The 142627-nt window shown below is 48.4% G+C and overlaps 4 protein-coding genes across 4 annotated transcripts in view; 2 read left to right on the top strand and 2 right to left on the bottom strand.

Moving 5' to 3' along the window:
• Positions 1-278: 278 nt before the first annotated feature.
• GEMIN7 (gem nuclear organelle associated protein 7) lies at positions 279-702 on the bottom strand. The gene has a single exon (XM_056847510.1). The coding sequence runs from the start codon at positions 694-696 to the stop codon at positions 316-318; it is 381 nt and encodes a 126-aa protein (XP_056703488.1). The 5' UTR covers positions 697-702; the 3' UTR covers positions 279-315.
• A 32265-nt stretch (positions 703-32967) lies between these two features.
• Positions 32968-35772, top strand: LOC130475552 (bone morphogenetic protein 2-like). Its single transcript, XM_056847351.1, has 2 exons — positions 32968-33298; positions 34876-35772. Exons 1-2 carry the CDS (start codon positions 32968-32970, stop codon positions 35760-35762), a joined length of 1218 nt encoding a protein of 405 aa, XP_056703329.1. The 3' UTR covers positions 35763-35772.
• Positions 35773-40483: 4711 nt separating this feature from the next.
• Positions 40484-118299, top strand: PPP1R37 (protein phosphatase 1 regulatory subunit 37). The gene is made up of 12 exons (XM_056846978.1): positions 40484-41278; positions 78544-78641; positions 80145-80190; positions 88491-88591; positions 88846-88965; positions 90404-90554; positions 104853-105008; positions 108427-108539; positions 110542-110683; positions 110799-110965; positions 113555-114497; positions 118211-118299. The coding sequence occupies exons 1-12, from the start codon at positions 40516-40518 to the stop codon at positions 118291-118293; spliced, it is 2883 nt and encodes a 960-aa protein (XP_056702956.1). The 5' UTR covers positions 40484-40515; the 3' UTR covers positions 118294-118299.
• A 13664-nt stretch (positions 118300-131963) lies between these two features.
• NKPD1 (NTPase KAP family P-loop domain containing 1) overlaps positions 131964-142627 on the bottom strand; it is an 18031-nt gene continuing 7367 nt past the window's right edge. The window contains exons 3-4 of the mRNA XM_056845727.1: positions 134492-134623; positions 131964-133621 (exon numbers count right to left, since the gene is read on the bottom strand). Coding sequence (XP_056701705.1) covers positions 131964-133621; positions 134492-134623 — 1790 coding nt within the window. The remainder of the gene's footprint in view (positions 133622-134491; positions 134624-142627) is intronic.

Below are 142627 nucleotides of genomic sequence, written 5' to 3'. Positions count from 1 at the left end.
ACAACTGACTTCTGAGAGAATTCGTGCAATTCTAAATCCTAGGAGTAAGGGCCACTGAATAGGATTACTCACTTCCTGACTCCTGCAAAAGTGGGATTCCAAACAGGGAGCCAATCACCTGCTAATATTTCCTCCATTCCTTGGACAGAAAGCAGTGATGCTCGAACAGTCCTGCAAACAGTCTAAGCAACTCTGTCTCCCCATTTTGCTTCTGCACATACACATGGTTAAGGAAATAGCTTTCTCCAGAAAAGGGTAGGACGCTCATCTAGCAGATTCTTTATTCAAAAGGCAGTGAAGGAGCTCGTAGGCCCCTTAAAGCTCAAAGGAGTATGCAATGATATCCGAGCAGCGGAGGAGGGCTTCCTTCTGTACCCCCAACGGAGTATGCAGTTCAGACACCTGGAAATTCAGGACATCAATGTCGGATGCTCCGAACAGTGCCATGACGCTGACCCTTTCGTACATGGTGAAGCTGACAGGCTGGCCGACCATGGCCAACAGGCTACGCAGGTAGCGTTCCCGCAGGGCCACTCGCCCTTGCTGCTCATGCTCCAGCTTGGCTGGGTTCGGGGTGACCAAGGAGGAGAGGCTGCTGGGTCCCAAGACCTGGAAGCGGGGAGAGCTGGGGTCGAAGCCACGACTTGTCCCATCTGGCCCACGGGGCAGGCGGATGACGGCAACTGGCACCTTCATTGTAGAAGCCTGTGGGCAAGGACGGAGAAAGTGAACTCTCACCTTTGTTTGCATTTCAACAACGTTAGGTGCTGCTCTAGCAGTGCAAGATTCGAGTCCAGGAGCACCATAAAGACCAACAAGATTTCCCAGGGTGTGAGCTTTCCAGAGTCAGAGCTCCCTAGACGAAGGGATGGCTGTCCACCTGCAACCATATTTGAGTGGCAACTCACAAGGACAGGTTTCCTGTACTATTAAGCAATGTTTCTTTTCCCTCATATATAAAGTCTAAATCTCCTTCTAGTTCGTAAGCACTTTTTTGAAGTTCCTTAGATTTTTCTTCTCTGTCACAATCATGAGGGCTAGGAGTCTGGTTTGGGTACACAAGGGAAATGTGTATGCTCTGGGCACCTAAGATTTTAAGCTGAAAAACTTCTCAGCACAGAACAGACAGCTTGACCCTGTAAACCTAGGCTCGCGCGCACAGACTAGCTGTCATACTTGAAGCAAAACCCACACCAATTCACAAATTTCACACTCTGTCTTCTAGGTAAGTGGTTCCCAAACTTTTGGAAATGGTGGCCCACGTCCAAATTTATATGGTATGGTGACCCATCCAGAGCAGAAGTATAGTGTCCAGATCACGCAAAGTGATGGTATCACTTTATTCTGCTCTGGTTAGACCTCACCTAGAGTAGTGTGTTCAGTTTTGGGCACCACAATTTAAGAAAGATGTAGACAAGCTGGAACGTGTCCAGAGGAGGGCAACAAAGATGGTGAGGGGTCTGGAGATCAAGTCCTACGAGGAAAGGTTGAAGGAGCTGGGTATGCTTAGCCTGAAGAGAAGATTGAGAGGGGATACGATAACCATCTTCAAGTACTTGAAGGGCTGTCAAAAGGAGGGCGTCGAGTTGTTTTCTCTTGCCTCAGAAGTTCGGACCAGAACCAGTGGGTAGAAATTAAATCTAAAGAGTTTCTATCTAGACATTAGGAAGAGTTTTCTAACAGAGCGGTTCCTCAGTGGAACAGGCTTCCTCGGGAGGTGGTAAGCGCTCCTTTCCTGGAGATTTTTAAGCAGAGGCTAGATGACCATCTATCAGCAATGCTGATTCTATGACCTTATGCAGATGATGAGAGAAAGGGCATCTTGGCCATCTTCTGGGCATGGAGTGGGGGTCACTAGGTGTGCGTGGGGGAGGTAGTTGTAAATTTCCTGCATTGTGCAGGGGCTTGGACTGGATGACCCTAGGGGTCCCTTCCAACTCTGATTCTAGGCTTTTTTGGCTCCCTAGTGTGAGGGTTCCCAACCTACCTGTGCAAACTCCATAAAATCACTTGCTCAGACGGTCATGCAGAAACAAGGAACTTTATTGGAAGCTTCAGGTTAGTATAGGCCCTACAAGGGCAAAGTTGCAAGTGCTAGCAATTTCACAAAGGCAGAATTATAACCCCTACAGGGAAGCAGATGTCAAGTACATATTATGGGAACTACGAGATAATTGTGCATGGTACAGGAACATCAAAGATCTCAGGAAGCTCGTTACTGCTATCTACACACCAAGGCCATAGCTGGTGGGAGGGAGTCGGGGAGAGCAAGGGAGGAGGATGGCGGGAAGAGACATTCCAACCTGGGGCCTGCTGGACGCAGCGCCTGAACCAAAGAAAGGCAAAAGGCCTGGACTGCTTTTACGAGCCCAGGGGGGGAGCACACAAAGCAAAAGCTGACAGACCCTCACACCTAGGTGAACTGTGACCATCTAGTCCAGCATTCCCCTTTCTACAGGGACCAACCAGATATTTTTGAAAAGCCAACAACTGCATAAATGGTGTGGCTGCTGCCCAACGCATGACATTCTGAAGTCCATATGGAGGTTACATTCCAACCTTTGACCGAGAGGTTGGTCTGCTGAAGGTATACAAAACACAAATGCCCATGCATTGAATAAAGCTACAGAGAAATAATGCTCTGGCTCATTCAATAAGTTAATACTTTACATTGTTTTTCTTTCTTTGAATAGTAATGCTGGGAGAAAAATACTTTGCATTCCTTTTCTTTCTTTGAATAGTAATGCTGGGAGAAAACAGCCAAACCCGGATCAGTGAACTGTTTCCCAATAAAGTATGTAATAGAGACTTTTCTAACAAGCAGAAGTCTGCACATCCATCTGCAAAATATAACAATCTTGCACCAACAGTTTCTAACTCCTAAATACGGAATAAAGATATTTGTGTGTGTTCAGGTTTAAGACTGCATAAGCTGTGCCTTACAAACGGTCATTGTATTGTTAATTGCTGGTGCTTGTTCGAAAGTGTATATTGGCTAATAGAATTAACTTGTTGAATGAGCCAGAGCATTGTTATTTCTCTGTGGTCTGCTGAAGGAGCAGCACTAAGACAGGGCCTGTGCATGCACATGCCTTTTTCTCTCCTCCCCTGGTTTTCCATGGTGCAATGAACAGCTTCCACCCACCTACTCTCCAGCCTTCCCTCCCTGCTTCTTTGATCTACTACCATAAAGTTACTAGTTGCCAAATGGATTGCTTTCCCCCCTTATTATCACAAAAGAAGGGGAGATGAGAGTGTGACCAGCTGGTAAAGAGGACAATTCAAAAGCATGGCTGTTAAGGAGGGATGGCCTGTGACCCACAGGTTAGGAAATGGGACACTATATAAGCAATGCCCCTTTGGGTTTGAGGTTGCATGATCCAGTGCTCTGGCTGAGTTCGGTCACTGGCCCTGTTAAACTGTGGCTGGCCAGCTGGGGATACTGGCTGCTTCCCTGCCCGAGCATGCATGCCCTTAGTCAGCAGAAGAGTTAAAATTGTGCTTGTGGGCCAGTAAACAGGAAGTGCCGCAGCACGAGGTCCGCATGCTTTCCTCTTTGCACAGTGGCGGCACCAACTTGACGCTCCCTCGCTGGGCCAGCATCCCCTCTGGCTGGCAGCCAGGCCCCGGGTCAGCGGTGAAGAGGATGTTTTCCACAGCAATCTGAAGAGACAGCCAGCAACAACCAAGGAAAACTTCAGCAGAAAGAAAGTGAGCGACTGGGTTGGTGGATACCAGAAATGGACAATGAACACATGTGAGCCTTGGCTTCACCAGGCTCTTCAATGTGTTCTAGGCTTGCTGCACTACTGGTTTCCTCTCTTCAGCAGCCTGGGATTTGTAGTTGGAGAAGGTGCTGTTAGGGAGCCCTAGCAACACCACAGAATCAAAGCTGTCGTTCCTTACCCCGGACGGGGGAGGGACGCTGTGACACAGGGAGGAGCTGTGGCTCAGTGGCTGAGCTTCTGCTTGGCACACAGAAGGTCCCAACTTCAATCTCTGGCATCTCCAGTTAAAAAGGACATGGCAACAGATGATATGAAAGAACTCTGCCTGAAACCCTAGAGAGCTGCTGCCAGTCTGAGTAGACTAGGAGCCCCAAACATGGTGCCTGTGGGTGCTACGTTGCCCACTGACACCTTTCTGGTACCCACCAAGTGTTTTTAGAAAGTGGGCAGGGCCAGATAGGGCTTTTGCCCAGCAAGGATTCTGGTTGGCTACTGGAGATTTGATTGGCTTTGCAGATTTTAAACAAAATGTTGCTTTGGCAGCATCTGCCACCACAGCACAAAGATCTTCGCCGTGTGACTGAAGGTAAGCTGCAGCAACCATTTTGTGGCTGGCTCCAACTCCTGCGGTAGCCACTTTGTGGCTGTACCCACCACACCATGTCAGAATTCCAAAGATGCTCATGAGCTCAAATAAGTTGGGGACCCCTAGAGTAGACAGTGCTGACCTGGAAGGACCAAGGCCCTCAACCACCTCTCAGGTAGCAAACTTTTGTACGGCTGCAATGAAAATTCGTTGCCACAGAGTAATCTCGTAGTCCAAATAGATGTAACTTGGACTTTACTTTTTTTTAATTTAAGTGACTTAAGACTTGAACTGTAAACCTTTGTCGGTAAGACCATTTTAGTCCATGTATCTTGTTTTATATGGCCAAGGGCCACAAATTATCTATCTATCTATCTATCTATCTATTAACTATCTATCTGGAAGGACCAAGGGTTTGATTCAGTAGAAGGCAGCTCCATGTGTTCCTGTATTCTGCATGAGTTACTGCTCTGGCCTTGCCGCCTCCTCCTCCTCAGCTTGAGGGAGAGTAATTCTGCCATACCTATATATCAAGTGTGACTGAAGATCTGAAGCAAAGGATGTGGAGACATGGCAGAATTGTCCAACCTTGAAGGAGGCTGCCTGTTACATCTCTGGACTTGCCCTCCCTCCAACCAGAACAGTGATTCTTAACAGAAACAGTGGAGGCGGGCTATTCTGAGGGCAAACAAGTTCTTAACTCTCCAAAAGACTGGGGCTTAGAGGGCATAAGCGTAAGAGCCAGCAGTGATTCCACTCTTAATTTAAAAAAATCTTGGCTAGCAGAAGTTTGGGAAAGGCCACTGCACAGGCATGAAGCCGGTGCCCAAAGTGAAGGGATCCACTGGTGATGCTTTCAGCGAAGGCGGCTGTAGGAGGAGGGAAGAAAAAAAACCTGTGTGCCGATTTTTCAACCTAGTGTACCACAGAAGCCTCTCTGTGGTGCAAAAGTTAAACAGGAGATGGGGTCTAGTATGTGCACCCGCCAGCTCCCCACCTGCAGTTTTTTTGGGTGCTGTTCAGCATCCTCTAAACATCACCTGGATTTGGAGAGAAGGAAGACACCAAGCACCATCTTTTACTAAAAAGTCAAGAGGAGAGGATGGGAAAGAAGGTGGCACGTCTCATCAGATCTCAGAAGCTAAGCATAGTCGGTAATTGGAAAGGAAACCTTCAAGGAAGACTGAAGAAGCAGGCAATGGCCAACCCCCTCTGCTTCTCACTTGTCTCAAAAACCCCTTGTGGGGGGGTCGCCATAAGTCAGCTGTGACTTGACAACCCTTTACCCACACATTCAAGAGAGGATAATGCTTTCTTTACACTTGGACCCAACCAACATTTATTATTTACTTAATTTATACCTTTTTCTCTCCAGAGTGGCTCACACTATCCTCCACTTCATCAATGCTGATTCTGCAAACTTAGGCAGATCATGAGAGGGAGGGCAGGAAGGGATGAGCCAGGGCTCAGCAACTGTGGCCCTTTCCTACATGCCCAGGGAAATTCCAATCGCCACCGTGAGGTCAGGAAGGAATTTTCTCCCAGGCCAGATTGGCCAGGGTTCCTGGAGTTTTTCTGCCTTCCTCCGTGCATGGAGCAGGGGTCACTGAGGGGTGGGGAGGGAGGGTAGTTGTGAATTTCTGGCATTGTGCAGGGGGTTGTACTAGATGACCCTTGAAGTCCCTTCCAGCTCTATCTTTCTATCCTCACAACAACCCAATGAATTAAGTTAGGCTGAGTGTGTGTGACTGGCTCAAGGAGACCCAGTGAGCTTCTACGGAACGAGTGGGGATTTGAACCTGGTTCTCCAAAATCCTAGTCTGATGTTCTAACCACTACACGCTAGCCAAATCAATAGAGGCATTTACCATGAAGCTGTGGCTTATGTAACTGGGATTTGCCTGCACTCGGGTTGCCTGCAGGCAACATGGTTCTCAACCTCCACTTCAGTATCTAGCGGGAATCCCAGGATGAAATGCTACTGGCCTTATCGGAAATTCCCCCTGGTGTGTTTGTTCCTACCGTCTACCCTGGTGATGACCACAGAATTTCCTCCACTGGCCCTGTTTACGGTCTCTTTTCCAACGAAAGCTCGTTCCCGACGCGTGCTGTCTGGCGGCAAAGGAAACGGCGGCCCCTGGAAGCCCTCTCTCCGGCTGGCCTGATAAGAGCCTGGCCCAGGCCCTCTGTGCTTCTGGGCGCCAGGCCAGAGGGGCTGCTTTCTGGCACAAGTCACCTCTGCCACAGCCCAGAGGTTTTTCTTTTAATGCAACCCGGGGAGTGTCATGGGAGTTACCTTGCAAGGATGAGAAAGCAAAAAGTCAGTGCCGAGAAAACATTCCCAGCAATGCCGTTAAGCTAGGAATTCCCTTCACCATGTGCCCAGTATGGGTGGAGATGGTGTTTCCATCTCATATCCGGTCAATTGACACTAGTTGGAGTGAAACTGAAGTACAAATCCTGGCAAGATCATCCCAGAACACAATTGTATGCAGCTATCCTTTCCTTTAATGGTACAGCTTAAGTCTCACCACACTAAAATACACATATATGTACGCAGCTATCCTACAGCAGCAATGTCTTCTGGGTGTTCTGCAGCCCCTGTACCTGGCCCCAAAGGATTGTGGGAGGAGGCCAAACGTGGACATTTCTTATCCTTGTTCCAGATGCTCACTGGGGAAGCGACTGGAGGCAGGTGCCGGTTCTCTTCCCCAGCTCGTCGCAGCATCCACATGGCACCCGTTTCCTAGTGAGGTGGAAAGTGCTGGCGGCAAGTCCAAGGAGGCCATCAAGAGGCGACAGCTTGTTTGTTCTGGCCAGGGCTGCTCGTCTGGCTGACATCATATCCTGAAGGCAGTGAAGCCGACAGGGAGGGCAGATCCCAACCCTCTAGAGAAGAGTCGGGAGGCGGCTGCTCTCATTCACCACGGCGAAGACGGACAGAGGTTGCAAAGGGAACTGAGCTGTCCAGGAGACAGCGAGGACCGTTTCCGGGCATGGGTGACTGAGAACAAGCGGTACGGTTGGGAGACATCTGAAGTGTACCCTGCAGGAAAAGGACCCGGGGTTCGTCAGGAAGGGGTGGGGAGAAAATGGATTCTCGCCAGCAGCCTCCAGTCCTGCAAGTAAGTACTTGGGGGTGGGGGGGAGGAATCAGCTGCATTCTCAACAAGCAGCCTACATTGCACTGCTAATTGGAGAGGGGTCATGGCTTAGTGGCAGAGCTTCTGTTTGGCATGCAGAAGATGCCAGGTTCAATCTCCAGTTGAAAGAATAAGGTAGCAGGCGATGGGACAGACCTTGATCTGCGACCCTGGCTCAGTGGCAGAGCCTCTGTTTTGCATACAGACGGTCCCAGGTTCAATCCCTGGCATCACAAGTTAAAAAAAGGAGCAGGCAGGTGATAGACCTCTGCCTGAGACCCTGGAGAGCTGCTGTCGGTCAGAGCACACAATACTGACCTTGAGGGACTGAGGGTCTGATTCAGGATAAGGCAGATTCATGTGTTCAAGTGGTAAGGTGGCTGTTATGCTTGGACACATCAGACCATCATGGTGAGCTGCACTTGGTGACCCTTATGAGAAGCAACTGGGGTTTACCAAACAAGCAGCTCAAGATCAAGGCTGGCCCCATCCCTTGCCTGCCTGTCACCTTTCAGTACAAACCCTGCCTGGCTTGTACCAAATGAAGTTAGAAATGCAGCCTCTCCCGACTTCGTTCCTCTCCCACCGCCCCCCAACAAGAGGGGTTTCTGCCATCTCAGGAAAAGGACGAGTAGGAAAGAAGCCTCATTGTCAAAATTAGTTGCAACCCCCTCCCCCTTCCAAAAACCCCCCCCAATTCCGTGAAATGATTAAATGATGACTTTTTAATTCATGAAATTATTCATAATGTTCATAAAAAACCATATTTTTGCAAGGGCAGGAAGAGTTGTGTCAGTGTTTGGCTCTCGTGGCCGTTTCTTACATGTCCTGGAAAAAGCTGATCGCCACTTTGGGGTCAGGAAGCAATTTCCCTTTAAACCAGACTGGTCAGGGATCCTGGAGGATTTTTTCTGAACATGGAGTAGGGGTCACTGGGGGTTTTCTGCATTGTGCAGGGGGTTGGACTAGATGACCCTGGTGGTCCCTTCTAACTCTATGATTCAAAGTTCTTTGTACTTCACAATCTCTTATGAGAAACAGGGTTTTGGCGCAAATGCAGAAAAGCTGTTGGGAGGACTGATGAGTACCCCAAGCATCGGGAAGAGTGATGCATACCTATTCTCTCCAGGATCAGAGGAGCATGCCTATTATCTTGGGTGCTGTGGAACACAGGCAGGATGGTGCTGCTGCTGTCGTCTTGTTTGGGGGCTTCCTAGAGGCACCTTGTTGGCCACTGTGTGAGCAGACTGCTGGACTTGATGGGACTTGGTCTGATCCAGCAGGGCTTTTCTTATGTTCTTATGTTCTAAGAGGGCTGGCTCAAGAGACCCCCGTTGCTGTCGCCAGCTGGGTTTGGCCAGTGCCATCACAAGTCGTGGAGCTTGGGCCCAGCCAACCGCAGCATGGCTCCAGAGGATGACACCCACAAGGCGCCACCCTGATCAGTCACTTGGGTGGCTTGCCCAGAAAGCCGGCTCTGCCTAGGATGAGAAGGGGTTACAAATCTAGGCAGGTGCAGACAAACCAAACGTCCTGCGGTAAACAAAAGGGGCATTATTTTGCATTATGGCATGCTTTAAAAATTAAACAGAATCTCCTAAAGACACAAGTTCCAACTCTAGAAAATTAAACTCTGGTGAAGAACACCCAAAAATACGAAATGGAACCTAAGGGAATACCTGTAACTGGTTGCACCACCCTTCTTTTACACTCTGGCCAAAGAATTTATTTCTAGTCCACCTTTCCTGCTGAGACTCAAGGCAGATTATAAGATATAAAACAATACAATCAGATAGTACACATGACAATCAGTAGAACTAGGATTATAGAATTGGAGTACAATGTGAGCAACAAACTCTCTAAGCAAAGTACCGTATATACTCGAGTATAAGCCGAGTTCTTTAGCCATGATTTTTGGCTTAAAAAACTCACCTCAGCTTATACTCGGGTCAATACGGTAATTCGCCTGCCAGGCCCTCTCCCAGCGCGCTCCTGCCAGCCAGCTGATGGGCGGGCTGTCCCGCCTTCTCCCCCACCCAATCGCGCTTTCTGCGCGGCGGTGACGGCGGCTTCTTCCCCCCCATCCCACCTTCTGCTGGGCGGCGGCGGTTTCTTCACCCCCGCACCCCACCCTACCCTGCCTTCTGCTGGGCAGCAGCGGTTTCTCCCCCCCCCTCACCCGGGCCGGTCCTCCCGCTTGCCAGCTGACCCTGCGGGGCTGCCTGCCCGTGCACCTTCCCTGAGGGCCAGGAGCGGCCTACAGGGCCTCCTGCGCGCCACCGCCACCTGCGCACCTGGAGCCCGGTCAGGTAAGCCTGCGGGGGGGGAGGGGGCGCATTTCCCCCTCGGCTTATACGTGGGTGCCTAATTTTTCCCCATTTTTGGGGTGAAATTAGGCACCTCGGCTTATACTCAGGTCGGCTTATACCTGAGTATATACAGTACGCTATAAACCAGGGGTCCCCAACCTTTTTGAGCCTGTGGGCACATCTGAAATTTTGACACAGCATTGTAGACGCAGAAACAAAATGGCTGTCATAAAATGGCTGCTGCAGGAGGTGGACCCAACCACAAACTGATTGCCACAAAATGAACTTCAGTAACAGTATAGGTCCTTGTGCTGTGGTGGCAGCTGCTGCCAAAGCAACATTTAAAAAAAATCTGTACAGCCAATCAGAAGCCTTGCTGGGTAAAAACCCACCTGGTCCCACCCACTTCATAAAAATACTTGGCGGGCATCAGAGAAGGTGACAGTGGACAGCATGGCGCCCATGGGCACCATATTGGGAACTCTTACTATAAACAATACAGAGAGTGAATTACAAGGTAAAGATAATGCAGTAAAAAAGCAGGTGATACCTACAATAATCTTATCTGGACTCCTATTTCCTCACTCTCCATTTCTACAGACATGTAGAGTGAACTTGACCTTCCTTTAATACCCACTAAGACCTTCGCCAGAAATCTTTCTGTAGAATCTTAAAAAAAACAGGACCTTGGGTACTTACCGTGAAGGTTCCTTCTACTCTGAGGTAAGGAGAGCATCTTGGAGACAGATGGGTATTCCTTTCCGGTTCTATGGTAGGCAGGAACTAATAAAAACTTTCTCCACTTCCTGTTTCCTGCCTGGAATCGCCCTCTGTCTCCAGTTTCAAGACTTTCAGAGCGAGGAATTCCCAGGAGGATAGAGCCACAGGAAGCTGTAAGAAGAGGTTACGTAAGAACCAAAGAAGACTCACGACCACATCACAGGCATATGAACTAAAACTTTATATATATATATTAGTAACTGTAATTCAGAACAGAAACAGAGAACACAACATGAGCGTGGCTAGACAACTCCCAAAGACTAGCCAAACATCAAAAACAGTAGTGACTGCAGTTATAGACCATTTACAGCCTGGGGGAGGCCCGCTCTCCCCTGCTGACCAGTCACATAGAATGGATCCAGAGAGTGCTCCAGTCTTAGCCCCAGGGTGGGGCAAGATGCTCTCCTTACCTCAGAGTAGAAGGAACCTTCACAGTTAAGTACCTAAGGTCCCGTTCCCACTCTGAGTCGGAGAGCATCTTGTAGACCAGTGGTTCTCAACTTTTTTGCTCCATTCCCCCCTTTCACCATTGTTCAGAATATAATTCCTCCCTTCCCAAGATAGTCTAACTCAAAAAAGCAAACTACAATTTTACAGATTGTACAAAATCTACAGGACAACACACTTTGCTGAACAGTGGTCCCAATTCCCCACCCTGGAACCCTAAAATCCCCCCGGGGGGAATTCCCCCCTTGTTGAGAACCCATGTTGTAGACAGATGGGATGTCCAAGAGCTATGTCATCAAAGGATGGGAGTTGTCCTTGTCAATGATGTGCTGGAGCACCCGATGACCAAAGGCAGCATCTGCTGAGGAGTACTTGTTTGGCAGTAGTGGCAAACGAAGGTGGAGATCGACGACCATGTGGCTGCCTTACAGATCTCCTCGACCGATGCCTGGTTGAAGAAGGCTGCTGACGTGGCTGCACTGCAGATCGAGAGTGCTGTGATGCCAGGAGGGGTAGGCATGTTGTTGAGCTTGTATGCTTCCTCAATGCATCTGAGTAGCGTCCTGCTGATGGTAGACTTGGATAGCTTTCTGCCCTTGTTGGGGGCAGTCACGGCAACAAATAGCGCGTCTGTCTGTTGGAATGGCCTCGTGCGGTCAAAATAAATTCTTAGCACCCTCCTCAGGTCAAGGGTGTGCCAGTTCTTTTCCTTAGGATATTGTGGATGAATAGCAAAGGAGGGTAGGTGTATCTCCTGTTACCTGTGGAAAACCGAGTTGACCTTGGGGACGAAGGTGGGGTCCGGCCTGAGGACCCTTGATGACAAGACGCCCAACTCGGAGACTCTGCGGGCTGACGTAACAGCCGTGAGGAATTGCACCTTCATGAGGAGAAACCTCAAGGGACCTCCCTTAAGGGCTCGAAGGGTGGTTTGGTTAATGCCGTAAGGACCACATGAAGACGCAAGGAGGGAAAGGAGCACAGGCAGGGAAGTCAGGGACATGCCTCTCAGGAAGGTGAGGACATGTGGTTGTCTTTTGGTGGCATAGCCCCCAGGGTGGGCTTAACCATGGAGATAGCTGCCAGCTGTTTGCATAGAGTGGAGGACAGCAACCCCTGCTGGCCCCCCCCCTCCTGCAGGAAGGCAAGGATCACAACCATGGAAGGTTCAAGGGGGTCGACACCCTTTCATCTGCACCAATGAATGAAGACTTTCCACGCATGTTGCAGATTCTTTGAGTGGATGGACGCCTGGCCTCCATCACGGTATTGACAACATCCTGTCCATAGCTGAGGTCTAAGAGCCGTTGCCTTGCAATACCCAGATGGTCAAGCGAAGCCAGCCTGGATCCAGGTGAAGGACAGGACCTTGGTAAAGCATGTCTGTGGACATTGGTATCCTTCATGGGGGTTCTATGGACAGTTTTCTGAGGGTGAAATACCAGGGTCTGCGTGGCCAGTTGGGAGCCACAAAAGGACCCTCGTGCGTTCTTGTCGCAGCTTCCACAGGGGCTTCGGCATCACAGGTAACGCCGGGAAGGCATAGAACAGGCTTCAAGGGCAGCTGCCAAGAAGGGCATCCACCTGTTCTGCTCTGGGGTGAGCGTAGCAAGCAAAGAACTGAGGCAGTTGGTGGTTCGCTGGAGAGGCGAAGAGGTTGACCTTTGGCCTCCCGAAGTGAGTGACGATTGCCTGAAAGGTATGAGGCTGCAGCGAACACTTGCCATCGTCGACCTTCTGCCTGCTGAGTCGAGAGACGTGAGGTGCTTCTCAGCCCAGAGCAGGATCCGGACAGCCTCCCGATGGAGTGAGGACAACTTGGAGCCTCCCTGCTTGTTGAGGTGAGCTTTTGTGGAAATGTTGTCCGTCCGGATCAGGATGTGAGAGCCCTTGAGCTGTGGCCAGAACGTTGTGAGTGCATTGTAGATGGCCCTGAGTTCCAGTTAATTGATATGTAGGGCCTTCTCTTCCTCTGTCCACATGCCCTGTGCCACCCGTTTCATAGAATCATAGAGTTGGAAGGGACCACCAGGATCATCTAGTCCAACCCCCTGCACAATGCAGGAAACTCACAACTACCTCCCCCCTACACTCCCAGTGACCCTCATTCTATGTCCAGAAGATAGCCAAGATACCCTCCCTATCATCATCTGCCTAAGGTTATAGAATCAGCATTACTGACAGATGGCTATCCAACCTCGTCTTAAAAACCTCCAAAGAAGCGCTCACCACCTCCCGAGGAAGCCTGTTCCACCGAGGAACCGCTCTAACAGTTAGAAAATTCTTCCTAATGTCTAGACTGAAACTCTTTTGATTTAATTTCAACCAACTGGTTGTGGTCCGACCTTCTGGGGCAACAGAAAACAACTCAGCACCCTCCTCTATATGACAGCCCTTCAAGTACTTGAAGATGGTTATCATATCCCCTCTCAGTCTTCTCCTCTTCAGACTAAACATACCCAGCTCCTTCAACCTTTCCTCGTAGGACTTGATCTCCAGACCCCTCACCATCTTTGTTGCCCTCTGGACATGTTCCAGCTTGTCTACATCTTTCTTAAATTGCGGTGCCCAAAACTGAACCCAGTACTCTAGGTGAGGTCTAACCAGAGCACAGTAAAGCAATACCATCACTTCGCGTGACCTGGACACTATACTTCTGTTGACACAGCCCAGGATCCCATTTGCCTTTTCAGCTGCCGCATCACACTGCTGACTCATGTTCAGTGTTTGGTCTACTAAGACCCCAAGATCCTTTTCACACATACTACTGCTGAGACAAGTCTCCCCCATTCTATAATTATGCCTTTGATTTTTTATACCTAGAAGCAGAACTTTACATTTATCTCTGTTGAAATGCATTTTATTGGTTTTAGTCCAATTCTCCAGCCTGTCAAGATCATCCTGTATCCTGGCTCTGTCTTCTATGGTATGATCTGCAAATTTAATAAGCATCCCCTCTATTCCTTCATCCAAATCATTTATAAAGATGTTGAACAACACAGGGCCCAGGACAGATCCCTGAGGCACTCCACTAGTCACTCCTCTCCAAGTGGATGAGGGACCATTAACAAGCACTCTTTGGGTGCGATCTGTCAACCAATTACAGATCCACCTAACAGTAACAGGATCTAAACCACATTTTCCCAATTTGTCAACAAGAATATTATGGGGAACCTTATCAAAAGCCTTACTGAAATCAAGATAAACTATGTCTACTGCATTTTTCTGATCCAGCAAGGTAGTAACTTTCTCAAAAAAGGAGGTAAGATTAGTCTGACATGACTGGCTCTTGATAATCAGATCCATTTTTTCTAAATGCTGAACAACTGACACTTTGATAATTTGTTCAAAAACGTTCCCCGGTATAGATGTCAAGCTGATGGGTCGGTTGTTACCCAGATCCTCCTTTTTCCCCTTCTTGAAGATGGGGACAACATTTGCCCGCCTCCAGCCTTCTGGCACCTCACCTGTTCTCCAATAATTCTCAAAAATAATAACCAGAGGCTCAGAAATTACATCTGCAAGTTCTTTAAGTACCCTTGGATGCAGTTCATCTGGCCCTGAGGACTTTGTTTCATTTAAAGAAACTAGGTGTTTATGTACTACCCCAATGCCAATCCTAGGCTGCAACTCCCTTCTCTCATCACGTGTTCTGTTTATGCCATGTTGAGCACCGCTTCCCTCGCAAGAAAAGACTGAGGAAAAGTAGGAATTGAGTAGGTCTGCCCTCTTTTCATCTCCTGTTACAATTTCACTTTCTGGTCCCCGCAATGGGCTTATCATGTTCTTATTCCTACTCTGAACATAGGAAAAGAACACTTCTTTATTGTGTTTAGCATCCCTCGCTAGCCTAAGCTCATACTGAGCTTTAGCTTTCCTAACACTCTCCTTACAAGCACTAGTTATTCATTTATATTCCTCTTTGGTTGTAAGGCCCTCCTTCCACTTCCTAAATGAGTCTTTTTTATTTCTCAACTTCTTAAAAAGCTGTTTATGGATCCACTCTGGCCTCTTTAGGCTCCTCCCATTTTTCCTTCTCATAGGAATGGTTTGTGATTGCGCCTTCAGTTTTTCATTTTTAAGAAACTCCTAACCTTCTTGAACACCCTTCTCTTCAAGTATTTCTGACCATGGGATTCCTCCCAGCATAAGTTTAAGCTTGTTAAAATTTGCTCTCCTAAAGTCCAGCCTATATGTCTGACTACGTACAGTTTTTCCTTTCCTCAAGATTGTAAATTCCAAGATTTCAGGGTCACTGCTACCCAGGATGCCTACTACTTTAACCTCATCAACCAGTTTTTCCTTGTTGGTGAGAATCAAGTCTAAGATAGCAGATCCCCTTGTTTCCCTGTCCACCTTCTGAGATAGGAAGTTGTCAGCAAGACAAGTCAGGAATTTATTGGATCTTGCATTTTTAGCAGAGTTGGACTTCCAACAGATATCCAGGTAATTAAAATCTCCCATGACCACAGTGGCCCGTTTCTTTGAGAACTTTGTAATTTGGTCTAGGAGTGTCTCTTCCAAGTCCTCTGCCTGCTTTGGTGGTCGATAGCAGACCCCCACCAGAATATCACGATTATTTCTTACTCCTTTTATTTTACCCATAGACTCTCGACTGGATTTCCATGCTCAGTTTCATGTATTTCTTCACAAGTATATACATCTTTGACATATAATGCTACTCCTCCCCCCTCCTTATCTGTCTATCCCTTCTAAACAAGGTGTATCCCTCAAACTTAATATTCCAGTCATGAGTGACATCCCACCAAGTTTCTGTAATGCCTATTAGGTCAAAATCCGCTTCCTGTATTACGACTTCAAGTTCTTCCTGCTTGTTTCCCATACTCTGTGCATTAGTGTACAGAGATTGGAAGCCTTGCTTTATGTCCCCTGAGGTTTTCGTTTCTGTACTTACCTTCAAGTTTATGTTTCCTCGCATACATGCCACTCCCTGCAAATCTTTAAGGATCTCTTCTCCAATTGTTGTCGTCATACTAGGCTTTGGGTTTTTCTCTCGCTCCCCCATAGGATTTAGTTTAAAGCCCTCCTTATCAGGTTTGCGAGGCTCTCACCAAACACATTTTTTCCTACCCTCGTGAAGTGCAAACCATCTTCTGTTAGAAGAGCTTCTTCTTGAAAGCGTAAGCCATGGTCCAGAAATCCAAACCTTTCTTGACGATGTAAGCACTTGTGTCCACTGACTCCCAATAGCCACATCAAGAGACACCCGGGACCCGGGCGAACCACATGGGGCTCCAGCCACGGGCAAGCAGCTCGGAGAGCACCGTCCCTGCTCCAATCCAAGTGCCAGGCGGACCCTCCAGGGTCCTAGCCGGGCTGATTAAAGAAAAAGGGTTCCTGCCTTAACATAAGCACTTGTGTCCGCTGACTCCCAATAGCCACATCAAGAGACAAAAGTCCAAAAGAGTTGGTTTATTGGTAACAGGTATGCAGAGCTTAGAGACCAAAAGGCAGGAACGAAGGGGGATGGGGGTGCACCTGGTTATATGGGGAATTACAGACATAGAAGTACAGTCACATCATGATCATACAGGAAGACTGGAAACGCCAAGCTCCCACGAATCTCTGACCCTGGGAAGCGAGGCAAAGCAAAGCAACTGGCAGCTGTACCAGAAAACAACCTTGAAGCCAAGGCGAAACAAGGAGTTCACAGACAGCCTGACAGACGACACCATCCAGTCATTTATTTGAAGTATTCTTCTTTCCCTTCCTAAGCCACTAACTTCGACAGACAGAACTGATGGAAACACAATCTGCACCCCCAGGTCCTTCACCTTACCCAAAGCCACATAGTCTCTTTGAATACATTCTGGGCTGTGTCGGGCAATATCATTTGTTCCCACATGAATGAGCAAGAAAGGGTTGGTTGACTGTGGCACCCCAGCCTTCCATGCTGGTGTTGGTAAAGACCTGGATTGTTCCCTGGTGCCAGTACTGGCTACCCGTCTGAAGGTTGGTGGGGTTGGCCCACCATTGCAGGCTGTGCTTGGTAGAGGTCGGGAGGGTCAGGCAAGTGTTTCTCCTCTGGAGGATGTGTTGCTGATGAGGTTTGAAGAACCACTGGAGGAGGCACGTGTGCAGTTGTCAGATAGGGCTTCTGACAGCTCCGTCCTCAAACAAGATGTTTCCCCCACAAACAAAATGGAGTTCTCCGTACACTCCTTCCCCCCCCCCGTTTTGCACATGAGCTCCGGCCAGAGATTTACAATTGTATTGGGACCCGCCCGTGTAAATCTTCGATCTGATATCGGGTCCCGCGCACAAAGCCGGGAGCTCGGCCATCTCCTCCACTGATCATGATTGTTTCTGTTTCAGTTTTACTTAAGTCGTTACCTTGGTAGGAAACGACTACATTGTCTCTTTGTTCCTGTAAACCTATTGTATCAGCACTATAAATGTATCCCCACTCCCCCTGTCATGCATTCCAACCTTGCGCGTCTCTTACTGAAATCACTGACTTCTGAAATAAATCTTTGAATCGCTGCTCTGCCTGGATTGAAGGTCTATTGCCTGAAACGCGGTGAATTTGCTGAAGCCTGACATTAGGTTGGAATCCATCTTTTTTATTTTTCTACTAGTTAGTTCTTGAGAAAGATGTTCCCCAGTTCGACCCGATCCGCCGAACTGATCCGGTGGTACGAAAGCCTCTGCCTGTTGGAACAGCAGGGGCGGTCCTGCCCCGGGAGGAAGCAGCCCCGAGAGGGCACCGTGGATCGCCGGACAGTACGTACCCCAATCAACCACGGGGCCAAACTTCGATCTCCTATATCGAGGCCCGCTGGAGGACCTGTACTCCAGGGAGGAGGACCCGCTCCGAGGCTGAGCTGCAGTCACCTCAACCCCGTGCCCCCGAGAAGAGGAATGCCATCTTCTGCAGGAGCAGAACCACGACCTGACTCGGCAGAACCGGGAGCTTCAGGACCAGCTGGAGATCCTAAGGAGGGAGATGACGACGCTAGCAGGAACGGTGCGAGGACTCCGATCGTCCATCGTCGCTACGACCTCCCCCCCCCGTTCATCCTCCACGCACAGCCCCCCGGGACCTGAGGATCTCCTTTGATGGAACCTGCGCCCTGTTACCCCACTTCTTACTACAACTTTCTGGCTTCATGAAGGACCAGGGTGAGACTTTCCCCTCCGAAGAAGCCCGAGTTCAGTACGCCATCGGACTTCTGGAGAAGGAGGCGGTGGAGTGGGCAGTAACAGCAACGGAAGTTAATCCCGGACTTTTGCGCTCCCTCAATGGTTTCCTGGAAGCCCTGCACCGCCGGTTTGAGGACCCGCACCGGGCGGAGAGGGCCAAGATCGCCAAGCGCAAATTGAGGCAAGGGTCCCGCACAGTACTGGAATATGCCCAAGAATTCCAGTCCCTGGTGTGCAAAGTAAGGGAGTGGAGCGAGACCACCAAGGTCCAACACTTTCGCGAGGGACTGCGATGGGAAGTGTTGGAAGGCTGCCTGACTCTGGGCGACCCTGAAACGGTGGAGGGCTGGATCCGGCTGGCAGGGCAAGTGGAGCACCGTAAGCTTACCTTGCAGTTTGCCAAGGATCGACCCCCCCCAGAGGCCCAACCAGGGGGAATGCCGCGGCGGGGGCGCACCATGGCGAGGGGAACCGAGGCAGGTTCTCGGAAGTGAAGGCGCGTCGTTTCAAAGAGGAGGCCTGCTTGCGTTGTGGGAGAATGGGACACTTCGCGGCCAAGTGTACTAACGGATCCCCTGGACAGACGGCAGACAGAGCGATCCCGACCGACCCCCGAGCTCCAGACCGAAGGAGAGCAGAGGGAACACCCACCCAGCGCGGCGGCTCTAAGCGCAGACCTGGGGCCTACTCCGTGTGAACATCGCTGCTGCTCCGGAGAAGCCTCACCGGCAAAAAACAAAGAAAGCTTCCTGTGATTGAACCGGCACAGGAGGCTACCTTGCTAGACAACGAGCCGGTTCTGACCTGGGTGAGTGACCAGGGAGAGACTCTACTGGTGCCAGTGGTGTTAAAGAATCCCAGGGAGGGGATCCAATTGCAGTAGTGGGCATTTTGGACTCTGGCTGCTCCAGGACCCTAATAGACCAGGGTGTGTTTGACCGACTGCAGTTGGGGGCTGTGGAGTTGGATCAACCCTTGCGCTTCCACCAGATGGACGGAAGCAACCTACAGGGGCCCCCCGTTCATTTGCGCTCTGACCCAGTATTGTTGGGGGTGGGTGATCACTGGGAGCAGATCAGCCTTATCATTGCTCCTGGGATTGCTTACCCAGTGGTTCTGGGAAGCAACTGGCTGGCGGGTCACAGCCCCAGCATTAACTGGACGCAGCGACAAATAGTATTTGAGTCTCCACAATGCCGGTGGCATTGCCGGGAGGACATGCCCGATGGGGGGAGGGTGACTGCCGTGACAGCGACCCCCGTGACACTACCCCCGGAGTATCAGGACTTTATGGATGTATTTGAGGGGAAGGACTGTGACTTATTACCCCCTCACCGCACTACGGACTGTGCCATTGAGCTCACTGCGGACATGAAGCCCTCCAAGGCCCGGGTTTACCCCATGAGCCCCCTGGAAAAGACTGTGTTGCGAGGGTTTCTGGACAAGAATCTGGCTAGGGGGTTCATCCGTCCGTCCAAGGCTGCATTTTCCTCACCCTGCTTCTTTGTAAAGAAAAAGGGGACTTCGGACCTCTGGTTGTGCGTAGACTACAGGGGTCTCAATGCAGTGACTGAAAAGAATGCGTATCCCATCCCCCTCATCCCTGACCTCCTCAGTCAGTTACAGGAAGGCAGGGTATTTTCGAAACTGGACCTGGCGGAAGCCTATTACCGGGTCTGAATTAAGGAGGGGGATGAGGCAAAGACAGCCTTCTCATGTTGTTTTGGTCTGTTTGAGTTTAACGTGATGCTGTTCGGGTTGTCTGGAGCTCCGTCCTGCTTCATGCAACTCATCAACGAAATTTTACATGATTTATTGTTTCAGGGGGTCATCGTATACTTTGATGACATTTTAATCTATTCTCGGGATCCGGAGGAACACCGGAGGTTGGTGCGGGAGGTACTGCGCCGACTGAGGGAGCACCATCTATTCGCCAAACTGTCCAAGTGTGCCTTTAATCAGGACAAGCTTGCATTCCTTGGGTTTGTAGTGTCTCCCAACGGGTTAATCATGGACCCCGAGAAGGTCCAGGCGGTCCGAGACTGGGAACCCCCCCGAACCCGTAAGCAAGTCCAGCAATTTCTGGGATTCGCAAATTTCTATCGGGGATTCATCCTGGATTTTGCCGAGATAGCCCTCCCGATCACGGACCTCCTTAAGACCAAGGGGAGGGGTCAGGCGGCCATGGCCGCTAACTACCAGGTGGCGTGGGACGACTGCTGCCAGGCAATGTTCGACTTGCTAAAGAGCCGGTTCACGTCTAAGCCCGTTTTAGCTCACCCCGACTGTTCTCGGCCTTTCGTCCTATAAGTAGACGCCTCTGACAAAGCAATGGGAGGAGCGCTTCTGCAGATGGTCGCTCAGGGGAAGCTCAGACCCTGCGCCTACTTTCCCAAAAAGTTCTCGGGGGCCGAGCTCAACTGGCCGATTGGGGAAAAGGAGGCCATGGCTATCAAACATGCCCTCACAGTTTGGCACCAGTTCTTAGAGGGGGCGATGGTGCCGTTTGAGGTTTGGACAGACCACCGAAACCTCGAGGCCATCTTGGGGCAGAGGAAGCTCTCGGCCAAACAGCTGAGGTGGGCGGACTTTTTCTCTAAATTCCGCTTCACCATTAAGCATGTTCCCGGGAGGGAGAATTGCCTGGTGGATGGTCTCTCCCGCATGCCGCAGTACAACTGCAGAGTCGAGCGGCCGCTTGGGTCCCTTTTCACCCCAGAACACCTGGGCTTGGACCCGGAGGGGGCAAGCGCGGGAGTTCTGACCCGGGCCCAAGCTTGGGCGGCGCCCCCCCACCTGCCCCAGTGCTTCCGCAAGGCGGCACGAGCGGTGCCACTCATCCCCCAGGGGTTCGAACCCGGGCCCAGACCCGGGCGGCGGTTACCACACCTGTACCAGACCTCCAGCAAGAGGGAGCACCCGATGCCTCCCCCCCGGGGTGTCCGGACCCGGGCCCAAGCCTGGGTGGCGGGTTCTCTGCCTCCCCCAGCCCTCCCACAGAGGGAGACTCACGATTCCCCCTGCTCCCAGCAGGTCCCTGGAGATCTGCCCTCTGCCGCAAAGACCAGGTGGGAGGAGGCCCTTCGCGAGGAACGAGGGGAGGGTCCCCTTGGGGTGGAGGAAACTGGGACCCCAGAAGGACTTATGTTCCCCAGAAGCTGCGCCGGGAAGCACTAGAATGGAGCCACAGCTCCAAGACAGGGGGTCACTTTGGTTTCGTTAAGATCCTACACCTGGTACGGCGGCGCTTTTGGTGGCCAGGGATGCGCCAGGACATAGATGGTTTCGTAAGGTCCTGCCCAACGTGCGCTAGCAATAAACGTCTCATGGGAAAGCCCCCTGGACTGCTGAAACCCCTGGAGACCCCGGAGGCTCCCTGGCAGGTGATTGGCATGGACTTTGTAACCAATCTCCCTCCTAGCCAGGGGAAAACTGTGCTTTGGGTCATCACGGATCTGTTTTCTAAGCAGATCCACCTTATTCCGTGTGAGGGGTTGCCCTCAGCCCACAAGTTGGCCCGCCTGTTTGTTCAACAGATCTTCTGCCTGCACGGTTTTCCCTGGAAGATCGTGAGCGACAGAGGCTCGGTGTTCCTGTCTAAATTCTGGCAGGCGTTTTTGGGAATTGTTGGGGTACAACAAGGTTTATCATCAGCCTATCACCCCCAGACGGATGGGCAGACGGAGAGGGTGAATGCTGTCGTTGAATGCTACTTGCGCTGCTTCACCAATTATCACCAGGATAATTGGGTCGATCTGTTACCCCTGACGGAGTACGCCTATAACAACTCTGTGCACTCTGCTACTGGACAGAGTCCCTTTAAGACTGTCTATGGGATGGAATTCGACCCTTTGGGGGTGGTTCCCCTCCCGCCGGGAGGCGACCCTCCGGAGGTATCTGCTTGGTCTAACACCGTCAGAAATACTTGGCCGGGACTTGTTAAACAGTTGGACCAGGCTAAGGAACGGTACAAGGTGCAGGCTGACAAACACAGAGCGCCTCAGTGAGATCTTGTGGTCGGGGAAAAGGTGTACCTTTCCACCAAGAACTTAAAGTCCCTGCGTCTTTGTAGAAAACTTTGCCAAAAGTACGTGGGTCCATTCACTATATCCCGAGTAATCAACGAGGTCACTGCTGAACTGGACCTCCCCAAAACTCTACAGGGAGTGCACCCCGTGTTTCATGTTAGCCTCCTGCAACCCTTTTCTCCCGCCCGATTGGCACCCCGAACCCCCTGAGGCAACACCTATCATGGTGCAGGGGGAACAACATTTTGAAATTTCTAGGGTCCTGGACTCCAGGCTGTGGAGGGGTCTGCTGGAGTACCTGGTACACTGGAAACATTTGAACTCGAGTCACGATGAGTGGGTTGCGGCAGAACACGTGAACACTCCCTCTCTGATCACCGAGTTCCATCGGAGTTGTCCTGACAAGCCTGGGAACCCGGGGAGGGGGCCTTTGGAGAGTCGGAATGTCAGATAGGGCTTCTGACAGCTCCGTCCTCAAACAAGATGGTTCCCCCACAAACCAAATGGAGTTCTCCGTACACTCCCCCCCCCCGTTTTGCACATGAGCTCCGGCCAGAGATTTACAATTGTATTGGGACCCGCCCATGTAAATCTTCGATCTGATATCGGGTCCCGCGCACAAAGCCGAGAGCTCAGCCATCTCCTCCACTGATTGTTCATGATTGTTTCTGTTTCAGTTTTACTTAAGTCGTTACCTTGGTAGGAAACGACTACATTGTCTCTTTGTTCCTGTAAACCTATTGTATCAGCACTATAAATGTATCCCCACTCCCCCTGTCATGTATTCCAACCTTGCGTGTCTCTTACTGAAATCACTGAGTTCTGAAATAAATCTTTGAATCGCTGCTCTGCCTGGATTGAAGGTCTATTGCCTGAAACGTGGTGAATTTCCTGAAGCCTGACAGCAGTCTTTCTTTCTTACTCCTATTGAGGACATTAAGTTGCCTGGTCGAAGAGCCTCCACGATGGAGCGTAGGGTCTCCATCTGGAAATGCTTGGCACGGATGAACCTATTTACATATTTTAAGTCCAGGATAGTGCACCAGTCCCTGTTCCTTTTGGGAACGGTGAAAAAGACGAAGTAGAGTAGAAAAAGATAGAGTCTGATAACCCTCCCCAGCAAACAGCCTAGGTTGCTGCTGTGCTGCGGCTTATGGTTCCTCCTCATCTGAGGAGAACTCTCCTTCCTCCCTTTCTTCCTCTTCTGAGGGCAAGGAGGTGGGTGGGGAGGCATCTCTGCGTCTGGGACTCTGCAGGGCCAGGCCTTCCGTGCTGCCTTGGTAGGCCATGGGCTGGGGTCTCCCTGGGGCAGTGGCCTTGGTTGTCGAGATCATCTCTTCTTGTGGGATGCTCTTGATGGCTTCTATCTGTCACAGGTGTCTTATGGCTGCTAAGGTTTGACATGGTTGCTTGACCTTGGAGATGGGGTGAATCGGTCGGGGGAGTTATAGGAACTTGATCTGATAACCCATCCGGATTATCTGCAGCACCCAGTGGTCCTGATCAGCCTGTTCCCACTGGCGTCTGAACTGTTGCAGCCTCCCCCACCACTGGCGCCAACTTGGCGTCACTGTCTCTTTTACTTAGAGAAACGGTCGTTTCTGTGGGCCTGGAAGCCCCTGCTGGACCTGCCGCTTCCCCTGGTTGCTCCTTGTCTGGTGGTCCACCATGGGCGGCGTGCATTGGATCTTGGCCGTGGGAGGGAGTGGGAGGTCCAAAAGGATGGCTAGGAGTAAGATGAGTAGCCCCTGGTGTCTCTCTTGAGGCTTCGGGATAAAACTTTCTTTTTGTCTCTCGTGTCTACGAGGATCTGGTCCATCCTGTCCCCAAAGAGGCAACCTTCCTGGCAGGGGTAGGCCAGGAGCAGGGCTTTGGAGGAAAAGTCTGCTGGCCAAGCCTTCAGCCACAATGCTCTCCTGGCCACTGAGTTGGCCACCACCGCTCTGGCGCTAAGCGTCATAGTTGAAGGTGGCATCCGCCAGGAAGGTGACGGCTTTCTGGACCCCATTGATGCCCTCAGTAGCATGTTGGTGCTCGGCGGGGATGGGGGATGAGAATAGCCAGCTTCTTCGACCAGACAATCGCTGTTCTGGCAATCAGACACACAGTTGCGGAAGCTTGCATAGCCGTGGTCAGGGCCTTGTACGCTTTCCTGGAGGCCAGGTCTGCTCGTCTATCCAGGGGGTCTTTGAGGGAGCCCATGCCATCCTCAGAGAGGAGTCCGGAAGACTGAAGTGCAACCACTGGGGTGTCTACTAGCGGGAGCTTTAGCATGTCCATGGTGTGGGGCGCTAAGGTGTACATGCTCTTGGTGCTCTTTGGGAACTGCCTGAGCTAAGTTGGTCTTTCCCATTCCCTCTTAACCAGTTCTTCAAAGTATTCGGGGAAGGGAACCACTCTGGTAGTGGGCTGAGACCTGTGCTGCTGTGCTGCGGCTTATGGTTGCTGCTGTGCTGCGGCTTATGGTTCCTCCTCGCCTGAGGAGAACTCTCCTTCCTCCCTTTCTTCCTCTTCTGAGGGCAAGGAGGTGGGTGGGGAGGCATCTCTGCGTCTGGGACTCTGCGGGGCCAGGCCTTCCGTGCTGCCTTGGTAGGCCATGGGCTGGGGTCTCCCTGGGGCAGTGGGCTTGGTTGTCGAGATCATGCCTCTCTGGCTCAGGGGGAAAATCTCGCAATGAGGCTTGGGATCCCCCCTGGAAGGAGGTGGCGCCGGCTGCCTGTAGGAAGGGAAATTCCTTCCTGAGCGATCATAAGGGCCAGAAGGTTCCCCGTCTTCTCCATCCCTGTCTCCAAGACTGGGCCCCTGTAGCTCACCAGTCCTCTGTAGCTCCAGCTGCTGCAACTTGCTGTTCGCACCAGAAGCTCTCGTTGCTTGTGGTGGCTGAGTGGGCCTCTCCCGAAGGCCTGGCGCAGCTTTCCCGGGGACTGCAGCTCTCATAGGAGGTCCTCACTGCCCATGTGGGATGAACGGACCAGAATTGGGGCAGCAGTACTCAGGCGGTGTCAGGCTGCTATCTCGGTTTCAGTATTGTTTCTGTGTCGGTACTGTACTGTCTAGCCTCAAGGCCGACCACACATACCAAGGCCTGGGAATACTGCTCCTGGGAAAGTTGACTCTGTCTGTGTATGCTGATGTTGTATAATCTCCCGCCATTTACTGCCTTATATTATCGTTCGGCTAGTAAGACTCTCATAGCTGCCATAGTTCCCTGTATGCACTGTATTGCCTTTTTGACCAGTAAAAGCCATCTGCTTGGATTCTATATGACTCTGTGGTGATTTCTGGTTCGAAGGGTCAGGAGCTTACATTATGGCAGCTATCTATCATCTTCTTTATTGTACTCCTAGTCAGGCTGGAGCCCAGGGGGGTTCGCCTACCGCTTGGATGGGAGCTGAGAAGCTCTCCGAGTGACCTACTATCCTGGATTCCTCTCGGAAGGATACCACCCTGTTACAGGACATAGTCGCTGAACTCTTCAGAACTACCCTAGAGGTTTGCCGCTTGAGGGGACTGGTACAGGAGCAGTGGCAATCTCTTAAAGGGACTCTCTGGATGTTGACGTCGGAGGATACTGATACTCGTTTAGATCTTCAGGACTTGGATCAATTACTGGACGATGCCCGGTTGGCAACTGAGGATTTACAAGTACTAACTGGACTTTTGGATAATCTTATTTCTCGAGAGACTCTTTCCTCTAGTTCTACCATGGCAGGAGCCCCGCCGGAGGGTTTTTCCCTGATCCCGGATGCGGCCAGCTGTCAGGCTGAAGCCAAGCGAGTCGCTATTCGCACCGCTCTTCTCCTTGTGGAATGTACAAAGGACACCCCGGTCGCCACCTTGGCTCAAGCTTTGACCTCGACTTTTGGAGCCGATGCACCTGCACTGGCGGTTTGAATACAACCCTTGCTGGGCGGGGAATCCGACCCCATACTCTCACTCCTGGAAACAGAACTTTTACCGCGCATTACGGCGGAGGCTGCCCTAAGACTTGAGAACGCCAAAGTTCTTGCGGATAAGGATGCCGCCGAAGCGGCTAAGGTCGCAAGAGAGAGAGAAGCTGCTGACGCAGCCAAGGCGGCAGCAGCAAGGATTAGGGATCGGGCGAGAATGGATACGCGCCCCAAGGGCACTGTACAAGGGCTATCAGTTCTGTCTTTTTCCCCGGCGTTTGTCCCGTCGCGTGCGACCCAACGCGCACGCCGTTTGGCGGACCGACGTCTAGACTCAGGAGAGTCTGAAGACGAGGATCTTTATGGAGATAGCTCTCAATGGGCCACGAGCTTCCGGACCAGTAAACCTCATCTCACTGGTGGCCCAAGTGAGGAGGTTCACCTCTTACGAGCCCAGAATCGGGAGCTCTCCGACCGTGTTGATCAACTCCAAGAACTGATGGAACGTATGCTTCAGGATAACAGGCAATTACAACAAACCCTGATAGCCCAAGCACAGCCTGTTCCGATACCGGGTCAGGGGGTGCCCATCCAGCCACCCCAACCACCCGCTAATGTGCCTGCTCCACCCTTGCCTCCCGGAGCTCCCGTTGTTCCTCTGCCCAAACCACCCGTGCAACCGGGCCAACCTGCGCCTGGCCCTTGGAAGCAACTTAAATTGAGGACTACGTACGACGGATCTCTCGAGACTTTGCCTTGTTTCTTGCATCAAGTGGACAGTTATATGCGAGAACAAGGACAACTTTTCCCCACGGAAGATAGCCGGGTGCGTTATGTAGCTTCCCTTCTGACAGGTAAAGCAGCTGACTGGATGGTCCTCCAGTTTGACACCCGCTCTCGAGCTATTCGTTCCCTCAACAACTTCATGACTGCTCTAAGAAGGAGGTTTGAAGACCCCTTCCTGGGGGAAAGAGCCAAAACGGAACTCTTACAACTAAAACAAGGCTCTGCTACAGTTCGAGAATTTGCCGATGAATTTCAACGACTGGCAAGCAAAATTGTAGGCTGGCCCGAAACCACTCTAATTCATCATTTCAGGGAAGCCTTGCACCCTGACGTTCTGAACTGGTCATACATGCGGGGCGATCCCGATACCCTTGAAGACTGGATTCTATTGGCCGAGGAAGTGGAAAGCCACCGACGCTTTATTTCCCTAGTCCGTCAAAAGCACAAAGAAAAAGGCACCCAAAAGCCACAATCCAAGGCACCACCGCCCGTCCCACGAAATCCTCCACGTCCGCCCCAGGAACGTGAAGTCCGATTTCAGAGAGGTGCCTGTCTTACTTGCGGAGAAATGGGCCACTTTGCAGCTGTTTGCCCGCACCGCCATGAATTATTTTGTCCCAGCACGACGACCCGCGCCAGAGGTCGTCCACCACGCAGAGGCACCGCGGCCACCCGCAGCGCAGCTCCGGGAAGACCCACACCCTCTGCACTCCATGCCGGAGACCCAGCCTCCCTGCCTACTACCAACGACCCCGCCGGGTCTCGGATTACAAGTGCCCCATTGGGGGACAACTTTCCCTCTTCGGATGAGGAAAATCCTTGGAATTCTCTAGCCTTAAACCTGGAATCTCCCCTCGACTTGTCAAAAAACGGCTCCGGTCTGTGGTGAATGGAGCGTCTCCACAGACCTCTCAGGATCCTCCTGTTAAACCGAATGCTCCTACCAAAATCAAAGAAGTGGACTCCACCGTCTACGTGGATGCAGTTTTACAACACATTAACGGTGGCCCACAACTACCCGTCAAAGCACTAATCGACTCCGGTTGCTGTCGCACTCTCATAAGCGAAGCCACTTTTGCTGCACTCAGAGCCGAATCTGAGGCTTTACCCGCCCCCGTCCAATTTGCCCAAATGGACGGGAGCCATTTCCAGGGGGGTCCAGTTGATCACCGCACCATAGGGGTAGCAATGGGAATTGGCTCCCACTGGGAGCAAATAGACTTCACTATAGCCCCTATCCGTTTTGAAGTGGTCTTGGGTATTAACTGGATTAAAGGACATAGTCCCAGTATTAACTGGGAAACAAACACTATCTCCTTCGCCAGCCCCATGTGCAATCAGCACCGGCAGAACTTTGCACTGTTATATCCGCCCGTACCAGCATTGGCCTCCGATGTCCCAGCACTTCCAGTCCTACCTAATGTATATCGAGACTTTGCGGATGTCTTCGACCTTAAAGAATGTGATACCTTACCCCCCCACCGGGCCTCAGACTGTACAATTGAGGTGGTCAAGGACTGCACATTAACCAAAAGTAAGATTTACCCTATGAGCGCTTCCGAGCGCACTGTTCTCCGGGGCTTCCTTGACAAAAACCTCGCCAGAGGGTTCATTCGCCCATCGAATGCCCCGAACTCGGCCCCCGCGTTTTTTGTCCGGAAAAAAGAGGGCGACCTTCGTTTATGCATTGACTTCAGAAAACTCAATGCGGTTACCCAAACCAACGCCTATCCTATCCCATTAATATCTGATATTTTGGGACAGTTACAGGAGGGCCGGGTATTCTCCAAGTTGGACTTGGTGGAAGCCTACTACCGAGTCCGCATCCGCGAAGGAGATGAGCACCTCACTGCCTTCTCTAGCTGTTTCGGTATGTATGAATTCCTCGTGATGCCGTTCGGATTGAAAGGGGCCCCGGGGGTCTTTATGCAACTCATCAACGAAATCCTTCATGACTTGCTATATCGCGGGGTGGTGGTTTACTTAGACGACATTCTTATTTATTCAAAAACCATGGAAGAGCATGTAACTCTAGTCCGAGAAGTTCTGCAGCGCCTGCGCGACCACCAACTCTTTGCAAAACTGGCTAAATGCGAGTTTCATCAAAGCCAGCTCACATTTTTAGGATACATAATCTCCCACCAAGGTCTTCGCATGGACCCTGTCAAAGTCCAAGCCGTTCTCGATTGGACTCCTCCCACCAACCGCAAGCAAGTGCAACAGTTTTTGGGATTTGCAAACTTTTATCGAGGATTCATTCCTAACTTCGCCCAAGTGGCCCTACCCATTACTGATCTACTAAAAACCAAAGGGAAAGCAAACACAGCTACCTTACCCTCCGCAAAAATCCTGTGGACTGATCAATGCCAAGCCGCGTTTGTGGCTCTCAAACGCCTCTTCACATCCGAACCCGTACTACAGCACCCGGACCCAAACCAAATGTTTATTGTACAAGTCGATGCCTCCGATGTAGCTATGGGAGGGGCCCTCCTCCAGAAAGGTCCGGATGGCCTCCTTCACCCGTGCGCTTACTTTTCGAGAAAATTTGCGCACGCACAATTGAACTGGCCCATTTGGGAAAAAGAAGCAGCGGCCGTTCACCATGCCCTGACTCTATGGAGACAATTCTTAGAGGGGTCCAATATCCCCTTCGAGGTTTGGACCGATCACAAGAATCTAGCTGCCCTCACGGGGTCCCATAAACTATCAGCAAAACAACAACGTTGGGTTGAATTCTTCGCTCAGTTTCGTTTCGTCCTAAAGCATGTTCCTGGGAAACAAAACGTTCTCGCAGATGCCCTCTCCCGGTTGCCACAATACCCGGTAAAGCTCGAGAGACCAACTGACTCTCTGTTCACCCCTACGCAAAGGGGAGCCCTTCCTGTACTGGCCGTGCAAACTCGATCTCAGCAACAGCATCCCAGACCCAGTTCTCCAGCACCTCCAACCCGAGCGGCTACCCAACCGCCCTCGCAACAACAACGAACCGACGATTCCACTCCTCCAACCCCACCGGCTGCCCTACCGCCTACAATCTGCGCACCACCGCACGTAAGCACTACCCCCATAACTGGTCCTAAGACTACTATAGCCGGGGGGGGGGGTGTTCCCGCCAAGGTTCCCATCTCCGAATCCTTTTTAAATACCCTTCGGAACCACTGCCTCTCTGAACGCTCCACTCACACCCTACCCCCTGGGGTAATAGAACAGGGAGGCTCATGGTACAGAGACTCTAAATTGTATGTACCCAAGGCACTTCGAAAAGACGTCTTACACTTAGCTCATGGAGTAAAAACAGCTGGACACTTTGGATTCCTAAAAACTCTCCACCTCTTGCGCAGACAATTTTGGTGGGGGGGAATGCGTTCCGACGTTGACTCTTTTATTCGCAGCTGCCCTGTTTGCGCCACAGTGAAGCGATCACAAGGCAAACCCCCGGGGCTACTGCAGCCTCTAGAAACACCCACCAGACCATGGGAAGTGATTGCTATGGACTTTATGACTGATCTCCCTCTCAGCGGGGGAAAAACTGTGTTATGGGTTGTTACTGATTTGTTTTCCAAGCAAATCCATTTAGTTCCATGCGCAGGGATCCCCTCTGCTCAAAAAATGGCCCGCCTCTTCGTTACACATATCTTCAAATTACATTCGTTTCCGCGCAAAATAATCTGTGACCGCGGCAGTGGCTTTGTTTCCAAGTTTTGGAAAGCATTCCTCAAGTTGGTGGGGGTTGAACAAGGATTGTCTACTGCATACCATCCTCAAACCGATGGTCAAACTGAATGTGTAAATGCTGTCCTTGAATGTTATTTACGCTGTTATGTAAACTACCACCAAGATAACTGGGTAGAACTGTTACCTTTTGCAGAATATGCCTACAATAATGCTGTACATCAATCTACAGGTTTTAGCCCATTCTATGCAGTATATGGACAGGATTTCGGTCCTGTTACGCCCAAAAATAATGTGGAGGGGGAGGGAGATCCTGACGTTGCTTCCTGGGCACACACCCTCCGTACCACTTGGCCTTGGCTCGTTAGCAATCTCGACCGAGCCAAGCGCAAATACAAAGCACAAGCTGATAAACATCGTTCCCCCGGGGGCGAACTGCGAGTGGGTAAATTGGTCTATCTTTCCACCAAAAACCTACGTTCCACCCGTCCGTGCCTTAAACTCAATGCTAAATTCATTGGCCCTTTCCCGATCACACGGGTCATAAATCCTGTCACGGTGGAATTAGCTCTCCCGAAAACCCTGAGGCGTGTGCATCCCGTTTTCCACATTAGCCTCCTGAAACCCCATACGGCCTCTCCACAATGGCATCCCGATCCGCCCCCCGAACAGCCCATTATGGTGGGGGGGGAGGAGCACTTCGAAGTCTCCAAAATCCTTGACTCTCGTATTCACCATGGCAACCTACAGTATTTGGTCCGTTGGAAACACTTCCCCCCTGCCTACGACGAATGGGTTCGCGCACGAGATGTCTCCGCCCCTAAACTAATCGATGCCTTTCACACTGCCTACCCGGACAGACCATCCCCCTTGCAGACTGGGAGGGGGCCTTAAGGGGAGCAGGATGTCAGGCTGCTATCTCGGTTTCAGTATTGTTTCTGTGTCGGTACTGTACTGTCTAGCCTCAAGGCCGACCACACATACCAAGGCCTGGGAATACTGCTCCTGGGAAAGTTGACACTGTCTGTGTATGCTGATGTTGTATAATCTCCCGCCATTTACTGCCTTATATTATCGTTCGGCTAGTAAGACTCTCATAGCTGCCATAGTTCCCTGTATGCACTGTATTGCCTTTTTGACCAGTAAAAGCCATCTGCTTGGATTCTATATGACTCTGTGGTGATTTCTGGTTCGAAGGGTCAGGAGCTTACAGGCGGGGCTTCTTGGGCTCGGTATTGTCGCCCTTCTTCTTCTTCCTCCTTTTGCCCCCCGGAGCTGCTTGTTCCTGGGCCCTCCGCCTCCACTGGGGCCCGGCTCACTGCCGAGCTGCTTCTGGGCTCCACCGCTTCCGCAGGAGGCCAGCCGGCCACCTTGGTCTTCCCAGGCTCCACTGCCTTTGCGGGAGGCCAGCCGGCCGTTCTGCTGCTCCCGGGCTCTGCCGCCTCCTCGGGGGCCCGGCTGGCCATTCTGTTGCTTCAGGGCTTGACAGCCTCCATGGGAGTCCAGGCGGCCACCTTTCCTTGCCACACCACTGAGAGGAGATCGGACACGTGGTCCTCCGGCCGGAGGAACCCATCAGCTCAGGTGTCTGAAGGCACAGCCATCTGCTGCTTTTCTGCTATTGCGGCTAGAGGGAAAAGCACTGGAGCCCGGTAATTGAAGATAGCCTGCTTGCTTGCTTGTCGAATCGGACTCCATGTGGCCAGGAAGGTGGCAGATGGAGCAACCTCAGAAGCTGCTGTACCTTAGCAAGGCAGGAAGAAAACTGAAGACAGAGGGCGATTCCAGGCAGGGAACAGGAAGTAGAGAAAGTTTTTACTAGTTCATGTCTACCTCAGAACCAGAAAAGGAATCACCCATCTGTCTCCAAGATGCTCTCCGACTCAGAACCACATTGACATGCAATGCTTGAGTTATCCTCTCCACTACCAGAAGGGGAAGAACTATATCTAAAGGAAAGCCTTTAAGAGTAGTCTACCCTAAGCAGAAGTATTCCTGGATTTCGAGAGCCAGCATGGTGTAGTGGTTAAGAGTGGTGGTTTGGGGCAGTGGACTGTAATCTGGAGACCCTGGTTTGATTCCTCGCTTCTCCACATGAGGGGTGGACACTAATCTGGTGAACCAGGTTGGTTTCCCCACTCCTAAACATGAAGCCAGCTGGGTGACCTTGGGCTAGTCACAGCTCTCTTAGAGCTCTCTCAACCTCACCTACCTCACAGAGCGTCTGTTATGGGGAAGGGAAGGTAACTGTAAGCTAGTTTGATTCTTCCTTAAGTGGCAGAGAAAGTTGGCATATAAAAACCAACTCTTCTTCTTCGTATTTTTATTTTGTCAGGGACAGGGGAGGGGAGAAAAAAAATCCAGGACCCAGAGGCTCTGCCTATGTACTATCTTCACCAGCTTCTTTCTCTCTCCCGACTCCTTCAGCTGCACAATGGTTTCTGGTAATCTGCCCGCCCTGGCAGTTCTGCTTCTGCCTCTCGTCCTCTGGGGCTCCCAAGGCCCCCAGATGGCCACCGGTCCAGAGATCGACCAGGCCAACCCGAAGCAGGTTCCGATCCAGTCTCTCCAAGCCATCCTGCTAAGGCGCCTGGGGTTGCAAAGACGGCCCCGACCCAAGCCGGGACTCCCAGTCCCCCAGTACCTGCTGGACCTGTACCAGTTCTGCTTGGGAAAAGCTCTCTCCTCTCTTCCGGATTTGGAGCGGCCCTTCCTAGAGGAACAAGCAAGGACAGCAAACACTGTGCGCGCGTTCCACCATGTCGGTGAGTGACTGTTTAGCTCGCCTTCTGCGGCAACTTGCATTCTGCAGAGCTGCGGGGAGGGAGGGGGTCTGGAAACTATGTTGGCGAGGAGGAGTTTGGTATCAGAATCCACAGGGGTCAGAAGCCGTGTTAGAGGAGCAGGAGACTGGGCATAGTGGAGCAGCAGGTAGCCATGTATGTAGCTGGAGTACTTACACCAGAGTTCTCCAACATAGTGCCCACCAAAACCTTTCCTGGTGCCTGCCAAGTGTTTTTAGAAAGTGGGCAGGGCAGAGGGAATTCTGCCCAGCAAGGCTTCTGATTTGCCATTCGAGATTTGATTGGCTGTGCAGATTTTTACAAATGTTGCTTTGGCAGCAGCTGCCACCACAATGCAAGAATCTTCACTGCATGGCTGAAGGTAAGCTGCGGCAGCAGCCATTTTATGGCTGCACCCACCACACTGTGTCAGAAGTCTAAAGGTGCCCACAGGAGAAATAGGGTTGGGGACCCCTGGTTTATGCAATCCTAAGCAGTGAATCCTCTGATAAAGAAGAATGCTTGGCTTCCCTCTTCTAAAATCCTCCATTCTGGGGTTTTGCTTGTTCTTGGAAGTGAGATTTTGGAGTCATGTACATCCCTCAGGCTACAGTTGTGAGCCATGCAACAGCTGCCTTACCAACTACAATACGTGATAAGATACTGTGTCATACAAGACAGGGAGGAAGAATCAACAGGAACCTTAACTCACAACAATTACATCATTTCAGAGCAAGGTGCTCCTGTTTGGGGGGGGCGTGGCTCAGTGGCAGAGTATCGGCTTGGCATACAGAAGGTCGCAGGTTCAATTCCCGGCATCTCCATTAAGGGACAGGTTGTAGGTGATGTGAAAGACTGCAGCCTGAGACCCTGGAGAGCTGCTGCCAGCCTGAGTAGACAATACTGACTTCGATGGGCAAAAGGTCTGATTCAGTATCAGGCAGATTCATGTGCCAGTTATATTTAAAAAACAAATTTAAAACAACTACTATTACATTTTTATCTTACTATTCCTCCATGGTTATCCCCCTCACAACAACCCTATGAAGTAGGTTAGGCACTGTGTGTGACTGGCCCAAGGTTACCCAATAAGAATGACTGAATACAGATTTGAACCACGGCCTTTCCAGGCCCTAATTTGATGCTCTAACCACCATCCAGTAGGCTGGAGACAACCCTCCCCCAACCAAAAAAAGTTTGCATATAATTTATTTCAAAATATTGAGCTCAGTGCTCAGGGAATCTCTCCAAATGTACACCTTTGCCCAGGGGGGGTCTCTAACTGAGGTGGTCACAGTTCCCTACTTAGATCCTTTGCAATGAAGCCAGAGATGGAACCCTATGTATGCAGAGGCAGCATTCCTATTATTAAATGCTGGGGACACACAAGACTGTGGAGGGCTGAGGTCTTCAGGCTGAGCTTTGTTGACTTCTTAGTCATCTGCCTGCCTGCAGGTGGAAGCCAAACAGTAACCTGAATAGGTCCTTATCAGACTCAGCAATGCAGTTCTTCTGTGCTTAGCCCTAAATTCCTAACTTCTACTCTGTTCTGCATCTAGAGAATTTGGACCACATCCCTGAAGTAGCAGGAAGTTCATTCTTCCTGTTCAACCTCACTTTGCTTCCTGAAGAGGAGGAGCTAACGGCCCTAGAGTTGCGTCTCTATCATTCACAGAAAAAGAGAGGGGGCTTCCATGTAAGCATCTACCACACGATGGATCCCTCATCTATGTCTAGAAACAAGAGCGGACTCCTCATTCGCAAATTCTTGGCTTTCAGCCGGCCCAAGTGGGAGAGTTTTGACGTAACTGTTGCTTTCAAGAGGGTGAAAGAACAGGACCAATGTCTTGGGATTCTCATTGAGGTGGAACATCCAAACAACAGCCAGGAGCTTTGGCACCAAGCCCCGCTTCGAGCAAGGCGGTCTCCTGGTGAGAAGGAGGCCCATTGGGCCCTAGAGAGGCCTTTGCTGGTCACCTACAGCCATGATCGAAGAGGGCAGCCTCTGACGCGTGGAAAAAGGCAGAGCAAAAGCAAGCCTACTGGACTTACCCAGAGAGGAGGCAGAAGAACCCTGAAAATCCCAGGACCTGGGAGCAAGCGCAAGAGCCTGAAACCAAAGACCAAAGCTGACATGAGATGCAGAAGGCACCGCCTGTTTGTGGACTTCAAGGAGGTTGGGTGGAATGACTGGATAGTCGCCCCCAATGGCTACCACGCCTTCTACTGCTCTGGGGAGTGCCGATTCCCACTGGCCGATCACATGAACACTTCCAGTCACGCCGTGGTGCAGACCATGTTGAACTCGATGAATTCCAGAGTGCCTAAAGCGTGCTGTGTCCCTACGGAACTCAGCCCCATTGCCATGCTCTACCTGGATCAGCATGACATGGTTGTCCTAAAGACCTACCAGGACATGGTGGTGGAAGGCTGCGGGTGCCGTTAGAAGCAACAGAACAAGGATTCTTCCTCACTAACAAAACTTGGGGGTGGGGGACGGTTACCCAATGAAACTGATTGGCAGGAGATAAGGGTTTTCCAAAGTTCCTTCTTCCTGCAACATGTAACTCACTTAGAGATATGAGGCCCACAACAGGCAAAGAGGCACTAACTTAGATGGCTCAGCTGTTAGCCCAGAACGTCCAAAGGGAACCTACAGAAACAGTGTATATCTGCATAAGAGACCATGTGGGGGGGGGGGGGCAAACAGGAGAAGCCCTAGATCAGGGGTGGGGAACCTCTGGTCTGAGGGCTGTTTACAACCCGCGACATCATTGGCTGCAGCCCAGACTCTTCCGCGGAAGCCGCTGCCATTGCTGCCGCGGGGTCGCCCGCACGTGTGTATGTGTGGGGAGAAGAAGCCGGGGTCTGCCTGGCTGCTCACGCGGCCGGGTGCTTGCGTGTATGTGTGGGGGAGAAGCCAAGGGCGCGGCTGGCCACTCACGCAGCCGGGTGCTTCCGTGTGTGCATGGGGGAGGGGGGGAGAAGTCAGGGAGGCTTTCCCTGATCGCGGCGGGGTGCATGCATGTATGTGGGGGGAGCAGCCGGGGTCGTGGCCAAATGCTTGCTTGCGTGTGTGTGTGGGAGAAGCCAGGAACCTTTCTCCCTCTCTCCCCTTCCTTCCTTTTCTGCATAGCCTCTCCTAGGGTTGCCAACCACCAGGTGGTGGCTGGAGACCTGGCAACCCTAGCCTCTCCCCCTCCCCCCACCGGGAGGTCTACGCCTGGTATGGCCCCCAAATGTTATAAATATGCAAATGGTCCTTAGCAGGAAAAAGGTTCCCACCCCTGCCCTAGATGGACTTCAGTCCCACCTAACAGGGCAGTTCTCACATTCTGATGGCATTATGAGTGAATCTTAACTATTCCTTTATGCTGTGTTTTAATGAGTCGATTCTCTTGTTCTTTTAAACTGTGATAACCTCTCGCTGGATCAAAAGTGATAAATACAAGCTTCTGAAGTCTGTCACAGAGAACCAAGACACACACTTGGCAAGAACTTTATTTTTCCCCTTTGGTAATCTGACTGCCTTTTAGCAATGCTCAGTATTTGTGCAAAGGTTATATCTATCCATAAAAAAATTGCCATCGAGTCACAGCTGACTTATGGCGACCCTGTAGGGTTGTCAAGGCCAGAGACGTTCACAGGTGGTTTTGCCATTGCCTGCCTTTGCATAGCGACCCTGGACCTCCTTGGTGGTTTCCCATCCAAATACTGACCAGGGCTAACCCTGTTTAGCTTCCAGGATTGGGCTAGCCTAGGCTTCCCAGGTTAGGGTGCCTTTTAAATAACTTATCATCAAAACAACCAGAACATTAAAAGGATTAAATGCCCAACAAAATTAAAATACCAAATATTACTATAATTACTTATAAAAGAACAGAAATAATTTAAGAAAGGCCAGGGAGCCACAAAATAATGTCTTTCCTCCAAGGGCGGTACCCATGGTTCTTTCCCACCTTTGTCATCACAACATCCCTGTGAGGTAGGTTATGCTAAGTGGGTGACTAGACCAGGATCACACAGTAAGCGTCATGGCTGAAGGCCAGACTTGAATCTAGGTCTCCCAACCCAACACTCTACACTGGTTTTATGGCTTGCCTTCTCTATTTGTCACACTTTTTATTCACAGAAAATACATTTTCTGCTTTTGTACAAGACAAGTCTTGTATTCCCAGCGATGTATTAAGAGTTTGAAAATGTTGTAAAAAACATCGCTTCAAAAGGGTTTTTGGATACCACGGCTTATAAACGGTTGGAAGATGTCTTCACAGCTAAAGGGGCCAAACAAAGTGCGAACAGTATTTTTTATAACGTTTTCAAACTCTTAATACATCGGTGGGAATACAAGTGCGGTAACAGCCACAGTCAGTGAAGTACTCTAAAGATAAACCCATATTTCTCTGTTCCCTAACGTGGACCCAATCGCATGCATTACTCAGAGAAAAGGGGCAAAAACCCTGCACATGCTTAGAGACTCATTCTTCACCTTTACCAAAAGATGATAGCAAATCAGATTTGGGGAAGACTGCAGCAACGCAGGGGGAAACCCAGACCATGGTCAGTTATGGGGAAACACTGTGTGCATTCTCCCCCCCCCCAAAAAAACGAAAACAAACCCACTCCAGCCTGGACACCAACCTAGCCCCAAATCTCTGATTAAAAGCAAGTTATGTGAACCTTTTGTCTCTGCCCTTTCATGCAAAATCTACTCAGTGCCAAGAAACAGGCTACATTTGTTGAGCGCTTTTCAAAATCTCCCCCCAAGGAATACAGGTCAGTTACATTGAAGTTGGCCTCCCCATCCCTATGTTTATTTACCTTTTTTCATTTCTTTAGCTGACTCTGTTTCTGTTTCCCCTTACCTTCTTCTCTGTTCCTTCCTGTTGGCTACTCCCGTCATTGCATTGCATTTATTTAGTTCTTTATTGATAGGGCACCTACTGGATTTTAGAGTGTATAGGTTTATGATGTTTTAAATTTTATACTACTTATTTTATATTGTTTATCCTTTTTGGTAGCTGTCCTGACCCTGACTGTAGTCAGGAAAGGACGGGATACAAATCTAATAAAATAAATAAAATATGGTTCTCCCCTCCTTCATTTTATCCTCACAACAATCCGGTGAGGTAGGCTTACACTGATATAAAGTGGCTGATCTACTCCATGAGTGTTATGCTTAAGAAAGGGTTAACAACTCCCACTCACAGGAATTTACTTCTCTCTCCCCCCATGAGCAAGGCCACGCCTTCATTTTATCCTCACAACAACCCTGTGAGGGAGGCTTAAACTGATATAAAGTGGCTGATCTAAGGTCACTCCGTGTTTCATGCCTAAGAGAGGGTTAATCAAACCCACTCCCAGGAATTTACTTCTCTTCCCCCCCCACACTATGAAAAGTAACTCTCTAATTAACATTAACTAACCTGCATGGGCTGGTTGGGCGCCGCTGACGTCGTAGTGGCAACCCCCCAAATCCTCCGGCTCAAAATTTGAGGTTTCCAGCCAAGCACTCAAAACGTGCTTAAACCAACGATAGGAAGGAGCACTCCTTCACCCGGAAATATATCAATACAGTAGGAAAAACAAATGATCCCTCCCTTCTTCCTGTTTTGATCCCCTCTGGTATGCGGAGGACTGAAAACTCTATGGCTCTGGCAAACAAGCCCGGAGGCAACAACGCATGCGCCAATCGTTTGCTTCACCCACCACCCTTTTAGTGGGGGGGGGGAGAGAAGCGTGAGAGCAAAGCGCGTCACGATCAGGCGGCTTTCTGAGCGGCCCCACCTGCTTCTCACTGTCAGCACATTCGCGCTCTGACTTTGCTTTCTTCCATTTCTTCCCGAACCGTTCCCCATCATTTGCAAACGTGAACAAAAAAAAATTAAAATAAAAAGATTGCAATTTCCCTTCGGCTTGAAGCCTGGGCGGATAATTTCATTGCTGCTTTGTGTGGAAAGAGCAGCGCTGAAATCAAAGCTGGGCGTTTAGCTGCGAAAGAGAGCGAGAGAGGGAGGGGGGTTGGGAGAGGTAAACTCACCCGCCGATTCGCCACTCTGTGTGGCGGGGGAGTAGGGTCACGTGACCCTCGTCCGGAGAAGCAAGTGTTGCGGGGGGGGGCGGTCGGGCCGCAGAGACGCCACCGAGGGGATTGAATTTATTAATTTTATTTTTAAGCGGTTTCTCTCGCGCGTGGAAAGTGCCGCGTCGGACGCGCAAGCCAGCCGCTGTTTGCCTTCGCTGCTGAGGGGAAAACGGGCGGAGGGGGCGGAGGCTTCTCTCGGGTCCGCTGCTGGCTGAGGCGCCGATTTGCCGGACGGGGCCGCTCCTCTCAGGCGTTCGGGGACGGCTGTTGCCTCCCTCCCATCCCCCCCCTTCCTCGGGCCGCTGTCCCTCTAAGAACCGACTCTCTTCCTTCCCTCCCTCGGGTGCGTAGTTGCCTCCCGGCCGAGGCTCTTCTCACGAGGCTCCTCCTTCCCAGGCCAAGAGCCGGGCATTTCCACCCCGGCCCCGCGCAATCCCTCACCCCCCCCTAAAAAGGGGCTTCTTGATCCTCCTCCGTCAGTGGTCTCTACTACTCCCCCCCCTCAAAATGGGGTACTAATTCCTCCTCCCCCACTGCTCCCGAGTCATCCTCTTTGGTCTAAGAGCGGTTCTTCGTTCCTTTTTCTGTCCTGGGAGGGAGCCCTGCTCATCCTGGAGGGGCCCATCCCATGCATATGCGCTGGGAACTGCCCTGCCTTGAGAGGCAGCCCATGCTTTCCTCTTTTTTTGTAGGGAAAAGGAGGGTAATTATTTTCTTCTTTCCTTGTTAGTTAAACAGCCCTTCATATGCTAACATCTCTTTTATTGAATGAGGGAAGACTTAAGCTGCCTGAGACTTGTCATGCTCCCCTCCCCTAAATATTTCTGATCTCTGATCCAAGTAGTGTCCCTCATCCTCTTGGCCTCTTATCCCAAGTGGGGGCTCTGTTTCTGCTTTCCACAGAGACAAAGCCCTTCCCTTTCCACTCCTCGAAGTTGATACTGTTATTCATTCATGGTCCATGTAGGGCCCTTGACTGGCCCAATACGAGCCTGGTCTGTTCTCTTGGCACCGCCACTGGGAGCTAAAGGCCTTTCTATTCCTCTCTAGCCTGGTAGTGGTGGGTGGCCTTCAGGGGTGGAGTACACCCCTCAATAATGCCTCCAGGGGGTCCATGAGAAGGGAAGAAGGAACTCCCCCTTTGACGGACACACGCTTAACTTGCCCGGCCATGGAATGTGTGCAGGTTGCCCCCATGCAGCAGCAGCAACAAGGAAAAGTTGCTGAGGGGGACTGTCTCCTGCTGCTGCTTCCTGATGTGCAAAAGGAGGAGGCTGAGGCCGTGCTGAGGGCTTCAGACCCTTGGGCTGCCTCCCAGGAGGACAGTGGCCAAGGCGGGATGAAGCTCCAAGATACAGTGGACTTCTCATCTCATCTCCAAAATCTGGACAGCCTTCACTCCCCATGTAACTCTCCCGCTCTAGGGAGTAATCCCGACGGAGGTACAGTGGACCATTCTGCTACAAAGGAGGATTTGCGAGAGACTGATGATGAGGCAGGGGAGCAGTTGCCACCAGCTGGGAAAGAGTCATCAGGCCTTCTGGTTCAGGAAGCTTTGGTGGTTAGCGAGGTGGCTTGTGGCAAGGCCTCTTTGGCCACAGAGGCGGATATAACTGCCCGAGGATGCCTTAGGGACGCTGAAAAATCTTCCCTGCAAAATAGCTGTTGGCAGGAAAAATCAGAATCCCCTACTCAGAACTGTAGCTTAGATGTGGATGCAACAGCAAGTGGAGAAAGCCCTCAGGATGACTTGTCAGACCAGGCCTTTGCACCTGCCGAAGATGGAAAGCTCAAGCCTGGGGCAAAGCATGTCACATTCCCTTCAGACGAAGATATCGTGTCGGGAGCAGTGGAACCCAAAGATCCTTGGAGACACGGTAAGCAATGGCTAAGTCTTCTAAAGATTCTTCTGCTTGTGGGGCTGCACCAGACTGGTGTCATTCAGTTACCTAAGTTTACAGCCCAGGAGATTTGGTTTTGGCACACAACCCTATTTGTTTGGATTTGAATTTAGCTTTTTTTATCCTTTTGTGGCTGAAGGCATTTGAAGCAGCTTATGCTCATGAGGAAAAAAACCAGAACTTCCTGCCCCAGGATGTGATGGCTTGGAAGGCTTTAAGAGGGTTCATGGAGGAGAGAACTATCCATGGCTACTAGTCAAAATGGATACTAGTCATGATGCATACCTATTATCTCCTACTGGCTACTCCTCTGATACTTCAGAGGAGCATGCCTATTATATTAGGTGCTTTTCTTATTTCTTATGTAACCATTCCAATATAGAAATACGATAAAAATAAAATCTGAAGTAGCTAAGCCAACAAACAAATGCTGAGAGAGAGAAAGCAATTATCAGTTACTGTACAGTTACTGTTGTCAGTGCTGGGAAGTGGCACTAGGGGGAGAAGGGCTTGGCCATGGAGTGAAACAAGATGCTGGACTAGATGGGCCATTGGTGTGATCCGGCATGGTGATTCTTACGGTGTTAAACTTTCAGAAGCCACTGAATACTTCTGAAAACAGGAAAGTCTTCACTTGTTGGAGAAAGTTTTATGAGGAGGTAACCTGGCGCTTTCCCTGGGGCAGAGAGGTTTTGTAATATGGCCTGTTGGAAAACACCCTTCTCTGTGCCCGCAGGGAGTTACTTCAATCAGTGGAACAAGGCACCTCTATCTGATTTAAGAGGACAGGGAGGTGCATTCTGGGAAACACTCCATAAGGTCCACAAGGCCCAGTTTGAAACCATTGCCTTTACATTCAACAGGTTTGCTTAAGTCTTTTTACTGGCTCTGCTCCTGTGTGCTTGGACAGACAGAACATTTAGCAGGTGAATCCGTATCTCCATCCCAGGAAGAAGTTTGTTTGCCTGACTTCTCTGTGGCAGGACAGTTGCTGAAAGCACAAGAGCAGTAAAAAATTTTACAACCTAAAGCTTACACCTGGTGACTGAAATGATCTGTGCTTAAGTACTTACCAAATACTTTTACCACAGTAGAACTTTAAACCTTCCTGTTTAGGAAGCTTCTAGTTTATGTAACTCTTTGCAGCCCAAAGCCGGGATTCCTAATACTTGTTTCCCAATGAGTTTGAGGCATGGAAAAAGAGGCACGCTTCAAACTTGGAAGAAGTTGTCCTCGAATTACCGTGTTTTCCTTCTGGAATACTCGATCCTCTCAACGTTAAATATGCTTTCCCTTTTCGACAGACCCAGATGTCTGAGTAGCTTGTCTGAGGTAGTACTGACGTTTGTGGATTGACATGTGATATTTTTGCAAATATGTATTCCTGGCCTGCTTGATTCATACATTAGTAGCAGGGCCTTTCCCTCAGAACTGAGGCATAGGGCTGGTGTGCCCAACCAGTAATTTGAAGATGTGCATGTTTTTCAAGTCTTTTGACCTCTGACAAATGAGTGTATAATCTGTTTTGAATGGCTTTGTCCAGCCCTAAGGAATACCTTCTGGTAGTATCCTGTATAAATTCAGAATGCTGGGTGCACATACGGGTTCGGAATGGGAAGGGGTTTTCTGCGAAGTGATGAGTTAGGTCTTGTCACTCCTTGAGATACGGGTCCCTCCTCTTGCTGGGCTGGTGGCTCTTAAATTGTTCTTCAGCCATGGCTTTAGAGGAGGCTAATGATATGGCAGCTGGCTGCTAATGCAGCCACAGCCCAACGGCATCCTGTACAAGTCCTTGGAGCGGTGCCTGGTTAACCACATCCAAGGAACTCTGTGCTAGGCTACCACCTTGTTCCATTGCGACCCCTTGCATTGGCAGGAGATGTTGCGCACGCATGAATATCCTGCACTCACAGGGGTGCTTCATCAATTTGCTGTGTGTACTTTTTTGCATGCGTGGGTATGAATGGGGGAAGCCCTATTGAACAAGAACTCTTTGTGTGCTTCAGGAGTTCCTCAGAACCCTGAATCAGGGAGTGCACACATTTTACCAAGTGTCCACATTTTTGTGGTGATAGTACTTCATTACAGATGGATGTGCAGTTTACTGAAGCAGTTACTGCATAAAAGCAGTGATTGATTTGGCCGGAGAAAGCTGGAGCTGTTTGGTGTCTTAATTTCACATTCGGTATCAAAGGCTTTTCTAAATTGGATTACAGAAATGCTGCGTGGCATGTCATGTTTGCTTTCAGATTTTGCTCACACCAACGGCATTTCAGAGCACATTGCTAGAAATTCTGTACAAACTCTGCTCAGTGCAGGCTTTGGGGGCCAAGCTTTCCTAAGGATTCTAGCCCGGCCTTGGTGAGAGCTGGAAGAGATTTATCTGCACATGGGATGGCAGCTAAACATGGTGTATACAGTCAGTTTATGTTGAAAACTTTCTTCTTCATTCCCCTCCCCTTCTCCTTACATAACTTGGACCCTGCTGCTGCTAATATTTTGGTTCACACTTGTTTTAGCTTCTGTTGTGGCTTTATGTTGACTTCATTGTTTTGAAGTATGTCAGCATAATTGGCAGGCTTTGTCAAGCTGAAGTCACTAACGTTCAGAGTTCTTACTGAAACCTGTTTTCCTGCTCTAATCTGTGTTAGTCATTTGTGAATTTGTTTAGTTGTTCAGAACTTTTTTGTGCTGCCTGTCTAGGAAATCTACTCGAGGTGGATGCTTCCACTTCCTAAAAGAAGAGCCCTTCTGTGTTTCTCTTCCAGTTTACTTTGCCTGGCCGCCTGGAAGGCAATCCTTTCTTGGCATAGGTGACCTGGTGTGTGGAGATACACAACTCATATTTGCACAAAAACCGTATGTCTAGATAAGTCTCAGAGGGAGGTTTTTCTGGAGGGCGCAGGTATCTTTCATAGCTATCGCTGGGACCCTGCAGCAATGGCATTTTAACATTAACTGCCCTGTGTACCATAAAGACAGATAAAATCACATGACCTCTTGTCCAGGGGGTTTAGAGTTTGTTGGGGGTGGGGGGAAGACAAAGACTAGTACAGATAACCCACAAGCAGGAGCAAGAGTTCAACAGAAAGCCATGGCAGTCACAGGAAGGCTTTGAAGAGGGATCTGGGAGAAGAGAAGGAGATGGCATCACTCAGCATTGTTTTAGCTGTTGCAATATTACAGTTGTCTGGTTACTGGGGGTGAGCAATGGTTTCCTTAGGCAAACAGACTAGCCCCCACCCCAAAGTCTCACTGTTTCTGCTGTTTGCACTGTTACCCTGCAGCAGCCAGAAAGCCCTATTGTGTTTTCCAAAGGTAGTCTAAAACAGGACTCTTGTAACAAACCAGTCCCCAGTTCAAAACTGGCCTCTATTATGAACATAAGAACAGCCTTGCGTGGTGCAGTGCTTAAGAGTGGAGGACTCTAATCTGGAGAATCTGGTTTGATTCCCAACTCCACATGAAGCCTGCTGGGTGACCTTGGGCCAGTCACAGTTCTCTCAGAACTCTCTCAGCCCCACCAACCTTGCAAGGTGTCTGTTGTGGGGTGAGGAAAGGCCACTTTGAGACTCCTTAAAGGTAGAGAAAAAGCAGGGTATAAAAACCAACTAACTCTTCTTCTTCATCAAACCAGTGGTCCCTCTAGTTCAGCATCCTGTCTCATAGAGTGGCCAGACAGTTTTGCTGGGGTCCAACAACAATACACAGAAGCTGAGGCTTTCCCCTGATGTTGCCTCCTGGCACTGGGATCCAGAGGTTTACTGCCCCTGAATGTGGAGGTTCCCTTTAGTCACCAGGAGTAGTAGCCCCTGATGGACCTCTCCTCCGTGATTTTGCAAGGTGGCCCTGGACAAGTGCATCTCTCTGTGTTTCAACCTCCTGCCTCTGGCAACATGGAAGCAATACCAAGTAAGGATTTCTGAGAGATATCTAGTGCACTGTGTCAATGCAAAGTAATCCTTAGTTTTGTGCATATTTCCTTGGTCTTTTGGAGATACCGTGGGCTCTCAAGCTGTACTTGTTCCTCCTCTGACAGACTGCAATGGGGGCAGGGGTGGGAAAACGATGATAATGGAGTTGGGAGGGGTGGCTACCTGAAAAGTTAACCTGCAATCTTTAGCTGGCTGCCAGGAAGTCAGGCATAGAAGCAAGCCTGCCTCCCTTCTGTGGAACAAAGAGGAACAAAGCCTGATGAGGGAAAATCAGCATGGCTTCTGCAAACGAAAGTTGCAACGAGTAATTAAAATGTGGAATTTTCTGCCAGAGGATGGTAGTGATGGCCACAGGCGTAGACAGCTTTAAAAGAGCATTAGACAGATTCGGTGGCTACTAGCCCTGGTGACTAAAGGGAACCTCCACATTCAGAGGCTGTCAACCTCTGAATCCCAGTGCCAGGAGGCAGCATCAGGGGAAGGCCTCGGCCTCTGTGCCCTGTTGTTGACCCTCCAGAATATCTGTTTGAGACAGGATGCTAGACTAGATGGGCCACGGATCTGATCCAGCAGGGCTCTTCTTAAATGTGATCACACTGTTTCCTGTTAGCAGAAAAATCTGCTTGTATATCTTTGGTTTGCTTTTAATTTTGTGGGAGGGGATGTATGCTTTTGGCATACCTTAAACACTGTCCGGGGACAATCAGAGCAATAAAAGCATTGTGCTTTTAATGGCTTTGTCTCTGAGTTTTGGGGGCATCCAGAAATCCCAGAGTCGGCCTTGCTGTTCAGTCTGCAGTGTCTCTTGGGTCAGCTGCAGCAACCAGGTGCAAGCGAGGCCTCATGCAGGCCTGCCTGTGCCAGTAGTACACATAAGACATTATGGTGCCCGGGGGTGTGGCTCTCCCCTGTCCCGCCCCATTCTTTGTTTTGGACTGCTAAACTACAGCACGGGGGGGGGGGGAAATCATAGCAGAGACAAATTGTATTTTCCTTCCAAAAATAGCTGATTCTTCTTCTCTTTGAAAAGTCGTCTCTTTGAAGATTTCTGTCTTGCAGTTTCTTTAGAGCCAGTGTGCTGTAGTGGTTTGGAGCGGTGGACTCTAAACTGGAGAATTGGGTTCAATTCCCCACTCCTTCACATGAGTGGTGGATTCTAATCTGGTGAACCGGTTTGGTTTCCCCACTCCTCCACATGAAGCCACTGGGTGACCTTGGGCTAGTCTCAGTTCTCTTAGAGCTCTCTCAGCCTCACCTACCTCACAAGGTGTTCGTTGTGGGGAGAGGAAAGGAAGGAGATTGTAAACTGGTTTGATTTTCCTTTAAAGAGAGAAAATCGGCATATAAAAACAATTCTTCTCCTATCCCCATGCCAGCAAGCTGAGGGGTGCTTCCCTATATGTAAATGCTGTCTTCTGCCTCTTCCAATTGTGCCTGTGGTGTGTTTTGTCTGCACTGTTTTGGCTCCTGTTTTCCTCCACACCTGTCAGGTCCTGTTACTGAGATAATTGGTCCTCGTCCCTAAGGTCTCTGCTGCTTGTCTGAAGGAATGTCCTTTTGTACCATGCAGGACTGAAAAATATGTTCAAGCTCAAAGCCAGCTTGCTGTATGAGCTTTTTAGAAGAGAGAGAGAGAGCTCATGCATTTTTCTAAATATCAGTTCTGTCCTAGGTCAGGTGCTGGATTAACAATGAACGTTGCCGCTCCTCTTCTTATGGTTTATACAGCCCCTGCAGTGTGCTAGGATTCCTCTCTGGCATTGTGAACCTTAAGAGGCCTGCACAATTTGTGACTCAGCAAACCAGATGCATTTCCCCCTCCCCATGTACTGTAGTTCTCCTGGTGCCTGATCCACTCCTCCCCCCCTCCCCTGGCTGTCCCAAGTAGGCAGCAAAAAAACAAGAAGCTTTGTAAACTCTTGGTGGGCTTCCATAGATGTCTGGGGAGCTATGTGTGGATCTCCAGTTGTGGCAGTCTCATATAAGAAAAGGTATCTGCGCACCTGTAGGAGCAGGGAAACTGCTGTTTGGACCAGGGTGGAATCAGTACCGTTTTAGCACTTAGGCCAGGATGGAAAATTTAATTTTTTTTAATGATCCATGTCCAATACCAATACCTTTAATGGCATAAAAAAGAAACCTTAAGTTATACAATAAAATATTATATATGGCTCGAATAATGTTACAAACATAAACAATATTCATCCCTGAGTTTTGTCATGTCGTACTTTTTTGACACTCTGAAAGTATTTTGCCACTTTCTCAATTATGTTGGGAGAGCGATTATTCAAGAGAAAAGACACCTTTGCAGGATCAGATAATCCAGTCTTGTTTACCAAGATTAGTGTTAATGATCCATGTCCAACTCCCTTCTCTTTCTGAGTAACCAGCTGCATCAGAGAACATGGTCCTGTACCTTTTAATATTTGCATAGAAGAGAGGTTTTTAGGTGAAGCTGATCTTGCTAAAAACTCCTTTGTCTACCTGGTGAGTAAAAGGTAAGGAGCCAGGCATATTCTGCTTGTGTCTGGTTACTTTATCTCTAGAACCCAGATCAACAAGGAAGAAAATGAGAAGAGTCGCTGAGGCAACTGAACTGGGGGGGGAAAGGGACCCATTTACAATGCTGATACTTGTACCGCACTTTAACCCACACACACACAACCCATGCAAATAAATTACTTTATATAGGGTTTTTTTTAAAGCAAAGTTCAGATGGGGGCTCTGCTTGCAGGCTCCTAGTTTCAACCTTGACACTGAATACAGATCTAGATAAAGGAAAACTAGTAATGTAGGTCAGTGGTTCTCAGACTCCTTGAAGTGGAACCCTCTTCTAAACTTACTGTAGTTTTTGCGATCCCCCACCTTTGCAAACTAACTCCCCACTACTTCCCCCCTGCCAACATAAAGCCTTTGTATTCAACATCAGTTAACTAACACAAGTTTGCATTTTATTTTTTGTGTTTAATATTTATAAAGGTATAGTGTTCCTGAGCCGCAAGCTGTATTATTTATGGCCGCTTCGCACGTTAGTCCAGTGCAGACCCAAATTTGCCACTAAGCCGCCTCTCCCATCTCGCCCTCTTCCCTTCCAGCTCATGCCTCACCTTTGAGAGAGTTGTAGCCCCCTCTCGGATCCCGACCCAAAATCTGAGAACCATTAATCTTGGTTTTGTACTACATTTAATAAATTGACAGGAAGATGTTCGTGCCGTTCAGCAAATACCTCGTTCACTAAACAGGAACGAAAAATTCCAGAGCTGTCTTTTTAAAATCCTGTGTGCAGTTGGGTTTTTGCATAGAAATGCCACAGACTAGCTGTATTCCTGCTTTTTGATCCTACTGTTTATGTTTTTTTCCCCTCTGCCTGATGCTTGTATATACTTTGCCAGCTGAGGAACCAGTGAATGCATCCATAAAAGCTTACACCATGATCAATCAGATAGCCTTTAAGGTGCAGCAAGACTCCATTTGGGGGTGTAATGAAAGACATCTGTCTGGAAGCCAGTCTGATGTTAAATTTATGAGACTGACAACAGAAACTCTTTGCCCATCCCACCCACACCCACACACTTTCTTTGAATGGTTAAGAGCCACTGTGGTATTCAGTGTTGGACTAGACATTGGATAACACCGGGTTCAAATCCCTACACAGCCCTGAATCTGTCTTAGTGACATAAGGGCATTTGCTCTTTCTTTGCTACTTATGGTTAGTTGTGAGGCTAAAATAGAAGAGGGATGAACCACCTATACTGCCCTCAGCTCCTTGGAGAGAAAAGGACCCGGGGGAGGGGGGATAAAAAACGGCTATATTGTTATAATGCTTCTGGTGCAACCCACCCTAGGCGAGAAGTTTTGATCTGTTAGTTCTGTGTTCTGCACACACTCCTTAAGTTCTGTCCAGGCGTCCTGCAAAGTCTCCTGACCGCTGCCTACCTCTTTCTGTGTTCCTGAGGGTGACTTTGCATTTTTACCGGAGCCACTGCTCAGACCTGATCTGTGGAAGGTTGCCTACCACACTTCCTCCATCACTGGCCTTCCATGGAAGCTAAATGCCCTGATCTTTTGATAAGCAGTGTCCACCATTTATCTAGGAAGTTGATTTAGTTACGGAGAAATTGAATCGATACTGTGAAATGGCGATTTCCCGCCAGCTGTTGACCTTCCTGGAAACTTGCTTTGAACTGGTTCAACTAGTTACCAAGCATTATATTACCTAATGGTTTACAGCCTGCATGTGGCTTCTTTATGGGTTTTTTTTTGGGGGGGGGTATGCTCCAGACCAATTTCATCTTTAAAAAGTTTCCATCCCTCATGAAGCTAATTCATTTCCCCTGTAACCAACAGCTGATATAGCTTATTGTCTCAGAGACCAAGCAACAGGAAGTTCCTAATTCAAATGTTACCTCTGCCATGAACTGCAGTTGGCAGCTTTAAGCAAGCTGCTCTCCTATCCTCAATCCTTCATCTGCAATATGGGGAGGGTGGTGTAACAATATTGGCATACCTTATGGGTTGTTGTAAGGGAAGAAGAAGAGTTGGTTTTTATACCCTGCTTTTTTCTACCTTAAGGTGTGTCAAAGTGGCTTATAATCATGTTCCCTTCCTCTTCCCACAACAGGCACCTTGTAAGGTTGGTGGGGCTATGAGAATTCTAGGAGAACTGGGACTAGCCCAAGGTCACCCAGCAGGCTTCATGTGGAGGCATGGGGAATCAACCCAGTTCTCTAGATTAGAGTTCAGCTGCTGTTAACCACTGCACCACTCTCTCTCAAGAGTTACAGCTAGATAGCAGCGTTCTTTGAACACTTGCTGTAAAAACTGCTAAGCATTAGGTCCACAACGTTCATCATCATTATGCTCAGCACTTTCACATGTTTGAAGTGCTTCATTGTTTTGCTGTAATCCTTACAACAACCCTGCCAAGTAGGCCAGTAGTAAAGAACAGCCACTCTCCCCACATTACAGCTGCTGCCTTAGCTGGTCAGTTGGGGCTGTTGTCCTAAAACTTTGGAGACTCAGGAAAACCCATCTTTAACCCCGCCTGCAATATGGGGAACCCCTCCTAACTTGTTTACTGTGTGTGCCTGTCTCTTCTCTTTCTCCTTTGAAACAAAATGAAAATAGTGGCAGGGACCCATCATCAATTGGTCCCTACCTTACTTTGACCCTTTGATTGAAGATCAATGAGGTGGGGGAGGGGTGGTTTAAAAAAAGATTTGGAACATACCAGAGGAACCAGGAGTGTGTTCGCCGAGCAGAACTGGGTCTGGGAACTCGAGGATGAGGTGGGAGGGTGAGAAAATGGGTGCTGTTCCGAGTGGGTATGGGTAGATGACGGCTGTGCCACCTGTGATCCAACAAGCAGCCTTCTGGCCCCGTGTAAGGTCTGAGTTCACCTGTTGAATCCCAATCACCAAACGTCCAGACGGTATTCTAAGAAGCTGGTTTATTTGGGAAGCATAAGGTGAGTAGCAGGAACTTACAGGGGAAGGTACGAGGACTCTAATGGGGGGGAAGCGGGCAGGTTGGAACATATACATCACAAAGGCACAGTAGGATACCAGGCCGAGCCTGGTTCCCATGATAGATTACAGTTATCACGCCAACGGAGCGCAACAGTCATAACAAACTTCTGAGCAACTTAACCTTGGAGCCAGCTGCGCTCCCAAGCCTGGAGCTCACAGTCTGCCCCCCTCATCCGATGGGGCGGGTTTATCTGGATACGAGGCATGGAATTGACGTAGTAGGCGAGGGGTGGGGACATGACGATGCTTAACCCATTCGTCATGGGCGGGACAGAAATGCTTCCAACGGACTAGGTACTCCAGCCCCCCCCCCCATGAATGCGGGAGTCAAGAATCTTGGAAACTACACAGTATTCCTTCCCATCACCACCACCATTTCGGGAACCTCTGGAGGCTCTTCAGGATGCCACTGAAGTGCTGGCACGTACTGTTTTAGTAAACTGACATGAAACACTGGATGGATTCTTTTTAATGTCTTAGGAAGTTGCAATTCCACTGTTACCTTGTTAATAATTCGGGTGATAGGTAAAGGCCCGATGTACTTCTCACTCAGTTTTCTGGAGGGTCGCAGAGACCACAGATTTTTGGTGGAGAGATATACCAAATCACCCACCCTGAGTGCCCAGCCAGGGGTCCGATGCGTGTCAGCTTGGGCTTTATACTTCCTTTTGGCCCGTTCTAAGTTTTTGGTTAACCAAGGCCACGTAGACTGGATGGTTTGAATCCAGTCCGATATCTCCGCACCCCCCTCCTCCCCCGATACATCCACCTGACCGACAGGGCCAAAATCCTTGCCATGCACAATGCGGAAGGGGCTGAAGCCTGTGGATTGATGAACAGAATTATTATATGCGTACTCTGCAAAAGGCAATAGATCAACCCAATCATCTTGGTGATAATTCACATAACACCGGAGATAGCATTCTAGTACAGCATTAACTCTTTCAGTCTGTCCATCCGTTTGGGGGTGGAAGGCACTTGACAAACCTTGTTCTACTCCAACTAGTTTAAGGAATGCTTTCCAGAATTTGGCAACGAATATAGACTGCGGTCTGAAATTATCTTGCGCGGGAACAAATGATATTTGAAAACATGTGCAACAAACAAATGAGCCAGTCTTTGAGCAGGGGGCATACCTACGCAAGGGACTAGATGCACCTGTTTGGAAAAAAGATCAGTAACCACCCACAGGACGGTTTTCCCCCGACTCAATGGTAAATCAGTCATGAAATCCATAGCAATTACTTCCCATGGACCTTGAGGCACTTCTAACGGTTTTAGTAGCCTGGTGGGCTTGTTCGTCAGGCGTTTCACGGTGGCGCATATTGGACAGCTGCAGATGGAGTCCAGGTCAGAACGCAAACCCACCCACCAGAACTGACGACGGAGCAAATGCAACGTTTTAACAGACCCAAAGTGTCCAGCGGTTTTTGCTCCATGAGCCAGTTCTAACACTTCTGCTCGCAAAGTTTTAGGCATGTATAACTTGGCGTCTTTAACCCACATTTCCCCCCGTCGCTCAAGACCAGAAGGCAGGACATTGTTTTTCATCTCAGCTAGGCATTCGCGTATCAAAGTATCACGGAAAGAATTGGGTAGTCCTTCCGGGACGACAGGGTCGCTCCCTGCTGGGGGCTGGGCTGAAGTGTCACCGCTAGCATCTCCGAGCGACGGCGGAGGAACAGGAGAGGCAATCCCCTTGGGGGTTGAGGGGAGTCGTTCCCGGCCTGGGCTTGCCGCACCTGAGTGCGCGTTTGAACTGCCAAGGTGGGTAGGATACCTCTTTGCTCTGGAATAAACAGGGACTCAGTGGGCCGTTCCACCTTAATTGGGTATTGAGGGAGCCAGGAAAGAGCGTCAGCTAAGAGGTTTTTTCTGCCCGGAATGTTTGATCACAAAACGAAAGCGAGAAAAGAAGTCCGCCCATCTAACTTGTTTTGCGGCGAGTTTGTGAGTCCCAGTTAAAGCCACAAGGTTCTTGTGATCCATCCAAACCTGGAAGGGAGTGTCAGAACCTTCAAGGAAGTGTCTCCAGACCGTTAAGGCGTGTTTTACTGCTGCCGCCTCCTTTTCCCAAATGGGCCAATTGAGCTGAGATTGGGAAAATTTTCTTGAGAAATAAGCACATGGGTATAACTGGCCACCCAGGCATGTATAACTGGCCACCCAGTTAACTGGCCTCTTGCAAGAGGGCCCCTCCCATGGCAACTTCAGAAGCATCTACTTGAACAATGAACGGGCGGTCGCAATCCGGATGCTTAAGCACCGGTTCGGTTGTGAACAAACGTTTCAAAGTCTCGAAGGCTACCTGACATTCCAGGGTCCAGTCTACTTTTGCGGAAGGCTGGGTAGCGGCAACTCCCTTTCCCTTGGTTTTGAGTAAGTCAGTAATCGGAAGCACTATTTGTGCAAAGTTGCTGAGGAAATTCCGGTAAAAATTAGCGAAACCGAGAAATCTCTGTACTTGCTTGCGAGTAGTTGGCGGCTCCCAGTCAACCACTGCCTGTACTTTGTCAGGTTCCATGGTTAACCCTTGATGTGAAATTCTATAGCCTAGAAACGTTAGCTCCCTTTTATGGAATTCACACGGAAACCTTAGCATAGAGGTGGTTTTCTCTGAGACGTTGTAGAACCTCTTTGACCAAGGCAACGTGCTCAACCAAATTTTTGGAGTAGATGAGGATGTCGTCTAAGTAAACCACTATCCCTTTAAACAACAAGTCATGAAGGATTTCATTAATCATTTGCATGAAGACCCCTGGAGCTCCTTTCAACCCGAAGGGCATCACAAGGTATTCAAACAACCCAAAGCAACTAGAAAAGGCAGTTAACGGCTCATCCCCCTCCCGAATACGAATGCGATAATACGCTTCCACCAGGTCCAGTTTAGTGAAAATGCGCCCTTCTTTTAGTTGGCTTAAGAGGTCCGGGATGAGGGGGATGGGATAGGCATTGCTTTGGGTGACCACATTCAGTTTGCAAAAATCTATACAGAGTCGCAAGTCACCTGTCTTTTTACGCACAAAGATGGCAGGAGCGCAGTGGGGAGCCATGGAAGGGCGGATAAAGCCCCGTGCCACATTCTTGTCAATAAAGTCTCTCAGTACCGTTTTTTCCTTAGGATTCATAGGATAAATCTTACTCTTTGTTAGCTTCTCTCCCCCCCCCCACCTCAATAGCACAGTCCGTCTCGCGGTGGGGGGGTAGAACGTCACACTCTTTTACATCAAAAACATTAGCAAAGTCCAGATACTCGGGGGGTAATTGGGAGATGTTGGACGCACTCCCGACCTCTGCCGTCGAGGCAGGAACCTTGACTGACACCTCCCTTCGGTGACGTTCGCATTGCGGCTGAGCAAACTCAATTGTTTTTGCTACCCAGTCAATAGTGGGACCGTGCCCACATAGCCAATTTGCCCCCAAGACTACTGCAAACCGAATGACTGGCACAATGGTAAAGTGTATTTGCTCCCAGTGATCCCCCACTCCCATGGCGACTCCGCTTGTCTGTCGGTTAACCAGCCCCCCCCCCTAAAGCCACTACCATCCATCTGGGTGAATTGAATGGGTTGGGGTAGGGTGACGGCTTTCACTTTTAAAGCCTTGAAGGTGTCCTCATTAATTAAAGTGCGGGCTTATCCAGAGTCGTCTAAGGCTTTAACAGTTATTGGGGGGGGGGCTTGTGATGCTGCAAAATGACGTCCAGATACATTGTGTCCTCCACATCTCTTACCATTAATGGAGGTTTTGTTTGTACGGGTACAAGGGTCTGCGGTGGTTGTTCAGTTGACTGGTCGCCCGTTGGGACCAGGTTCAGGGCCGAAACCTCTCGGGTTTCCTCTTCGTCCGAGGAATCCGCGTTGTCCTTGTTTGGGATGGCAGCATTTATAATCCGAGACCTGGATGGGTCAGATGATGAGACGGCGAGGTCCATGGCAGGAGACCTCGCAGGAACCTTGCGTCCGTTGACGGCTTTCCGACGGTTGCTTCCTCCCTTGCGTTCTGGACTCTCCTGGCGGGGGCTCGAGTTTGGCCATTTGGATCGCACCGGGCAGACCGCGGTGAAATGGCCCACAACTCCACAGATGAGGCAGGCGCCGCTCTGGATCCGTTGGACTTGCTCAGTCACGGGAGCCGCCGTCCTCCGCGGCGGCTGTGCAGGCATCTTTGAGGTTGCCCGCTCCTGCCGCGGCTCCACTCCCTTAGTTCTCTGTCTGGAAAGGGAGAGGTTTTGCTGCCGGCATTCCACTTCTTCCGCGAGAAGAATCCAGTCTTCGAGTGTAGGTGGATCCCACTGCACGTAAGCCCAGTACAGCACTTCAGGATGCAATCCTTCTCAGAAGTACTGTACCCGGGAGGCCTCACTCCAGTCCATAATTCTACTAGCGAGCCGTTGGAACTCGCTGGCATACTCTCTGACCGACTTAGTGCCTTGGCGCAGTTGAAGAATGGCAGCCTTAGCCTTTTCACTCCGGAAAGGGTCCTCGAACCGTCTTCATAGTGCCCACATAAAGTCGTTTAGGGTCTGAACGGATCGGGTCCGGAAATCAAACTGTTGGATCATCCACTCCGCCGCCGCGCCTTCCAAGAGGACAAGACAAACCTAACCCGACTGTCTTCCGTGGGGAAGGTATGTCCCTGTTCCCTCATAAAGCTATCCACTTGATGCAAAAAGCAGGGAAGGGTTTCATCAGACCCATCAAAAGTCATTGGCAGGGCAAACGGTGGAGGCAAGGGCTGTGGCCACAGTTGCATGTACGCCCCTGGTAGTCCCGGCGCTGCAGGCATCGGTCCCACACCTCTGGGTGGCAGAGCGGGTCCCCCCACTCCGGGCTGCGGCCCTCTTGGTTGCCATGGCGCCAAACCTCGGGCGACGGCACCCCCTGTTGTCCTGGCGCCCCAGGTAATCCTAGCGCCGGCTGGGGTGCTCCTGGCTGTGGAGCTGGGGGGAGCGGAGTAGAGGTCCGTTGCGACCCACCTGACGATGGTTGGAACAGCACTCCTGGCTGACCTGGTTGTCCAGGCGGCAGCGGTACAAGAGTTCGCACCCGCTGCATCTCGCCTAAGTCCTGCCACATTAAGTCCATTTGATTCTTCATCCGAGCCATGTGCTCCTGCAACGCCTGGTTTTGAGCCCACAGACGTTGGACTTCGTCTGTGTCCTCCCTGCTCGGAAGGTCAAAAAATGAAGGTAGCGTGTGGAATGTCCAGTCCCCCTCATCCGTGTCAGGCGTCACCGGACCCTTGGGTTGCGCTCCGGATGCCTCCAGCTCGGCAGCCCGGGCATCGACCGCTTCAGCAAACGATCGTTCCGTCTCTTAGCGAAAACGGGGTTTTCGTGTCCCCTTGCTCCCCCATGAGGGATAAGGGTATGGGATCAGGGCCCTCCAGGAGAGATTCATTACCCCTGGCTGCATTCTCACTCATGTGGCGGTACCGATCCAACAGTCTGTCCCTACTGTCCCTCAACCTCTCTGCGCTTCGCTGCCGGCAGGAATCCTTCCACTGCGGAGTTCAGGAACTCCTGTCTAGGCTTCGGTGTCGCCTTAGATCCACCTCCACCCAACGCAAGGACTCTCCCTCCAGGATGGATCACTGGAAGTCCCTTCCCGCAGCCTCCTCTCGGGCGCAGAGGGTCTGTAGTCTCACCTCCTCTCGGAGGAGTTGGCGAAGCACTTCTCTGGCTGTAACTGTCCCGGGTCTCCCTTCCTGGGACGACCCATCATCCCTCCCTCCAGGGGAAAGGGTGAACTCAGCCGCTGCTGCCATGCAGAACTTAGGGAAAAGGCTTCAGCCTCATTTCCCCCAAAATCCAAAACAAAGAAAAGAAACAAAATGAGAATAAAGGAGGGATTAGAGTCCTAATGTAAGGTCTGAGTTCACCTGTTGAATCCCAATCACCAAACATCCAGGCAGGGTATTCTAAGAAGCTGGTTTATTTGGGAAGCATAAGGTGAGTAGCAGGAACTTACAGGGGAAGGTACGAGGACTCTAATGGGAGGGAAGCGGGCAGGTTGGAACATATACATCACAAAGGCACAGTTGGATACTAGGCCGAGCCTGGTCATAACAAACTTCTGAGCAACTTAACCTTGGAGCCAGCTGCGCTCCCAAGCCTGGAGCTCACCCCCCTCCATATGCTTGGTACCGTCCTCTTTCTAGGATCTTGGGCAGACTACAGACAAATAAGCATTTTCCTGGGGCTTCATTTGGCTTCCTTTGGTCATGTCGATCTGAGCCCGTTGAATCTTGAAAACTTTAGCTAAAGCAACTACAATTCATTCTCCCCCTCCACCCCAAAATAAAAAACCAAGGGATGCCATGGAGTTTTGCCAGCAGTTTTGTTAATGAGCAGTGAGGCCTGTTCTGTGGGCTCTGTCAGAACTGTTTCTCTTCGGTGGCTGCCATTCGCCTGTTTTCCAAGCGTGGATTGAACGCTGACAGTTCTGTTCACTGCATTGAGGCTCAACTGAGTCATGTCTGGTCACAACAGTTAATGTTTTCCTTGGGATGCCTTGTGTAAGCCAGCGGCTCCCAACTTGCTCAACTCAGAGGACCTGCAGAGTCGGTAGTCTAGCTGAACAAATTTTGAAACCTTCTTTTGTTTGTTTTTATTATTATGTTGGAAAGCAGGTTATGCCTGAATTGAGAACTAGGAATTTATAGGTTGCCTGCTACCTATTTACCCCCGATTAAGCTTAATAATTGATAGTGTATACTGAACAGGATGTGGCTTTTGTGTAAATGAGAATAAAGGGGGGGGGGAGAATAGGTATTTAGAGCCCGCCTTGTCTCAAAAGGTCTTGGAATTAGTTAATGATATTTGATTCACTGAATGTGGTATTGAACCTAACAACAATTTTGTGAAGTGGGTTAGGCAGGGAGATAAGTGACTTGCCCAGGGTTTTTTGGGGGGTTTTTTGCCTCCAGTAAGCATCAAGCACTGAAACCTCCAATTCTGACTGGCGACCATCACTAAGAAACTCAGCTCCTGGCAGCTGTTCTGCCTCTGTGGGACAATGAGATACCTGGGCATAGGGAATCAGATCACGGGATTGTTTTCGTTCAGGAGGAGAGGATCCATCTTCAAAGAGAACAAGTCGTTCAGCAATTATTAACTGTGATAAATAAATGGAGCCTCCATATTGGCAGGCTGTCTACCCCTGAGCACTGGGCACGCTGGATAAATAGAGGACTGTAGCCATCATGTCATGCTTGAAATCTCCTGAGAGGGTTCCAACTGTCTGCTTTTGGCAGAAAAGTGCAGGATTTTGTGTGACGTTGGGTCTGATCCTGCAGGGCTGCTCTGACGTTCTTAACTGTCTGTTCCGACCAGTAGCTGTGATCTAAGGAGGTCTTTCTTGGCCCCCAATTCCTTCTAAATGGCGGAACCAGAACCTTTTGCATCTGCACCACCATGGAACTAGGAGTTACAGTCATGTCTGCCGCTCTGTTTGGGGTCCCTTGGCCAGGTCAGGGAAATAGTGTCAAGATAGTCCAGCCAAATTTTACTATATATGAGTAGAAGAGTTCTGCGCAGAGATGCCATTTTTGCAGCAGCCTTCCACTGCACATAACCTATAGTTCTGCTCTTATACCTTCAACTCTTCTGTGGTTGTATTGAAAGGGGGGCAGGCTTCACCGTACTTTCTCCCTGCATGTTTGGCGAAGATGCACATCCTCCTCAATTGTTTGTGTTATCTTTCTCTCCTTTCCCTCCCCACCAACCACTCTGTTACTTCTGGATCAGACCTGAGGGCTGGCAGGACCTCCAATGGTTTTATTTGCCTGGCGTAGTTTTGTTTACTTGCTTGCTAGAGATTATGTTGGAAGGATTGCCAGAGCAAGGGGAAGAAGAAGAAAAAACGAGAACTGGTTAATGTCTAGGTCGGGACTGTCGAGGAGACCCAGTCTGCTCTCCAGCAGGTCGGTTCCTCTTTAGTTCAAAGTTACCAAATGTTTTCCTAAGAAAACCCAAATTCCTTACTGAGCTCCAGGATTCCCCCTTTGAGCGCAGTACAGGTATATTGCCACCAGCTCTCAATTCTAAAAGGCTGGCTTCTCCAGGAATGAGCTGAGAGCTACTCTTCCCCAGCCAGTTTCCAAAAGTCAAAACAAGCAAAAACCGTCCCTGCAGAGTAGAGCTTCTGCCAGGGGAGGCTTGTTGCCACAAAACACTAAGGTAGGTGGTTTCCCACACACACACACACTCAGGCACTTGGATTTAGCCCTGAGACCCAAAAAAGGTTTCTCAGACTTCAATATAAAGTCTGTAAGTTTATTTTAATAAAATGTGCTCGTTACAGAAAAGGAAATTATCCGTGAGACAGGTAGCATAAAACAAGAAATCTTAGCAATCTCTAACTTCACAGTAATTCTTAAGTTTCAGGCAAAATAGGCAAAGTTTCCAAGAGAGTAACAAATGCTTTAGTTGATTTATAGTTACCAAGAACAAGGTTTGGTCCTAACACGCAGAGTGTCAGTCCTCCATGGTTGTCAAAAGGTGATGATAGCTCGGGGACATGGCCAGCATGTCCCCCCCCCCCCAAAGCTTCATGATTTTTGATTAGAACAGAGTTCATATTTATCTCCTCAATTGCATCAGGTGACGGCCAACCACCCAATGGAATTGTTGAGAAAGCAGTAAGCCTGTAAAATATTTGGCATGTCATCTCCATGCCCTTTGAAGCTAAGGATGTATTTGCATTTCTGCAGTAATGCAAAACACCCGGGCTTTTCAGGCTTCTAGAGATGCCGGACTTCTAACAGAATTGTCACCAAAAGAACAGATAGCTGATTTACAATAGGAAGGCTTTGAAATGGAGGTGCTTTGAAGTGGAGGTGATGGTGCCTCTGGTCTCCACACCTTTCCCCCAAACTGAAGTGGCTTCGCACGGGAAATGGAAATGGTTTCCCACGGGAATGGTTTGTGAGAGAGCTGATCATCAGCTCCCAGAGTCTGATATCAAGACATTGAAGACATAGCCGGCTGCAGCCTGAACCAGTGTTTGGTGATCAGAAGAAGAGCAAGGCGGCTTTTCTTCACAGGGACTTTTGGCAAGAATCCCGGAATGGAAAATCAGTTGGCTTTGGGCAGGAACAAACAATATTTTTGTTTGAGTGGGAGCTGAAATGCCAAGAGTCAGGTTTTTTGGTAAGGACCCTGGGGCTGAGTGTTCTAGCTCAAGAGGGATTGCAAACAAAGTCCGTGTTGGGTTTTTGCATGCATCATTTTCTCTGTTGCCTGGCGCTTCTTCACGTTGTGATGTCATTCGCTGTCAAACGGAGAGCTGCCTAATGAACTATCTGCTCCATGATAGACGGTTGCTCATTATTCCTACGTCTGCTAGCCAGCAGAGCCCTGGCACATCTCGGTGCTCCACCCAACTTTTGTAAATCAAACTGTACGCACACATCCACTCCCACAAGGAGAATCTTGGATCTGACCTTGCTCCATCAGATTTACTGGGGCCAAGGGTCTACCGCAGGTCGTGTAGCAGCTGCAGTTCCTTGTGGGCTTGTCAGAAAGTCTGACCTTAAGGGCTCCTATAGAGGGCCAGGGTTGTCGCCTGACCTGCTCTGGCCAATTGTTGGTTAGGGCCATCCTTGCCATTGAGCTTTCCTTACTGGAGGGCCCTCGAGACGAATGCTGGAGAGTGAAAAGCTGAATCCCCCTTTGGTACCCCCCACCCCCAGCTGATGACCTGCTTGCCGGTTCAGTTCCCAGATAATCTAGTACTTTAGTCTAAACACAGACCTGATGCAACGGGGTGGAGGGTCATGAAGCCCAAGGACCACTCTCTGAGTCGCCTGTTGATTCTTTTCCAATTTGAGTGTCAAGATTAATTTTCTGGAGATTCTATATTGATGCCGATGTGTGTGTTTTTTTGGCATCTCTTCACAGTCCATGGCAAATTCAGCACCATGGCTTTGAAATTGGCTGATGCCGATAGGCTTTATTTTCTTTGTGAAATGCATGCAAGCATTTTGGTGGTGGAAAACCAAAACAGGGAGACACCATCTGTCAGGCCTGCATTTAACATACTGGGGGCAGCTGGAAACACCTCCCTTGCCGCAGAGGCAAGGTTGGCGAATGATCTGGAGCGCCAGGCTGAAAGGATGCAGCTGGTGCCGTCCACCAAGGCTGTGAGCCGGCATGTGTTGGGCAAGATGGGGATTCCTTGTTTGGGAGCTGCAAACTCCCAGGCCAGGCATGGATCCCTCCCTGAGTGAATAGGCCAGATCAGATCATGTCATGCCTGCTGATTTTTACCCCCCTCCCCCAACAAGCATCCATTTCAACCTCAATCTCTGGTTTGAGCAGCTATTTTGCTTCCTTTGTATGTTCCCTTCACCTCCCTAGCCCCCATTTGACATGTCCAGCAGCAGACACCATAAGCACCTCTCCCGTTTTATTTGTATATATTTTTTAAACCGGCTTGCTTCTTTCCCTTGCAGAAGCCAGTGGAGGTTTTCCCTGTTTTTCTGACATACGGTTTGTCATCTCCTTTTGCCCTCCGTGGATTGTGGCCACAGCATCCCAGACACCACCCTCTGTTTTCCCTCATTCCCAAGTTTCAAATCTAAGCGAATTCTTCTAGCTGTGTTTCCCCCCCTCCCAGATTTTCTCTTTGTAAACATACTTTTTAGTACAGCTTGCCAAAGAAAACCCGTTCAGACGTAAAAGGAAAAAACTGCAAGCATTTAAGCCCTCAGACAGGAAAGGGGGTAGGGGGAGTGTGAGCTTTGTGTTGCTGAGCTGATCCGGGCTGGCTGCCAGGTACAGACGGACACCGTAAGCAGATCTCTCCCCCCCCTCCATTCCCCTCATCCATCCTGCCAGCTACCGAAAGCAGCCCCTGAAACGGGGGGGGGGGGGCTGTCTTCCATTGCTCCTTCTGTTATTGTACAGAAAACATAGCATTTGGGTTTTCCCAAGCCTGAAAGTTCAAAACTGAATTAGATGGGCTGAGAGATCCTGAGAAGACCTTTTTTGTTTTTAAGTTAAGGGCTTCTTTACTTATAGCATTTGTTAGTGGCCTTTTCCAGTGTGGTGCTCTCGATAGTGATTTCTCTGCACTATTTTCCCCTCAAGCATACAGTAATACTACTTGTTGTTGTTTTTTAAAAAAGCAAGCAAATCTGCTTCAAAAAAAGTATTTCTTTATACAATGTATATTTAAATAGTGGAAATCCCTGCCCCAGGATGTGGTGATGGCTGCCAATTTGGAAGGCTTTAAGAGGGGAGTAGACATGTTCATGGAGGATAGGGCTATCCATGGCTACTAGTGAAAATGGATACTAGTCATGATGCATAGCTATTATCTCCAGTGTCAGAGGAGCATGCCTATTATATTAGGTACTGTGGAACGCAGGCAGGATAATGCTGCTGCAGTCATCTTGTTTGTGGGCTTCCTAGAGGCACCTGGTTGGCCACTGCGTGAACAGACTGCTGGACTTGGTGGGCCTTGGTCTGATCCAGCATAGCTTTTCTTATGTTCTTAATTGGTAGATGAATCGGCTAAAGTTTTTCTCAATTAATTGATGCTTAACTAAGTCATCAGGGCCAGTTTTGATCAATCAGGTTGGGGTTTTTTTTTTGTTTTTGTTTTTTGAGAGGGAGAAGTTGTGTGCCCTTTTAGTTTTTCTTTTTTTAATTGCATTTTTATGCCACCTTTCCACCTGATCAGGGTCCACAAGTTGGCAAACATAAAAAGATTTAAGCAATTAAAAATAAAACAATTCCGGGTTTTTTTGGCTGTCAAGTCACAGCTAATTTATGGTGACACCCTGGGGTTTTCAAGGGAAGAGACATTCAGTGGTGGTTTGCCGTTTCCTACGTCTGCGTTGTGACCTTGGACTTCCTTGGTGGTCTCCCACTAACAAGGGTCGACCCTGCTTAGCTTCTGAGATGCAATGAGATGGGGCTAGCCCGGGCCATCCAGGTCAGGGCACGTAAACAACAGCACTGGAAGGAGGGCCAGTAACAGTTATTGTTGCTGTGTGTTACTGGGTAGCAAGCTAGGGTAAGAAAATATAAAATCTGGACTTTGCTTTTAACTATATTTTTGTAAATTACTGTTTCTTTCAGTACTTCAAAAGGGCACCTGTGTTGATGTTTATTCCCTCAATCTGTTAATTAGCAGATTACTAATTCACTAATTCACCAACAGTTCTAAACAGAATTACACCCTTGTAAACCTAGTGGATTTAGAAGAGTGTGACTGTGCTTACGTTTGCCCTGTAAGGCTGCAGTTCTGTGTACAGGTACCTGTCAGTAAGCCTTATTGAACTCTCAAAAGTCAAAGCTCCCTTTGTTAGATATTTGATGAAGGGATCCTTGGCTCTCCACAGTTTATGCCCTGGAAATTTTGTTGCTCTTTAAGGTGCTACGGGACTTAAATCTTGCTCTTCTACTAGAAACCAACACAGCTACACACCTTAAACGGCCTTATTGAGTTCTCTGGGGCTTAACTTGCAAGTAAACCCCTTTAGGGCCAACTACATAATTTGTTAATTGGTTGCCATCCTGATTCAAGAAATCTTTGGTTGCCTCAGGCAGGCCAAGTTCTGTATTCTTGGACAGCGGCTACTGAGTTGTTTTGAAGCAGGAGAGAAACATAAAGGGCAGTTAGCCGCTGTTAACCATTGGTGGGTTCCCTTCTCTCTCTTTCTCTCCCCACCCCCCCCTTAATTATGTGTCTGTGCAGACTTTTCTACCCGGATATGAAAAATCAGTCCCTGGCAAAGGAATGAATGGGGAGGAGCTGTGAAGGTGTATGAGAAGATATTGTTGCCAAAATGTCTGTTGTGGGTCATGCCGAGGACAAAGGTGCCCCTTGCTCACATGTTGTCCCTTGTGGGAGATGGTTTGAGGTGTACAGGAGGTGGGTTAGGATTGAGGTCCAAATGGGAAGGACCTTGAGCATTGCTTAGCCCCCAATTTGCTTTGTGCACCACGTGCTTTTTCTTAGAAGTGACTTAGTGAGTTTCCAGAAGTCAAGGAAAGAGTTATCTTTTCTTAGATTCTCCCACAGGAAAGGTACTTAGCAGTTCAGGGTAAATTATGCAGATAAAGCATTTCAGCCTGTAAGAGGCCTTTATTTATTCCTTTGAAAACGTTATACCCTGCCTCTCTGTGTCTCACTATATCCCAAGCAGTTTTGACAGCATAAAAGATAAAAGCAGCAATTTGCTAAAAAGCATTAAAATTTCCAACCTCAAAACAGAGCAGATGTTTAAAATAACAGCAATAAAAAACAAAAAATAGAACTGAGTAAAATTACCAGTATCATAAAAGTTGCCTTAAAAGAACCCTTGGGGGGGATGTATCCAAAAACCACAAACAGCGAGGACTGGGGTAGTTAAAACCTCTGCAAGAATAAAAGTGTTTTTGCCTGGTCCCAAAACAGTACAACCCCTGAATTGGATAGACCCAGGCTAGCTTGATCTTGTTAGATCTCAGAAGCTAAGCAGGGTCAGCCCTGATTAGTATTTGGATGGGAGAACACCAAGGAAGCCCAGGGTCTCTATGCAGAGGCAGGCAATGGCAAACCTCCTCTGTTTATCTGTGCCCTGACCCAGATGGCCCAGGCTAGCCCAGTCTCATCAGATCTCAGAAGCTAAGCAAGGGTGGCCCTTGTTAGTACTTGGGTGGGAGACCACCAAGGAAGTCCACGGTTGCTACGCAGCAGCAATCAATGGCAAACCATCTCTGCTCATCTTTTGCCTTGAAAACCCCATGGGGTCATCATAAGTCAGCTGTGACTTGACGGCAAAACCAAAAAATACAAACTGGGGACTGCTGAGCCTCTTAGAATCATAGAGTTGGAAGGGACCACCAGGGTCATCTAGTCCAACCCCCTGTACAATGCAGGAAATTCACAACTACCTTCCCCCACACCCCCAGTGACCCCTACTCCATGCCCAGAAGGTGGCTAAGATGTCTTCCCTCTCATGATCTACCTAAGGTCATAGAATCAGCATTGCTGACAGATGGCCATCTAGCCTCTACTTAAAAACCTCCAGGGAAGGAGTGCTTACCACCTCCTGAGGAAGCCTCTTCCACTGAGGAACTGCTATAACCTATGGGAGGGAGTTCCAGAGCCATAGCGCCACGTCTGTGAAGGCCCTGGGGTACTCCCATCTAGCCTTAGAAAGTAGAGGTGCCCAGAACAAGGCCTCCAGTGGTGACCTCAGGTGGTATATATTGGAATGAACCCCTCAGGTGTATAAAAAAGGGAACGGGCTCTGCCCAAAGCTTGAAGGTGGTGGTGCTGAAGGATCTCTTTCCACATCTCTGGCTGCATCAGATTGAGTGAAGCTTTTCAGCTTGGCCCTTCAGCCTTGCTCAATTCAAAATGTTCTCCATTTTTAAAAAACAATTTTTTAAACAAATTTGCCTGCAGGGGAGTCACACAGAGTACGCGCCTGACTTCCCAGCACACCTGCCTTGTTATCTGACCCTCCTGAGCGAAACTTTGAGAGGGGCCACTGGCACGACTGTCTCAGCTTGCTACTGAGCCTGCTGCTTTGCTCAAAGAGCTTGTTCAGAAATGCTTGGAGTGCACTTGTACATGTGCAAGCATGGGGCTGCGAGAAAAGAAAAGGCATAGGTCATGTGGCCCGAGCAGGATGGCCCAGGGGACACAGAATTAAGCTCAAGAGTTAGGGTTGGTTGTTTCCCCTCGATGAGAGTTTGTTGGCTCATTAGGGTGACCTCTGTCACACTCCCCTGATTCGTCCTCTATTTGTGAAATAGTTATGAGGACAACTGACTCCATGGAATCATTGTCTGGGTAAGCAGAGATAGTGTAGTGGTTAAGAGCGGTGTACTCTAATCTGGAGAACTGGGTTTGATTCCCCACTCCTCCACATGAGGGGCAGACTCTAATCTGGAGAACTAGGTTCGATTCCCGGCTCCTCCACATGAAACCTGCTGGGTTATCTTGGGCCAGTCACAGTTGTCTCAGAACTGTCTCAGCCCCCCTGTGGCTCAGTGGTAGAGCATCTGCTTGGCATGCAGAAGGTCCCAGGTTCAATCCCTGGCATCTCCAGTTAAAGGAACTAGGCAAATAGGTGATGTGAAAGATGTCTGCTTGAGGCCCTGCAGAGCCGCTGCTGGTCTGAGTAGACAATACTGACTTTGATTTACCAAGGGTCTGATTCAGTATAAGGCAGCTTCATGTGTTCATGTGTATCTCACAAGGTTTCTGTTGTAGGGAGGGGAAGGGAAGGCAGTTATAAGCCGCTTTGAGACTCCTTAATGATAGAGAAAAGTGGGGTATAAAAACCAACTCTTCATAGGGTTTGCATTCCTTTCTGCTTCAAATGTTACACAGTGAAAACAGACCTGGCTCTAGCAGAAGTCTCAAGTGAAGCAGTTGCTTCAGATACGGTGGTTTTTTTATATAGGGGAAGATCTTAAGAGCCCTGCTGAATGAGACCATCTAGTCTAGCATTCTATCTTACACAGTGGCCAACTAGTTCCTCTAGAACAGAGGTTCCCAAACGTTTTGAGTCATGGAGTACTTTTCAGGAGAGAAATTTGTTATGGAGCACTAATTTTCACCAGGTACCTACCGTATATACTCGTGTATAAGCCGAGTTTTTCAGCCCAAAAAATGGGCTGAAAAAGCCGGCCTCGGCTTATACGCGGGTCAATACGGGGGGAGGGAGGAAAGAGGAGGGAGGAAGGGGGGAAACTTACCGCCGCCGCCGTGCCGTGCCACTTCCTGCCGCCGGGAGCGGCCTGGGGCAGCCTCCTGCAATTGCAGGAAGGCTGCCCCGCCCCCCCCCCCAGGCCGTGCCGCCGTTTCTCCCCGCCGGGAGAGGGCTGGGGCAGCCTCCTGCAATTGCAGGAAGGCTGCCCCGCCTCCCCCGCACCGCGCCGCCGCTTCTCCCCGCCGGGAGAGGGCTGGGGCAGCCTCCTGCAACTGCAGGAAGGCTGCCCCGCCCCCTCTCGGGCCGCGCCACCACCGGACCCTCGCCGCTGGAGAGCCCTGTAAGGTAAGCCTGCGGGGGGGGGGGAGGGGTTATAAGCCAACCCTCGGCTTATACGCGGGTGCCTAATTTTTCCCCATTTTTGGGGAGAAATTAAGCACCTCGGCTTATACGCGGGTCGGCTTATACATGCGTATATACGGTATATACTAAACCGAATGACAGTAGTATTTTTCTTTCCAGTCTCTTCATGGAGCACTAGGAGATGTTTCGCGGAGCACCAAGTGCTCCACGGAGCAGTTTGGGAACCTCTGCTCTAGAGGGAGGGCCAGTAACAAGGCACAGAGGCCGAGGCCTTTCTCTGATGTTGCCTCCTGGCATGGGTGTTCAGAGGTTTACTGCTTTTGAATGTGGAGGTTCCCTTTAAGTCACCATGGCTGGTAGCCACTAGGAGACCCTCTCCTCCATTATTCTGTCTGATTCCCTTTCAAAGCCGTCTATGCCTGTGGCCATCACTACATTCTCTGGCAGCAAATTCTTGTCTGCCCATCAGCTCCTTTGGATGCCCTCGAGTTCTAGTAATTTTGGAAGAGGGAGAAAAATTCCTCTTTGTCAACTCTCTTCACCCCATGCGTAATTTTATAAATCCTGATCATGTCCCCACTCCCTTAGTTGTCTCTTTTCCAAATTGAAAAATCCCAGACTCTTCAGCCATTCCTCATAGGAAAGATGCTCCATCCCCCTGAGGTGCATTAAGAGGTAGTGGGTTATAAGCCAGTTAATTTATTGTCCTTTCTGTCACCGCTTAGATTTAAAGAGATGTATGTGCTGGGCTTTGTAAAACAGAGTTAATGGTTTTTGTGGTGCAGTGGAAAGGGACTGCAGTAGGAACGGGCAGTGCTACTAGTGCCCTTAGTCAGAGAAATAGCATTTTGTGCTCGCTGCCTGTGTGGGTGAGGTCCAGGTGTGTACCATGGAGGGAGCCAGGCATCACTTTTTTCCTAAACCCCCCCCCCCCCCGGCACCGAAATGTCTTGGGCCAGCCCTGAGTGAGTAAACGTTTCCCTGGAATAGAGGAGGCCTGTGTTTCCCAGCCGGCTGGAACAAAGATTTGTTTGCTCTTGCGTACGTTTCTCAGCTCAGTTTTGTAAAACAGGAAATCTCCCAAGATGTGTTCCTTACAGTATTTCTGCCTCATGTGTTGATATTCTCAGCAGGCAACCTCCTTCTCCCTTGCAGTGAGCAAAGGACTGGAAAAGGGGAGATTCCCCAGAGTAAATATCTCTAGGTTTTGCCCAAGTGACTCAGCAGCAAATAAGATCACCACCTCCCACATAATTTCATAGGTCTAACACAGCTGATACAGGTATTTCCCCCTCTGTTGCTAACCCCGGGGGAGGGCAGAGAACTTCAGCAGGACTGTTGATAAACCGGCACCAGAAATCCTCTGCTGTGCTAAGAATACATTGAACGAGTCAGCAGCATCTGTGCAAATCGCTTATTTTGTATAAATTTAACTTTAGCAGGCTATTGTTTTGAAACCAGGGTCAGTGTAGTTTTGGGATTTGGAAATTTACTATAAGGGGTGCTTAGGCAATTGGGAAGGAAGAACGGACAGCGCTTGCATAGAAGACAGAAGGAGCTGTGGAAGTCCTCAGTTCAAATATCACCCCCACCTTGACTATGTGGGGGAGCCTTAAGCAAGTCATTATTTTCTCAGCCCCCTCCCCTCCCTCTGGAATATGAAAATTACTTTTGGCCCGCTTTGCAGGGTTGTTCGGAAGGCTACTATATGAAGCACTCTGGCAAACTTTGCAAAAGTGCCTTATAAATCCTTCATTAGTACACATCCTGGACTACAATAATATGTATTAGATAGGAGTCACCCTTGAAGCTGTTGCTGGGCCAGAATGTGACAGCCGGATCGATTTCTGGCGTCATCCGCAGAGATAAATACAATGCTGTTCTATTATGAAGACCACTGGCAGTCTTTATTCTCCTGGGCTAAATTCAAAGGTCTGGAATGTGCCTTTAAATGTTCTGGCCACAGCTCGCTTGAGGGAGCACCTTTTTGCATACATCCCTCCCTCGTTCTGTAAGGTCAAGTACCGAGATGGCAGGTATTCTGGTTTTGAGGTTTTTTGTCCTTCACCCACACCCAGCTGTGGATTCTGTGTGGTTTACCATACTTGGGGTTACATGGCCTATGAAGTGGGTTCCAAAGGCTTTCCCCCATCTTTGTGTTCCTGATGTGCTTCTTGGTTTCAGTACAGGAGTGAGAAAAATTGGCCCCTGCTCTCTTGGCAAAAGTGTAGGAGTCACCATGAGGCTGCCTTATACTGATTCCCTAAATGATTTCTGCATCTCTGAGCTCTAAACTCATGAAAGCATCTGCTGTTAGTCTTCAAGTTGCCACTGTCGTTTGTTTTATTTTACTACAAGAGGCTAACACGGCCACAACTCTGCCTGATGCTGAGTCCAATCCTCAGTCCACTCAGACTGGCAGCAACTCTCCAGAATCTCAAGTAGAGGTGTTTCGCATCACCTTCCACCTGCTCCTTTTAACTGGAGATGCAGGGGATTGAACCTGAGACCTTCTATATGTCAAGCAGATGCTCTGCCACTGAGCCACAGCCCTTCCCTAGGTCCTCTCCATTTCTTCTGGTCACCCATCTCCACAGCTCTGCCTTAGCTGGAAAGGTCGGTAGGTCTCGGTCTCTCTCTCTCTCTCTCTCTCTCTCTCTCTCTCTCCCTCTCCCTCCCTCTCTCTCTTTCTCTTTTTGCATGTGTTCCATTATTCTGGAAAGCCCTGGCTTCCATATTCAGCTGTGCACCATACAAGTCCAAAATTAGCTCTTATAGCCACTGGCTGCCATGAATGTGCTTCTGCTGATCACTGAGCATAGCACATAGTCCCTGTTAACTAGTACTTTGTATTCTCATTTTCATAGAACTTCATGTCATATTCTGCATCCTTGAGGTCACCAGTTCCTTATTTTCAGAAGGCAAAATCCCTGTTGCCTTGAAGCACTCTCTCTAATCTTACTCTTGACTAAATGTCTCACAATTTTGCTGCTAGATTCAAGTCCAGTTTTTTCTACTGCAGACCAGCATGGCTGCCTTCTGAAACTCTGCCTATGAGGGGCAGCAGAGGGTGGCCTGCCTCGGCTGGCTTGTGGGCTGGATCCTACCCCCGGGCCTAATGTTTGACACCCCTGCCATAGGGTTTTCAAGGCAAGAGATGAACAGAGATGGTTTGCCATCGCCTGCCTCTGCGTAGGAACCCTGGACTTCCTTGGTGCTCCCCCATCCAAGTAACCAGGGCCGACCCTGCTTAGCATCCAAGATCAGTCTAGCCTGGACCATCCAGGTCAAGACAAGAGATGAATGGAAGTGATTTGCCATCACTTGCCTCTGCGTAGCAACCCTGGACTTCCTGGGTGGTCTCCCATCCAAGTACGAATAATGGACTACAGAAATAAATAACAGAGCTTCAGTTCCCACTATATTGGAAAGCTTGGAGCATCTTTGCCACAAATGTCTCCTCTTAGGGTTCATGTAGCACTTTTCGAAAGGGAAGAGCTGTTTCCCGCTCTCATTTCGGAATGCTCGGGTTGCAAGTAGCACCAGTTGAAATGCAAGCATGCCACAACTGCAGCCTCTTGGAAATTTCTGGTCTTTCCTGATAATTACACTGGCAGCAGAACAGTCTGTTTCCACCCTAAATTTGGGGTGGAAATAATTTTTCCTCAGTAATCCGGGCAGGATTACAACCTTGTAATTGGATCCTGCATAACAAACTCTATTCTGTGATGCCAGTCATTTGTTCGGCATCTCCTGGCATGCTCCGAGTTGGCCTCTGACTGCTTGTGAATGTGCTTTAATGACACTTTGTCATCTTGCCAGAGCCTGGCTTCATAATTAACCACAAAGCTGCTGCTGCCTTATGTGCCAGTATGGTGTAGTGGTTGAGAGCGGTGGACTCTAATCTGGTGGACCGGGTTGGTTTCCCCACTCCTACACATGAGGTCAGCTGGGTGACCTTGGACTACTCTCAGTTCTCTTAGTGCTTTCTCAGCCTCACCTACCTCACAAGGTGTCTGTTGTGGGGAGGGGAAGGGAAGGAGATTATAAGCTAGAGATAATTGGCATATAAAAACCAACTCTTCTTCTTAACCCTGGGTTTCTGAGAATGTGTGCATGCCCAAAAAGATGTGTTAGGGGCAGCCAGCTCCTAAGGGCTGCCAGTTTCTCTGGCCTTAATAACAGGCCATAATATTGCAGGCTGCCTGGGAAATAGAACACAGAAAGGGTGTTCACCTCTGCAGTGAGAGATGGTGGTGGGGAAAGGCAGGCTCCAGTCCCACTCAGCTGTGAAGTTCCCACATTAAAAAGTTCCCAGCTTAACCTACCTCACAGGGCTGTTGTGAGGATAAAGGGGAAGACCATGTATGCTACTTGGCAGAAGGGTGGGATAAAAATAGAATGCAGCAGAAGTTTGTTGAATATCATCCTAAGGAAGCACTCATCCCTGTTATTCTTTTTGTTTATTTATTTTTGACGGTGTGATTCATTAAGCCAGTTTAGATTTCTCCTAAAGCTTTGCAGAAAAAGGTCTTTGGTTTGAAGTGGTAAAATTGCTAAGAGGATGGGTGTGGAGCAGCCCTGGAAAAGGAGATGTATTGCAGTTGTTGTTTCTAGACTTGTAAGGGAACCTAAAATTTGATAAATTCTGCAGTTGGACTTGATTTGACTCCCTGGCCCAGAAGTACCTGGCTTCTCCTCATGAATGACTGGGTTGGTTGGATCCTGCGATCCCTGAGGGCAAGGATTGCTGATCTTTCCTGAGCTCTCCTGCCCACGGCAGTCCCATTGGACCATGGGGAAATTGATTCTTGTGATCTTCATGGCTCGAGGCAGGGGAGGATCTCCAACATTGCTGATTGTGGTGTTTTGCCATGTAAATACTGTGTGGATATGTTTTGTTTTGTGTTTTAATGTGGAGTTTTAAATGTATGTTGCGGTGATCTAAAATGTAGGCCTGTAGCATAAGAAAAGAAGTTATTCACCTGGGTGGCCAATTGGAAAGTTAAGCTTTGTGGAAGTGGAAAATATCCTTGTGGGGACCCTGTGAAGGGCCCATTTATGCTATTTGAAACCATTACGCTTATTAACCATACAGAAACCATTACGTTGTTTTACTTATAAACTCTGTTTATGTCTAAGAAAAACATCTGTTTACTTCACCTCAGGGCCACCCCCACCCGCTGACTGTTCTGTCATTCTACCATATACAACTAAATCATCCTGTTCTCTGGGCCCAACTAAGAATTCTAAGGCCTTTGGGGGCAGCGGAAATAAGGAAGGAAGGAGGCAGCATAACACATGTCACCACCAAACACTACAGAGAGATGCCTTTAGAGAGGTTACACCTAAAGGGGTCCCATAGAGAAAGAGAAAAAACATTACACTGATGAAGGAGGCAGGAAGAGCAATTTCTCCCTCAACCCAGGTGCCATGATCCTGGGAATCAACTTTCCTGCTCTGAAGGAAGGGCATCTTGATCTTCGGTATTTCTTTCCCATTGCTAGGGGGTAGGCAGGACTAAACTAACAACTTCCTGTCTCCTGGCGAGGAACACCTCCCCTTCCAGTTCTTCTCCTGCCTTCGCTGGGGTGAGAGCATTGCAGCCATAGCTGCTGCCTAGGTCTAGTGAAATTAGGTTAGAATAGATCATTTTCCTTACCTTGTCGTATCCAATCGCTTTTTAAATTTAAGCTCCCGGCTCTGCTGACTATCAGCTGAGCCATGGGAGAACAGCTAAGCCATGGGAAAGAGGCGGCAAACGAAATGGCTACTGGAGAAGCTGCATCGGAGGACATCGAGCTCCTTTCTGATGCAGATCAAGAATTGGCCTTAAAATCGGATCCCGCCGTTAGCCGCCCTGGCGGCCTATCGGAAAAGGAGACAGGAAAGTTGCCGCCGCCATCTACTTCGGCTGGAAAATTGCTGAAGAAAAACAAGTCTAATGGCAGAGGAAAAGGCAGCAGCCGCAAGCGCCAGCTTAAGCAGAGTTCCGCTTTGACCTCTAAGGTCCCCGCCGGATCCTCTGCTGGGCCTTTGGATGCGGAGCCCAGGATACCTACAGAGGGTAAAGTAACCCCCCCTTCTGAGGAAGGGGTATCCCCCAAGAACCCCACGTTTGAACAGGTATATAATATGATGGAGGGCTCCATGGAAAGACATTTTCAGAGGCTCTAATCTCTTATCCCACCCAGCAGGGTTACCCTCCTCAAAGACTCCTTCAGCCACTTCCTCAAGGGTTTTCATATAGTTGGACATCTTCCCCTGGGTCCTTAGCCATATTTGAACCCATGCAGGAGGAGCCTGGCTACAGCCAAAGCGCCCCCTCTAGGCAGTGGCCCACTAAGGAAGCTATGAAAGCAGTGCCAAATATCCAAGAGCAGAGAAATGAAACCTACCAAGAGCAGAGAAATGAAACCTACCCTGTGGATTCTGGGGCTGACAATAAGGAGGGAGAGTTTGTTTCAGACAAAGAACTCCCCATTGTTCAGGAACAGCAGCCTCGGCTGTTCTGTTCTGATGATTTCCAGCCTCTTTTGGCCAAGGCACTTTTTGCTTTAGACCTATCAGATGAAGCTGAAGCATCTGAGAAATCTAAGTCTAAATCCAGACGTAAAGGTTCCAAGGAATATTTCCCACAATGGAGGCCCAGACTATTAAGGTCCCCTTACCAGAATACTTTGAGAAAGTTATTAGAACTGAATGGGACAAACCCTTACATAATAAACAGTTCTCTGGCAATGCCAAGAAACTATATGATATGGCCTCATATGCAATGGATATGTTGGAATTGCCTGTGGTAGATGCTCCTATCTCTGCCCTTCAATCCTCTGACTTCCTGGCAGAGGATGGAGTGGGCTTTATTAAATATCAGCTCGATAGGAAAATAGAATTTCTCTCCAGAAAGGTGCGTGAGGCAGCTGCACTGTCTATTCAGGCCAATACCACTATAGCACTCATGGCTAGGGTTTCAAATGCCTGGATAAAGAAGCTCACTCAGCTTCTACCCACCACAGATTTAAAAAAAAAATAGCCAAGGGCCTGTCTCGAGTGCTAAAGGTGTCCTCCTTTATGGCAGATGCCTCCTTGGACGTAGTGATCTTCGCTGCTAGAGCGGTCGCCTCCAATATGGCCATTCGCAGGGCCCTATGGGTAAGGCCATGGTCAGCTGAGTCCAGGTCCAAGACCATGTTAATGGGTCATCCATACAAGGGTGGAAAGTTATTGGAGAGAGACTAGATAGGATGCTCCCCAAAATTAAGGGTAAAATAAGGCAATCCTTAAATCCCATAAACCTTGTCCTGGCCAATACTTTCAGTCCTTTCGATCCTACCATACCTTATCCAGGTTCAGACAGGATCACAGACGTCCACACTGGGCTCCTCAGAGAGGATCCTTTCGATGTTTCAACAGATTCAGCCGCCCCTCACAACCACAGTCCTTTAGGGCGGACAAACATGACAAATTCGTCAAAGGAAATAAGCAGTGACGCCAGGGATCCAGTGTGCGTGGGGGGAAGGTTACAACTTTTCCTTCCACAGTGGCGCAACTCCCAGACAGATGCCTGGGTACTACAACTAATTCAGCAAGAATGTCTAATAGAATTTCATCACAAGCCTCCAGATCGCTTTCTCACATCGCCATGCTACCGCAGTGCTGTAAAACATCAGAGAACGATGGAAGTCATTCCTCACTTGATCCAGATAGGGGCCATAGAGGAAGTACCTATTCAGGAACGTCTCCAGGGAGTTTACTCCATATTTTTCACAATCCCCAAAAGAATGGGGACTGGAGGGCTATCCTGGATCTCAAATTTCTCAATTGATTCATCTAGGCCAAACATTGTCGCATGGAGACCCTGCGAACCATCATAGAGGCACTTCGTCCAAACACCTTCATGACATCCATAGATCTCACAGAGGCTTATGTGCATATCCCCATCCATCAGTCCCACTGGTGCCATCTGAGATTCAACTATATGAACCTTCATTTACAGTTCAGGCACTACCATTTGGGTTGACATCTGCCCCCCGAGGTTTTTTTTCCTCCAAAGTGATGGTAGCTATTGTGGCGATGTTAAGGAAGGAAGGAATCCAAGTACACCCCTACCTAGACGACCTACTCATATGCGCCAGCTCATACAACCTGGCACTTCAGCACTCCACTGAAGTCATCACGGCAGTCGAAATGCACGGCTATCTTATAATCAAAGCCAAAAGCTTGCTAAGCCAGTCACAAAGGATCCTATATCTGGGAGTGGTCATAGATTCCACCACCAATTCAGTATTTTCCTCCCAACAGACAAGGCCCGCAAAATTGCGGCAGTGGCCAAGTTCACGGTAAAGTCGTCACAACATCGACTGATGGCTCTGACAAGGCTCCTAGGCCTCATGGTATCCACCAGGGCACCTTGGCAGATTCCGACATCCTCGGATCTCCCTCTACAGGGACCAATGATTCATCCAGATCCAGGATGGTTTCAATTGACAGCTTGGATGTGGAAAGGGCAAGGCTTTTAGCCCTTGGTCTTTCCGTGGAGGTGGTGGGGACCATCCTTAAAGCCAGACGTCCTTCTACTACAAGGATATATCAATACACCTGGAAAGCCTTCTCCAGGTGGTGTCACCGGAAGACAATCAACCCTATCTCTCCTAAGCTACCTCAGTTACTGGACCTTTTACAGAACGGTGCACATCAGGGCCTTAGAGCGGCAACCTTGCGAAAGCAAGTGTCGGCTATTGCCTCTGTCTGGATATTGATGGGATTCCTCTGTCGTCGCATCCTCAGGTTAAGGCTTTTATTAAAGGAGTAGCTCAATCTACCCCTCCGGTGACTCACCGCTTCCCTACCTGGAGACTGAACACTGTACTTTCTGCTCTAACCCTTTGAACCTATGAGGGAAGTTCCCTTACGATTAGTAAGGATGAAGACCTTATTTTTAGTTGCCATAACCTCTGCCAGGAGGGTTTCGGAATTGGGTGCCTTCTCTATTCGCAAGGACTTATGTATCTTTCACAAAGATAAAGTCATTCTACGTACTGATCCCTCGTTCACCCCCAAAGTGAGTTCCCGGTTTCATCAGTCTCAGGGGCTTCACCTCCCTTCCTTTTGTCCTAATCCTTCTACTCCCAGACAGCGGAGTTGGCACACCTTGGACTTGCATAGAGCTATTAATATTTATATATCTAGAACTGAATCCATTAGGAAAACGGAATTATGCTTATCTCCATTTCTGCACCCAACAAGGGACTTCGCATGTCCCAACCGTCTATCAGCATATCCATTAGACAATGCATCAGAGAAGCCTACCTAGCCAGTGGTCTCCAAGTTCCGAATGGGATCACAGCCCATTCACTACGAAGCAGAGCCACGTCGGCCACATTTTTCAAACAAGCCTCGACTAAGAGATCTGTAAAGCGGCTACTTGGTCCAACGTGACTACTTTCATTAGACTTTATCGAATCAATACTATGGCATCCGCTGAAGCAGCATTCGGCAGACGTATTTTACAGCACGTGGTGGAAGATGATGAGGACTGAGTTCCCACCCGTTATATCATTGCTCTTGGAGATCCCACAGATCAAGATGCCCTTCCTTCAGAGCGGGAAAGGTACATTGTTTACTCACCGAGAAGGTCCTTTCTGCTCTGAAGTAGAAGGGCATCTTGCCCTCCCGGAGATGGCAACATCATCTTATAAGGGTGGACTGAAGCACACCAAACTGGCCAACGGATTCGATTGGCCTAATAATATTGTAGCAATACATATAGATCGGTTCTAAGTTTATCGTTCAGTTTATTGTTGTTTGTACTTCTTGTTTGTGAGTGCTTTTCCCTGTCTCTTTAGCTTGCTGTAGAATAACTGGAAGGGGAGGTGTTCCTCACCAGGAGACAGGAAGTTGTTAGTTTAGTCCTGCCTACCCCTAGCAATGGGCGAGAAACATCCAAAGATCAAGATGCCCTTCTACTTCAGAGCGGAAAGGACCTTCTTGGTGAGTAAACAATGTACTTTTCCCAGGTTGGATGGGACTGCTCAGAGGAAGGGAACCCTGGAAAGATTCCTCATGGATTGCAGGATCCCCAGTCAGCCGTCAGGATTTTGTTGAGTGACATCTGCTAACACTGGTTAAAACTGCATCCTTCTGAAGTGAGTTGGAAAAATTTAAGAAACTGAATGTGGGTTTGTCTCCCCATATCCTTGTGTGTAAAATGTTTAGGACAGGTAGAAAAAGGGAAGGGGAGGCTGGGAATCCTTGATTGACTTCCACCAGGTAAAGGTTCACATTCCCTTCTTTAGCCATTTACCTTTCTCTCTTTTTTCTTGCTGTTCTCCCATCATCCCCTCCCTCCAACTGTCATCTGACTGAAGGAACCTGTTCGAATCTTGCTTTTTTAAATTAGATTTCCAGAACATTTCACAATAAGAGGGTTTTCTGGGATGTGTGATGGAAATAGCACCAAACTTATGGAAAAAGTTTTCTTTCAGAGGGGGTGGGGAAGTGGTCTATGGAACATATCTTTTGCAAGCAGAAAGGGGGCTAATGTCCTTCTCCCTCTGTTTCCCCCCCCCTCTTTTTAGACCCAGATCTTTCTGCTTGGGTACCATAAAGGACTATTGGCTCTTAGGAGATGGACTGTTTTTATCTGGTCACCAAGGTGCAGTTCCTGAGGCTTTTGACACCTTCCTCTCATTTTATTTATTTATCTGATTTATAGTCCACCTTTTCACTTGGACTCAGGATCGATTACATTTAATGAGTCAATTCCATAAACAATGAAATAGGATTTGGGTTATAGAACCAACCAGTAGTCTAACCCCCCGCCCCCAGAACAGAAGCAAAGCATTAGTGTTAACATGACCCATTAAATGACACACACTTACACAATAGGATCCAACCCACAGTAGTACAGACCACAGTCCCCAGTAATTTATCCAAGCTGACTTTGTGAAATCTTTTTGTACAGCGCTACCCTGTTGCCTGTGTATTTGATTTACTTAAGAATATAAGAAAGGCCCTGCTGGATCAGACCAAGGCCCATCAAGTCCAGCAGTCTGTTCACACAGTGGCCAACCAGGTGCCTCTAGGAAGCCACTAACAAGACGAGTGCAGCAGTACCATCCTGCCTGTGTTCCACCGCACCTAATATAATAGGCATGCTCCTCTAATACTAGAGAGAATAGGTATGCAGCATGACTAGTATCCATTCTAATAGCCATGAATACCCCTCTCCTCCATGAATAAAGCCCTCCAAGCTGGCAGCCATCACCACATCCTGGGGCAGGGAGTTCCACAATTTAACTATGCGTTGTGTGAAAAAATACTTCCTTTTATCTGTTTTGACTCTGTCACCCTCCAGCTTTAGCAGATGACCCCATGGGAGAGGGAGAAAAACTTCTCCCTGTCCACTCTCTCCAAACCATGCATAATTTTATAGACCTCTATCATATCTCCCCTCATCCGCCTTCTTTCCAAGCTAAACAGCCCTAAGCGTCTTAGCCGCTCCCCATAGGACAGTTGCTCTAGTCCCCTAATCATTTCGGTTGCTCTTTTCTGCACCTTCTCAAGCTCTGTAATATCCTTTTTTAGATGTGGTGACCAGAACTTACCTGATTTATATCCTGTATATATGACCAGAACTTACTTGATGTATATCCTGCTCTGCCCCACAGGCTCTGAATATCTTACACTCTGTAGACTGCCTCATTCAAATAGATCACCTCTCTTTATTCTTCCCACCCCTCATGTTTTTCAGCTCAGAACGTGACTGTGGAAGAAATTCTCACTGCCTACAAGCAAGCCTGTCAGAAGTTAAACTGCAAACAGATTCCCAAACTACTTAAGCAGATCCAGGTACACACCTGCATTAAAAGCGTACGGCACAAACCTTTATCAGATTTTTGCTGTCTGTACCCAGAAAGTGGATTTTTTAATAAACGCTGAAAAAGCTGGCTGCACCTATTAGCTAACAGACCAAATTTTTTAAAAACGCCTTATGCCAGAAATGTTGTCCTGTCATGGTGCTGGGCCAGTAACATTCCCACGGGGTTATCTGTGCTGGATTCAAGTCCTGTGAGGAAAGGTTGAAGGAGCTGGGTATGTTTAGCCTGTAGAGGAGAAGACTGAGAGGGGATATGATAACCATGTTCAAATACTTGAGGGGCTGTCATATAGAAGATGGTGCTGAGTTGTTTTCTGTTGGCCAAGAAGGTCGGATCAGAACCAACGGGTTGAAATGAAATCAAAAGAGTTTCCGTCTAGACATTAGGAAGAATTTCCTAACAGTCAGAGCGGTTCCTCAGTGGAACAGGCTTCCTCAGGAGGTGGTAAGCTCTCCTTCGCTGGAGGTTTTTAAGAAGAGGTTAGATGGCCATCTGTCAGCAATGCTGATTCTGTGACCTTAGGCAGATGATGAGAGGGAGGGCATCTTGGCCATCTTCTGGTCACTAGGGGTGTGTGGGTGGGGAGGTAATTGTGAATTTCCTGCATTGTGCAGGGGGTTGGACTTGATGACCCTGGTGGTCCCTTCCAACTCTATGATTTTCAATCTTCCCTTCTGGCAAGGCCAAAGCGAGGTGGGCTTCACTGTTGATTCCACCATGGCTTTGTAGTGAGCTGGGCCCCAGGACTCAAGTACACTGGCCCCATTCTCATAGCCCCTCTGGCGGAGCCTCAGACCCCTTCCTGTCCCATTCTTATCATTGCTGTGCTAGCGTGGTGTAGTGGTTAAAGCAGTGGATAGGAGCGGTGGACTCTAATCTGTAGAACTGGGTTTGATTTTCCACTCTTCCATATGAGCGGTGGAGGCTAATCTGGAGAATTCCCCACTCCTACATATGAAGCCAGCTCGGTGACCTTGGGCTAGCCACAGTTCTCTTAGAGCTCTCTCAGCCCCACCCACCTCACAGGGTGTCCATTGTGGGGAGGTTTTTTGGTTGGTTTTAATGAGTTTTTAAGACATGCTTTCATTATGTTTGTTTTTAATCTGTTAATGGCCCTGATGAGGGCAGATAAGCAGGGTATACATTTTGTAAACAAATTGATCTTTGCATGCACACTTGGAAAACAGAGAGTGTGGGGATAGCCCAAAACAGTGGAGCTAGAAACCTGGATTTCCTCGCTACTTGTGTGCAGCTTTTCAGTTGGGAAGGGGCTGTTCCCTCTGTGACTAGAACAAGGAAAGAACCACTCTACTCACCAGCACAATCAGGATGTGCCTTTTTAAACTGCAGCGCCTTGGTGAGGGCCTAAGGGCTTTTGGCCCTTGGAGCTTTCTATGTTTAGCTTTGACTTTTCCTTCCTAATCATAAAGCATTTTTTGTCTTGGCATAGTAACATGTGGGTGTTCTGTTGCAGGACTTCAAGGACCTGACTCCCAGGATAGATTGCCTGGATCTGAAAGGTACATTTCCGGGCCTCCTGTTTGCAGAACACAAATAAATAATGGCAGTATTGACTCGAGGGCCACGATTCCCCAGAGCCTTTCACTTGAGAACTGTTTTAATTTTCCTGCATTTTGAAAGCAGTCCTCTGGTCAGGGGCATGGGGGGCTTCCTTTGCTGCTCATTGCTTTTCAGTTCTGCCAGTGCTGGAGTGATTCCAGCACTGGTAGGGGTGTCAAACTCAGTTGTTATGAGGGCCGGATATGACATAAATGTCACTTGATTGGGCCGGGCCATTGCCTCACCAGCTCAGGTTGAGAGTGGGGGTGGGGGCAGCTGCCTCGGCTGGCTTTTCAGGCTGGATAGGAGCTCTCAAGGGGTCAGATCCAGCCTGCAGGCCTTACATATGACACTCCTACTGTAAGGAAATGTAGCCATACAAACTGGCAAATTGATTGGTGCTGACAAGTTCATGATAATCTGTCATTTTGAGCTGGCTTAGGACTTCCCTGATCTGCCAGTCAGCACAGCTCCCCCTCTCCCATCCCCACCCTTTGCTTTTTATTCTATTCCAACATTCTTTTCCCCGACCTCGCTTAAAAATAAATAATAAAAGCATGCAAACTGTTGGAGATGGGCCAAATTGCAAAACCGAGGGAGCGCACACAAATGATCCCACGTCTAGCCTGGCACATAATTACTCCACGCTAGACCCAGACGTGCATGTGACCCAAGGTTATCTCCCCCCTCCTGATTTTATTTTTCATAACCTGCTTCCAGTGGAATTTTTTTTAAAAGGACCCACATCCTGCTTTTCTGCAAAGGCAAAGGGTTGACTGGCCGCAGGGCATGTTCTGTGTATTCAGGGTTTGCTTGTAAAATGTCTGCTGTCAGGGAGAGGCCGATCCAGTGGGCAGGGCAGAAAACTGCCAGGGCCCCTGAGGGTGGGGACTCGATTGGTGTGGAGATGTGACGGGCTGTGCATGATGGCTGAGCAGATGGTATGTGGCTGAGCAGGAGGTGGGAAAGAGCAGCACTTGGGCAAGCTATCTGGATAGAGGGAAGCATTCTCCATGTTTGGTGTCTGATGCCAAAACTGGATGCCGGCATAAACGTTTGGGTTCTTTGTAATCAATATCTGTTTCCTGTCTGGGAAGTGAGCTTCTTGCCCTTGTGTAGGAGAAAGTTTTGTAAAGGGTTTGATGGGGTCTCTTGTGGTGAATGAGTGGGCTCCTGGTATTTTTTAAAAAATAGTTTCATTTCTTTTATAATCTAACAGACAAACATAGCATCATTTAACGACATAAAAACATATACACTTATCACATCATAGTTTACAAGGAGCTTACTTATTTTTTTTTAATCATTTCATCTTACTAATCAGCCTCTTTAAATTTCAGTTCTTTATATCATCATAAGTCTTCATATCTAGTATATTTTTATTGTAAATCCATTCATATCCATAGTCATTTTTAAGGGTGGGCTCCTGGTATTAAGAGCATCTGTATGGTTCTTACAGTGGCCACCTTTTGATCGCTGTTCATATGGCAGACCAGGTCAGATGTCAGTAATTAGAAGCTCAGGGGAGTGTTGCGTACACCTCTCTCCCCACCCCCTGCTCCAGTTTCAGACTGAACTCTGAGCAAGCTGGCTTTGGGGTTGGATTTGCGCATGGCAAACTGGTCTTAAAAGTAGGAGCTTCCTACTGCAGGGTCTAGAAAAATTCCTTTTTAGAAGGAAGAAATGAAAATGTAAAAACATGCAGCATGCCATATCTTGAGCCACGAGGAAGAGAAATTAGTTACAGCAGTTCTTCACAACAAATGCTTCTCCTACTGAGGCTCCGGCGTCTTGATTTGCGGGTTATTTCCTTCCATCATCCGGGTAGGCAGGACTAAGATTTTTTTGAACTTCCTGTCTTCCCTTGGCGGGAAATAGCCTGCAAACTCCCAGTTCCGTCCTGCCTCAGAAGGGTTAGAAGGTCGTAAGCGCAGGCTCTGTGCTTTCTTTGTTTGAGATATATAGTTCAGCTCATTTGTCTAGTTCGTGTTTTTTCTGTAGTGCTTATTTGTGTCTGTTGGTGTGGTCTGTCCTGTTTTTTGTGGGGTTTTCCCTGCGCTGGGATATTTCTAAGGGTTCTTGAGCCCCAGAGGGTTCCCTCCGGAGTTTCAAAATGGCGGACAGCATTGTCAAGAGTGAGGACGACCTCCTCTCCGTCGGAGACTACCAACTAGGTTTGGTACAGTCTGCTCCAAAGGAACCCGAATCTCCCAATGCCCGCGACTGCGGTGCTTTAGGGAGCGCGGAGCAGAACAGCTTTGTTCAAGCCCCAACTGACGCCCCAAAGGGAAAGAAGGCATGGAAGACCACAACGGTCAGGAAAGCCGCGCCATTCCTTCAAGGGGCTAAAAGACGTAAGCGCGGCCTCAGAGCCGCCGTGACTCCGAAAGCCGGGAAAAGACCTCCCGCCCTTTCCGACAGCACAGAGACCTTCATCTCCGGGCCGACGTCCTTGGCGGCTGGCTCGGCCGGCGTTGCAGCAGCCGGTAATGACCTTCCCTCGGGGAGCGGCCATTTTTCCTCCGTGGCGGGGGGGGGGTTTCCTCCTCTTTTGCGCCGGCCGGCCATTTTGGCAATTTTCCCTCTGTGCCGGGCCATTTCCCTCCCACCTTTTTGGCGCCAAATTTTCAGTCGGCGCAAACGGGGGGCCCCTTTCCACCTCTTTCCGGCAGTCGGATGCTGTCTACGGAGGAGGCTGACGAATTAATAAATGTTGCACTGCAGAGACAATGGCAGGCTTTTCATGCCCACCAATTGAGAACACAATCCCTTGCTGAGCAGGGAATACGTGTATCACCCTCCTCCTCTTCTAGTAGATCTCATTCTACACAGGAAGGGGGCGCCGTAGTCCATAATGAGGGCCCTCCGTCCTGCTTGCAGTGGCCCACAAAGGCAGCATTAAAAACCCAAGTGGTGGAGCAGGATCAGGACCCTGGCTCCAATTCTCAAGCCTCTTCCTTTGACTCTGAGGAAGAAAAGGAAGAGGGCGAGTTCGATTCTGACGAAGAGGAGACCCTAGGTGAAGAGCCTCAGGTCCGTCTTTTTAAAGGGGAGGATTATCAATCCCTTTTGGCCAAGGCCATTTTAGCCTTGGATCTCAATGAGGACTCGGTCGAGGCCGAGGTTGCCAAGCCTGGGTTGAAACAGGGTGTCACCGAGTGCTTCCCTCGCAAGAAAATACGTCACAATCTGGTCCCTTTCCCTGAGTTTTTTCTTAGGGCCATTCAGGAGGAGTGGAGCAACCCTGCCTCCAATAGGCAAACCCCTCCTTCTATAAAAAAGCTTTACACTCTCGCCCCGCACGCAGTGGACCTTCTAAAGGTTCCATTAGTGGATGCTCCGGTGGTTGATTTACAATCTCCAGGACTTGTTCCAGAGGACGGGCTGGGGTCTCTTAGAGACCAATTGGATAGAAAGGCTGAAGGGCTTACCAGAAAAGCACATGAGAATGCGGCCCTAGCTATTCAGGCCAGTGCCACTACTTCAATTTTCGCTAGGGCATCCTTTCTGTGGGTCAAGAAATTGATTCAGCTAGTGCCCCAGGAGCAACAAAGAATTTTGGGGGGTCTTGAGAGAGTCCAGGAGGCTATAACTATGATGGCTGATGCCTCACTGGACACGATGACGTTTACAGCCCGATCCATGGCCTCTGTAACGTCCATTTGACGTGCCCTGTGGCTTAGAGCCTGGCCCGCTGACTTTAAGGCTAAAACAAATTTGATGGCTTATCCCATTCAAGGGGGTCGTTTATTCGGGGACAAATTAGATAAAATTTTAGTGGAGACCAAAGATAAGAAGCATGTTCTCCCAAAACAGTTGAGTAAGGAATCGAGAGGTCCACTCAGTCCTTTCGTCCCTCCAGGTCCCAAAATAAGTTCTGTTCTGACTTCAAAAGAGGTGCCTGGAACCCTTCCAGACCCTTTCGAAGGGGGGGAAGGTTCTCCAGACCCCAGGGGCAACAATCTCGGTCCGAGAGGGGAGACATGTTCCCAAAGCCTAACCCCCAATGACTCCAAACTCATTCCGGTGGGGGGAAGACTTCTGTTTTTCAGTTCCAGATGGGCTTCCTCGGGACCGGACCGTTGGGTGTCCCAAGTCATCAACTCGGGATACAAGCTGGAGTATACCACCTTTCCGAAGGATCGTTTCCTACGATCTCCAGTACCATCCAAGATAGAGAAGCTCAACAGAACTGTAAGAGCCATCCAACATCTTTTGGCCATTCAAGCTATAGAGCAGGTTCCCGCTCTCGAAAGGGGCCTGGGAGTATATTCCATATTCTTCACGGTCCCCAAAAAGAATGGGGACTGGAGAGCCATCCTGGACTTGAAATACCTAAACGGAAGGATGGCTCGGAAGCATTTTCGCAAGGAAACTGTCAAATCGATCATAGAATCTCTACTCCCAGGCACCTTTATGACGGCGGTGGACCTGACAGAAGCGTACCTACATATACCCATTCACAGTTCCCACAGACGCTTCCTACGTTTCACATTCAGAGAGTTCCATTTCCAATTCAGGGCACTCCCTTTTGAGTTGGGTCCCGCCCCACGGGTTTTCTCCAAAGTTCTTGTAACCCTCATCGCCATGCTCAGACAGGAGGGCATCCAGGTATATCCGTACCTAGATGACATCCTGATCTGTGCTCGGTCGGAAACGCAATCCAGGCAGCACACTGCCAGAGTTATTCAGGTTCTGCAAGAACACGGGTTTCTCATAAATTTTTCCAAGAGCTCTCTGGTCCCATCTCAGTCAATGGTCCACTTGGGGGTACACATAGATTCGGCCCACAATGCGGTCTCTCTATCCCAGGAACGCATTCAAAAATTGAAAAATGCTGCTTCTTCTACGGCCAGATCCAAGAAAGCCAGACTCATGTTCCTGGCACATCTTCTGGGTCTCATGATTTCAACTGTAGGGCACGATTCCATTCAAGACCTTTGCAACGGCAAATCCGTCCCTTTCAGAGGGACATCGCCAGGAAACTAGACAGACTTATCCTCCTATCGATGGAGACTCGGAGGAGCCTCCTCTGGTGGTCAGATCAAAGGACCCTAAAAACGCAGTCTCCTTACATTCACCAGGAGCCCACACAGTTAATCACGGATGCCAGTCTCTGGGGTTGGGGAGCCACTCTGTTATCCCACACTACCCAGGGCAAATGGACAGAGGCGGAGTCTTCCCTGCACATCAATCTTTTGGAACTGAGGGCTGTAAAGTTAGCTCTCAGAGCCCTTGCTCCCCTCCTCAGAGGTTTGCATGTCTTAGTAAGAACGGACAATGTTGCAACGAAGGCTTACCTGAACAAGCAGGGGGGTCCCGGTCTGCATCCCTTCATCGGGAGGCGGTTCAGATCTTTATCTGGGCACAAGCCAATCTGCTGTCCATCCAGGCCGAACACATCAGGGGAATCCAAAATGTAGCGGCCGACAATCTAAGCAGACAGTTTGCCGACGAAGGGGAATGGTCCTTGGACCATGCAGCCTTCTTGCAGGTTACAAACGCCTTCGGTATGCCCCTGGTAGACTTATTCGCTACCGCAGAGAACTGCAAGGTGAGCAGATTTTTCTCTCGTTTTCACCATCCAAAAGCGGAAGGTCTAGACGCCCTGTTAAGTCCTTGGCCCCGGGGACTGCTTTATGCCTTCCCTCCCCTGCCCATTCTTCCCAAGGTGCTGAGGAAGATCAGACAGGAACAAACCGAGGTCATTCTAATAGCACCTTATTGGCCTCGTCGTCCTTGGTTTGCCACCTTAAGCCAGATGTCGATTCAGGATCCGTGGCCAATTCCATCTCGTTGGGGAACATTACGTCAGGGGACCCTGGTTCATGCAGATCCTCAGTGGTTCTCTTTGACCGCGTGGCGCTTGAGAGGGGAGTCTTGCTAGATAGTGGGTACCCCAAGGAGGTGATAGATACCATCTTAGAAGCACGCAAACCATCTACTAGGCATTTATATAACACCTCGTGGAAAGCGTTTGTCCGTTGGTCCAAGTGAAAGAAATTGGATCCTCTCCGCCCTGGGCCTCAGGGAATCCTCCGTTTCCTGCAAGAGGGTCTTAACCTAAAGATTTCAGTCTCCACCTTAAAGAGGCAGGTTGCAGCCCTGGCGACCGTTATTCCAGAAATGGAAGGAGTTCCCACTTCTAAGCACCAGCATATTCTGGCCTTCCTTAAAGGAGTAAAGCAGACACAACCTGCTGTCTCTCATAGATTCCCATCCTGGAGCCTAACTTTGGTGCTCGATGCCCTTATGAAGGCTCCTTTCGAGCCACTCTGCACGGTACACTTAAAGTACCTTCGCATGAAGGTTTTGTTTCTAGTAGCCATTACATCCGCTAGACAAGTGTCCGAACTCAGAGCCCTTTCCATACGGACAAGGTAGTACTGATTCCTGATCCTACCTTCTCTCCCAAGGTAAATTCCCCTTTTCACAGGGCACAAGAAATAAACTTACCTTCCTTCTGTCCAAACCCTAAGGAGCGAAGCTGGCACCCCCTCGACGTACGTAGGGCTCTACGTATTTTTATTGATAGAACCAAGGATTTTCGTCTCTCTGATGATTTGTTTATCGGAATTAGCAATCATAGGAAGGGCATGAGGATGTCGGCAGCGGCTATCAGTCGTGCCCTTAGAATGTGCATTCTTCAGGCGTATGAGTCCACGGGAATCCCCGCTCCAGAAGGTATCACAGCGCACTCCTTGCGCAGCGCGGCTACCTCAGCAGCGTTTGACCGTCAAGCACCTGTTGAAGAAATATGCAGGGCCGCAACCTGGGCTTCGGTGTCTACCTTTACCAGACACTACAGGGTAAATACCTGGTCATCGGCACAGGCAGCCTTTGGCCGCAGAGTTTTGCAAAATGTGGTGGAATAGGGTGCACTTCCCGCCCATTTGGGAGCTCTTGGAGGTCCCGCAAATCAAGACGCCGGAGCCTCAGTAGGAGAATGGAGCATTGTTTACTCACTGTGAATGCTCCTTCTTTTCTGAGGCGAAGGCGTCTTGCTCACCTGGCACTATTTTTTATTCGGGGTTTTTTCAGAGTTCAATGACCGTTTTTGTTCATTACGGTTTTCTGTCTGGTTGGGATTTTATATGTGTTGTTTTTCATGTTGTCTGCAAAGGAGCTTCATTCCTGTTTTCTTAGTAGCTTGCAAGTTTGAACTGGGAGTTTTGCAGGCTATTTCCCGCCAAGGGAAGACAGGAAGTTCAAAAAAATCTTAGTCCTGCCTACCCAGATGATGGAAGGAAATAACCCGCAAATCAAGATGCCTTCGCCTCAGAAGAGAAGGAGCATTCACGGTGAGTAAACAGTGCTCCATTTCCAAACACCTGGTTTTGTCCTTTGCTGTCATGTTTCTTCTGCGCCAGTTATTCCCAAACAGTGCGCTCGGACATGTTAGTATGGCACACAAGAACAAAATATGTACTGCCATTTTAAAAAAAATTAATGACCTCTGAGCCCACAACCCACTTGGGTCACATTATGGGAAGACAAAAGTCACTGGAAAAGACAATAATTATAGGAAAAGTTGAAGGAGGCAGGAAAAGAGGAAGACCAAACATGAGATGGATGGACTCTATAAAGGAAGCCACAGCCCTCCATTTGCAAGACCTGAGCAAGACTGTAAATGATAGGACATTTTGGAGGACATTGGTTCATAGGGTGTCAGAAGCGACTTGATGGTACTTAACACACACACGAGCCCACAGCACCCATTCACAGAGAGTGCCTGCTCTATCTCTGCATGAGTCACTGTTCTGGGCTTGCCTCCTTCCAGTTATGGGGAGAGTACACTCAAAATGTTAACTCACACAGAACCACTATACCATGGGTGGCTTCTTACTCCTTCCCATTCTAAAAGTTAACCTCTTTTTAAAGGACGAAGTGTGCCTCCTACTTAAATTCTGAAAAAAAGTGCTGTTGAGTACAGAGACTCTTGGTAAACTTTTCCATGACACACTAGGGCCACGCACCACTTCCTTCCTTCTTGCATGGATAGCGGCAGTGGATCTACGGGTGCCCCTGTGGACCACCTTCTCTCCTGTCCATTCAGTCCTCATTCACATTTGTATTTTTCACTTTTCAGTTTTACCAAGCCTTCTGGGGGTGGGGGTATGGAAATGCTGCAACTGTATGCCCATTCCCTGGAATCTACAGTCCTGGCTTTGTCCAGCAGGCGGGTATGTTCCTGTGTCTGACAATGACTCCCTTAACTCTGGGAGCTTGTGAGTTTACTTTTGTGTCTTTCGTTTGCCAGGTGAGAAGCTGGACTACAAGACCTGCGAGGCCCTGGAAGAGATCTTTAAGCGCCTCCAGTTCAAAATTGTGGATCTGGAGCAAACCAACCTGGACGAAGATGTACGTTACATGTTAAGCATGCAAAGGGCTCCTTGTCTCTTTGCGTTTGGCACAGCTAAACCGAGTGGGAGCCTGTCATCCCTTTCCCAATAAAACCGGCAGTTCTTCTGCCCGTGAAGAGCTGCCTTACCCCGAGATGGACCCACTGGTTACTCTAGCCCAGTGCAGTCTCGCATGACTGGTAGCCACTCTCCAGGTCTCATAACGCTACTGACATTCTCTCTGTGTCATCCCCTCCTCCCTGTCTTTGTCAGGGTGCTTCAGCGCTGTTCGATATGATTGAATACTATGAGTCAGCCACGCACCTCAACATCTCCTTCAACAAACACATTGGCACACGAGGCTGGCAGGCAGCTGCTCACATGATGCGGAAGGTCGGTGATATCGCTTGGGTAGTTTTCCTCTTCTTCCCTCTCCCTTTGATTGTTTCTAATTACAATGTGCAGAGAGAGAGAGGACGAACAAAAATTGAGCCTACACCCTTCTTTGTATCCAACCCAAGCTTTTCGGCCAAGCTTCATCCCCCGGTTAACCAGCTTCCTCATTTGTAATAACCCCTGCCCCAGTTTTGAGAAAAAAGTCTTTTGGAGGATGAGAATTGGCAGGGTCTCTTTTGCGGCTTTGTTGGTCCCAGCGGCATATTTCCCCACACAAAGGAATTTCACCCCCCACACACACACACTTGGTTTGGTGCTTGTCACAGACCTCAGGACCCCAGTGGGTATCCTGCTCCCACAAGGAAAGGAATAAATCTCCTTGCTGCTCTCGACTGTAATCTCTTGCTTTGAGCAGGTTATTGCTGTTGCTGTTTCTAGCTGTAAAAAAAACCCCTCTCTTCCCCGTTCCTGGTCACAGAATTTTGCAGACAGGAATCTTGAACAGGGGCTGATCTTGCCAAGGGCTGTCCTTTGTGCCTTTGCACTAGCCTATGTGAACTTCAGAGGCTCTGGAGTAGCAGCTTTGGTGTAAACTCTTGGTTCATCCCAGCCCTGAGGATTTGAGGGCAGGGCTAGAGCAGAATTAACTGATAGTGCGACATTGCCTTATACATAGTGCGACTACACACCCATCTGTCCTGATCAGTGGTGGCTAATCCAAGATCTTAGGCAGAGCTCCCCCCCCCCATCCCCTGCTAACAGAAACCTTGTAAAACTGGAGCTGTAGGGTGCTTTCTTCTGTGCTGTAGGGTGCTTTCTTCTATGGAGCTGTAGGGTGCTTTCTTCTATGGCCTCACTAAAATGAGGATATTTGAATCTAGGTCTCTCACATCTGACATTGGTCAGCTGCTCATTTTATGGGGGGAGGGAGCTTCATGAGGAGAGGGTGGAGGTTGGTGGACTAGAGCTACAGCCTCTGCCCCTGCAGTGTAGCCCAAAGGACTGCCACCAAGGTTACATTGCTATGGCCACTAGTCTTCCTTCGTATGGCTGTTGTTTCTATGTTGGCAACCGAGAAGTCCAGCTGAGGGTCCTCAGTGTGCTGGGTTGGGCCTTTTGGACACCAATTTTGAAGGCTTTTTCTGTCTACTACACTACACCATACCGGTTACTGTTTGTTGGCCATATGAACAGTATCATTAAAATAAGTTACCTGCTTAGAAGAAGGTAATATGTTGGAGGAAGGGGCCAGAAGGTCTGGATAGCATGGGTCCTGGCTGTCGTATCTGGAACACCCTGCATGGGGTCATCATCTGACCACTTCTAGCCCCCAGGTTTCAGTAACGTGGGAAAATGCCTGCTATCTCTAGGTTCAAGCAGCTTCTTACCTTAAATACACTTGGCCTGACATTAACTTTTTCCTTCCCTCTCTCAGACAAATTGTCTCCAGTACTTGGACGCTCGCAACACCCCCTTGCTGGATCACTCGGCTCCCTTCGTGGCACGTGCCCTGCGCATCAGCAACAGCCTAGCCGTGCTGCACCTGGAGAACGCAAGCCTGTCCGGGCGCCCCCTCATGCTGCTGGGTGAGCAGCCAGAATGGGCGTTCCTCTGCGCTCACCAAATTCCATTCATTGCTCAGGCCGCTCATCAGGGGTGTGTTTGCGCAGGGGACTCTTGGTGGGAGCACTGCACACATGCAGTGTTTCTGATATTTCTGATCCTGGCGGGGGTAGCCCTGCCCTTTGCTGCAAGAAACCATGGCTGTGCTTTCTTTCCCCCCCATTGCCAGACTCCACAGCCTGCCTGAAGGAACCCCGTGGCGCAGAGTGGTAAGCTGCACTACTGCAGTCCAGGCTCTGCTCACGACCTGAGTTCAGTCCCAACGGAAGTCGGTTTCAGGTAGCCGGCTCAAGGTTGACTCAGCCTTCCATCCTTCCAAGGTCGTTAAAATGAGTACCCAGCTTGCTAGGGGTAAAGGGAAGATGTCTGGGGAAGGCACTGGCAAACCACCCTGTAAACAAAGTCTGCCTAGTAAATGTCGGGATGTGACATCACCCCATGGGTCAGGAATGACCTGGTGCTTGCAGAGGGGACTTTTACCTTTACAGCCTGCCTGAAGCAATTCAACTTCGCACATGAAATGTTTTCAGGGACTGCCTTTGGAAAGAGTTTTGTTGAGCAGTCTGTTTTGTTTTAAATCAAAACAGTCTGCTGCATGGAGACCCTGTTCATCCTACAGTCCTTGGTGTGGGGGCTAATTTGTATCAGTTAATTTGTGGGGCTTTTCTGTATACAAAAGCCATACCTGGCGCTCAGGTGGGGAGGCCCTCTTGGTCTCTGAGACTGAGGGAGAGTGAGACAGAACAAGCAACGTTAAACTGACAAAATGCAACAGAGTCATGCCGAAGGCTTTAATAATGAATTGGAGCCAGCCTGAAGAACGTTAAAATGCAACCTTACACCAATAATGGATGAGGCATGAAAGGGAGTCTCCTTCAGTTACGTTCTGTCCCACAAGTACGAGGACAAGCAACCAGCTTCGTTTGCCCTTGCGTTCTTGTTTTTCATTCCAGGCTTCTGTGAACGACGGGAAGGGAAGGTTCTGGTTCTCAACCTATATTATTTCCTTCCTGGTGGGAGGCAGACTTCTTGAGCAAGCGGATGGAATTGCATGAAATTAGGTGGTTGGGAGGGACACAACCTCTGGACTTTCCAGCAGCTTCTGTGCAGTGGGTAGGATAGGCAAGTCTGGTCTCAGAGTTTTTCACATCTTCAGTTGTGGACACCTTTTTTTGTCCTAGTGTGGTATAATGGTTAAGAGCGGTGGACTCTAATCTGGAGAACCGGGTATCATAGAATCATAGAGTTGGAAGGGACCAACAGGGTCATCTAGTCCAACCCCCTGCACAATGCAGCAAATTCACAACTACCTCTCCCCCACACCCCCAGTGACCCCTACTCCATGCCCAGAAGATGGCTAAGAAAATTCTTCCTAATGTCTAGACAGAAACTCTTGATTTAATTTCAACTTGTTGGTTCTGGTCCGACCTTCTGGGGCAACAGAAAACAAGTCGGCATCCTCCTCTATATGACAGCCCTTCAAGTACTTGAAGATGGTTATTATATCCCAGTCTTCTCCTCTTCAGGCTAAACATACCCAGCTCCTTCAACCTTTCCTCATAGGACTTGGTCTTCAGACCCTTCACCATCTTTGTTTCCCTCCTCTGGACATGAGGACGAGTGGGTTTGATTCCCCCAGTCCACGTGAAGCCTGCTGGGTGACCTTGAGCCAGTCACAGTTCTCTCAGCCCGTCCTACCTCACAAGGTGCCTTTTGTGGGGAAAGGAAGGGATTGTGATTGTAAGCCGCTTTGTGACTCCTTAAGGTAGAGAAGAGTAGGGTATAAAAGCCCTTTGAGCACCTCCAGCCACAAAGAGTCATTGTCTGTCTTGTCAGAGGCAGACAAATAAACAGTGCCTCCTCCCACTAGCCCAATCTCCTCAGCTCTCAGAAATTAAGCAGGGTTGGCCCTGCTCAGTATATGGAGGGGAGACCACTGAGGACGTCTTCCAGAGTGGCTACACAGAGCCAGGCGATGGCAAGCCACCTCTGTTCGTCTCTTGCCTTGTAGACTCTGCAGCAGGAGAGTTAAACAAGGCTCGGGCCCCAAATCCAGCCCCTTGAGATCTCTTATCCAGCCTACGAGTCAGCCATGGCAGCTACCCTCCTATTCTTGATCTGGGCTGGCAAGCCTGCTGCAGGCTCACCAGCCAAGGCAGAGACTCCCCCAGTCCTGATTTGGGCTTGCAATGTCATATCAGCCCTCATAACAATTGAGTTTGACACGCCTATTCTCGCTTTGAGGGAAGGGCATCTTGCAGACTTGTGGGTAATTCCTATCACATACCCAGGGAGGCAGGACTAAAACTTCACTTCCTGTCTTTCTGGGCGGGAGTTGCCCAGATAGCCCATTTTCTGTCTTTGCCAGGGAGAGCAGCGTTGAGGAGTAGGTCCATTCACTTCTAGCTAGGAAACTTTTTACCTTTTCTCCTGTCCTCTGTTTCCCCTTTTCCAACCTTCTATACTGTTCCTATAGCCCTCCTTAAAAAACTGTCCTTTCTTGTTTCCAATCCTGCTTTTTTCCAGTGTGGTGTAGCTGTTAAGAGCAGTGGCTTGGAGCGGTGGACTCTGATCTGGAAAACCAGGTTTGATTCCCCACTCCTCCACATGAGTGGTGGACACTAATCTGGTGAACTGTGTTGGTTTCCTCACTCCTATGCATGAAGCCAGCTGGGTGACCTTGAGCTAGTCACAGTTCTAATAAAAGCTCAACCCCACCTATCTCACAGGGTGTCTGTTGTGGGAGGGGAATGGAAGGGGACTGTAAGCTGCTTTGATTCTGCCTTAAGCGGTAGTGAAAGTCGGCATATAAAAAACAACTCCTTCTCGCCCTTCTCCTCCTCCTCTCTCCTTCCCCACTTTGTTCTGAGAGCCAAGATGGCTGCTGAGAGGAGCTCCTCTCTGAGGATTACAACCATGCCCTCGTAGATTTGGCAGGGCAAGCCACCGCTGATCCCTCTAAAGGCTGCAAATGGGGTTCCGCAGAGATAGATGCCGGAGGACCCAGTGAGCCTTAAAAAGTGCAGAAGAGCCCAAAGAAAAAGGCGCGAACTGGCAGCTTAGTGGGTGAACAGTTCTTGAAGTGCCCCGCTCCACCTTGTGCGACAGAGCCGGATCAGGGGCAGCAGCAGCAACCTTTCAGCCTGCAGAAGTGTTTGGTGCTCGGCCGGTGACTCAATTCACGGTGCTAGATATTGTGAACTTGGCTCTAGATAAGCAGCTTCAGGCCATCCAAGCCATGAGGGACTCTACCCCCTCCCCCTTCCATCCGGGTGGCTGCGCCTCCTGCGGGAGCCCGCCTCCACCTCCTTTTCAGTACAGGGATCATTGGGAGGGGGAAGAACAGCTTGCCTCAGTAAAATCTAGCAAACAATGATTGATTAAGGTGGCCTTGCACGACTGCTGGGCACAGTAACCGTGATGAGTGCTCCTCTGTCATGGTGGATTCCGACTGCGAGAAGAGGGAAGAGGGGGAGTTTGCCTCAGATGAAGAGGACCCCATAGTTTTAGAGGAACAGCAACCAAGGTTGTTCGCTGCTGAGAATTTTCAGGGGCTCTTCTCCAAAGTCTTACTGGCACTGGACCTCAACGAAGAGCCAGTTTCTCCTGAGGAGCCCAAACCAAAGTCTAAGAAACAAGGTGTAAAGGAGTTTTCCCTTAGGAATCAAAATCAGAACAATACTGTCCCTTTTCCTGAGTATTTTGAGAGGCTGGTGAGGGCAGAATGGGACAAGCCCCTGGCCAACAGACAGTTCCCAGCCAATATCAGGAGGCTCGGAAAGATATTTACTATCAGATTTACTATCAGAGGACGGGCAGTGTTCCATTTGGGATCCTTTGGATAGAAAGTCTGAAATCCTTTCCAAAATGTCCATGAGGCTTCAACCATGGCAATACAGGCCACAGCCACTACCTCCATCCACAGCCACTACCTCCATCTAACCCACCTCCAGTGGGTTAGAAAAATCATACAGCTCATGCTGGGGGAGAATAATAGAATTGCTGAGGGCCTTAGCAGGCTTCTTAAAGCTGTTACCTTCATGGCAGATGCATCTCTCGATGCCATGACCTTCGCAGCAGGTTCTGCAGCCTCTAACATGGCAGTCAGTATGGATACATCCATGGCAAGCAAATTTTAAAGTCAAATTTCTTACCATGTCCTACCCCTTCGAAGGGGGTAAGTTGTTCGGGGAGAGACTAGAAAAGATTCTTGTAGATGTCAGGCTGTTATCTCGGTTTAGATGTTTCCTTTCGTTTCTCTGCTGAACCGTCCAGACTTCAAGGACGGCTACACATACCAAAGCCTGGGAACGCCACTCCTGGGAAATAATGCTCTGTTTAGGCTTTGTAATCTCCCGCCGTTTCTCTGCCTTATATTTCCAAATAACGGGCAAGACAAACCATAGCTGTCATCTTGCCTTCAATGCACTGTATTGCCTATTTGACCAGTAAAGCCATCTGCTTGGAATCTGATTGTCTCTGTGGTGATTTCTGGTTCGATGGGTCAAGAGCTTACATTATGACAGCTATCACTACTCTTCTTCATCGATTCTTTAGTCAGGCTGGAGCCCCGGAGGGTTCGCCTGCCACTCGGATGGGAGCTAGGAGGGCGCTCTCCGAGTGAACCGTGACTACTGCTTCTTGGAACCCTGGAGTCCTCATCTGAGGATCCTACCCTTCTACGGGACATAGTAGCTGAACTCTTTAGGACTAATTCAGAGGTTTGCCGCTTGAGTGGACTGGTCCAGACACAGTGGCAATCTCTAGTGAGGGTTCTCTGGATGTTAACGTCGGAGGACACTAATGCTCGTTTAGACCTCCAGGATTTTGATCAGTTGCTGGATGATGCCCGGCTGGCAACTGAGGACTTACAAATACTAACCGATTTATTGGATAAGCTTATTGCCCGTGAGACTCTCTCATCCACGGCTCTAACGCGTCCTGTCACCTTGGGGGAAGGTACCATGGCGGAAGCCGCACCGGCAGGTTTTTCTTTGATACCCAATGCAGCTGACTGTTAAGCTGAAGCCAAGAGGGTCGCTATCCAGACGGCCCTCCTCTTTGCAGATTGTGGAAAGGTATGCCCTGCACCCAGGGCACCCGTGCAACCGGGCCAACCCATGCCCGGTCCTTGGAAACAACTCAAGTTGAAAACTACTTACGATGGATCTCTCGAAACCCTGCCCTGTTTCTTGCATCAGGTGGATAGCTATATGCGAGAACAAGGACAGTTCTTCCCTACAGAGGACAGCCGGGTTCGCTATGTGGCTTCCCTTTTGACAGGTAAAGCAGCCGACTGGATGGTCCTCCAGTTCGACACCCGATCCCGCTCTATCCGTTCCCTCAACAATTTCATGACTGCCTTACGGAGGAGGTTTGAGGACCCCTTTCTGGGGGAACGAGCCAAAGCGGAGCTTCTACAACTAAGACAGGGCTCTACTCCAGTTCGAGAGTTTGCCGATGAATTTCAAAGACTAGCAAGCAGAATTGTGGGCTGGCCCGAAGCCACCCTAATTCACCATTTCAGGGAAGCCTTACACCCTGACATTCTGAACTGGTCGTATATGCGGGGTGATCCTGACACCGTCGAGGATTGGATTCTATTAGCCGAAGAGGTGGAAAGCCGCCGGCGCTTTATTTCCTTTGTCCACCAAAGAAACAAGGAGAAAAGCGTCCAAAAACCCCAGCCCAAGGCACCGCCCCCCAATCCACGGAAACCCGCGCGTCCACCCCAGGATCGCGAAACCCGATTTCAAAGAGGTGCTTGCCTCACTTGTGGGGAACTGGGCCACTTTGCAGCAGTCTGCCCACATCGCCCTGAACCCTTTCGTCCCAGCATGACAGCCCGAGCTAGAGGACGACCTCAACACAGAGGCACCGCGGCCACCCGCAGCGCAGCGCCGGGAAGACCCACACCCTCTGCACTTCACGTTGAGGACTCATCTATCCTTCCTACATCGAATGACCCCGCCGGGTCCCGGATTACAAATGCCCCATTGGGGGACAATTTTCCTTCTTCTGACGAAGAGAACCCATGGAATCCTCCAGCTTTAAACCTGGAATCCCCCCTTGAAAAACGGCTCCGGTCTGTGGTGAGTGGAGCGTCTCCACAGACCTCTGCAGAATCTCCTGCTAAACCGAAAGCTCCCACTAAAGTAAAGGAAGTTGAAACCACCGTTTATGTGGACGCAGTTTTACAACACTATGAAGGTGGTCCCCAACTACCCGTTAAGGCACTCATTGACTCCGGTTGCGGTCGCACTCTCATCAATGAGGCCACATTTGCAGCACTCAAAGTCAAGTCCGAGGCTTTACCAGCCCCCGTCCAATTTGCCCAAATGGATGGGAGCCATTTCAAGGGGGGCCCAGTTGATCATCGCACTATAGGGGTGGCGATGGGAATTGGCTCCCACTGGGAGCAAATAGACTTTACCATAGCCCCTATCCGATTTGAAGTGGTCCTGGGAATTAACTGGATTAAAGGTCATAGTCCCAGTATAGACTGGGAGACAAACACGATCTCCTTTGCCAACCCCAAATGCGACCAGCACCGACAGCAAGTTGCGGTGCTGTCTCCACCCGCTCCGGCATTAATCTCCGATGTCCCATCACCGCCGTCCCTACCTGATGTATACCAGGACTTTGCGGATGTCTTTAACATTAAAGAATGTGATGCCTTACCCCCCCACCGGGGCACTGACTGCGCAATTGAGGTGGTGAAGGACTGCACATTAACCAAGAGTAAGATTTACCCTATGAGCACTTCCGAGCGCACTGTACTACAGGACTTTTTGGACAAAAACCTTGCCAGAGGGTTCATTCGCCCATCGAATGCTCCCAACTCAGCCCCCGCGTTTTTGTCCGAAAAAAGGAGGGCGACCTACGCCTCTGCATTGACTTCCGAAAACTCAATGCAGTTACTCAAGCCAACGCCTATCCTATACCGCTAATTTCAGATATTTTGGGACAACTACAGGAGGGACGTATATTCTCCAAATTGGACCTAGTAGAAGCCTACTACCGCGTCCGTATCCGCGAGGGGGACGAACCCCTCACTGCCTTCTCTAGCTGTTTTGGAATGTTTGAATTCCTTGTGATGCCCTTCGGGTTAAAAGGTGCCCCGGGGGTCTTCATGCAACTCATCAACGAAATCCTCCATGATTTACTGTACCGCGGGGTGGTAGCTTATTTGGATGACATTCTTATTTATTCAAAAACCATGGACGAGCACGTCACTTTGGTCCGAGAAGTTCTGCACCGCCTGCGCAATCACCAATTCTTTGCAAAGTTGGCTAAATGCGAATTTCACCAGAGCAAACTAACTTTCTTGGGATATATAATCTCCCACCATGGCCTTAGCATGGACCCGGCCAAGGTCCAATCCGTCCTTGATTGGACTCCTCCCTCCAACCGCAAGCAAGTACAACAGTTTCTGGGCTTTGCTAATTTCTACCGCGGATTTATTCCTAACTTCGCCCAAATAGCGCTGTCCATCACCGACCTTCTGAAAACCAAGGGTAAAGGAAGCTCTGCTACATTACCCTCCGCTAAGATACTGTGGACTGATCAATGCCAGACCGCCTTTGTAGCCCTCAAACGCCTTTTCACGTCGGAACCTGTGCTACGGCACCCAGACCCAAATCGAATGTTCATTGTACAAGTCGATGCCTCCGACGTAGCTATGGGAGGGGCCCTGCTCCAAAGAGGACCAGATGGTCTCCTTCACCCCTGCGCTTACTTCTCAAAGAAATTTGCGCACTCCCAATTGAACTGGCCCATTTGGGAGAAAGAAGCCTCAGCCGTTCACCATGCACTTACTCTATGGCACTTACCCAACCGGCCGCCCAGCCGCCTGCAGTCTGCACACCACCGCACATAAGCGCTTCCCCCTCGTCAACCCCCATAACTCACCACAGAGACAATCAGATTCCAAGCAGATGGCTTTACTGGTCAAATAGGCAATACAGTGCTTTGAAGGCAGGATGACAGCTATGAGTTGTCTTGCCCGTTAGTTGGAAATATAAGGCAGAGAAACGGCGGGAGATTACAAAGCATAAACAGAGCATTATTTCCCAGGAGTGGCGTTCCCAGGCTTTGGTATGTGAAGCCGTCCTTGAAGTCTGGACGGTTCAGCAAAGAAACGAAAGGAAACATCTAAACCGAGATAACAGCCTGACATCCTGTTCCCCTTAAGGCCCCCTCCCATCCGGCAAGGGGGCTGGTCTGTCTGGGTAGGTATTGTGAAAGGCGTTGACGAGTTTGGGGGCGGAGACATCCCGTGCGCGAACCCATTCGTCATAGGCAGGGGGGAAGTGTTTCCAGCGGATCAGGTATTGCAAGGCCCCATGGTGTATGCGGGAATCCAGGATTTTGGAGACTTCGAAATGTTCTCCCCCCCCCCACCATTATGGGCTGTTCAGGAGGCGGCTCCGGGTGCCATTGCGAGGAAGCAACATGGGGCTTTAGAAGGCTGATATGGAAAACGGGGTGCACACGCCTCAGAGTTTTGGGGAGAGACAGTTCCACCGTGACAGGATTTATGATGCGGATGATGGGAAATGGGCCAATGTATTTAGCATTGAGCTTACGGCACGGACGGGTGGAGTGCAGGTTTTTGGTGGAAAGGTATACCAGGTTACCCACTTGCAGGTCCCCACCGGGGGAACGATGCTTGTCAGCCTGCGCCTTGTATTTGCGCTTGGCTCTGTCAAGGTTGCTAACCAGCCAGGGCCATGTGGTACGGAGGGTGTGTGCCCAAGGGGCAATGTCGGCATCCCCCTCCCCCTCCAAACCTTCTATTGGGGTGATAGGACCGAAGTCCTGTCCATACACCGCATAAAACGGGCTGAAACCTGTGGACTGATGTACAGCATTATTGTAGGCATATTCTGCAAAAGGCAACAGTTCTACACAGTCATCTTGGTGGTAATTGGCATAACAGCACAAATAACATTCAAGCACAGCATTGACACGTTCGGTTTGACCATCCGTTTGGGGATGGTATGCACTAGACAACCCCTGCTCCACCCCCACCAATTTGAGAAAAGCTTTCCAAAACTTAGCAACGAAACTACTTCCGCGGTCGCAGATTATCTTGCGCGGAAACGAATGTAGTCTAAAGACATGTGACACGAAGAGGCGAGCCAACTTCTGAGCGGAGGGGATCCCCGCACATGGAACCAAATGTATTTGCTTAGAAAATAAGTCAGTGATAACCCATAACACAGTTTTCCCCCCGCTGAGAGGGAGATCCGTCATAAAATCCATAGCAATCACTTCCCAGGGTTTGCTGGGTATTTCAAGTGGTTGCAGTAGTCCTGGGGGCTTGCCTTGAGATCGTTTGACTGTGGCGCAAACAGGACAGCTGCGAATAAAAGAGTCAATATCAGAACGCATTCCCCCCCCACCAAAATTGTCTGCGCAACAGGTGAAGGGTCTTTAGGAACCCAAAGTGTCCAGCTGTTTTTACTCCATGAGCTAAGTGTAAGACGTCTTTTCGGAGCGCTTTGGGCACATATAATTTCGAGTCTTTGTACCAAGAGCCTCCTTGTTCGATTACACCAGGAGGCAGGGTTTGTTCAGAGCGTTCCATAAGGCATTGTTCCCGAAGGGAATTTAAGAAGGATTCGGAGACGGGAACCCCCCCCCTTGTTTACGGTGGCAGTAGTTATGGGGGATGACGAGGGGGAAGCGCTTACGTGCGGCGGTGTGCAGATTGCAGGCGGCTGGGCGGCCGATTGGGTTGGAGGAGCTGGAGCGCCGGTCATCGTGAGCTTCCGTGGTGGTGGCAGCTGGGCGGCCGGTAGGGCTGGAGGAGCTTGCGTGCCGGCTACTGCGTGCTTCCGCTGGGGCAGCGTCTGGGATCGAGTTTGTACAGCCAGTACGGGTAGGCCTTCTCTTTGCGCGGCCGTAAATAAAGAGTCTGTTGGCCGATCGAGTTTCGTCGGATATTGAGGCAACCGGGAGAGAGCATCTGCGAGAACGTTTTGTTTTCCAGGGACATGCTTCAGGACAAAACGAAACTGAGCAAAGAATTCCGCCCAACGCTGTTGTTTCGCGGATAACTTATGGGTTCCCGTGAGGGCGGCTAGATTCTTGTGATCGGTCCATACTTCAAAGGGGACTTTAGACCCTTCCAGGAATTGTCGCCATAGAGTAAGCGCATGGTGAACGGCTGAGGCTTCTTTCTCCCAAATGGGCCAGTTCAATTGGGAGTGCGCAAATTTCTTTGAGAAATAAGCGCAGGGGTGAAGGAGACCATCTGGTCCTCTTTGGAGCAGGGCCCCTCCCATAGCCACGTCGGAGGCATCGACTTGTACAATGAACATTCGATTTGGGTCTGGATGCCGTAGCACAGGTTCCGACGTGAAAAGGCGTTTGAGGGCTACAAAGGCGGTCTGGCATTGATCAGTCCACAGTATCTTAGCGGAGGGTAATGTAGCAGAGCTTTCTTTACCCTTGGTTTTCAGAAGGTCGGTGATGGGCAGCGCTATTTGGGCGAAGTTAGGGATAAATCCGCGGTAGAAATTAGCAAAGCCCAGAAACTGTTGTACTTGCTTGCGGTTGGAGGGAGGAGTCCAATCAAGGACAGATTGGACCTTGGCTGGGTCCATGCTAAGGCCATGGTGGGAGATTATATATCCCAAGAAAGTTATTTTGCTCTGGTGAAATTCGCATTTAGCCAACTTTGCAAAGAGTTGGTGATTGCGCAGGCGGTGCAGAACTTCTCGGACCAAAGTGACGTGCTCGTCCATGGTTTTTGAATAAATAAGAATGTCATCCAAATAAGCTACCACCCCGCGGTACAGTAAATCATGGAGGATTTCGTTGATGAGTTGCATGAAGACCCCCGGGGCACCTTTTAACCCGAAGGGCATCACAAGGAATTCAAACATTCAAAACAGCTAGAGAAGGCAGTGAGGGGTTCGTCCCCCTCGCGGATACGGACGCGGTAGTAGGCTTCTACCAGGTCCAATTTGGAGAATATACGTCCTTCTTGTAGTTGTCCCAAAATATCTGAAATTAGCGGTATAGGATAGGCGTTGGCTTGAGTAACTGCATTGAGTTTTCGGAAGTCAATGCAGAGGCGTAGGTCGCCCTCCTTTTTTCGGACAAAAACGCGGGGGCTGAGTTGGGAGCATTCGATGGGCGAATGAACCCTCTGGCAAGGTTTTTGTCCAAAAAGTCCCGTAGTACCGTGCGCTCGGAAGTGCTCATAGGGTAAATCTTACTCTTTGTTAATGTGCAGTCCTTCACCACCTCAATTGCACAGTCAGTGGCCCGGTGGGGGGGTAAGGCATCACATTCTTTAATGTTAAAAACATTCGCAAAGTCCTGGTATACATCAGGTAGGGACGGCGGTGATGGGACAGCGGACATTAATGCCGGAGCGGGTGGAGACAGCACCGCAACTTGCTGCCGGTGCTGGTCGCATTTGGGGTTAGCAAAGGAGATCGTGTTCGTCTCCCAGTCTATACTGGGACTATGACCTTTAATCCAGTTAATTCCCAGGACCACTTCATATCAGATAGGGGCTATGGTAAAGTCTATTTGCTCCCAGTGGGAGCCAATTCCCATCGCCACCCCTATAGTGCGATGATCAACTGGGCCCCCCTTGAAATGGCTTCCATCCATTTGGGCAAATTGGACGGGGGCTGGTAAAGCCTCGGACTTGACTTTGAATGCTGCAAATGTGGCCTCATTGATGAGAGTGCGACCACAACCGGAGTCAATAAGTGCCTTGACAGGCAGTTGGGGACCCCCTTTATAGTGTTGCAACACTGCGTCCACATACACCGTATTTTCTACTTCTTTCACCTTCGTCGGTTTCGTAGGTTTTGCAGGAGAAACTGCGGGGGTCTGCGGGGATGTTCCATTCACCGCAGACTGTGACCGGTTATTAGACAGGTCAAGAGGCGAGTCCAGGTTTAGCGCTGGGGTATCCTGGAGATGATCCCCGTCCGAAGATGGAGAATTGTCCCCCACTGGGGCATTTGTAATCCGAGACCCGGAGGGGTCTGTAGAAATAGGAAGATCGGGAGAGTCTCTGAACTGAAGTGCAGAGGGTATGAACCGACCTGGCGTTGTAGAACAACCTCCGCATTGAGACCTTCCCCGGTTTTATGAGAGGTCAGGAAGCGAGTCCAGGGTTAACGCTGGGGTATCCCAGGGAAGATCCTTGTCCGAAGACGAAGAATTGTCCCCCACTGGGGCACTTGTAATCCAGGACCCGGAGGGGTCTGCAGAAGTAGGAAGTACAGAGGGTGTGGGCCGTCCCGGTGCTGTACTGCAGGTGGCCGCGGTGCCTCTGCGTTGAGGTCGTCCCCGAGCTCGGGGCAATGCATTCGGTCGAGGGAGTTCCAGGCGTTGAGGACATGCTGAAACGAAGTGGTTCATCGCGCCGCAAACGAGGCAAGCTCCCCTTTGGAATCGGGATTCGCGATCTTGAGGGGGCCGTGCTGATCTCTGCGGGCAGGGAACGGAGGCTTCGGGGGGAGGCTTTTAGCCTCCCCTCACCTTGGGTCGCTGACAAGGTAGTATCTCTGCCGAGCCGGCAAAAGAGATCTTCAGTTTGGGTGGTCTCCATGGAACTGGAGGTAGTACGGGTGCTGGTGTAGATCCAAGCAACGGGTCCCCTGGACTTCCTGGCGGTGGCAGGACGGGAGCTCTGGGGTCTCCTGGCGCCACAGGCACTGCTAGAGTTACTGGCAACATGGGCGCTCCGCCCAGAGGTGCCGCAGGTTGCTGCGATTGAGCCTGATCAGGAGACCCAGGTTGTGGAGCTGGGGTCGAGCCATCCGGGTCGGCTTGTATCTGCTGCAAGCAGTCGTTGTCGTGAAGCAAAACGTGCATTTGACCCTGCAAGTGGGCCACCCGGTCTATGTGTTCCCGATTGTGCTGTCGGAGCAAAAACATATCCTTGCCCGCATCACCTAAGCGACGGGGCTGGCTGATTCGGAGGTTTGCAGTCCAGAGAGTTCCCTCATAGTGCAAGTCCTCTTTGGTCCCCTTACGATCCGCTAAAACTTGATCCGCTTCAAGTTTGGTGGTCAGGGTCGTGGTCACTAGTGGCAGAGCTTCCTGCTCCCATGCCGAAATAGGTCCGGCTTGATCCGGAAGATCCAGTTGCGGCTGGACCTGAACCGCTAAGGTCGCTGCGCTGACACCAAAGACGGGGGTTGACAGCTTAGCAATCCCGGCCATTGAAGCGGTGGTCGAGGTCATTCCGTGGAAGAGCGCAACCATCCGTTTTGCCGGTGCTTTTAACCCGGCTCCGCACAACCGGGCCAGTTGAGCATCCTCCCCTAGACAATCTGACACTAGGAGGTCGTGGTGGGCGCTGGCCTCCACTCTGTGCCCGTACAAGTCCAGTCAGGCGGCTACGTTCCACTTCTGCCCGATGAACGTTGTCTAGGGCGTCCTCAAAGGAAGGTATCAAGGAGGAGACCCTTCCAGGGCTCCGGCTCCGGGGAACAGATCCACCGGGACCGGGGCGAACCACACCGGGCTCACTCGGAGAGCTCTGTCGTAGCTCCCATCCGAGTGGCAGGCGAGCCACACGGGGCTCCAGCCATGGTAAACTCACTCGGAGAGCTTTGTCTTAGCTCCCATCCGAGTGGCAGGCGAACCCTCCTGGGCTCCAGCCTGACTGATGAAAAGGGTGATGAGAGATAGCTGTCATAATGTGAGCTCTTGACCCATCGAACCAGAAATCACCACAGAGACAATCAGATTCCAAGCAGATGGCTTTACTGGTCAAATAGGCAATACAGTGCTTTGAAGGCAAGATGACAGCTATGAGTTGTCTTGCCCGTTAGTTGGAAATATAAGGCAGAGAAACGGCGGGAGATTACAAAGCATAAACAGAGCATTATTTCCCAGGAGTGGCGTTCCCAGGCTTTGGTATGTGAAGCCGTCCTTGAAGTCTGGACGGTTCAGCAAAGAAACGAAAGGAAACATCTAAACCGAGATAACAGCCTGACATTGGGTTTACCCTCCATGTTTGCAACCTAATTTTAAGGACTGTCCAGATCTAGCTTGGTAGCCATTAAAGCCTTCTCTCCCCTTTGCCCCCATCCAGCAAACTCAATGACAGGGTTGGCTAAAAGGGGATTGGAGGCTGCTGGGGGCAGGGGGGGGTCTTTATGAATTTCCAGGACTGGCACCATGCTGGGCAAGACAAATGCTTGGGGGGGGGGGTTGGCATCAGCGAGTGGGCAGGTCGGTACTTCTCACTGACACCCCCCGGTCATCTTCCTTAGCGACCGCTCTGAAAATGAATGTGAACCTGCGAGAGCTTTACCTGGCTGATAACAAGCTGAACAGCCTCCAGGACTCGGCTCAGCTCGGCAACCTCCTGAAATTCAACTGTTCCATTCAGATCCTAGACCTGAGGAACAACCACATCCTGGACTCAGGTGAGTGGGTGTTTGTGGGCGTGTGCATTGGGGGAAATCCTCTGTCTTCTCCATATCTCTAGGGAACTGCGTGTCTAGTTTGTGTGGAGGGGGTGCTGAATGGGCTGCAGTATGAAGAGGGAATTGGTGGAAATTGCTGCTCCCTGTTAAGATAACATTAAGGGGGCTTGAGGTTCCTTAACTGCCTGATTGGATACTGGCCATTGATAACAGGTGTGTATATCAGTAGGGTGCTTTGGAGCTTCGTATAATTTATTCTTTTTTCCAGAGCTGCACCAGATAACCCGAGAAAGAGGTACTCACAGGTTAAAAACTGTCACCTCGTTAACAATGCGCTCCTGTGCACAGTTCCTCCCATCTAAGCACACTGATGATGATGTGCTCAGACTGGAGTAACTGCATGGGTATAAAGAGCTCATCTGCCTTTGAAGAAGAGGAGTTGGTTTTCATACCCCACTTTTTCTCTACCTTTAAGGAGTCTCAAAGTGGCTTACAACCACCTTCCCTTCCTTTGGCCACAACAGACAACTTGTGAGGTAGATGGGGCTGAGAGAGAACTGTGACTGGCCTGGGGTCACCCAGCAGGCTTCATGTGGAGGAGTGGGGAAACCAACCCAGTTCTCCCGATTAGAGTCCTCAGCTCCTAACCACTACACCACGCTTGCTCTCAATTAATTTGAACCAATTAATTGATGAATTACTGAAATGTCGATTCTGATCTGGATGGCCCAGGCTAGGCTGATCTTGTCAGATCTTGGAAGCTCAGTAGGGTCAGTCCTGATTAATACCTGGATAGGAGGCCACCAAGGAAGACCAGGGTTGCTCTGTGTTGCAATGGCAAAGGTTGCAATGGCAAACCACCTCTGCTCCTTACAAGGGGGTCCTTGTAAGTCAGCTGCGACTTGACGGCACTTTCCACCCCCAAGTAAAACTTCATATTATAAAACCTCACCATAGCTTACATTTTGAGATAACAGAAGAGAGCAATACATAACCAAAGCTTTCATCATCAACACTTTTTAAAAAAATCCCTAGTCCCAAATCGAAAGGAAATCATTAAATTAACACAGGGCATTGACCCAGCTGTTAATTGCAAGAAGCTGCAACCCCGCCTCCAAAACCAGTGAACTTAGTTTAGTTTAGCTGTTCCCTGAAACAAAACATGAGATGAAGGTTGGCAAACTGCATGCTAGGAATTAATAGTAAAGGGATTGGAAATAAAACAGCCAATACTGTTATGCTCCTGTATAAAGCCATGATGCGGTCTAATTTGGATCACTGTGTGCAATTCTGGACACTGTATCTCCAAACGGACATAGCAGAACTGGAGAAAGTGCAGCGAAAGGCAAGCAAGAAGATTAAAGGTTTGGAGCACCTGGAATGGCTGGCGAGTCTGGGACTTTTCAGTGAAGAAAAAGAGATGGCTATGAGGAGACATGAGAGAGGTTGATAAAATTGTGCACAGGGTAGAGAACATGGGTAGAAGGAAGGAGCTTTTTCTCCCCCTCCCATAAGACTGTAACTTGGGGGGCACCCCCTGTAGTTGTTGAGAACCAGGTTCAAGACAGTCAAAAGGAAATACTTCTTTACTTGAGTGATTAATCTGTGGAATTTGCTGCCACTGGAGATCGTGATAGCCCCAAGCATAGATGGCTTTAAAAGGGGATTAGACAGATACATGTAGGAGAGGGTCTATCAGTGGCTTCTATCCATGGTGACTAAAGGGAACCTCCACATTCAGAGGTAGTCAAACTCTGAAAACCAGTGCTGGAAGGCAACATCAGGGGAAGGCCGCGGCCTCTTTGGCCTGTTGTTGGTCCTCCAGGATGACTGTTTCAGCCAGTTTGTGAGACAGGATGGCAAAGTGATGGTATTGCTTTACTTTGCTCTGGTTAGGCCTCACTTAGGGTATTGTGTTCAGTTTTGGGCACCACAATTTAAGAAGGATGTAGACAAGCTGGAACGTGTCCAGAGGAGGGCAACAAAGATGGTGACGGGTCTGGAGACTAAGTCCTATAAGGAAAGGGTAAAGGAGCTGGGTATGTTTAGCCTGGAGAGGAGACAACTGAGAGGTGATATGATAACCATATTTTTATTTATTTATTTGTATTTATTTATTATTTCAATTTCTAACCCACTCTCCCTGGCCAAAGCTGGCCTCAGGGCGAGTAACAACATTAAAATCAACATATAAACCATAACACATCTAAAATGTTTTTTAGAAACTTGTGAAGTTCTCAGCAATCTAAAACAGCAGATGGCATTAGGAATACAGTACCCGCTGAGAGCACAGCAAGAAGACAAGCCCCCTCTAGTTCATGAAATAAATACAGATAAGGAAGGGGTAGGGAGGCCAGCACCAATAACATCTGTGGCTGCCCTGAATTGTAGGCCTGGTGGAATATTTCTGTTTTGCAGCCCCCACAGAACTCTTTAAGGTCCTGCAGGACCCTGGTGTTACTAGGAAGAGCATTCCACCAGGCCGGTGCCAGGGCCAAGAAAGCCCTGACTCTTGTCAAGGACAGCTGCACACTCTTCAAAGTACTTGAAGGGCTGTCATATAGAGAATGGTGTGGAGATGTTTTCTGTTGCCCCAGAAGATCGGACCAGAACCAATGGGTTGAAATTAAATCAAAAGAGATTACGGCTAAACATTAGGAAGAACTTTCTGACTGTTAGAGCAGTTCCTCAGTGGAACAGGCTTCCTCAGGAGGCGGTGGACTCTCCTTCTTTGGAGGCTTTTAAGCAGAGGCTAGATGGCCATCAAGAGTCCCGTGGCGCAGAGTGATAAGCTGCAGTACTGCAGTCCAAGCTGTGCTCACAACCTGAGTTTGATCCCAACGGAAGTAGGTTTCAGGTAGCCGGCTCAAGGTTGATTCAGCCTTCCATCCTTCCGAGGTTGGTAAAATTAGTACCCAGCTTGCTGGGGGTAAAGGGAAGATGACTGGGGAAGGCACTGGCAAACCTCCCTGTAAACGAAGTCTGCTTAGTAAACTTTGGGATGTGATGTCACCCCATGGGTCAGGAATGACCTGGGGCTTGCACAGGGGACCTTTACCATATAGATGGCAATCTGCCAGCAAGGCTGATTCTGTGAACTGGTCTGATCTAGCAGAGCTCGTCTTACATTCAAAGGTGCCAAACATGCTGACTTGCCCTGTGAGTTTTTCTTCCATCCTTACTTGGCATTTTTTTTAAAAAACCGCCACAACACGAGCCAGGCCCTGCTACTGTAGCAGAAGTCCAAAGGAGGAAAAGGACCAGCTGAGCCTGTGTGTGCCCCCCGGCCATGCTGGCATAATGTCTGGGGAGAACTTGTCTTGTGCAAAAGGCTGGCAGTGACCAACTCCACTCCTCTTCCCCCCTGCCCCTCTTGTTTCCTGCCTTCCCTGAAGTTGTCTGTCTATTTGCTTTGCAGGGTTGGCCTATGTCTGTGAGGGGTTGAAGGAGCAGCGGAAAGGCCTGGTCACACTGGTGCTGTGGAACAACCAGCTAACTCACACTGGCATGGCTTATATGGGGATGACGCTGGTGAGTCCAAGATAGTTTCGGAGGGTAGCCGTGTTGGTCTGCAGTAAAATGGCTGGATTCAAGTCCAGCAGAACCTTACAGACCAACAAGATTTTCGGGGTGTAAGCTTTCGAGAGCTCTCTTAGGTCAGTTATCTGACAAAGGGAGCTTTGACTTCTGAAAACTTCATACCTCAAAAATCTTGTTGGTCTCTACGGTGCTCCTGGACTCTACTCTAGCCATGAGCCCTAGGTGCGCCCAGCAGGCCCCCTTCTTGGGGGTCTCTGCAGGATTCAGCACTTGTCTCCACAGATGCTTTTCTCTGCTTTCTGAAACCCGGTCCCTCTTATTGAGTGCTGAAGCCGCCCTGTTCTGAGGCCTGAGCCCTACTGCCCCACTGTCTACTTCCCCTCTGTCCCCCCCCAACTGCAGCAGCACTTGGAGATCTTGTGCATCCCAGGCTAAGAAAGATGCATCCTGAGCCATGGGGCCTTTTTGTAAATGGAGGTGGAAGTACTCTGATTTTCTCTACCTTTAAGGAGTCTCAAACCAGCTTACAATCACCTTCCCTTCCCCTCCTCACAATTGACACTTTGTGAGATATGTGGGGCTAAGAGAGCTTGGAGAGAACTGTGACTGGCCCAAGGTCACCCAGCTGGCTTCATATGGAGGAGTGGGGAAACCAACCTGGTTAACCAGATTAGGGTCCACCGCTCTTAACCACTGCACCACGCTGTAAGGCTGGAGGGGGAACCTGATTGGGGGCCTCTGGCTGGAAAATCCATCCACTTTCCTCCTTGATCTTTGTCGAAGATAGGAGTGTCAGGTCAGGGGTGGTGTAGGTGGGAGGGGTTTGCAAGAGCACATTGCTTATCTGGAACTCACAGGTGGAGCCTTCGGCTTCTTTTCTCTCCCCCTCCCCCTGGGCCAGGTCTCTTTAAAATTGAAAATTGAGCCCCCCCACCCCGGCCTGACCTTCTCCTGTCACATATTGAAAACAGACTGGAGAGTTATCATGCTGTGAAATGGTGGGGCCAACTTATTTAGAAGACTGTATGTAGCTGCCCCACCTTGAAAAAGGCATACTTGCACTGGGGGGGGGGGCAGGTGGGGAAAGACACACCAAAAGGGATAACTGAAGAGGCAAAAAATCTGGAGAGCACCTTCCCTGCCAAGAAGGGCTAAAGCATTTGAGATTTTTTCAGTCTACAAAAAGGACAGCTGCAGATAGATTGCCCTGACCTGGGTGGCCCAGGCTAGCTTGATCTCGTAAGCTAAGCAGGGTAGATCCTGGTTAGTACTTGGATGGGAAACTACCAAAGAAGCCCAGGGTTGCTGTGCAGAGGCAGGCAATGGCAAACGACCTCTGAACACCACCTGCCTTGAAAACCTTACTGGGACACCATAAATCAGTTGCAACTTTCCACCACCAAAGAGAGATCAGGTAGCTGTTTATGAATCAACAAACAGTGTAAAGAGAATGGATGGGGAAGGGGTTTTTTTGTCCCTTTCTCAGTGAAAATTGGTAGTGGGTTCTGGACAGACCGCAGAGGGCTGAGGACTTCTTCACACTGTGCATGATGAAATTATGCCGTTCACCGCTGCACAATGTGAAACGAAGCCACCGTCACCTCTCCTTTGGGAAAAATTGATTTTTGTCTCTAAACAGCCATTTGCTCTAAAGGCTAGCAAAAGAGTAAAGTGGGTGCCCTATTCTGAATTTTTGTAGAGGTATCACTAGACTCAGGCCGCTAGGAGGTTTAAAGTGCCCTGTCTTCTACCCCCGCCCAGTAGCTTTGGATTAGCAAGTAGGGAGGGGTGAAGGCCTGCCTTCTGAATGAAGCCCTGTGCCGGGTCTCCTGTGAGCCACTGACTTTCTTGCTGCTTTAGACAGCCATGCTTATGCACAGAAGCCTGGCAGGTGGGCAGTTCTGAGGTCAAGTGACACACATGCCAGCTGGCCATGGGCTGAACGAACCCTTAAACATGCAGTGACTGGCTGTCTTTCCTCTTGCACCCTCAGCCTCACATGCAGAGCCTGGAGACTCTGAATCTGGGGCACAACCCCATTGGCAATGAAGGTGTCCGCAACCTGAAGAACGGGCTCATCAGCAACCGCTCGGTGCTCCGGCTGGGCTTGGCCTCGACAAAGCTGACGTGTGAAGGTGAGCCAGGCCTTGCACTTCCTGCCAGACGCGACAGCTCTCCGCCTCCCAAGGCAGAGAAGCTGTCCTAAGTCACACTCCCCATGTTCATGTCAGGCACCTCTTGGTATTCCAGGTGCAGTGGCAGTGGCTGAGTTCATCGCTGAGAGTCCCCGCTTGCTCCGGCTGGACCTGCGAGAAAATGAGATCAAAACTGGGGGGTTGATGGCCTTATCCTTGGCCCTGAAGGTCAACCACTCCCTGCTCAGACTGGACCTCGACAGGGAGCCCAAAAAGGAATCGGTAAGCCTATGCGGGTGAGAAGGTCTGCCTGAGCATCTTTTATTCCCTGCTGTTGTCAGTCAGGCTGAGTGAAGCCATTTGGGATTCCCCAAAGCATTGAGCACAATTTCAGTCATCCACATAATGGCCCAAATGAATTTGCATTCGGGCAGAGAAGGGCAGCAGAAGGGGAGTCCTTTCCTCTTTATGCAACACAGCTGCACAGAGCAGCACAAGCGGATTTTGTGAATGAAAAAAACATATTCCTTGGGGCTCTGCCCTGTGCTGGCATCTCTCCCACTTTGGGCTGCAAGCCTGGCTATTTGGTGCTGGACTGGTTGGTTCCCAGTCACTTGGCTCAAGACAGGTAGTTTCGAATTTAGACAGCGGAGTGGGATTGCGGGACACTATTGTCACATTTTTAAAACTTGCCTGCCTTGGTGAGGCAGTAATACGATCCCACCCAAGGTGCAGAAGTTGTTGTGGGAGCCATTCGACACTCAGTGGCTCATGTTTCCTTCCCAAAAGGTCGTTTCTTCCAGGCATAGCGTTGACTTGGCTGTCTCTAGTAACCACCCTCCTTTAAAAAATAAAAAATGCACACATCATCTCCAAAAGCAAGTCGTTGATACTATAAATGTCAGAGGTAGCAAAATTCCGTTTGAGTCGGGGGCCTCCTGTTCCTCTCCTATGGGGGAGATGTTACAAAGAGAAGCCATCCTGATTCGAATGGATTGATTCTCTGTTTGTTTATTATTTTTGGGTTTTGTGTGGTCATAAGATAGGATGTCCTTATTTCACCAGCGAGCCATTCCCTGTTTACGAACAGTGGGTCAATGAATTGGGATCGGCTACAAATATAAAAGCAACAATTGAAAAGGACATGCACAAGGGATTCAATTTCACCATTCCCGCAGGGGCAAACTCTGTTTGCAAATGGGATTTTATTAAATCTTCCATATAGCAAGATGGAGGGTAGTGCATTTAGCCTGGCAAGCATATATGCTCTATGCTGTTGCAGTGCAGTTAGACACGTAAAGTATAGTGCTATATGTTGTCTATTTGGCCAAGGCTCCCAACTCAAGGCTTTTGTTGTGTTTTGTGTGTTTATTATTTCAAACTGGCTTTTCTTTGCAGCACATCAACACATAATGCTGCTTTATTCTGAACCAGACCATTGGTCCGTCATCATAGAATCATAGAGTTGGAAGGGACCACCAGGGTCATCTAGTCCAACCTCCTGCACAATGCAGGAGATTAACAACGACCTCCCCCCCACATCCACAGTAACCCCAACCCTCCCCCCACCATGCAGGATCCCACAATCAAAGCACTCCCGACAGATGGCCATCCTGCCTCTGCTTAAAGACCTCCAAAGACGGGGACTCCACCACCCTCCGAGGCAGAGCATTCCACCATCAAACAGCCCTCACCGTCAGGAAGTTCTTCCTAATGTTTAGGTGGAATCGCTTTTCTATTAGTTTAAATCCATTACTCCGTATCCTAGTGTCTGGAGCAACAGAGAACAAGCTAGTGATCGGTATTGTCTACTCAGACTGGCAGTGGCTGTCCAGGGTCTCAGGCAAAGGTTTTCCACATCACCTACCTCCTGATCCTTTTAACTGGAGATGCCGGGGATTGAACTGGGGACCATGTGCACACCAAGCAGATGCTCTAGTGCTTGGGCCACAGCCCTTCCCCTGAAAGCATTGCTCTCCCCTCCTCCAATTTATCGTAACAGCCACCATGTGACGTAGATTAGGCTGAGAGTGACTGGCCCAAGATTGCTCAGTGAGCTTCCCTGGCAGAGTAGGGATTTGAACGTGGGCCTCCCAGACCTGAGCCTGGTACCCTAACCACTCCACCACACTGGCGACGGCTCCCAAGATCCATTTTCAGGGTCCCCTTTCCAACCAATGGGCTAAAGCCACACAGGCTCTCTTGACTGGCATGACTGCTAGCCCAATGTGGCAAAAAATTTAGTTTCTGAGGTTCTCCTCTACTGACTGGGGCTGCACCAGCCTTTATGGTTCTCTGGCTCTTTCCAAGCTACTCAGTAGCAGACTCAGATAGGCAAAGGCCTGATAGCTTGTGTAAAACAGAACTTTTTTTGTGGGGGAGGGAGGTGTTTGTATAATCGGGAATAAGGTTGTTTAATATCTGTGATGTTTAGTCAGTTCCAATTGCTATATTCCTTGTATATCTTACACTGTTTATTGCATCCTTTGCCAGTTTTGCAATTCAGCTCTGTGATATTATTTTATGTACGATAACAGTTTTTAGAGCTTCACTCTCTAATTTTGTAACCCATTTCTCCACCCCCACCCCCCATTGGTCATATGTTCTCTCTTTTTCTTATTGCCTTGTTTTAAATTATTGCCTTGTTTTAAATTCTTATTTTCTTATTGCCTTGTTTTAAATTCACCTTGAGTCTCGATTGAGAAAGGAGTCTTATAAATGAAATGAATAGTCACAGCACCTGCCTTCTTGAGCCAAGCAACTCTATAATTTCCTGGAAGTAAATGATGCCACTTCATGTCTTTCAAATGATGCTGCTTGCAATCGTGCCTTGTTGGCTCAGCTCAGCAGTCTTTCTTGCTCCCTTTGCAGGTGAAGAGTTTTATTGAGACACAGAAAGCCCTCCTGACAGAAATCCAGAACGGCTGCAAGCGTAACTTTGTCCTTGCCAAAGAGAAGGAAGAGAAGGAGCAGAAGCTCCAGCAGTCTGCCTCAATGCCCGAAATCACCATCACTGAACCCCTCGAAGAGGGTCCTGTGGAGGACGGCGGGCCCAACGGCAATGTGACACCCACGCTGGAAGAGGGAGAGGAAGTCAGAGAGACGTTAATGGCCCAACAAAATGGGGCCCAAGAGAAGACGGCCGTTGATGGCAACAACGAGTCATCCGATTCAGACACAGACGAAGAAGACAACGAAAAGCTGGAGATGAAGCGTCTCGCTGAGCCGCAGAAACACAGTGAGCCAGAGCGTGGAGATTCCCCCAAGCCACGTTCTTCCCCCGAAAAGGCTGAGGAGGCCCTTAGCTCTGAAATCAGAGTCCCCCAGCTGAACACTACAGAAGAAATAAAATGTGAATCGAGAGGGGAAGTTACGAGTGGGGCCCCAGCGCAAACCAGCTCTCCTGGGAATGAGCGGCGGATCGCAGTTTCCAGCCCTGGCCGAGGCCATAAAATCTTTGTGGTGACGCGGGTGGAGAGCCTGCCGGAGAAGAGTGTGCGGCAAGAGGGCGAGCCTCTTCTGCAGGCGGACCCGCCAAAGCTGGCTAACCCTCCCGCCCAGACCCAGCTAACAAAGACGGACTGCTTGGACAGGCGGGCGCATGAGTCTGTCTCCATGTCAACAGCTGTCTCTGAAACGTTGCCCTCTGTACTGAGCTCTGGCTTAGGTACCGACAATATGAACTCTGGGCTTTGCATGAGCGCAGTTCACAGTGTTCTGCTGCCTAACGGACTAAAGACGGAGTTTGCCCATGCACTACCAGACGCATCCTTGGGGCGCGACTGCAAAATGGCCAGTTGCGCTGCGGAACATGGTAAGTGTGTGTGTGTGTGTGTCTGAGAGCACTGTAGATACTACGCAGAAAAGGAGATACTCTTTTATACAAAGAAGGCCTTTGGTTCCTTCACATTGTGTCATCACACTTGTGACCATAGAACAACCACCCCCCCCCAACCATTTTGAGCCCCTAAGCACCTTTGGAATTCTAGCAGCATGATGGGCACAAAATGGCTGCCGCAGGAGGTGGAGCAAGCCACAAAATGGCTGCCACAGTTTGCCACAGTCAGACAGTGAAGATTTTTGTGCAGTGGTGGCAGCTGCTGCCAGAGTAATGTTTTTTAAAATCTGCACAGCTAATAAAAAACCTTGCTTGGCAAAAGCACCAACTTGCCCTGTCCACTTTCTAAAAAACATTTGACAGGCACCAGGAAAGTTATCTGTGGGCTGTGCTGAAGGTATGGGTTCAGCTCACAGTAATTCCCTCTGTTACATAAGGGGGAAGCATAGTGGCTACCATCTGAACTGCAGCAGAAGGGAAGCAAAACCTACCAGGAATTCATTACCTAGATGTCTAGCTTGTAGCTCTCAGCCAGTAGGGCACTGTAATTCCCTCCCCCATAGTCTGCCATAAGCCATCTTCCCCTCTAAGAGTGACGAGCCGATTTCACCAATCCCATGCAAAACTTCATATCTGATGTAAGAGGCCAACTTTACCAATCAGGAAATTATAAAATGATCACCCCACTCCTCAAGCGTCTGTTAATGGGCCCTGAACTTCCATGACAAACAGGTGGGTCTCGGCCAAACCAGACTCAGAATCAGATAACCTTTATTGGCATAATAAAGTTGATGGTCACAAGGTCGGAGATGTCACAAGGTCACAGATAATACATATCTAGATTAAAATTGAGTTTGAATCTTAACCTTAACAACTTCTGCCAAAAACTCTGCCACCTTCACCGTAACATCAGTTGTAATGTCGTTCAGCAAGAACTGGCAAGTGGATGTTCTATAAGGGGCCATCCATTTGCTTATTAAGGGTAATATAATTTTTTTACGGGGTTCTTCATGTAAACGACAATCTAAAATTATGTGATGTAGGGCATCTGGCTGGCCCGTTCCGCATGGACATACCCTCTTGTTAAAGGGAGTCTTAGTAAATCTCCTGTATAAAACCTTAGATGGAAAGGAATTGAGTCGAGCTAGCATAAGTGCTCTCCGTTGAAGAGGTTCCTCAAGTGTGCTAAAATACTGCTGCATCCTTCCGGGTAATATTGACAAACCCATTTTAAGTGGGGAACATACTGGCGGAGTGAGCGGGCATATTTTCTGGTATTCGTGATCTAAGAGTCGTTGTTTGATTATATAAAAAGCTGCTTTTTCCTCTAGCATTAATAATTCATCCAGGTTAATTCCAATTTGATTAAGTTTGGCTAAAATTGCTGAGAACCAGCTGGCACTGTATGGATCCTTCAGAAGATGGAACATTAGATCTTTCAAGTTGGCTCTAAAGTGGATTTTAATCCAGTATTTAAAAGTCAATATCCAGGCTTTCGTCTCTATTAAATTGTGGCCAATTTTGTGAGAAATGGTTGAATATGAGACACATTTTGGGATTCCTAGTATTTGTCTTATAAAATTTGCCTGAAGGCTCTCCACATTGCTGTTAAAGGCCCTTATCCAAATTGGAATACCATAGAGTATTTGGCTACATGTTTTGAGGTCGAAAATTTTAATAGCCACGGTAACGTTCTGATTGCCCTTGGAGAAAAAGAAGTGTTTTAATTGTGCTGTTAAATGTCTAGCCAAATTTAGCACCCTTTTCCTGTGCCCTGTCCAAGATAGACGATAATTGAATGTGATGCCTAAATATTTGTAGTTTTTAACTTGTTCTATTGGGGTGCTAACAATACTCCATTTCACTGGATGCCAGCTTTTTGCAAAGATCATCACTTTGGTTTTGGGTAATTAATTTGCAATTTATTTTTCTGACAATATTGATGGAAAGTTTTGAGATATCTTTGGAGGCCAATCCTTGTATAAGACAGGATGACCGTGTCATCAACATATAGTAGTAACAAAACTGCTTGGTCTCCTAGTTTAGGAAGATGGCCATTGATGGATTGAAAGCTTTGAGGTAGATCGCTCAAGAATAAGTTAAACAAAAGAGGGGCCAAACACATCCTTGTTTGACACCCTTGGAGACCGGGATTTCAGAGGTTAAGCATCCCTTGTCAGAGTATTTAACCTGGCAAGAAGTATTAGTATATAGTTTTTTAATAAGAAAAAGAAGCCGGAGATCAATTCCAAGGGACAATAGTTTGTCCCATAGGCATTCTCTAGTGATAGAGTCAAATGCCCCCTTTAAATCAATAAAGGCAACGTATAATTTGTTTTTGCCTAATTTGGAGTACTTTTCAGCTAAATGAGATAACGTTAAGCAGTGATCTATTGTAGATTTTTTGTTAGTTAAGTCAGTCTTCTCTGGACCAACGATGTCATTAGACTTTACCCACTCAATCAGCCGGAGTTCCAGATGTTTGGCGTATAATTTGCCTATAATGTTAAGCAGACTAATTGGGCGAAGGTTTTCTGGTAGATCAGCGTCGCCTTTCTTATGGATGGGGATAATTACTGAATTTAGCCAGGCATCGGGTACAACCCCATGTTGATCTATTACTGTAAATACCTTGGCCAAACCAGATTGCCTTTTGTGCAAAAATTGATTAAGTTTGGCAGGATGGGCCAATGTAGTATGGAAATGAATGGGTTATTCTACTGTGAACCCCAGGGGTCCAAGATCCCAGATGCTCTAGGAGGCGCTCTTGAGCCCTAGAATTTTGTGTCACATCTCCCCCTTTGATAAAGACAGAAGAAAAAACCCTACTGAATCTAATGTGTCATGATGTCCCCCATTCACCTAGTTTGGAGAGATCCTCTTTGGTTTTCACCATCCTCAATAACTTGGTATCATCTACAGGCTCAGCCATTTCGTTGCTCACCTTCGATTCCAGATCGCTTGAGAACAAAGTAAATAGCACCAATCCCAGTACACATCCTGGAACTCAAGAAGCCCTTCCATATGCTGTGAATTCTCCTGTTAATAGTCCTTTTTCACCTGTAATGAGGACAGCCATTAAGCTAACTGACTTGTAACTTTTTGAGTGCCTCTCCCTCCCCTTCTTTAAAAAAATATTCAGCATTATGTTGCTGATTTCCTAATTCCCTGGCAAGGAGGCCAGTTTCAGTGCCGAGTTGAATAAGGGGAGGGGCTGTGTCTCAGTGGCAGGGCATCTGCTTTGCATGCAGAAGGTCCCAGGTTCATTCCCCGGCAGCATTTCCAGTTGAAAGGACCAGGCAGTTGGTGATATAAAAGAGACCTTTTATATCAGCTGCTGCCAGTCTGACTAGACTAAACTGACCTTAATGGACCAATGGTCTGAGCCGGTATAAGGCAGCTTCATGTGTTCTGTTGAAGCAACTGTTCATATGCAAAAGACAATGTACAGTGTGTGCGAGTGTACATACTCGCAACAGCATGTATTCCACGATTTTGCATCACGTAGCCAGCAGCATTTTCCTTCTCCGCTACTTCTTTTGAAATATTTTTTAGCTCTGCACAGGGCTGGCTGGAAAAATCAAACTGACACCGATCCATAGGGTAGCATAGCCATTCCCTCTGTGGCTCTATACAGGTGGCTTCATGGTTGGCTAAATCTCCCAACTCTTTCTTCCTTTGCTTTTCAGAACTGAGCTGTTCCAAGAATGATAAGGAGCTTGAGGAATTGCTCTTGGAAGCGAGCCTAGAGATGGGGCAGGAACCAATGTGATGCTTTAGGTAAGGGGGACACCCTTTGGAATAGACCAGACAGTTGTGGTGGAGTGCCTGCTTTGTGAACCGGGCATCCCATACTGGTTCTGTTGCCGGCCTTGCTGTGGAAAGGACTTGGAGAAGAAGGTATTGGGGAAGACCTGTCTCTGCCCAAAGCTCTAAGAAGCCTGCCACTGCTGAGCCAAGGGTCAACCTCAGCATTGGGTAGCTTGGTGTGTACTTATTCCCTTTGTCTGAACAAGGCAGTCCCAGAAGGGGGTTCCTAATCTTCAAGAACGGAGGTTGTATGTTACTCTGCCTTCCTCATGCATCTCTGGCAGTTGAGTCCGAAACACATTGACACTGAGAGGCAAATCCCGCAGAGTTCCTTAGGGCTCTTTTCCCAGCGCTTTGCTTCGGGACTATGGCAAGAACCTCCTGACTGATGCAAAGCTTTTAAAAACATCAGCTGGTCTTTCTTCACCAGCTAGCTTTACAGGGCAGCCATATGCAGAGTTACTCCCATCTAAGCTGCATTGAGTAACTGCATAGACTAGTAAAATTTGAGTCCAGGAGCACTTTAAGAGCCAACAGGAATTCAAGGCTGTAAGCTTTCGAGAGTCAAAGGGAGGGAAGAGAACTTTGACTCTCAAAAGCTCATACCCTGGTCTTCAAGGGTGCTACTGGACTCAAATCTTGCTCTTCTACTGCAAACCAACATGGCTACCCTCTCAGAACGATGTGCATAGGATTGCTCGGTCCATCAAATTTCTGACTTCTATACTTTGAAGTTAAACAGTTGGGCTCTGTTCTGGTGGGTAGGTCCCTCAACACCCCAGAAGTGTGGCAGCTGGATTCTTAAAGGTGTCTACCACAGTGAAGATGGGCTGGATGGTGGAAGAATTGACGGGATTCCACGTGGGGCAGTTTTGAAGTGAGGAAGGCTGCCTTTGCCTTGTCCAGAGTGGAGAGAGGTGGGGAGAAAGCTGAAGGAGGCTGGAAAAATTGTACAGAAACAGGGCATTGTAAATATTTATGTAGCACTTGCAGGGGGGGCTTTTCAAAAAGCCCCCATGTTGACAGTAATCTGCAGTTTAAGTGTAACCATCGACCGAGGTCCAGGGAATCAATAGAACATCCTGTAATTCCTGCCTTCCGACTCTGATTCTCTTAATGTCTCCTCCCCCCCTCTTCTTTTTCAGTTCTGGGCCATTCCACATAAGTGGGTTCTGTCTCGGGATGCACCTGTATAATTCTACTCCCTTTCCTGCACCATGTGATTATGGAAAAAAGCTGAGTTTGCAATACAGAAGCAACATGATTTCTCCCTATAGCCCCCCCCTTTCCCTTTCTTTTTTTTGCGGAACACCTGTGCTCACTTCCAATCTCAGCCACTGCCGGGAGTTTTTCCACGCACTCCTTCCCTCCAAGAAAAACTGGGGGGCCTTCAGAGCAAGGGAAAGAGTCAAGGAGACCTTGACCAAGAGACAAGCTTCCTTACTTGAAGGACAGAGCAAACTCTCGCTGTCTTGGTCCCGTTCTGAAATCTGACCCCACACTGCCCCTCCTAGGGGGCGTGTGCAGTTTTTTCCTTCCGGAATTTCTCTTCCAAGTTAAACTGCAAGGACACACAGACTTGTGAATGATGGATGAACGGGTTAAAAGAAGACTTAAAACGGAAAAAAAACCCAGAAATGAATTGGGGGGGGGGGGCAGTGCTTTTGCTTTCTGTGCGCTATGAGTACTGCAGATTCCAGAAGATCCAGTTTTCCAAGACTGTGGGGAGATAGCAGTGGCTCTCCTGGGTTGGGGCTGGCAGAGTTGTCGGGCTGTTGCTTCAGAACGTCTGTCAACCCAAGCGAGACTCTTCGGTCTGCTGTTCACTGCACAGATGATTATTTATTTTCTCAGTTCCCTTTTCCTCATAACTGTGTCTTTGGTTTGTTTGTTTGTTTGTTTGTCTATTTATCAAAACTGAATAGGAACAGTTTTCCTTTTAGCTGTGACCATTTTGGAACCAGTTGGCCACCTCCTGGTTTGCAGAGGAACCTCCCTCTTCATTCCCAAAAATCTCAGTGCAAAAAACAAAACAAAAAGAGGAAGATAGTGGCATGATTTCCTGCGCACATGCAAACACACGCTCTTCCCTTGGGGAGCAGTTGCACTAAGACGAGGCTGTGCAGCCGTGGGCCCTTTCATATGTCGGTGGGCTGCTTGTGCCCATTTGCTGCCAACAGGAGAAGCTGGCAAGATTTCAGCTGTTATTTCTCACTTCTCGCCTTGGAGGGTCGTGGTGAACAAAAGGTATCCTCAGCACAACTTCTGGGGAGACTCATTGAGCCGAGCCCTGCTGGACTCTTTGAGTGACAGCCACAGCAATAGCGGCGAAGGATGCGGGCACATGGTTCACCGTTTCAGTAGTGGTATCTGGACTGTTCTTAAAACTCAGTAAGTGGCATCTGTGCAGTGAGGGCGGGTGACCTCTTTCATGCCAGGCATGGAACGGACACACAAAATCTCTTAGGATGCTGCTGATGTGTGGGAGTTTTTTTGGTTTGATTTGCCCACCTCTCTTCATGTTGCGAGCTTTTCCTATGGTTTCTATGCACACCTGAGTGGTGGATCGGGAAACCTAGTTGCGACATCTCACTATTAACAGTCGAATAGGAAATCTGATCCTTCCCGACACAAATATAGTTGCCTCTTCGCCAGGGGCCGGGGGGGTCTTCAAAGTACATTCTTTTTTGAGAGTGAGGTTAAATACCTCCAAACCAAAGGTTAAGGGGGGGGGAAGGGGGGTTGTACCAATTGCTGAAATGTGAACTATTATTAAAGTTGTGTGCAGTTTGGGGGAGGATGAATCTTCTGGCAGGAACCCCCCCCCTGTCAAAAATGGTTTTGTCTTCAGTTTCAAAACTGGAGGCAGATTGGGGTTGCTGCAGAAAGCTTATGGAGAGGGGGTTAACCATTTCTCAGGGAAAGGGCTTTTTTTTGTGTGACATCCCCTTGGATGCAGTGCTGTTTTACTCACAAGAGAGATACTGAAAGTTCAAGGATTGTGGGAAAAACCTGCGCCATCTCCCCCCCCCCCCCCCCCCGTATCCCATCCAATGAGGCAGAAGGGAAGAAAGAGTGCAAGAGACCTTGGTGTTTTATTCAGGCAAGCTGAAATGTCAGGTGCAAATTGTCTCGTAGGTAGTCCCAAAGACAGGAGTCTCTCTCCCCGCCGATGGAAGAATCATGCTCAGTAGGAGTAGCAACGAGCGACTCCTTCATATATGAGGAGTACCAATGAGCGCACCCTTCTCAAATAGGGCAGTCTGTCTTAGTGGAAGACCCGCTGGGATAATGTAAAGCGGGCCTACGTTTTCTTTTCAAACCTCGGTGTCCAGAGGAACCGGCACTCTGAGCTTCCTGCAACCCCCCCCCCCGGCTGATCTCCAGTATCCCACTGTGATCACTGAACCCGACTCCCCTGCTAACGCGAAGCAAAATCTCTGCAAGAGATTTATGGTACTAATCTTATAATTTAAGCAAAATTATTATTATTATTTGTATAGACTGACCAGAGGAAACTGCCTCCCTGAGTATGGGATGGTTGTTGGGTAGGTGTTAGGACTTTAAGCTTTTTACTTTATTTGATTTTTTTTCTTAAGTGCAATAAAATCTATCAGGGAGCTAAAGTGGGCACTTTGCTGCACAGAATTGCTAGCTGGGGAATTGGATATTGTGTCCCTCCATGTGCTTGGCTGTGATTTTCTCATACACACACACACAAAGAGTTTTTTTTTGCGTTCACACTACATTTTTTTTAAAAAGACGGGGCTGATTTCGTGTTCCTTTCCTTTAAAAAAAAATGTTTTGCTAATGTTTTGTCATTCCTTGTCTGTTGTGTGTGGAGTTTTATTTTGTTGAAACCATCTTCTAATTAAATGAAAAGCTGCATCCACTGAGTGGCTTGCTCTCAGTCTCTTTGGGGCCTGGAATCCGTGACCCGTTCTGTCTTTTCCCTGGCGCAGAGCAGGAGGAGCAGATAGAAGAGGCAGGATATTTTTCTAGTGAAACAATTGTGTGGTGGCGGGGTTGTGTAATTGAAAAGTGGGCCGGGATTTGTGATGTGTTTGTGCACATGTGGTGGTGTCTCACTGCACAACAGGGCTGTTCTGCACAGAGACCTCAATGTATAACAGCTAGATTCGAGTCCAATACCACTGTAGAGACTAACAAGATTCCCAGGGTACATGCTTTAGAGGGAGAGAGAGAGCCCCTTTGAAGAAACTAACAAAGGGAGCTTTGACTGTTGTTGGTCTCTACGGTGCTACTGAACTCAAATCTAGCTGTTCTACTGCAGACCAGCATGGCTACCCTCTGAAACTATCAATGTACAAGATGCTTTGCCCAGTAACAGAATCAAAAGACGATGGGACTGCGCTCTCAAGGATCTTACTGTGTATGTTTTTCAGTCAGAGTGAAGAGAACATGTGCACATTTGGGTTTCGTTTGTGCCGGGGATGATTAATACACAGGCTTCCCCATAAACAAAGAGGCATGCTCTCTCTCGCCTTCCTAAGGAACTTCTTTTCACTCAGATGTTTTTACAAACACGCCCGTTTTTACAACTGCTTTTGCCTCTTAGGGGGGAGGCATGTTGGGTGCTAGGCATGCAAATAGGCCTGAGAGAAAGGAGAGGGTAAAAACAATGGTGGTTGACGTCGCAAAGGAACTCGCACCCTCTCTAAAGCAGGGGAAGAAGTCGTGCTCAGCTAGGGAGGGGTCGGAGCTCCTGCTTCCATCATTTGGGCCTGCCGCTGAGAACACCGGCTGAGCAGTTCAGGAAATGGGTAAATGGGGACAGGTGTGGGCGCGATTGTAGAACGCAGCACCCTGTTGAAAAGAAGCAATAATCTTCTGGACTGGCGCCCTCTGGTGTCAGGAAGGAGAACAGAATCCCAAAGGAGCAGATGACGGATTTGGCACCATGGACTGCAGTGTGTAGTCTTAAAAGCCATTGGCGAATATGCTGGTCTCTTCCTGCCACTAGAGAACTGGAATCTTGTCTACGTGTGTGTTTTGACACATTTCTAGAGAACCAAAGTGTGGGGGGAGGTTCTAATCCTCCCCCCACCCAAGGCAGGCTGTCCTAAAAGACTTTCTTTTTAATTGAAGTTAGGGCAAAGCACTCTCAGGCAAGAAGTAGAAGTCATCTGGTCTAGAAATTGTAGATTCAGTAATGGCCACCCATAGGTGCCTGCAAGCCCTCTTGTTTAGATGGAGCATCCAGTATACTCGGAGGTATACACCACTGCAGAGGCTTTCTGGAGCTGCAGACCCTGTTTCTTTGTGGCTGAGCCTAGAAGGGTGCAGATATTGTGGGGGCAGAGACTGGGAACATTTGCTTCCTGCAATGTATTGTTTTGTGCAAGATGCCTGCCCTATCCTGTCTGTACTGGCAGTCCACTACTATTGCTCTTTTCTGCAGAGAAACCAGAAGAGCCTCTAGGCAGGACTTAGGGGAGATGAAACAGGCAGTTTAAGGTTGGGAATGGTGGGGGAGAAGGCTGTGATAAGTCCTTGTGGAAACTAGCATGGCCTGTTGCTTCTGGCGTGTCATGCTGAGATGGAGCTCCTTCTATGGGAAAGAGGGTGAAATCCTGAGACTGGATTTCAGACCAGGAGACCCAAGAAGCCTGCGAGTTGGCATGCCGGAGGTGTGAATGCGGGAACCCTAAGGAGTGAATCTGTTTAGACCAAATAAAAGATTTAGAAGCCTGCATAGATAACTTGTGGGAGGATTTGGGTCTTGTCCTTTTCATAGTGGAGTGGTTTAAATGAGTTGGAATGAAAGAGGGCCCAAGCTGCGCCTTGTGTTGACTCCCAGTGTTTTGCCCTTAAAAGCAAGATGGTCATTTCATTGTCTGTCCCTGAACTGCAGGCCACAGTGCCAGTCTCTCTGTGCAGACCTGTTTTCTTGCTGCTGCCTGTTGCTTGGGCACCAGCGTGGTATTGCAGGTTCGGAATGGTGTCAAAGTGGCAATGATTTTTTCCTCCTTTTTGTGTAAACCCAATCTAATGTCAGCATTTGTTGTCATTCCAGCACTTTGTTGTGGTGGTTTTTGGGGAGGGGGGAGGAGGTTAAAAACAATTTGATCATATTTTCCTTCTTTTGTTTTAGAAAGGGTCGTCCATGGACCAGAATTTGCTTTATTTAAAAATAACCTTTCAGAAAGAAAAAAAATGTAGGGAATTGATTGTGTGTTAGTGCATTTACCGGGTTTTGTTTATAATATACCTGATTGAAATAAAAGCATTTTCTAACAATCTGGGCATGTCTGTTGTCCTCTCTCTTCCCAAACTTACAATTTAGGGCCACTGTGTTCAGTCAGTTTCATCTATGAAAAATAATTTTGGATCAGTTAAAGAGGTGCCCCTCCACTAATCTGGTAGCAGATTTTCTTTTTTTAAAAATCATACATTTTTAAAAAGTGGGTGGCAGGCAGTATTTTAGAAGAGGCATTCCCCCTTGCACAGAAGAGAAACCTGCTGTGGGAATCTCTATCCCAAAATAAGGGTCCTTTTGCCCCTTCAATAGTTCAGAACATAAGAAGAGCCCTGCTGGATCAGACCAGCGGTCCATCTAGTCCAACATCGTGTCTCACATAGTGGCCAACCTCTGGAGGTCCAACAACAGGGCATAGAGGCGAGGCTTTCCCCTGATGTTGCCTCCTGGCACTGAGATTCAGAGGTTGACTGCATCTGAATGTGGAGGTTCCCTGTAGTCGCCATTGCTGGTAGCCACTGATAGACCCTTTCCTCCATGAATCTATCCAATCCCGTTTTAAAGCCATCTATGACTGTGGCCACATCACTGCATCCTTTGGCAGCAAATTCAGAATTGTAATCACACATTGTGTCAAGTATTTCCTTTTGTCTGTCTTGAATCTGCTGCCCCTCAGTTCATCCATATGCAAATTTATCTGATCAGTTAAAGTAACTGAACTGAAAATGTGCATTTTGTTTTATTGTATGACATCCCTACTTATTATATCTAGTATTTAATTTTTTTAAAAAGTGCTGAAGCTTACATCTTTCCCTTGGATGTAGACACACCCTCTGGTTGTTACTGAGACCAGTTTTGCTTACGCGGTGCTGATGCTTGCAAAATTATAATTACTGGCTAAAGGTTGCCAGGTCAGACGTCCACTGTCAGATGCCGAGGGTAGTTCTGGTGCTTTCTGCAAGCATCCCTAAAGGTAGCACCTTTCACTTAAACCTTTTTGGAATTCTGGTGAGTTACTTCTCTGTGGTGTTCTGGAAACTTGGGCTCCCTCTCTGTTCCCATTTGGCTGTGTGTGTCCACAGTGAATACCAAAGGGCTATGATTTTGTTTGAGCAGCTATAAAAGAGAAGCAGTTGCTCTGTGATCCACTAGGTGGCACTAGTTGCCTACTTGGCAGAAGCAACTGCTGTGCTGTCCCTGTGCAGGGAGTCCGGGGGTGGGGTGGGGTGAGTGTCCCTGTGTTAATTTGCAGCAACAAAAATAAACAGGAGTCTCCTGGTGCTTTAACAGAATTTTATTCCAGAGTTAAATTTCATGGACCAGAGCATACCACTTTGGTTGCAAGCAGAGGGATACTGCACAGACAAGTCTTTTCTTTTTCTGGGTACTTGTGGGGAGGGGGGTTGGGGCAGTGAAGGAAAAGTCATAACAATCTCTTTGACACAGTTCTGCCACCTGTAAGTGGGCCATGGGATAGTTTGCTGTTATTCCTGGTTTTTTAAAAATATGTAAATTGTAAATTGTGATGTAAATTGTAAATGCATATAAATTGTGATGCATTTCTTCCTTAATGCCAAGAGAGGTGTATAACCAGACCACCCCTCAATCTTGGAGAAGCCACCATAAGGCTCTGCTTCTCTTCACTGGCATTCTTACTTCCTGCAGTATCAATGACACCTTTTAGCAGAACCTGTCCAGATTACCCAAACACAGCCTTGCAGGTAAGTCCCTGGAGATTATCAGTCCATGATTATGTATGTGTGTGTGTGTGTGTGTGTGTGTGTGTTTTTAACCAGTCTACCTATCAGGTTTCACTCAGTGTTGCCCACATATTTTCAAGAGTAACTTTTGCAGCCTTAAGGGCTAGAAACTGTGTATGCTGGTTTATGTGCCTAGTAGAACGTTTCGTACTTTTTCTTCACTTCGGTATTGTGGAATGCTCACAGCTCTAGTTTTGTCATCTGGAGTGACTAATACTGCCTTTTCCCTGCCTTCCTAAATAAATAATTCCTATGAATGGGGGTCCCCTCCCCCAAACTTTGGGCTTAAATCCTACATTGGTTTCTAGTGCTCATTTGATTTCAGTTTTCTCCCATGTTCACAGCATGAATAAGTGCCACAAAAAAGTGCAAGAACATTGCAGGCGTGTTTTTACAGTCATGTACAAGAATGGCCAAAGTCTTTTCCAATCCCATATTCTGGGGCAAAGAGACAGCTGTCCATGTATTTGTTCTTTTCAGTTAAGTGGTTTTTCAAACATGCATTAGGGGGAACCCTTCCTGCATTGATTTGTTTGCTGCAAACAGAGCATTCTGGGAAACATTCTAGGGCACATACTTGGTTCCCAAAAGTAGCACCTCTCCGGCACCCTTTGCTGAAGCGAGCATGTGCTCTAGATCTGGGTGTGACTCCAGATGCCTCATCAATGGAGGCTCAGGTCACAGCCAGAGTCAAGGCGGTTTTTACCATCTCCACCAGGCTAGGCAGCTGGTGCCTTATCTCTCCCTCCCCAACCTAGCCACAGTGACCCGTGCGACGGTCACCTCCAGGCTAGATTACTGTAATTCACTCTATGTAGGGCTGCCCTTGAGGCTGATCTGGAAACTCCAGCTGGTACAGAATGCAGCAGCAAGGGTCCTTGCTGGGACTCTGCTGAGAACATCTATTCAGCCAGTGCTTTGACAACTGCACTGGCACCAGGTGGAACACCAGATCAGGTTCAAGGTGCTGGTTATAACCTTTAAAGCCCTATACCAGGGGTGTTGAACTCAATTGTTACGAGGGCCGGATATGACATAACTGTTACTTGGTCAGGCCAGGCCATGACTTGCCACCCCAGATTTGGGGGGGGGGGCTGGCTCACAAGCCAGATCAGAGCTCTCAAGGGGTGGGATTTGGCCCATGGGCCTTATGTTTGACACCCTGGGACCCTATACAGCCTGGGACCATCGTATCTATGGGACCATATCTCCTGTTATGCCCCTCAGAGAGCTTTACACTCGGCAAATAACAACTTACTGGCCTGGTGGAACTCTCCCTCTAGTGCAGTGATGGCAAACCTTTTAGAGACCAAGTGCCCTGATTTATTAGAAACTAAAAATTATAGACCAATAACATTACTAAATAACGATTATAAACTTTTTGTAGCGATTTTAGCAAATAGATTGAAGAATGTATTAAATAATATTATACATGAAGACCAAGCAGGATTCCTTCCAGGAAGATTGATTAGCCAGAATGTTAGAGTAGTGCTAGATCTTTTAGAATACGCAGAATTTGATACTACACCTTTTGCAATGATATTTTTGGATTCAGAGAAAGCGTTTGACAACGTAAATTGGAAATTCATGAGAAAAGTGTTGGAATATATGGATTTCGGGGGGAAATTTCAATCAGCTATTGTTAATATTTATACTTATCAAACTGCTAGGTTGTTGATTAATGGGGAATTAACTTCACAATTTGAAATTCAAAAGGGCACCAGGCAAGGTTGCCCTCTTTCACCTTTATTGTTTATTATTACGCTAGAAGTATTGTTGAGAAAGATTAGAAATAATGTAGATATCGTAGGTTATAAAATAGGGAGAAATCATTTTAAGGTTAAAGCATATGCAGATGATTTAGTTTGTTTTTTAACTAATCCTATTACTCAGATTGTGGAATGGAATAAAATGGTTGAGGTTTATGGGAAGCTCGCAGGTTTTAAAATAAATAAAAATAAAACAAAAATTTTGGTTAAAAATATCACATCTTTGCAGCAGCAAGAATTATCAAAATGTACTGGTTTTTGTATTGAACATCGGGTAAAATATTTGGGTATTTGGTTAACCTCAAATAATTTTAATCTATTTAAAAATAATTATATTAAAACTTGGCAGCAAATCAATATAGATCTGAAGAATTGGGAAAAAATACCTTTATCATTATGGGGTAGAATTTCGGTAATTAAAATGATGGTATTACCTAAAATGCTTTTTTTATTTCAAAATTTACAAATTATTAAAGGATCTAAAATATTTAAAATCTGGAAAAAAGATATTTTAAACTTTTTGTGGGGTAAAGCAAAACATAGACTCGCATATAATAATTTGATTCAATTAAGAGAAACAGGAGGATTAGGGTTGCCAGATTTAAAAATGTATTACGAGGCATCTTGTTTTGTTTGGTTAAAGACCTGGATTATGCTAGAGAATCCCAAAATATTAGAATTAGAAGGTTATAATCTCCGCTTTGGCTGGCATGCATATTTGTGGTATGAGAAGGAAAAGGTAAATAGGGATTTTAATATTCATATAATTAGAGCAGGGTTATTACAAATTTGGAAAAAATATAGAAGGATTTTAGAAAAAAGAACTCCGGGATGGGTTAATCCAACAGAAGCCCATATGAGAAGAGGATTACAGCTGGATATAGATATGTATAGAAATATTATTGACTGGAAAGAAGAGAAATCGGTTTTAAAAAGTAGGGAAGAATTAGATATAAAGGATTGGTTTGTGTATTATAGGTTAAGAGATATATTTAACAAAGATAATCAGCTTGGATTTAACAAAAATCTGAGTTAGAGAAAGTATTAAATAAAGGAAATAAAGGACTGATAGGTAGAATGTATAAATTACTAATTACGACCAATCTAGAACAAGGAAGAATCAAACCAGTTATGATTAAATGGATGAAGGACTTAGGATTTAATATCGATTTGGATATATGGGAAAATTTATGGAAGAGAGAATTTAAATTTACAATAACCAATGAAATCAGAGAAAATTTATATAAAATGTTTTATAGATGGCATATAACCCCAATTATGATATCCAAGATGAATAGTGGAGACAAGGGAATCTGTTGGAAATGTGGAAAGGAAAGAGGAACATATATGCATGTATGGTGGTTATGCAAAAAAATTAAAAAAAATTGGAAAAAATATTAAGGGAAACAAATAATTTGATTAATAGTAGAGTAAAAAGGAAACCATCATTTAGCTTATTGGGAATCCCACCAAAAAATATATCTGACCAGGATAGGATTATCTGTCAATACAGTTTTGCTGCTGCAAGAATTGTGATAGCCAAAGTATGGAAACAAGTAAATAAACCTTCAATCATTGACTGGAGAGAGAAATTATGGATGTATATGAGGATGGCCAGGTTAACGGAATTTCTGCATGGAAAGGATATGGGAGAATTTAAAAAAACATGGGTTAAGGCCACCTCATATTGGGATAAGTTGGCAAAAATGGACTTTACTTTATTAATTAATGAGATATAGAAATCAATTTTTTAACAATTGTGATTTATAATATTAATGACACTTCTGCGGAAGTCGGGTGAAGGGTCACTCTTTAGGTGGGTGGAGGGGAAAGGGTATCTTTGCTTAACATTATAAATTAGTAATTATGAATGTATTAATTATGGTACATGAATACCCTTTTACAATTTCTTGTATTCTTTTGTAATTTTATTTTTATTTTATTTTTTATTTGTTCTTGTTGTATTTGTTTGTTTTTTATGTTTTCTTAAAGAAAAAAATCTAATAAAAATTATATTTAAAAAAAAAGAGAGACCGAGTGCCCAAACTGCAACCCAAAACCCACTTATTTATCACAAAGTGCCAACACGGCAATTTAACCTGAATACTGAGGTTTTAGTTTAGAAAAAAACAACTCATACATTAACATCCCCACTTCATCCCATGCTAGCGGAGTCACTCTGCACAGGATCACGTGGCCAGACAGTCTCCAGGGGAGAACGCCCCTCATCTTATAGAGCGCATAGTGCAGGTACAGGTAAGGGGTGCATCGCTGGAAGTCGCGCAGGGTCTCGGCCGGCAGGTAGCGAAGCTGGAAGATGGGCAAGCCGCGCTTGCAGTGCCGCAGGCAGAAGGCACGCCACAGGACGCACCCGAAGAGATCCAGCTCAGCCAGCTCCTCGTCCAGCGCGGCACTAGGGCCCGGCTCTCCAAAGGCCGGCTCCCCGAACCAGGGCTCCCCCAGCGCCTCGCCGCTGCTGCTACACTCCTGGTGGCAGTGCTCCTAGCTGTCGCACAGCAGGTGGTGGAGGCGCAGGCTGGCCTCCAGGGCACGGACACTCTCCTTCCAGCCCTTGCCCTCATACTGCTCCAGCGCGTAGGTACACTGCAGCGGCAGCAGCTCGGCCGCCGGGATGCCGCAGAAGCAGTACTTCTCCTACTGCGTGCCGGCCAGGGCGGCCAGCGGCAGCAGAAGCAGCAGTTCCTGGCTTCACTGCTCCATGCCCGCCCCGCCACCGCCTGCTGCTGCTGCTGCTCTGGAGCCGCTTGGAGGCCCATCGGGAGGCTCCGGGAAGCAGGGGGGAAAGGAAGGCAGGAGGCAGGCCCGGGCGGATCCCACAGGGTCTTAGCGTGGCCGCCGGGCGAGGGGAGGGACCAAATGGGCAAAATGCACAGGAGGTTTTGCCTTGGATTTGCAACTCTTGTAGATGTGCTGGGGTGATGGCGTGAGTGCCCACAGAGAGGGCTCTGCGTGCTGCCTCTGGCACACGTGCCATAGGTTCGCCACCACTGCTCTAGTGAGACCAGGGCCCTGTGGAATCGAGCTTAGTTCCGCAGGGTCTGTAAGACTGAGTCGTTCCGCCAGACCTATGGTTGAGGGCAGCAACGGTTTCTATCATAGCTGGCCTCTCTTCTCCTCTCCCTCTTTTTCCATTTTATTGAGTTTTATTTGGGGACCCTGAATGCCTTTTTCTGGGTTCACCATGGACCTGTGTGCTATAGATAGGCGCCAACTTGATTTTAAATCAGAATTCTAGGTCTAAACTTGAATTTAAATCTATATCTATTATGTCTAGTGTTCTGTACTTATTGTATTATTGTATTTTAATGGTTGTTAGCCGCTCTGAGCCTGGCATTAGCCGGGATAGATAGCAGAATATAAGTTCAATAAATAAATAAATAAATAAATAAATAGGAGTAGGGCTGCCAACAGGCCTGGAGAATGATGTCCTGTTGCTTTAACAAAGGCTTAATGTATGGAAATGGGTGTCCAAAGGTTTTCATGGCACAGAGGAAATGACATCACCTGGTAAGTAACATTCCATTAAGTCTCTGTTAAAGAGACCGCTAGATTTGAGTCCAGTAGAATCTTCAAAGACCAACAAGATTTTCAGGGCATGAGCTTTCAAGAGTCAAAGCTCCCTTTGTTGGATAGCTCATACCCCAAAAATCTTGTTGGTCTTGAAGGTGCTACTGGACTTGAATCTAGCTGTTCTACGGCAGACCAACACAGCTACCTCTGAAATTTAAAGGGCCCCCAAGTTCTCTCCACACCTGAGAGTTATATGCAATAGCTGACTAAGCTGCCTCTCAAGCAACTTGTCCTCCGTTACTGTTCTGATCTAACTGCAGGGGTTCCCTGGAGCAGTCCAAAAAACCCTGCCCTAATCCGTTTTGTCCGAGTCGGCTTCCTTCTTCTTGTGCATCTTCTCCAGCATAGTGAGAGCCCTTAGATGCCCCATCCGATGCCTTATGGAATGGTCCAGGTTGACTGTGTATTTCAGGTACTTTGCTCCTTCCTGCACGGTGAAGGGGAAGTCGTGGGACAAAAACTGCTCAAAGAGTTCGGGGTCACCGTCCAGGGCCATGATGTTTTGAAGATCCTTGTGCATGGAAAAAAGCTCTCTGCAGTTGTCCACAAACACTTCCCACAGCAGCTGCTGATTGAAGTCCTCGGGCGGCTGGCACTGCTGCCTGTCCTCCGTGCACTGCAGGATCCAGCTCAAGCGGCACGGCCACTGGTTGGCCAAGACCACCCAGCCCGCCACTGACCTGGGGCAGATGTCATGCCGGAGGCTGTGCTGCTGGGTCATGAGCCGGAGAGTGATGGGGATGGTGTTGACAATCCTCTTCATCTGGATGATGCTCTCAGGGACATACCGGTAGAGGCAGTCATGTTCATTGTGCAAGCAGTGGAAAGCCTCGTGGATGTACTGCACAGCTTGGGCATCGATCTGGTGTTGATCCATTTCCATGGATGCTTCCATCTCTGCCAGGGCCGGGTTCATCCCTTTGGCCTTTCGGACTCCCTGTTCCACGTTCCTTGTGATGATTCGGTACATCAGGTCTTCCCGGTTTTGGAAGGTCTCGTGCAAAAATCGCATCTTGGAGCGGATGCCGATTTCCGGGATGGAGAAAGGCAGTGACACGGTGCGGTTGAGGTAGAGGTAGCCATTGTCAGCCATACCCTTCATGTTGCCCGATTGCTCTAAGCAAGAGGTGATGATGCAGGGGTCTACCACCAGAATGAAAATGAATGGGGCGTTGGTGTCCGAAAGCAGCGTGTTGATGGCGTTCAGAACTCCGACCACCCTTTCCGGGTAGCACATGTCCAAGCTGGTGATCTCAAAGACAATCCTCAGCCGCTGGCGCTCAAATATCTCCATGTAATACACAAAGCTGGTGAGAAGTTCGATCTCTCTCTTGACGGCGCTCATGAAGCCCAGGTGACTGGTAAATTTCTCGTTGTTGGTCATGCTCTCGATCTTTTTCTTCTGAGTAATGATCAGGTGCTTAATGACTGGAGCGAGGGCTAGGACCACCCCTGAGCCGGAAATGGTGCCAAAGACTGCACTGACGACTTTCAAGGCGCTGCCGTCTCTTATCCCCGGTACAAGTAGGACAACCGTGGCCAGGCTCACCCCTGCCAGCAAGATGACCACAAGTCCTCCGGCAGTGAAGGCAACTTTCTTTTTGAGCCTCCACTCATCCTGGCTGAACCCTGAGGCAAATCGCGGCCTGCTTCCCACAACATGGTAGAAGCTCAGCGGGAGAGGCCCAAAGTGCTGACGGATGTGATCGCACAGGGTGGTAACCAGGCCTGCCCAGAGCTTGTCACTTCCGGCATACTGCCAGGCGCTGAACCTGATGAAAAGGAAGTCAATGTTCTTCCTTCTGAGGTGGACCTCCGTGATGACTGGCTCGTAGAAAACCAGATACCACAGGAGAGTGAGGTAGTTCATTCCTTCTGGCCGCCGTGGCCTTAGGTGGGTTCTCCGGTATTCGTTTTCTTCCCTCCGGCAGGATTCTTTGTGCATACATTCTGCCACAGTGGAACAACAACACAAGGCATCAGTGGAGGCATCCCTGCCAATTTTGCAAAAAAAAAAACCCCAAAAAAAACACCTGTCTTACCCTGACTGGAAGCTAAGCAGGGTCAGCCCTCTTTAGTACTTGGATGGGAGACTACAAAGGAAGTCCAGGGTTGCTACGCAGAGGCAGGCAATGGCAAACCACCTCTGAACATCTCTTGCCATGAAAACCCTAAGGGGTCTCCATAAGATGGCTGCAAATTGATGGCACTTTCCACCACCACCATCAGGACCACTTCCCCAGTCTCTGAAGGGTTTTCAAGGCTGGTTCGTCAAGAGGTGGTTTGCCATTGCCTGCCTCTGCATAGTGACCCTGCATAGTGACCCATGGCCAACCCTACTTAGCTTCTGAGATTTGATGATATTGGGCTAGCCTGGGCCATTCAGATCAGGGCACACATTCTAATTAGTTTCCACAAAAGTGTCATATGGACAACCGACACATTTATAGCTGGTGTGTAGTTTATTTACAGGGTTTATTCCCTGCCTTTATGTCCCATCAGTGCCACCAAGGCAGCTGTAGGGCCTAAATGTGAAACCCCTCCATTTTGATTTTTATAGAGGACAGATAGCCCCCTTCCCCATTTCAGAGCATTGCTCTTCAGCAGTTTTCACCAGACTTCATGTTGTGTGTGTGTGTGTGGAGGAAGGGGAGATGTTTGAACAGCAGAGGCTATGAATCTGAAACAAAAATGCTCAAAGATAACCTGAACATATTTTCCCAACCAAATTTGCACTGGCTTTCCCCTGTGGGCATTGCATATGCAACATCCTTTTTGACCACCACCCTGGCACCTGGATCTCTTTTCCTTGGCACTGACCTGCAATGTTTTCCAGGAGCGAGTGGATACGGGTTCCACAGGGTGAGTAGAAGCCCACAGTGACAGGGGTGGAGGTGTGGCACAGAGTCTTGGAGAGGGAGCAGCAATATATGTCATCTTCTGTCAGAAGATCTGGGGGCAGAAAAATCACACAGACACCTGTAAGCTTAGTGTGAAATAATTGCAGGAACGCTTAGCCCGAGTGGAGTCGCCAGGCCTGCATTCTCCTTCTTCTCTTCTGCTGCAGCTCTTAGTGGGATGTCTAGTGAAACTTGCATTGACCAAATGCTAATCTTTTCCCAGGCCAGGGAAATATTTCATCTCCTTTAAGGATAAGTCTGCTTGCTTTCTGCAGCATTGGGCATGTTGGATACTTTGGGGGATATTGAGCAGCTGTGTCCTCTCTGCAGTTTCCTCTAGCCGAAAAGGACACAGGAGAATGCAAAATTAAAAATGACTTGGATAATTAGCCTGCGGAACTCACTGCCACCATACATCGTATCAGCCAAGAGTGTAGCATGGTGACCTATTTAGGTGGGAAAGAAGTCAACTGTCACATTTGCAAGTGTAAATATTTTTGGTCACCCCTCGTGAGACTTTCTGCATAAGGGCAGCCGAGTTTCCTCTCAAGTTTGGGTAGGGTGGGGTGGTCTTACTAAAATCTCCTGACACTGAATGAACAACACAGCCTTCCTAGATAAGGGGGTTTGGATGCAGCACAAACATTTCATTTGTTCCCTACATTTCTCCCCAATGAGGGCTCAGAGTGCCTTTTATCCTCCTCCTCTATCCTTACAACAGCTAAGACAAATCTTGCTCAGGAGAGAAATTAGATATCTTGGATCTTACCAGCAGGGCTAGATGTATATTTACCATCTGGAAGGAGAGTTATAACTGGCAGAAACCAGGCTGACTTACTGATTACAGAACTATCTTTGGAGAAGAAAGAGAAACCCAAACAAGATGAGAGGGAACCTACAAGTTCAGACTCTAGCCCAAAAAGAGATAATGGAAAGAAAAAAGACCAGACAAAACCACAACAGAAAGAAAAGGATAAGACTCAATCAGGAAAAGACCAAGAAGACCAAGACGAAAGTATGAAATTGAGAGAAACGGCAGCCTATTAAAGGAAAGGAAAAATGGAGAAGCTTAATATCCTTTCATTAAACATAAATGGACTCAACGTACCATTAAAAGAAATAAAGCTTTTCACTTATTAATGAAAACAAAAGTGGATATAATTTGTATTCAAGAAACACATGTCAAAAGATCCCATGAGCACTTATTAAGAAATAAAAAATTAGGATATCTTTCCACAGCACTGGCGAAAAGAAAAAGGAAATCGCCATTTATATAAAGAATCTATACCTCAATATAATCTCTGAAACTAAGGAGCCAGATGGAAGGTACTTCTTTATTAAGCTAGGAACAACTGATGGAAAATGTCTAATTCTGGCCAGCATCTACACACCAAGCAATGGTAGAGAACAATTCTTCGAAAAAGTTTTTCAAATTATCATGGATGAACAAGGAGATCTAATTTTAATAGGCGATATGAATCTAAATATTGATAGATCTAAAAATCACAAAGGAGGGAAATTGCCAAAGAATGTTTTGGAATATATGAGTATGTAACATCCAAAAAATGCTTGGAGAACTAAAAACCCAAAGAAAAAAAGCTACACTTTGTACTCAGATAAACCACAATCACACTCAATAATAGATATGTGCTGAATATCAAAGACACTATTAAATAATTTGGAGAATGTTGAAATTTTGCCAAAAGTAATACCCGATCATAACCCGTTGGAGTTGACATGGTCATTCTTTCAGCAAGGAAGGAGAAGATGGAGACTGAATGATAATATCCTGTTAAAAGAAGAAGTAATCAACCAGGGCAAGACGGAATTAAAGGAATTTTTTGAAATTAATAATACACCATGAATGTCACAAGCAACAATATGGGAGGCGAGCAAAGCCTTTATGAGAGGAAGGCTTATGGCCATTAACTCAAAACTTAAAAAGCAAAAATTGGAACTTAGAGAAAAGCTGATGGAAGAGTTTCTTTAAGAACAATACTCCAAAAAAAACCCAAGAAGAGTATATGAAAAGAAATCAAGAAGAAAAGAATGGAAATAAACTTGATTGACACTGAAGAAATGCAAAAAAAAAAAAGATGGATTGTTGGCAAAGTATTACAAATGTTTTGAAGAAGAAATTGCAACAAATCTCCAAAAGACAAGAAGCCTTTATCACATTGATCCCCAAAGAAGGAAATGATTCCATGCTACCATCATCGTATAGACTAATATCCTTATTGAACATGGACTATAAACTGTTTGTTTCAATACTAACTGAGAGGCTGAAAAAGAAAATAAAGAAAGTGATCTGATCTTAACCGATAATAATGACCTGGTTTCTGGGGTGGAAGGAGTGGGATCCTTAGGTGGGAGTGACCATATTCTCCTGGAGCTTGTTATACAGCAGAAAGGAGAAGCCAGGAGTAGTGAGACATGTATTCTAGACTTTAATAAAGCTGATTTCAATAAATTTAGGGAACTACTGCGGGTGATCCCGTGGGTAAGAATACTGAAAGAGAAGGGAGTGCATGAAGGTTGGGAATTTCTTAAAAGTGAAATATTGAAGGCGCAATTTCAATCAGTTCCAACGAGGAGAAAAAATGGTAGAGGTTTGAAGAAACCAGGGTAGATGTCTAAAGAACCTTTGGTTGAGATAGGATTTAAAAAGGGCATGTACAAGGAATGGAAAAAGGGGGAAATCAACAAAGAGGAATTCAAACAAGTAGCCAACATATACAGGGAGAAAGTCAGGAAGGCTAATGCACAGAATGAGCTCCGGCTTGCCAGGGAGGTTAAAAACAACAAAAAAGGGTGTTTTGGTTATTTCCATAGCAAAAGGAAGATCAAGGTAACAATGGGGTCACTGCGTGGAGAGGATGGTGAATTATTAACAGGGGAGGCAGAAAAGGCAGAATTACTTAATACTTTCTTTGTCTCAGTCTTCTCCCAAAAGGGAAATAGTGCTCAACCTGAGAATAATGGAGCAGAAGATGCAGTAGGGAAATTACAGCATAGTATAGACACAGGAATAGAACAGGAATACCTGGCTACTCTTAATGAATTCAAGTCTCCGGGCCCGGATAAACTGCATCCAAGGGTGTTAAAAGAATTGGCTGAAGTGATCTCAGAACCACTGGCAATAATCTTTGAGAATTCCTGGAGAACAGGGGAATTTCCAGCAGACTGGAGGAGGGCAAATGTGGTCCCCATCTTTAAAAGGGGGGGGGGAATCCCAAACAATTATTGCCCAGTCAGCTTGACATCAATACCAGGTAAAATACTAGAGCAGATAATTAAACAGATGATCTGTAAGCACTTAGAAATACTGTGATCACTGACAGTCAACATGGGTTTCTCAAAACCAGATCATGCCAAACTAATCTCATATCTTTTTTTGATAGAGTGACAAGTATGGTAGATGATGGGAATGCTGTAGATGTAGTGAACCTTGATTTCAGTAAAGCCTTTGATAAAGTACCCCATGATCTTCTTGAAACAAAGTTAGTAAAATGTGGGCTGGACACTGCTACTGTTAGGTGGATTAGTAATTGGTTGACCAACCAACCCAAAGGGTGCTCATTAATGGCACAACTTCATCCTGGAGAGGAGTGACCAATGGGGTGCCACAGGGGTCTGTCCTGGGACCGATATTATTTAATATTCTTATAAATGACTTGGATGATGGAATAGAGGGCATGATAATCAAATTTGCAGATGACACCAAGTTGGGAGGAGTAGTTAATACCCCAGAGGACAGGGTCAGAGTTCAGAATGACCTTGATAGACTAAAGAGCTAATAAGCAATACAATGGATTTCAATAGGGAGAAGTGTAAGGTACTTCACCTAGGCAGAAACAACATAAGGCACAGGTACAGGATGGGAGATAGTTGGCTTGACAACAGTACATGTGAAAGAGATCTGGGAGTCTTAGTGGACCACAAACTGAACATGAGTCAACAGTGTGATATGGCGGCTAAGAAGGCCAATGCAATTCTGGGCTGCATCAATAGGAGTATTGTGTCTAGATCAAGGGAAGTAATACTACCACTGTATTCTGCATTGGTCAGACCTCACTTGGAATACTGTGTCCAGTTTGGGGCTCCACAATTTAAGAAGGATGTTGACAAGCTGGAGTGTGTCCAGAGGAGAGCAACCAGAATGGTCAAAGGTCTGGAATCTATACCCTATGAGGAGAGACTTAAGGAGCTGGGTTTGTTTAGTCTGGAGAAGAGGTGACATGATAGCCATGTTTAAATATTTGAAGGGATGCCATGTTAACGAGGGAACTAGCTTGTTCTCTGTTGCTTCAGAGACTAGGACACGGAGTAATGGATTTAAACTAAGAGAAAAACTATTCCACCTAAACATTAGGAAGAACTTTCTGACGGTGAGGGCGGTTCAATGGTGGAATGCGCTGCCTCGGGTGGGTGGGGAGTCCCCGTCTTTGGAGGTCTTTAAGCAGAGGTTGGATGGCCATCTGTCAGGAGTGCTTTGATTGTGGGATCCTGCATGGCAGGGGGTTGGAATGGATGGCCCTTGTGGTCTCTTCCAACCTTGTGTGATTTTGTGATACATCCAGACCAGACTAGATTTATCCCAAAAAAGCAAGTGCGAGCTAGTGGGCTTCATATTAAATGCTATTGAGAATGTTAAGGAGAATATATCAAAAGCAGCATTTATCTTAGACACAGAGAAATCATTTGATAATATTTTATGAAATTTTTTATTAAAAACTTTAAAGCGATTAAAATGCAGGGATAAGTTTCAGAGATGGATAAGCAGTATCTATTCAAACCAAATGGCAAGACTCCTGAAGGCAAGGCAAGAAAGCAACAAGGCAAATCAATAAAGCAACAAGGCAAGCTGCCCTCTTTCCCCATTACTGTTCAATGTTGCATTGGAGGTTTTGACATCCAGAATAAGAAATGATCAAAAAATCGAAGGCTTGAAAGTAGAAGAGGAAGAATTCAAACTTAAATGTTATGCAGATGATGTGGTTTTAACACTGAAGAATCCAATTGACTCCTAATAGTTTCTCAAACAATTCTATTTGATCTATCAAGATACAAAATAAATAAGACCAATGTCAGGCATGGCCTGATGCCCGCCAACAGGGGGAACACTGGACAGGCCAGATGGCTTTTTCAAGGTTGTTCTGTTTTCCTAGTTTGCTTTGTTTTGACTCGCACTTCTCTGAGAACGAGAAACCGTTATGCTGCCTAGGCAATCCAGAAAGTCTCTTTTCACCTATTTAATGTTTGTACCCCAAACCCTCCCTCATTCACGTCCTAATGTCAGCTCTGGGCCCACTCGGCAAAATCCAATAATCAACCTCTAGGCAGGGATTCCGTAGAAAGTTGTTTTATTCAGAAAATACACAGTGAGATGCAGAAAAAGACTAGGAAACAGTAAGGACGTGAATGAGGGAGGGTTTGGGGTACAAACGTTAAATAGGTGAAAAGAGACTTTCTGGATTGCCTAGGCAGCATAAGATAACGGTTTCTCATTCTCAGAGAACTGCGAGTCAAAACAAAGCAAACTAGGAAAACAGAACAACCTTGAAAAAGCCACCTGGCCTGTCCAGCGTTTCCCCTGTTGGCGGGCATCAGGCCATGCCTGAAAACCAAAACCAAAACAGTATTGGAAAATATTGAAAAGCCAGAAAGGGATGTGATACAAGCAAATACAGGCTGTTAAATAGTTGAAGAACCGGTGAGATATCTTGGAATTAATGTTACAGGACAAAACATGACCTTATTTAAGGATAACTATCAAAAGGTCTGGACCTTTATCCAAAAAGGTCTATCAAGGTGGTCCAAACTAAAGCTATCATATTAAAATGAACGTGTTACCAAGACTGAACTTTCTTTTTCGGATGTTGCCAATCTATATAGAAGAAAAGACGTTAGAAAATTGGCAGAGACAAATCAATTTGTTTGTGATGGGAAAAAAACCAAGAATCCGTTTTAAAGTGATGACAGATGAGAAAAAGAGAGGAGGTTTAGCACTACCTAACCTGAAACTGTATTACCAGGCTGTTGGACTAGTATGGATAGCGTACTGGATCAGAGATCCGGCACAGAATACATTGCAAGTGGGGAAAGGGGAATGGAAGCAAGGATTACATTATTATCTTTGGAAAACCAAGAAGCAAGAAATACTAAAATATCGACATGTGGTTAAGGATGGCCTAATGAGATGGCCTAATCACAATACCAACATTTACTAGAATTTTTGTCCCAAGTTACACATTTTTTGAACTCTGCTTGGGGAAATGGAAAGCCTTCTACGACTGTGCAAAAATTTAATTGTGTAATTTAATGCTAGAATATTTAGAGCAAAAAAGCAACAACTGTCGATTCAAGAATAAAATAGTGTAGATCTTAAAGGCATTTTTTTATAAGCAGGAAACAGCAATTTAGAAAATAATTTGATGCTTATGCTAAGTTGGTACTCAGTAAAAGTAATTTTTTTCTATTGTAGACAACCTAAATACATTGCATAGAAAAATAGGTGGTAACCTAAAGAAAATTGTGAGTAGGCATTACAGAGTAGTTTAATAAGTAGGTGTGTGATAGCATTTTCTAACTAAGGGATACTTGAGTAATTTTATAACATGGTCCTCTAATTTAGATATCTTTATTTACCTAGTTCCTATCATAGAAAGTAGCTGTTGTACAGCACTCTTTGGAAGGTTTGATATGTGGTATGTGTGGTTTTGTGTTAGAGTGTTATTGTACTGTATGTCTTTTTTGATATATATATAATAGTTAATTTAATAAACAATCCTGTGAGGTAGGTATGACTAGTCCAAGGTCACCCAGCACGCTTCCATGTCGGGCCAGGGATTTGAACTGATCCTAGTCCAACACTCTTAACCATTACACCATGCTGGCTCTCATTTGGCTGCTGGGATATTGGGGAGAGGCAGCCACTCACAAAGAACAATGCTATTTAGGGTTCCCACAGAGGAGAAAATTGGAGTGTAATAAATAAACTGGACCGTGGTTTACAGTCATGACAGGGAGGGACCCACCTTTCCAGCTTTCGGTTTACAAATTCCAGGCATGAGCCGGCATCTGAGGTGAGCTTTCAAGTAGGAAACGAGTCCCTTGAGTCACTATAATTTCACCTCTAGGGAAAAGAAGTCTGTCTCCAAATAACACAGTAATTAGGTTGGGTTACAGAGGAAGGCACTGGCAAACCAGCTCTGTTAGTCTCTTGCCATGAAAACCCCAAAAGGGATTGCCGTAAGTCGGCTGTGAATTGACGGCACTTTACTCACACACACAGGGGGTGGGGTTCCAAACTGGTTGGCAATAAACAGAGGCCCCAGGTTGGTGGATTCCTAGTTCAAAAACTGTATCTGTAGGTTATTGCAAGCATCCTCTTTAGTTATGCAGAAATCACCTTGTGAGCCTAAGGCATTTAGCAGAAAGCCTTTGAAGGCTGATGGCTTCCAACTGCTAAGGGGAAAGAACACATTGCTGCTTGGGTGGAGGCAGAAAAGAACAGTTTGGGAACTTTGCAAAGGAGGACAGAGAAGGCCGCCGTTTCGCAGTAGGAACTGGCTAATGGCAGAACCTCTCCAAAGGTGTCAGGGACCATCCATGTTGTGTTAAAGACTGGCACTTCCTGCCTTGGGGTGAGGTTTCCATCCTAATTTACAGTTTCAGCAGGGTTGGTCTGCAGAGGAAGAGCTCGATCTGAGTCCAGGAGCACCTTGGAGACCAACAAAGGTTTCAGGGTCTGAGCTTTCGTGAGTTCCTGTCTGAAGAAGAGGGTTTTGACTTTCGAAAACCTATACCCCCGAAATCTTGTTGGTCTCTAAGGTGCTCCAAAGACTGGTCATCCTAACCCTTCCTAGTGCAGAAGGAAGCAAACAGGAGCTGCGAAAGAGTGTCTGCAGTTTATTTTGAATGTTTTTTTTCTGGCTCTGCCCACACCCTTTCAAGCCCATTTCCGTGGGGAGGTGAAATGTGTGTCAGTCCTGACAAGTAAATTGCATTCCAAGAAGCTTTCCCGTAATGTCCAAGTCCTGCCTCTTCCTCCCTG

The sequence above is a fragment of the Euleptes europaea genome, chromosome 3, assembly GCF_029931775.1.
Source record: "Euleptes europaea isolate rEulEur1 chromosome 3, rEulEur1.hap1, whole genome shotgun sequence".
Classification (NCBI taxonomy): Eukaryota; Metazoa; Chordata; class Lepidosauria; order Squamata; family Sphaerodactylidae; genus Euleptes; species Euleptes europaea.
The sequence above is the reverse complement of the archived record's forward strand: the minus strand, read 5'-3'. Positions and strand labels throughout refer to the sequence as shown.

Bases quoted from the DNA above. Each gene is read 5' to 3' on its own strand.
- GEMIN7 (XM_056847510.1), bottom strand. From the start codon at position 696: ATGAAGGTGCCAGTTGCCGTCATCCGCCTGCCCCGTGGGCCAGATGGG.
- LOC130475552 (XM_056847351.1), top strand. From the start codon at position 32,968: ATGGTTTCTGGTAATCTGCCCGCCCTGGCAGTTCTGCTTCTGCCTCTC. The intron at 33,299-34,875 runs GTGAGTGACTGT...TTCTGCATCTAG, and splicing joins GCGCGCGTTCCACCATGTCG to AGAATTTGGACCACATCCCT.
- PPP1R37 (XM_056846978.1), top strand. From the start codon at position 40,516: ATGAGAAGGGAAGAAGGAACTCCCCCTTTGACGGACACACGCTTAACT. The intron at 88,592-88,845 runs GTACGTTACATG...TGTCTTTGTCAG, and splicing joins AAACCAACCTGGACGAAGAT to GGTGCTTCAGCGCTGTTCGA. The intron at 108,540-110,541 runs GTGAGTCCAAGA...TTGCACCCTCAG, and splicing joins CTTATATGGGGATGACGCTG to CCTCACATGCAGAGCCTGGA.